The sequence below is a fragment of the Pseudorasbora parva genome, chromosome 3, assembly GCF_024679245.1.
Source record: "Pseudorasbora parva isolate DD20220531a chromosome 3, ASM2467924v1, whole genome shotgun sequence".
In the NCBI taxonomy this organism is placed as follows: domain Eukaryota; kingdom Metazoa; phylum Chordata; class Actinopteri; order Cypriniformes; family Gobionidae; genus Pseudorasbora; species Pseudorasbora parva.
The window spans coordinates 58,683,213-58,793,203 of NC_090174.1; the positions used below are offsets into that span (position 1 = coordinate 58,683,213).

The 109,991-nt window shown below is 40.9% G+C and overlaps 2 protein-coding genes, 3 long non-coding RNA genes and 1 pseudogene across 7 annotated transcripts in view; 4 read left to right on the forward strand and 2 right to left on the reverse strand.

Annotated features, from left to right (window-relative positions):
* The first annotated feature begins 14,298 nt into the window (after positions 1 to 14,298).
* LOC137071548 (cathepsin Z-like) lies at positions 14,299 to 22,461 on the forward strand. Of its 2 annotated transcripts, XM_067439664.1 has the most exons (7): positions 14,299 to 14,417; positions 15,893 to 15,901; positions 16,067 to 16,230; positions 21,575 to 21,754; positions 21,859 to 22,009; positions 22,086 to 22,251; positions 22,336 to 22,461. In XM_067439664.1, the coding sequence occupies exons 1-7, from the start codon at positions 14,299 to 14,301 to the stop codon at positions 22,459 to 22,461; spliced, it is 915 nt and encodes a 304-aa protein (XP_067295765.1). The 2 variants fall into 2 exon arrangements, with proteins under 2 accessions (XP_067295765.1, XP_067295764.1); XM_067439663.1 differs by lacking the exon at positions 15,893 to 15,901.
* Positions 22,462 to 23,560: 1,099 nt separating this feature from the next.
* LOC137071549 (leukocyte cysteine proteinase inhibitor 1-like) lies at positions 23,561 to 28,233 on the reverse strand. Its single transcript, XM_067439665.1, has 3 exons — positions 28,159 to 28,233; positions 27,780 to 27,881; positions 23,561 to 23,721 (listed from the first exon to the last, which is right to left on the reverse strand). The coding sequence occupies exons 1-3, from the start codon at positions 28,231 to 28,233 to the stop codon at positions 23,599 to 23,601; spliced, it is 300 nt and encodes a 99-aa protein (XP_067295766.1). The 3' UTR covers positions 23,561 to 23,598.
* An 11,237-nt stretch (positions 28,234 to 39,470) lies between these two features.
* On the forward strand, positions 39,471 to 39,969 carry LOC137071551 (uncharacterized). The gene is made up of 2 exons (XR_010904444.1): positions 39,471 to 39,631; positions 39,719 to 39,969. It is a non-coding gene; the product is annotated as an uncharacterized lncRNA (long non-coding RNA).
* A 9,103-nt stretch (positions 39,970 to 49,072) lies between these two features.
* On the forward strand, positions 49,073 to 49,750 carry LOC137071558 (uncharacterized). The gene is made up of 2 exons (XR_010904452.1): positions 49,073 to 49,415; positions 49,686 to 49,750. It is a non-coding gene; the product is annotated as an uncharacterized lncRNA (long non-coding RNA).
* Positions 49,751 to 57,932: 8,182 nt separating this feature from the next.
* Positions 57,933 to 88,810, reverse strand: LOC137071660 (60 kDa lysophospholipase-like; annotated as a pseudogene).
* Positions 88,811 to 91,624: 2,814 nt separating this feature from the next.
* Positions 91,625 to 109,991, forward strand: part of LOC137071555 (uncharacterized) — a 20,094-nt gene continuing 1,727 nt past the window's right edge. Inside the window, exons 1-3 of one of the 2 annotated variants that reach the window (XR_010904449.1) lie at positions 91,625 to 91,662; positions 92,428 to 92,767; positions 108,634 to 108,743. This is a non-coding gene — a long non-coding RNA (uncharacterized lncRNA). Of the gene's footprint in view, positions 91,663 to 92,427; positions 92,768 to 108,633; positions 108,760 to 109,991 lie in introns of both variants that reach the window. The other variant, XR_010904448.1, reaches the window with a different exon arrangement.

Below are 109,991 nucleotides of genomic sequence, written 5' to 3' on the forward strand. Positions count from 1 at the left end.
TGTTTATTAAACCTCCAAAAGACATTTAATGAGTTGAATCTGTTATTCTTCCACATACACGAAGTCAATGAAACTTACGATCTAACGTTACCTAACCAGTGTTGTGCAAGTTACTTCCAAACTGTAATATATTATAGATTACTTACTACTGCTATTTAAAAGTAATTCATTACACTACAATATTACTGTCTCAGAATTGTAATGCGTTACATTACTCCTGTATTACTTTTGAGTTACTTTCACTAAAATAACTTCAGAAGTAGCTCTTAACATTCTCAAATGTAGGCAGAGAGCATTTTACATCCAGTAGAAGGCGATATGATGAACCATAATGACATGGGCTATACAGGCTAACAATAGAGAATTGGCAAAAAAGTGAATGCTCAAGACAATGCAAGAAATCATGACGATCCAACTCTGTTATAAGTATTATTTTAGAGGTAAAGTGATTATCTGGCAATATCTGGGAATAGCTTAGGTCTGTTCATAGACACAACAGAACTGTGTAAACTCTAAGTTATGACAATATGCGCATTTGTTATTTTCTTATTGTTGCGACATAGCTGCGAGATAGCCTAGTTATTTCGGTTTTAGACAAAGGTTTGACTGTATTTGACTGCATTTGCATTTGACTAGCCTATACGTTCTTGTCCTTATCTCTGATAAACTAAGCAATACGCATCCATCTCGCGAATGTACAGTAGGGATGAGACGGTGGGGACATTTTCCCACCGGTTAATCAAAGTGTGATGACATCACCGGTGTCTGGGCTTTTAAATCACTATTCTATTTAACCGAAAGGAACATGCGCACTGCCGCTTGGGCATTAATACCGGGAGCGGATGCAAAGCGAGTGCTTTCAAAGACTTCTTATAAAAGTTAAGCTTCCATATGAACTGAAAACGCGCCAGTGCGCGCACACCGTGAATGACAGCTCGTTAGTAAACGCGCGCTCTGTGTGCGGCCAAGCAGATTTTAGTTTCGGTTTAAAATTAGCCTATTATTCTTAATGAAATACACAACACAACCCCCTTTATTAGGCGCTTTTACATTTTACTTTTAAACCAAATCTTCCGCGATCATCTGTCAGCTCAAGATCACACGTTCGGCTCATGCTTAGCAGACACCTTCAGTTTTTATTTGAACGGCCTGTTCTCTAACTGAACTAAATTACTTTATTACTATAAAAAATCTAAACGACGGTGTCACGGTGTGCAGTAGTCTTATTCTGTCATCTTCACACAAGTGTTGTTTATAGGCATTAGGCCTATAGTTTGGCAGAGCAGCGCGCGCCTTCTCTCGTCCGTTCTTCGACGCGCTTGCCGTTGTGCTATTCTTTGAAACGACAGAGACTTTAAACCTTCTTTAGCCACTTTTCCACCGGCCAGCGCGAGCACAGAGACTGAAATCATGCCTGCGGCACTTCTGTAAAATCCGCAATAAACACGTACGCCTTCACTGGACTATATCACACCATATCCAAAAGTACACCAGCAAGAGGGAGATGAATTGAAGTACTGAATTGAAGGAAAATGAAGTAAATCACTATACAAAAATATATCAGAAGCTGTCATTTAGTATTTAATTACTAACCTGGACACCACACGCGGCTATTAAATGACCACGAACAGGTAATAACTTGCATTTTTCATGCGTTAATGTATCGCGCCTTTTTTCCTTTTCCTTTTTCGTTTTATTGTATTTCTTTTTTTTGGGGGGGGGAGGGGGGGGGGGGTAACGCACGCGTTACTGGAAATGTACCGAGTAAAATATTACTGAAAATTGATTAGTAATGCGCCTTACACTACTGCGTTACAGCAAAAAGTAATACGTTACTGTAATGTATTACTTTTGTAATGCGTTACTCCCAACACTGTACCTAACTGCTTATGCTACTATTTTAGTAAATTAACTTGTACGACCATTTGAAATATTGACTTTGTCCTGATCAGTAAAGTTAATGATTCTTATGCGCTCGTAAAGCAGTAATCCCTTATTGAGAATTGATTTGAAAGTCTATAACTAATTTGCAGGACAAACTTAGTAAGATAATTTCAAGCAATTCCGTAAAGGGTTACTTGTATTTAACTAAACATTTTTCCCTATCGGAAAATTTTAATACGTAATGAACGACTAGTAAATTATATTCATAAATTCATGAATATTGAATATTAAATCCCTTTTGAGTTAATTATTCCCCGAGACATTAAACTCATAGTCGTTGTTGTTACAAATGCCTTACACTACTGCGTTACATCAAAAAGTAATAAGTTACTGTAATGTTTTACTTTTGTAATGCATTATTCCCAACACTGGTAGAAAACATGAACCTTTGCAGTTGTACCATGGGTTCAGTGGTGCAATGATATTATGCAGCGCCTGAAAGTAGTCCTCAGATGGATAACTTCCAATGGGACCATCATTAAGAGTTGCAGCCGGAAAATTATGTAGTGGATTTACTGTGTGATTAGCCATGGTTCTGTGTGTTGTAAAAAGCTGTGATAGTGAGTCGAAGTTGTATACTACCATCATGTTTCACAGAAAACCACCAAAAAGCGAGTAACGAAAGAATCAGTGGCTGACTGCTCTGAAACATAGATATCAAAACACCGGAAACTGTGTGTTTGCTCAAAGCATTTGGGACCAGATGAATATTTGGAAAACATGGTGAGTGTTACCACAGTATGGCGTCTAAAGGATATGGGCCAACCTCGGTGAAGTGTATCATCACACATGGCTGTAAGTTGAAAAACAAAGTTTCTTTTTTTTAAGACTAATCGCTAAAATCAAGTCCTTGATTTCAAGTGTCCCTCTTGTGACACTGTCAAAAGTGTTCCCTCTTGTGACACTGTCAGAAGTCTTGCGACTGGATTTTAAACCAACTGTAATCTTTCTAAAATGTTTGGTTGAACAACATAATAGTTCATTACCATAGTCTAATCTCGAGAAAATAAAAGCATAGATTATCTTTTTCAGGTCCTTCTGTGACACAAAGGACTTGATTTTAGCGATTAGTCTTAAAAAAAAAGAAACTTTATCTGTTTTTCAACTTACAGCCAATGTGACTTATCAACTCTTCGTTTATTGAACATGCACATGAACCTCACAAAAAAACACTGGCCCTTCAGCTGGGCTCCCCCCCCCCCCCCCCCCTCCCTACAATTGATTGGCCAACATAATAAGGCAAGTTCCACACATCTCCCCCCCTTTTAAAAGAACATTCTATTTTCCTTTAACAACCTTACAAAATAATGCAACACAATTAAACGTTAAAGGACAATATGATATAACATTTCTTGTGTCATTTTCTGTTATCTTCTTTTTTCTTTTTTTTCACACAATAGAACAAGGTAACTCTAATCAGTCACTGTGACTAATTTTAGTCTAAATAACGTTTTGGTGTTTTCACAACTCTTCCACTGGAAGTTATCTGGTGATGCCTTCACAGGAGCAGCCGTAGGAGTATTTAAATGTTCTGTCCCTGCACCAGGAGGGCCTAAAGTCCTCCCTCCTTGAGGTTCATTGCAGCCAGTAGCGTCAGGGTTCAGTGGCATCACTTGCAGATGCTTACGGTTCCTGCGCAGAACTGCTCCGTTCTGTGTTTGCCATGTAAGATCTTGGTTCAGATGTTTTGTTCAGCACCACAGCTGGTGTTTTCCAGCCTTTCTCACTGTCCAGTTTAAAAAGAACTTTCTCCCCAGGTTGAAGTTCTGGTAAAACTTGAGCAGAGTGTCTCCGATCATAAAAGAACTTGTAGGATTCCTTTGCAGCTTTATCCTCCCACTCCATGGCTTTATAATCAATGGGTTGATGCTGGGTTTCTCCTCAAGCATTGGCAGGTTGGTTCGGATCTGTCGACCAGTCATGATCTGGGCAGGGCTTAGTCCAGTTGCAACTAGGGCTGGGTATCGATTCAGATGTTCCAATTCGATTCGATTTCGATTCACAAGCCCTCAAATCGATTCGATTTCGATTCTCGATTCGATTTTGAATTTCGATTCGATTTTGGATTCTCGATTCAACTCAAATGAATATAGATTTAATACAAATAAAAAAGAACAGTGAAAATAAATGGGTAATTGAAAATAAATGAAGTGCCACAAACCTGTGTATTAAACTTTTTATTTTAGGTACACATGAATACATTAAAACAGAACGCGATAATATACGCGAAAATATAGAGATCTATATTTCAAATCCATACAATTGTTAAATATAACTTTAATGAAACTTTACTCTAAAAAAATATATATCTGAGAAGAATTTTATGGATATTGATATATTTATTCTAAACATAAAAAGGATATTGGATGATTTTTTTGGTAGCAATTTTCTGTACACGACAAGCTTTTCTTGCGATTTTGCCGCTTGTCATGTGTGCATTTACTTTTCATACGCTAGAAACGTGTTCATTATTTTTTTACAGTCTATGGTTAATTCCTGGAGTAGTTGCCGTGGTAACGGACAATACCTTAACGTGCTGACTTAAGTTGACTGTGGACTAACTATTATTTGAGGAAATCTGTTTATAATATAAGCTATTAGGGTTTGAATTATTGATCCTGCGCTGTATAAGGACTATAATTTGAATATGTCTATAATGGCTAACGTACGTGCTTTAGTGACTGCTCAATTTTGATCCTAATGCAAGGCAAGCATTCGTGTGTATGTGATCTATTTTTAGCAGTTGTGTGCTCGGCTGTGTGTGTGTTGTCACATCAAATGGTTCCGCTGATTTTTAGTATTACTACAGTATTTCACCTCAGCATTATAAAAGGCGACAACGCACCGGCAGCTGCCATTTTAAACACTGAATGGATAAATGATGTGCGCCTCTTGCTCCTTTGTAAGATCACGCAAGGCAATTGGGTGACATCTAGTGGAGAAGACTAGTAATTCGATTTACGTTAATCTTATTTTCAATGTTAGCGGAAATAAATATGGGGGAAAAAATCGATTCGTGGCCTTAGAGAATCGATTCTGAATCGACCAGATTTTAAAAAACGATTAATCTAAAAATCGATTAGCCTGATAGCACATTAGTGCCATATGAGGGTCAGGTTGACTTAGAATCTGTTTTGCAGTTTGAACTGCTCTCTCCGCAGCTCCATTGGCTTGGGGGAAATGAGGACTTGAAGTTGTGTGGTGAAAGTCATAGTCTGCACAGAACTGCTGAAATTCAGCTGAGGTGAACTGTGTGCCATTATCAGATACAAGCTCCCTGGGAATTCCCCATCTTACAAACATGCACTTCAGTCTGCTGATGACATGGAAGCTGGATGGTGTCTGAACATGGGCTATTTCGATGTCGCGCGAGTAATAGTCCACAACTAAGTTTTACCATTCAACTTGCATAAATCTGCTGCAATTTTGCACTAGGGACCAGCAGGCAAGGGGGTAGTGATCAAGGGTTCATTGCTTTGTGTGGGTTTGTGGGCTCGACAAAAGGTGCACATTGAGACCTTCCTGTTAATGTCATTGCCTATTGCAGGCCACCAAACTGAGATCTTTGTCCTCTGACGCCACTTGGTGTGACCTTGATGCCCTTCATGAATTCGACTTGACACCTCCTCCCTCATCGACTCAGGAATGACAATCATGTCCTCGTACAGGAGCAGCCCATTGACAACAGACAAGGAAGCCCTGGCAGTATGATAGCCACTCAGCTGGAAGGGTATATACTTTGGTCAACCCTTGTTGAGAAAGCTCATCACTGCCTGAAGATCTGCATCTTCCTCCGTGGTCTCTCTAATGACATGTTTTGATTGTGACACTTCTTTCAATGTGACAACTGCTTCAACGTATGCCTTCACCTCATCCTCCATCTCTGAGCGGCAGTGCCCTCTAAGAGGAATCCAAGAAAGTGTGTCCGCCACCACCAAACATTTCCCAGGGACATGCACTGCTTCCACATTGAAGCGCATGAGGCGCATTAGTAACCGCTGACACGGTAATTGGGCCCGATGAATGTCATAGGAGTTAATGAGTGGGACCAAAGGTTTGTGGTCCATTTGCAGGCAAAATTTCTCCAAGCCTTGAAGATAGCGGGCGAACCGCTCACATGCCCACACTTCAGCTAGACACTCCTTCTCTATTTGGGAGTATCTGCACTCTGCTTCAGTCAAGGTCCTGGAGCAGAATGCAACGGCACAAGCTGTATCACCATGAACTTGGAGCAAAGCAGCTCCTATCCCAAAGCCTGCTCGTGAACTTAACAAAAAACACATATACAAATTGCACAATATTAATGTATTTTCAATCATATATGTCCTACACTGTAAAAAAAAAAAAAAAAAAAAAAAAAAAAAAAAAAAAAAAAAATTATATATATATATATATATATATATATATATATATATATATATATATATATATATATATATATATATATATATATATGCTGGATTGTGTTAAATACAACCCCTGCAAATCAGTTAGATTTTACTTTAGTAAATTAATTAGCAAGTAAAACTAATAAAAATGGGTAACCCTAACGCAAAAAAAAACAATTCTTATACAAGTCCTTCTCAAAAAATTAGCATATTGTGATAAAGTTCATTATTTTCCATAATGTAATGATAAAAATTTAAACTTTCATATATTTTAGATTCATTGCACACCAACTGAAATATTTCAGGTCTTTTATTGTTTTAATACTGATAATTTTGGCATACAGCTCATGAAAACCCCAAATTCCTATCTCAAAAAATTTGCATATCATGAAAAGGTTCTCTTAAAGGGTTACTTCAGCGATTAGCATATGGCTTTGTATCAGTAGAAACCCTGGAGAATATTCAAATTATTGTGCTTTCCCCCCTCATATCTCCCTGAGACAAGAGATTTATGCATTTTATTTCTGGAAAAATTCCTCCTATGATGCAAAATGACGATTTTCAAGTTCAAGTTCAAGTTTTTTATTGTCACATTACCACAGCACATGTGCCTCGGTAAGTGAAATTCTTGGGAGCATGCTCCAGAAATTTGCAGAAACAGTTAACATATAACCATACAAACTTCAACAGGTAAAATGTGCCATGTGCACATACATAGTCAGTACACACAGTGTACCATTGGCATGCTTACAGTTAGTGCTACACTACACATTATACTCACAATATACATACACACAGTTAACATCACATTACACTATACATTGTTTACGCAATTACACAGAATATACAAACTACATTATTGACATATATACACATAAAAATAAAAATGCTGAAGTGCCACAGATTGTACATGAACTGGAAGAAATGTGATGGATGTGCCTGATGTAACAGGTAGATGTTAAATGCAATGTGTGTGTATATAGTGCAGTGTTGGCTCTTAAAGTTAAGTGCGGTGTGTGGTATGCCTTATTGTGGGAGTATGGTGAGTGTATTAGTTTTGAATGTTAAGTAATCTAATAGCCTGTGGGAAAAAGCTGTCCCTAAGCCTGCTAGTGCGGGATCGGATGCTGCGAAAACGTCTACCTGAGGGCAGCAGAGAGAGCAGTCTATGGGACGGGTGGCTGGAGTCACTGGTGATCCTCCGGGCTTTCCTTACACACCGCCTGGTGTAGATGTCCTGGAGGGAGGGAAGCTCACCTCCAACAATGTGGCTGGCAGTTCGCACGACCCTCTTCAGAGCTTTACGGTTGCCAGCGGTGCTGTTTCCGAACCAGGCAGTGATGCAGCCCGTCAGGATGCTCTCTATAGTGCAAGTGTAAAACGATCTGAGGATGCTGGAGCTCATTCCAAACTTCCTCAGCCGTCTCAGGAAGAAGAGGCGTTGATGTGCCTTCTTGAGCACTGCGTCAGTGTGTGCAGTCCAGGTGAGATCCTCGCTGATGTTAACGCCGAGGAACTTAAAGCTGCTTACCCGCTCCACAGGTGTCTTGTCGATGGTGATGGGTCTGTGTTTTCGGCTCTGTCTCCTGAAATCCACCACCAGCTCCTTGGTCTTGTCGGTGTTGAGTGAGAGGTGGTTCTCCTGACACCATTTAGTCAAGGTGCTTACCTCCTCTCTGTAGGCCGTTTCATCATTGTCGGTGATCAGGCCTATCACCGTTGTGTCATCGGCGAATTTGACGATGACGTTGGAGCTGTGTGTAGCTGTACAGTCATGTGTGTACAGGGAGTACAGGAGTGGGCTGAGGACACAGCCCTGAGGAGCACCAGTGTTGAGGGTCAGCGAGGACGACGTTTTGTTGCCCATTCTGACTACCTGACTTCTGCCTGTCAGGAAGTCCAGGATCCAGCTGCACAGAGATCTGTTTAGTCCCAGATTCTGGAGCTTTGCAACAAGTGTAGTGGGCACTATGGTGTTAAATGCAGCGCTGTAGTCCACAAACAGCATTCTCACATAGGTGTTCTTGTTTTCCAGGTGAGAGAGAGCAGTGTGTAGGGTGAAAGCAATAGCGTCATCTGTAGAACGATTACTACGATACGCAAATGGTAGTGGATCCAATGAGGAAGGCAGCACAGAGCAGATGTAGTCTCTGACGAGTCTCTCAAAACACTTGCTGTAAATGGGTGTGAGAGCTACGGGCCTCCAGTCATTTAAGCAGGTGGTTTTGCTTCTCTTTGGTATGGGCACAATGGTGGATTTTTTAAAACACGAGGGAACCACAGACAGACAGAGGGAAAGGTTGAAAATGTCTGTGAAGACACCGGCTAGTTGGAATGCGCATGCTCGGAGCACGCGGCCTGGAATGCCATCAGGACCCGCTGCCTTGCGGATATTTACCCGTCGGAAGGATCGGGTTACATCCGCGACGGATACGGTGAGTGCACTCGCGTCTCCTGCAGCAGCCGCGGCAGCGCTCTCTGTGTGGGCAGTGTTGTGAGCCTCGAAACGAGCATAAAAGTTATTAAGCTCATCCGGCAGAGAGGCGGCAATGTTCACCATAGCTGGTTTATTCCCTTTAAAGTCTGTGATGTTACTGATTCCCTGCCACATACTTCTTGGATCGTTGTTGTTGAATTGTTCTTCAACTTTGATTTTATATAGCCTTTTCGCGGCTTTGATGGATTTCCTGAGATCGTAACTGGTTTGTTTGCGATCATCAGCATTACCGGATTTAAAAGCGGATGTTCGTGCAGACAAGGCTGCTCGAACATCGCTATTAATCCACGGTTTTTGGTTGGGGTAGTTACGAATTGTTTTTGTCGGTACAACATCTTCAACACACTTCCTGATGAAACACATTACAGTCTCTGAGTACACCTCAATGTCGTCATCAGACGCTGCACGGAACATGTCCCAGTCCACGTGATCAAAACAGTCCTGTAGTGTAGCGTCTGATTGGTCCGACCAGCGTTGAATGGTCCTGAGGGCGGGTGCTTCCCGTTTCAGTTTCTGCCTATAAGCAGGCAGGAGCAGGATGGAGGAGTGATCTGATTTGCCGAAAGGTGGGCGCGGGAGAGATTTGTATGCATCCCGAAAAGGAGAGTAACAATGGTCGAGTACTGGATCACCGCGCGTATTGATGGTGATGTGTTGGAAGTATTTTGGAGCTATTGTTCTAAAGTTAGCTTTGTTAAAGTCCCCCATAACAATAAACGCTGCATCTGGGTACGCGGTTTCCTGCTCACTTATATTCCCATACAGTTCCTTGAGTGCCTGATCTGTGTTGGCTTGAGGAGGAATATAAACCGCTGTCATTATGACTGCTGTAAATTCTCTCGGTAGCCAGAATGGTCGACACAGAAGCATGTGAAATTCCAGATCAGGGGAGCAGAAGGATTTAATGGAGTGTAGGTTCCTTTCGTCACACCACGAGTGGTTGATAAATAAACAAACACCCCCACCTCTGCTTTTCCCCGTGAGCTCTTTCGTTCGGTCCGAGCGGTGCACGGAGAACCCCGTAAGTTCGATGGCTGAGTCTGGAACCACTGCAGACATCCAGGTTTCTGTGAGGCAAATAATGCAACAGTCCCTTGTTTCTCGTTGGTATGAGATGCGTGCCCGCAGTTCACAGAGTTTGTTGTCCAGTGACTGAACGTTAGCCAGCAAAATGGTTGGGAGAGGAGGTCGGAGGGGACGACGTCTGAGCCTTACAAGGACGCCGGCTCTCTTCTCTCTTTTCCGGCGACATTTCTTTGGTCGCGCCCGTGCAGTCCAGACAAAGGGCTCTGATGCGGTGTCCATAAAATGGGCGCCAGCGTTCAAAAACTCGAAGTCCGGTTCGCGTTCCGCTCGCGGGGCAAACAGTCGTGCCGTGTACCAGCTGATTTGATGCAATGTTCAAATTAAATGACTTGTAGCATCTGCAATATCTCACGAACTCCCGAGTGTCCGAATTCGCACCGTGTACGCCCGCCTTAAAAGAGCTATTAACCTAATCATCTGAATCAACTAATTAACTCTAAACACCTGCAAAAGATTCCTGAGGCTTTTAAAAACTCCCAGCCTGGTTCATTACTCAAAACCGCAATCATGGGTAAGACTGCCGACCTGACTGCTGTCCAGAAGGCCATCATTGACACCCTCAAGCGAGAGGGTAAGACACAGAAAGACATTTCTGAATGAATAGGCTGTTCCCAGAGTGCTGTATCAAGGCACCTCAGTGGGAAGTCTGTGGGAAGGAAAAAGTGTGGCAAAAAACACTGCACAACGAGAAGAGGTGACCGGACCCTGAGGAAGATTGTGGAGAAGGACCAATTCCAGACCTTGGGGGACCTGCGGAAGCAGTGGACTGAGTCTGGAGTAGAAACATCCAGAGCCACCGTGCACAGGCGTGTGCAGGAAATGGGCTACAGGTGCCGCATTCCCCAGGTCAAGACACTTTTGAACCAGAAACAGCAGCAGAAGCGCCTGACCTGGGCTACAGAGAAGCAGCACTGGACTGTTGCTCAGTGGTCCAAAGTACTTTTTTCGGATGAAAGCAAATTTTGCATGTAATTCGGAAATCAAGGTGCCAGAGTCTGGAGGAAAACTGGGGAGAAGGAAATGCCAAAATGCCTGAAGTCCAGTCTCAAGTCCCCACAGTCAGTGATGGTCTGGGGTGCCATGTCAGCTGCTGGTGTTGGTCCACTGTGTTTTATCAAGGGCAGGGTCAATGCAGCTCGCTATCAGGAGATTTTGGAGCACTTCATGCTTCCATCTGAAAGGCTTTACGGAAATGAATATTTAGTTTTTCAGCACGACCTGGCACCTGCTCACAGTGCCAAAACCACTGGTAAATGGTTTACTGACCATGGTATTACTGCGCTCAATTGGCCTGCCAACTCTCCTGACCTGAACCCCATAGAGAATCTGTGGGATATTGTGAAGAGAAAGTTGAGAGACGCAAGACCCAACACTCTGGATGAGCTTAAGGCCGCTATCGAGGCATCCTGGGCCTCCATAACACCTCAGCAGTGTGTAACGGAAATGAACTACAGCACCCACAATGCAATGCAACAAGTGGGAGGAGTCAGTAATCAGAAGGAAGTGGAAGTCCAATCCAAAAGGATCACAGGTGTGTGTGGAAGGGATGAAGCAAGGATAGAGGTTTTTCATTGGGAAGTGACAAACGATAGCAAAAGAGAGGTTAGAACTGTCTGAAGTCTTGAGAAGGTTAAAGAGTGGAAAAAAGTGATGTGCTGGAAGATTACACATGAGATGCGCTTCGTTTGCTGCAACTACTATAGTTCCAGCAAGCTGCTCCCTAGTAGTGTTTGGGTCGACGTAAGCTGTATCAATCGATCATAAATGCTGGGGAAAAAGGACGCTGACAATGACACGACAAACCCACACAGATGACCATGTCAAGCCAGTTGCACAGTGGACGAGAGTTTGGAGGTTTGCTACGCCATTCGTCTACAGCTGTGTTTTGAACTGAGCGGGGTTGGAATGCCGTGACGACTGATGAGGTTGACTGGATTGTCCTGGGCAGACTGAAAATCCTCTGGTGCACATTGGACTTCAGGTAGGCCTTGAACAGTTATCCTTCCTACTCAACGAGGCCTTAAATCCCTACTGACTGTCTAAAAGGATGGGGTTAGTGGACATTTAACCCATACTACACACACACACACACACTTATACGAGCACACCCCCATACATCACGTTTCTTTTGAACTTTATTTGATAACATGAACATTCAAATGCGTTACCTGAATTTTGATATTCAGAAATATTGTTTTGGACCTCTTGTGACTTTCCTATGAAAATGTTTAAATTCTTCTGTCTCTTTTTGAAAGATACTTGTGAGCCACTGAGGCTTATGTGATTATTTGATTTCATGAGATTTTTTGTTTTGTTTTGTTTTCCCTGTTTCCCCCCTCCCTGATTTAAATAAGCAAGGTGCATGAAAAAAGGAAATGAACCCACCTTGAGTTGAATAAAAAAAATAAGCCTATCAAATGTGTTGCACTTGTAAAATGTATAAAATTATATTTGTTCTTTTCTGTGAAGAGTGATTTACATACCTAGACTCACTTCGTCACAAGTGCCACAGGCTGATCGCCTCCATGCAGCTTTGAATTAGTCATTTCTGCAAAAGGATTCCTGACCAAGTATTGAATGCATAACTGAACATTATTATTTGAAGGTTGAATTTTTTGTATTAAAACCCTTTTCTTTTATTGGTAGGATGAAATATGCTTTTTTTTTTAGACCGGAATTTGGGGTTTTCCTGAGCTGTATGCCAAAATCATCAGTATTAAAACAATAAAAGACCTTAAATATTTCAGTTGGTGTGCAATGAATCTAAAATATATGAGAGTTTAATTTTTATTATTACATTGTGGAAAATAATGAACTTTTATCACAATATGCTAATTTTTTGAGAAGGACCTGTATAGCAGTATAGCGCCTTAAAATATCTGCAGCTCGTCAAAATAAAGGTAAGCGAAGGAAGGCTGTTGGAGTTAATTGCCTTCAGACAAAAACAAATAGCCTACATGTTACTTCTGTCTCTGAAGAAATCAAATGAATGCCATAAAATCACTGTAACCAGGGCCGTGCACGTGGGGTGGCCTGGTGGCTGGAGCCACTGCCCCTTTGCCCTCGTCGGCTAAGGTGCCCCTCTTGCCCCCTTCCCTCCCTCACCCTTTTATGATATATTTTTTTTTAATTTAAAGTAATAAAGGATATAAATATAAATTAGTTGTATTATAGGGTAGGGTACAATGGGGCTAAATGTACACCCTAAGAAAAATGTGCTTTTAAAAATGTGACCTTCTAAGGTCATACTTGTGCAAAAAAAAAAAAAAAAAATCTCTTTAGCAAAGTTAGCATAATTTTCTGTTTGATTTGATGAATTAAAATAATTCATCATTGTTCAGTAAATAATAAATTGTTAATATAAATGACTGAATGACTGAAATCCCGTAAAATTTAATAAAGTTTTACAGTAACGACTAAATATATTTGCATTATATGACATCCTATGATTATTATCATATTTTTATTATAAATATGATGATTATCTTTAAGGTGGACACCCAACTTAATATGATATATTAATCATCTGACTCATAACCATGTCATGTCAACAAATGTTAAAGTCAGTCAGCTGTTTATTATCATGCTAAATATGCCTTTTACCCCACCATACTTTTACATATTCTGTTATTGTAAATCTGTTGCATATGATTTACAAAAATCATAAACAAGACCTTTGTCTCAAAATATATTAAATAATTTTAGTGATTCTCATTTGCTACTTAAATCTCCAATAGAACAAAAAAAAGAAAAGAAATCAAATTAGCACAGAATCAACTTTTTGGAAGCATAATTACATCAACATACACTGAATGAGCATTAAAGCCTAACAGTTGTATTTACAGTATTGGAAAAGGTTTGTTATTCATTCTCTATATTAAGTTTATACTCAACCCCCCCCCCCCCCCCTTTTTTTTTTGTGCCACTTTTTTTGGTTTTGGCCACTGCCCCTCAAAATGTCTGTGTAACTGTATATTTTATCCCCTTATGCTAACCGTACCGCTAAATCTACCCATCATAGAAAACGTGGCGAATTTTACTTCCGATTGAAATTCATTAGATTAAAAGTGTTGTCGTTAAATATTCCATCGTTACATTATCTGTTGAGTTGTCTTCTTTAGAAATCACCATTGACACAAGATAAGAATTTGACATAAAGAATGAAGAAAAACCAGCATGGACTGAATTCTGTTTCTAAAGAAATTTTAGAGTCATTTGGAAGCATCTGACAAATATACAATATTTATAAACCTTTTTTTTTCGTTAGGAGATATCCAATAAAAGAGTTAGTTTCGATCATTTCTCCACCCCTTCTCCTGGCAGACCCGAAGAATAAAACCGCAGCTCAGATTCAGTGATGATCATGACCGCCTGAGATTCAACATGGGTCGCGTGCTGCTCTTTTCTCTGTTTACTCTGTCGGGTGTTTTCGCCGGACAGTATTTTAATGAGGATGACCCCTGCTACAGACCCCAGCCGCGGACAACCCTACAAGAAGTGAAGTATGACAGATCATCACCTTTCTAAACTTTATACGGTTTAGGATGTGATTTATATTCCCGAGTAACCTACTGCAAGAAATCTGAAACTCTGTCTCAAAATCCAGTGCGCTGCCTACCTAGACAGCAGTTTTAGGGATCGAGTCAGGCGACTTGCTATGCTGCTTTTACGTGAAATATCACAAATAAAATTTGACAAATAATTTACGATAATTCCGATAGCTCGTAAAGGCAGCAATAATGTTACTGAGATGTCTTTTAAAAAAGATTAAAAAAAATAAATAAAAAAAATCGGTTCTGGGTCTGTAAGCAAAAAAATAAACGTTCAATATAATCTCATGCTGTGAAATATGCAAACATTTTTAATTATTTCCTGTGATTGTTTTTTCATGCTAATGTATTTCCTGTTGTGCTTAACACGGTTAATTTGGGTTAGTTCACCCCAAATGAAACTCCTGTCACCAATTTGCTCACCCGTGTGTTGTTCCAAATCTGTATGGGATTCTTTCTTCTGTTAAATATGTTGAAGAATATAGGTAACTGGAAACCAGTAGCCTATTTTTTTCTATGGAAGTCAATGGTTACGCTCAACTATATTGTCAGCAACATTCTTCAAAATATCATCTTTTGTGCTCAGGAAAAAAAAAAAAAAATTCAAACAGGTTTGTGAGATCTTGACGGTGAGCAAATCATGACAGAATAAAACCTTTTAATATTGTGCTCTGGCATCTGATAGATATTAGCCAAGCTGGGCGTTGGTACATTATGATATTATTATTTTTTTAATCCTGGCTCAAATGGGCTAGCTATGTTCAGAAAAACTACTACTTTTACTATTTTTGTCGTATAAAATGTGTATCTTATAAGAATTTTCTGCTTGGAACAGATTTGTTAATACACTGTAAAAAAAAAAGGTTGTTTTTTGTTGGTTTAACTTAAAAAAAGTAAGTAACCTGGTTGCCTTAAAATTGAGTTTATTGAAATTAAAAATTTGAGTTGATACAATGAAGGAAATTTGTTTAAAAAATAGAAACTCAAAATAGTATGGTATCTGAACCACATAAAAATTGATAAATCATGAAAATAGCACTATTTGGCATGTTTCACTGCTTCATCAGAAATAAAACACACACAATTACCCAATATGCTTACAAAATCTTTTAATAATATTTTAATTAAGGTTGTCGAATCTCAAAAAATTGTCATTGTATTAACTCAATTTTAATTTCAATGAACTCAAAATTTTAAGGCAACCAGGTAACTTTTATTCTAAATATTTTGTTACAGTGTAGGTGCAGTATTAACCACAGCGCTGTATCCCACAATGCAATGCACTCAAATTTACTTTTGATTTCCAGCGTAGTGCGTGAATCAGATTTCCCATTTTTTGATCAGCACTTTTTATGTCATGGCAATTCATCACATGAAATTATGATGAGAAAAACACAGCAAAGAGGTGAACAGGTAGCCATCATGAGAGGTTTAAGGTTCATTTCAGATTTTTGGTTGTGAACACAGAACAGATGGCCTGCATGAGGTTTTTTCCTGAATTTTCCTCCCTTGATACTATGTATGATGAATGTACTTTCGGTGGTTTTATGAAGAATATACTGTATGTAGGTGACTGAACAACTTTTTCTTGTATTCTTCAGGACTGGACCACGTCCTTATGAATATATGAATCTAAAAGATCCCCCCAAAGAATGGGACTGGAGAAACATAGACGGCATCAACTACGTCAGCACCACACGCAACCAACACATACCCCAGTACTGCGGCTCGTGCTGGGCACATGGAAGTACTAGTGCTTTGGCAGGTGAGAGAAAATGTTGTTAAAATGTTAAAGGTGGGGTAAGTGTTATTTCAAAACCGTTTTAGAAAAAGGACTCGGGCTGAGTGGAATAACAAACTTGTAGCCAATCAGCAGATAAGGGGCGTGCCTACTATTGATGGTGAGAAGAGAGGCTCAACGTCATTATTTAAAACACAAGACACACATAACGGACATTAGCTGAGAACTAATATATGCTGTTTTTTGCTTGAATATGCTTGTATGTCATGTTCACTTGTTTGTCCATTTGCGATCGCATTGTGGCTCACTTCAGCAATGATAAAGACCTGTTCATTTCCACACTGTATGGAGCATCTAACTATCTCCTCACTGTTTGTTTCAAGCGTCAGCTCACAAAGTACAAGTCACAATCCTACAAGTAAGATACTATGCTCCTAATATATGTTTGTTTCCTCTTTTCATAATCTATATAATCCTAATCCTGTCATAATTGTAATATGACGTTAGTTGGACTAGCTTGTGTACTATCGAGTTGTTCATGAGAACGGTTTGTGTTTTTGTGATCGCTAACTCTAATCTGGTCATAATTGTAATATGTCGTCAGTTGGACTGTCGAGGCTTGTGTACTATCGAGTTGTTCATGAGAACAGTTTGTGTTTTTGTGATCGCTATAACTCTAATCTGGTCATAATTGTAATATGTCGTCAGTTGGACTGTCGAGGCTTGTGTACTATCGAGTTGTTCATGAGAACAAGTTTGTGTTTTTGTGATGGAAGGGTTGACTTTTTCATTGAATTTTCGACCTGGATTAGTTACACACAGTTTCTGCCATAGTCATTGCCTTGGTTACATATGTGTGGGGTGGAGCTATCAAAATAGGGGCGGGACCCTTTTTGGGGGTAGGGGCGTGTTTGTTTTGGTGATTTAAAATATCAACAATGGTTACCAGATAGCACTTACCCAAGGGCTGGGCGATATTTTGCTATATCTCGATATACGATATATATCTCTATCTTTACAGGAAAAATAACCCCCTAAAAGCTACAGCAAAAACAATATGACAAATATCATAAAGTCATAATATTTTTATTGAAGTGCAAAGAGGTTGTCAGTTAATATTGGAACAATGTGCTTTTGACATTAAAAAAAACTCCCTGATTACATAATAATAATAATTTAACTGTAAAATGTAAGAAATAATACATATAGCCTTAATTCTTTTCATTCATTTCATGCCTTCAAAACAAGAATCAAAGACTCCCTTTTTTACAGTTAAAGTAAACAGTAAGCATTTTCCAGAAAGATGGGGGCATGACTGAGATATAAATAAACTGATTTTGTCATAACACCACTTCTTGTTAAATTTGTATCAAAATTCAAACAGTAGGCTAGATGTCGCGCTCTTTACTAAAGCGTGAGCGCCTCATAATGCGGATCATGTAGGCTGCTCGTGAGGCGAGCTTCCCTTATTTTCCAGTTACAGAACAAAATATGAACGTCAGAAGGTAGGCTATATGATACAGTACACCTTACAGAAGAGCACTGTACTGTGTCTCAGGACACCCGGGATGTCTCGTTTTTCCCTCTTGGTTAAAACATGCATAGACCTATTCATCATAATCCCGTGATAAAGCTGACAAAATAATAACAATTATGATATTGCAGTAATTTTTAAATGTTTTTCAAATAAGATGCGATAATTTTGACATTTTAACCGAAAACCATGCGATCAGTTAGACACAAATCATAAACTGACATGATTGCGACTGCGAGTGCGTCTCGCACCAATAGTGTCAATCACCTGACTGTGGGTGAAACTTGTGATTTGAACTATGATGAATATTAATATTTCTTTATGAATTTTAGCAAGCAGTTCTCTAATCGTGGTCTCTAAACTAAGTCTTAAACAACACACGCGCTTGTCAACATAATAACTAATCCTAACCTGGGGCCTGTACCATGATGGTAGCTTAACAAACTCAGGATTACAGGATTAGTTTTGATTTGACAAAACCAAACCAATCTATTCAGGCTTTGTTGCTACCATGATGTAGCCTGGATGCCAGCCGCTGGCTGCCCAGTACTTCCAGTACTGGGCACATGGAAGTACTAGTGCTTTGGCAGGTGAGAGAAAATGTTGTTAAAATGTTAAAGGTGGGGTAAGTGTTATTTCAAAACCGTTTTAGAAAAAGGACTCGGGCTGAGTGGAATAACAAACTTGTAGCCAATCAGCAGATAAGGGGCGTGCCTACTATTGATGGTGAGAAGAGAGGCTCAACGTCATTATTTAAAACACAAGACACACATAACGGACATTAGCTGAGAACTAATATATGCTGTTTTTTGCTTGAATATGCTTGTATGTCATGTTCACTTGTTTGTCCATTTGCGATCGCATTGTGGCTCACTTCAGCAATGATAAAGACCTGTTCATTTCCACACTGTATGGAGCATCTAACTATCTCCTCACTGTTTGTTTCAAGCGTCAGCTCACAAAGTACAAGTCACAATCCTACAAGTAAGATACTATGCTCCTAATATATGTTTGTTTCCTCTTTTCATAATCTATATAATCCTAATCCTGTCATAATTGTAATATGACGTTAGTTGGACTAGCTTGTGTACTATCGAGTTGTTCATGAGAACGGTTTGTGTTTTTGTGATCGCTAACTCTAATCTGGTCATAATTGTAATATGTCGTCAGTTGGACTGTCGAGGCTTGTGTACTATCGAGTTGTTCATGAGAACAGTTTGTGTTTTTGTGATCGCTATAACTCTAATCTGGTCATAATTGTAATATGTCGTCAGTTGGACTGTCGAGGCTTGTGTACTATCGAGTTGTTCATGAGAACAAGTTTGTGTTTTTGTGATGGAAGGGTTGACTTTTTCATTGAATTTTCGACCTGGATTAGTTACACACAGTTTCTGCCATAGTCATTGCCTTGGTTACATATGTGTGGGGTGGAGCTATCAAAATAGGGGCGGGACCCTTTTTGGGGGTAGGGGCGTGTTTGTTTTGGTGATTTAAAATATCAACAATGGTTACCAGATAGCACTTACCCAAGGGCTGGGCGATATTTTGCTATATCTCGATATACGATATATATCTCTATCTTTACAGGAAAAATAACCCCCTAAAAGCTACAGCAAAAACAATATGACAAATATCATAAAGTCATAATATTTTTATTGAAGTGCAAAGAGGTTGTCAGTTAATATTGGAACAATGTGCTTTTGACATTAAAAAAAACTCCCTGATTACATAATAATAATAATTTAACTGTAAAATGTAAGAAATAATACATATAGCCTTAATTCTTTTCATTCATTTCATGCCTTCAAAACAAGAATCAAAGACTCCCTTTTTTACAGTTAAAGTAAACAGTAAGCATTTTCCAGAAAGATGGGGGCATGACTGAGATATAAATAAACTGATTTTGTCATAACACCACTTCTTGTTAAATTTGTATCAAAATTCAAACAGTAGGCTAGATGTTGCGCTCTTTACTAAAGCGTGAGCGCCTCATAATGCGGATCATGTAGGCTGCTCGTGAGGCGAGCTTCCCTTATTTTCCAGTTACAGAACAAAATATGAACGTCAGAAGGTAGGCTATATGATACAGTACACCTTACAGAAGAGCACTGTACTGTGTCTCAGGACACCCGGGATGTCTCGTTTTTCCCTCTTGGTTAAAACATGCATAGACCTATTCATCATAATCCCGTGATAAAGCTGACAAAATAATAACAATTATGATATTGCAGTAATTTTTAAATGTTTTTCAAATAAGATGCGATAATTTTGACATTTTAACCGAAAACCATGCGATCAGTTAGACACAAATCATAAACTGACATGATTGCGACTGCGAGTGCGTCTCGCACCAATAGTGTCAATCACCTGACTGTGGGTGAAACTTGTGATTTGAACTATGATGAATATTAATATTTCTTTATGAATTTTAGCAAGCAGTTCTCTAATCGTGGTCTCTAAACTAAGTCTTAAACAACACACGCGCTTGTCAACATAATAACTAATCCTAACCTGGGGCCTGTACCATGATGGTAGCTTAACAAACTCAGGATTACAGGATTAGTTTTGATTTGACAAAACCAAACCAATCTATTCAGGCTTTGTTGCTACCATGATGTAGCCTGGATGCCAGCCGAACTTAGCCCCGCCCACAATATTTTTAGGTCGGGCAGTTCGGTCTGGCATCGCTCCATAGAGGAGTAATTATCCCCGAACAGAAACTGTTCGGACCAATGAAATCATCAGGGCGGGCTTTAGACGATGACGGACAGATGATTAACAGTAACGTAATCATCACGTCATCAAAGGGGCTTGGATTATATTTAATTGAATCCTAAACGGAGAGCTTGTTTGTATCGGCACTCACCTTCACAATTTCTCTCAAAGATGATGATCATGTTGGGTAAGTACTCTGTTTATCATTAAATTATTTTATTTTTTTACAACACCGGCAAAGATCGTTTTTTTCAGCGTGCGTGCAGACAGGGTTGCCAAGGGTAGCCCTAAACAATAGCTTCTCGGAGGGTTCTCCGGGGGAAAAATGGTGTTTGGGGGGTAAAATGTGTTATTTTTGCAAGGATGCCTGCTAAAATTCGCACTCATGGGTCTATATATCACATAATAGTCGCTTCAACACTTGGACATAGAAAACCAACCGAGAAAAAAGCGCGGACTTGGCCACACAGTGCAGTTGAGCTCTGTCTGTTGACATTTGACAAACGCCTCGCTTCGTTGCTCTGATTGGTTGTAGGTCTATCCAATTGATGTCTTTCCTGGTTCGGTTGAAACACACCCCATAATCACAGCCCAATGGAGCAGTTTCAGAATTGAGCATGATGCTGATCATCAGCTTTCTCTGTCAACTCAGGCTTTGATCCTGAGTTCAGACGTTTAGCTGTGACATCAGTAGTGAACAGCCAATCACAAGCTGTGGATCAGTATAACTGAGATTCACTTCTCACAAGAGAAGCAGTGAGAATAATTTCTCTCTTCTGCAGAGCATTACATGATTGAAAGATATTAATCATCATATTCCCCATAATAACCCATCAGAATATGTTCAATAAAAGCTGCCACCTTTTTTGTTCTTTCTACGCCAAGGCTTGCGTTCTTGTTCTTGCATAAAATCCTCTCAGGAACGCATTTGCTCATAGCTATTCAATGTCATTCCACTTATAAAGGCAACCTTTTTTCTCATTAGTAGCTAAAACCCTGTTTAAAATAGGGCTACTCCTTAATGTGTTATTAATTAATACTGTTGGTGTTGTGTCGGGTTGCGTCAGATCAATGAACAAGTCATAATTTCGAAGTCATTGATTTATTTCTCTATGTCAGATCGTATCAACATCAAGCGGAAAGCAGCATGGCCTCCTGCATATCTCTCTGTCCAGAACGTGATTGACTGTGGCAGTGCGGGTTCCTGCCATGGTGGAGATCATTCTAAAGTGTGGAAATATGCGAACACTAACGGCATTCCTGATGAAACCTGCAACAACTACCAGGCCAAGGATCAGGGTAAAAAATGTTGTCTGGTTTAAGCATCTTGCTTGATTGGATATGCAATCAATATGATTGGCCTGCAGTAATAATTTAATGTGCTATTCTGTTTTTTCTTCCAGAATGTAAACCCTTTAATCAGTGTGGAACCTGCACAACCTTTGGCGTGTGCAACAATATCACGAACTACACCCTCTGGAAAGTTGGAGACTATGGCAGAGTCAATGGGCTGGACCAGATGAAAGCTGAGATCTATTCTGGAGGACCCATCAGGTATACAGACTGGATTTGTATTATTAGGTCTTATATTTGAACCAACGTTTGGAGATTTTACACTTTGTCTTTGTAGTTGTGGTATTAGGGCAACAGAGAAGCTTGATGCGTACACTGGTGGCTTGTATTGGGAATACGTACAAGATCCCGAAATAAATCACATCGTCTCTGTAGCTGGTTGGGGCGTTGATGAGAGTGGAGTGGAGTACTGGATTGTTCGTAACTCTTGGGGAGAGCCATGGGTACGCAAATCCTGAAAAGATATGCTGGTGAATCGCTATACACAAATCAAGATGTTGAATCTATGTCCTGCTCTTGTTATTTAGGGAGAGAAAGGCTGGCTCAGAATAGTCACCAGTGCATTCGAGGGCGGTAGTGGGAGTCACTACAATCTCGCCATTGAAGAGGACTGCATGTACGGAGACCCCATCATACCCAAGAATTACCTGTAGATGTTGTTCATAGAGAAAGTGCAGTCTTCAAACTTGACAAATTCTAGAAGGCATTTATATCCAGGGCAAGAATGATTTTCTAATGCTGCCCAAGATCAGATGCAGAGGATTGGTTTTTAATGGTTTTTAATAGAGATCTCTGGAATGATTTTTGTTCTTTTTTTAAAAATGCATCACTTAATGAACACAAAGGGAAAAACAATCAATTGTTTTTATACTGGTGTATTTCACATTTTAGGATGTTTTAAATGGCCAATGATCCTCTAATGATTTGTGTGCCGATACATGCCTATAGGTTTTGGGGTTTTCTTTGGTGTAGTAGAGTTTGATTTTATTCATTTCCTTTTTTGGGGGGATTTTGCTTCATGGATAGGTTTAATCACTGCACTGTTTTCAATCACACTCAATAAAAGTCTTATCAGGTTTTACTCCTTGTTATTTGAATTATTTTATTGTTGCTTTAAATTAACTGAGTGGTACATCAGGTCAAATTACTAACATCTAAACTGTGTCTATATTCATTGCTACAGCAGTCAAGTACCACAACTTTTTAATAATCCTTTTTAATTTTAACAAATGGTTTGGACCTTTGATTCAAGATTGGGTAACGCTTTATAATAATGTTCAGTTGTAAGTCATTTATAAGTTGCCCAAGGGGGGGTGTAGAGCTGAAGTGGTTTTTAAGATCAAGTTGTGTTTTTTAAGTGGTTTAATTAGGCCTATAGCCAACTTAAAAGTTTACGGTAGGCTACATATCCTAATGTCAAGGATGAATTAATGATATTAAGCAGAGGATTTATGACCTCTGGTCTGGATAGGGGTGTAACAGATCTCCGTAGATTGTACAGGTTTGGAATGACGAGTTTGAGATGAACAAGATTTAATTTCATAATATATAGTGTAAAATACAGTCTGTGTATTGAGAAATGTTTATTTAGTAAGTGAATTTGGTGTTGTTCACATAAACACACTGACACAGGCACTGAGGGTTTGAATATTGAGTTTAATATTGAGGAATGAAACAGTTTATAGTATATTCCTCTATACAATATGGAAGCTCATTGTGTGTGTCATTGTGTGTGTAAAAGCTCATTTATTACATCACACACACTATTTTCTGTATGAGGTTAGATATGTTCAGACAACGATAGGATCACTGAGTTTCTGGTAGTGGGCCTCATTCACAGTCAGTTTTCCTCCATTGCAGGGAGGAGCTGCTAATATCATCGCATGGACACACGTATCCAAACCGACGACCACCTGAGAGAGAGAGAGAGAGAGAGAGAGAGAAATGCACTTTGATTTATAAGTGATCTCTCATAAACCCTGTTCTCATTGACACTGACCTAAAGGCAATAATTTTCCATGACAGCAAACACATCTCGATTTCTTCTACAGTGACCATTGCCGACTAGATTTGAGTGTGCAGAAACGCTTCGTTCGTTATCTTACGTTTTATCCAACGCTATCTCATCGATCCAGAGATACTTTCTACAGTGACTTGATGCATTTTACCTTTCAGAGAGGATGGATATATTACTGGACACACTTTACAGGACACATTTTAGAAACATACAAATTGTGCCTGGAAGAGTTTCAGTTATGAATTCACAAACTCAAAACCCATAAAAATTAAAAACACTAATTTATTTCATTTCATTTCATTTCATTTATTTATTTATAAAGCACAAATAAACACAACAAAAGTTGACCACTGTGCTGTACAAAGAACAGTAATAAAAATAAGAATAATAAATAATAATATAAACACAACAATAAAAGAGAAATTTAAAAAAATAAAATAATAATAATTTAAAAAAAATAATAATAATAATAACAATACATCACTAAATTTAAGCTTAAAAGGAAACCATGAGTTATAATGAATGGAATGCTTGATTTAAAAAGTAAGACTGTAACTTCGATTTAAATTCATATATCGACGATGCAGACCTCACAGATAATGGAAGACTGTTCCATAACCTAGGACCAGCCACTGAAAACGCACGGTCACCTCGCAACTTCAATCTTGTTCTAGGATATGCCAATGTAATACTGTCTGAGGATCGCAAACATCTAACTGACTTATTTACAATCAAAATATCTGACAGATATGCAGGTGCCAAACCATTTAACGACTTATAAACAAACAACAAAATTTTAAATTCAACTCTATAATGCACTGGCAACCAATTAAGAGACGCTAATACTGGAGTAATGTGTTCGCGTTTACGAACCTTAGTTAAAAACCTAGCCGCGGCATTTTGGACCATCTGAAGCCTTGCAATCGAAGATTGAGGTAATCCGATATACAAAGAGTTACAATAGTCCAAGCGAGATAAAACAAAGGCATGTATAACTCTTTCGAGGTCTTTTAAAGATAAAAAAGATCTGACTTTAGACAGTAGTTTAAGATGGAAAAAACATGATTTTACAACCGAATTTATATGTTTGTCAAATTTAAGGGACAGATCAAGAACAACTCCCAAATTTTTAACCGTTGGTTTGATATAAGAGTTTAGTTTACCACAGTTAAGATTTAGATTTCCTTTTTTAACTGAAGGCCCAAAGACAATTGCTTCAGTCTTGCACTCATTTAGATGCAAAAAATTCAAAGACATCCAAGATTGTACATCCGCTAAGCATGCAAGCAATGTTTCTAAGCCATGCTTGTCATTATGTTTTAGGGGTAAATAGATTTGGGTGTCGTCTGCATACAAATGAAAAGACACTCCATGCTTCCTAAAAATTGAACCTAGTGGAAGCATGTAAAGGGAAAATAAAAAGGGAGCCAAAATAGACCCTTGAGGAACACCACAGGTAAGAGATGCTACAGATGAAGTAGCATGACCAATACCTACTGAAAAGGTTCGATTACTAAGATAAGATCTGAACCAGCTCAGGGAAGTTCCTTGGATTCCCACACACTTTTCAAGGCGTGATAAAAGAATGCTATGGTCCACTGTATCGAAAGCTGCACTCAAATCTAAGAGTACTAAAATTACTGAGTTCCCAGAATCAACTAGTAATAAAATATCATTCAGTACTCTTAGAAGTGCAGACTCAGTACTATGATTTTTCATAAAACCAGACTGGAATTTTTCTAGAATACTGTTAGTGGCCAAAAAACTATTTAATTGCAAAAACACAGCTTTCTCTAAAATCTTTGCAATAAACGGTAAGTTAGAAATTGGCCTAAAATGTGATAGGACAGTTGTGTCCAGGTTTGGCTTTTTCAACAGAGGTTTAACCAAAGCATGTTTACAAAAAGCAGGAACAGACCCAGAAAGAAGGCTCTTATTTATAATTTCTAGAATCCAGACCCCAACACTATCAAATACCTGTTTAAAAAATTGGGTAGGAACAATATCGAGAGCAGAGGTAGAAGGCTTCAGCTTAACAACTGAATCCATTAAACCCAGCATAGTAATCGGCTCAAATGAATTTATAAACTTAGTGGGAATCAAAACTTCTGCAGGGTCATCAGTACAGGGAGTAATGCACTGTCTAATTGAATCTATTTTATCCACAAAAAATCTCAAAAAGTCTTCACACAAAGAAGAAGACTCCACTAAATAATTATTACTTGTTGGATTAAAAACAGAATTCAATACTTTAAATAAAGCCCTGGAATTATTTGTGTTATTTGAAATTATCTCCGAAAAATATGTAGATTTGGCAACTTTCACCGCTTTTTGATATATAATTAATGACTCCCGTAGGATTTCATAGGATATTTGGAGTTTATCCTTTTTCCACCTGCGTTCTGCTCTTCTGCAGGCTTGTCTTAAACTACGAGTTTCACTGTTTAGCCATGGTTCAACTTTGTTTTTATGTTTTTTTAGTTTCAAAGGGGCAACACTATCTAACACACTGGTGCATACAGAATTAAACATGTTAAGAAGCTCATCCACATTTAACACAGTAGTAAGATAATCAAAAGAAAGCAGATGACAAGCCTCATTGAATGCTGCGGAAAAATTTACAACAGTGGTTGGGCCAAATAAGCCAACACGTAACCATTTCGCAGGTCTAGTGATTTCAGTAGTATGACAGGAAATATCAGCAGAAAACATTATAGGCATATGATCCGAAAAACTTAAATCACCAATAAGAATGTCTGAAATAGAAAGGCCATGTGTAAGTATCAAGTCTAAAATATGACCTTGTGCGTGTGTTGGTTCTTTCACCCATTGAGAGAAATCACAAGCATCAATAAGACTAATAAACTCTTTCGCTAATACTGTGGAGTCACAACAAACATGAATATTAAAATCACCAACGATTAGAATTTTCTCAAATTTAGGGGTAATGCCACCTAGGAATTCTGAGAACTCATTAATAAAGTTTTTGTTTGATTTTGGTGGACGATAAACCACTGCTACCACCAATGAGTTCTTGGAGTCCACTGAAAATAGTTGAACTTCAAAGCTTGTGAAAGTGTCCGTTTTTATTATTCGGCAACAAAAACTGTCTCTAAAAACAGATGCCAGGCCACCTCCCCGGCCAGACAAACGGGGAGAATTAAAAAAATTATAATTAAGAGGAGTAAGATCAGAGAAAGGACTATTATCTCCGACAGATAGCCAGGTCTCAGTCACAAATCAAAAATCTAAGTTGCCAGAGTTTATAAAGTCGTTGAGAATAAACGTCTTGTTTCCAAGCGACCTCGAATTTACTACAGCCATTTTGATTGAAGATGAGTCACCGACCTGTTGTGAGGCGATATGTGACGCCCGACACAGCGGACGAAGATGATGATAGTCCACCCCACCCCGCCGAAAACGAGGTGAGCGTCTGCGAAGAGGCTGCCGTAACGTATCCGCTGACAGAGGCACAATCCATTGATAAGGAATTTCGAGAGAACGCCGTGAGATGTAAAAGCCGCGATCCAGCTCTGGCCACGCAACATCCAGACAAGGATGACGTGTCATTTGAGAAGCCATGCAGGATCTCAGTCTAACAGCGATGCCCCCCCGCTTTCCTCTCCTCCTGCGCCGTTTCCTCCCGGAAAAAGCACACGGTACCCGGCGCAACCACCAAGGTATATCAGTCAGCAGAGGTGGAGGGGGTAAACTGGAACTCGGGCCAGTCATATCCTTGTTGGCGTGAGACGCAACAATAGATCTAATATTGAGCAGCATTTGGCGATCGTACTTTAACGATGTAGCCACATTTTGACTTATTATAGCCAACGAATTTGAACACTCAAACAGACCAAGAAACAAGTGGAAACAACAGAGGATCAGACGGCATGCCATTACTATCGGCGCCATCTTTCAATTCTGAGAAATTAACTGGATGACAGGTCAATTTACCTTGACCGCGTAGTTTGTTCCGGCCACAATCTGACTCTTAAAGCTGAAAGGAATATAGCCTTCAAAAGTGGTATTCAACATCTTCTCAATCTGTGGCTTCACCTGAATAAACAAATGCACATTTTATATTCAATATGATTAAAAAATAGAATTCATATCATTATGTCAAAAAGATAGTAGTAGGCCTAGTCTCCAGACAGGTTGCAGAAAATATCAGAAATCCGAGTATCCGAAAACTAATGTAAAAGGTGAAGTGAAGAGTTTAAAAAAAAGTTATTTTAAAAATGACAAATTATATTACAGCACAAAAATAGATCATTGTACGGGACTGTGTTTGAACACAAACTGCATTTACTACATGAGTGATTCTGTCTCCTACCTTCATGCAGATCTCCGCCACCTCTGAATCGACAAGCTGCTCATCGCTCCATCCTCCATGTTCCATTTCTGACATTGCTGCAGTGCTGATGATCAAAGTCTGGATGAAATAAACTGTATTTTCAGGCAGTCTGTCTCTCAGATTGATTCTGATCCTCTATTTATGCTGCCAGAATCACATGACGTGAGTCCTCACTGTTATTCCAGGTGATGTCATCAAAGGGGCACTATATGGATGAAGGAATGAATGAATGAATGGGCGGAGTTTCACTTTGGGGTTGCGTAATATTCAGTTACAGGGAAAACCTGTTCCAGTGGGGGTATTCATGAGAAGTCATGAGTATTATGGGCATGTCCTTGAAGTTAAATATTAGTGTACGCTCCTCAAATCGCAACTTGTTTAATGGATTATTTCCTAAATGTAATGAAGTTTCAAGTTTCCTTCCACCCTTTTTGCACTGTTTTGTTCTTGGCAGGCATAAAAAAAACATTTTTAAAATTTCCTGTTTTTCTCCCACCGATTCTATATATATTATTATTAATGTGTGTGTGTGTGTGTGTGTGTGTGTGTGTGTGTGTGTGTAGGCGTGTAGGCGTGTAGGCGTGTAGGCCTATATCGCAAATTTATCGTATAGGGCAGGCTATCTTTAGAATTCCAAATATTTGTTAAATCTAGAGGGCCATTGAAATTCTCCAGTTTATTGCTTAGGCTACTTTCTTCACGAATGATACTAATATTTCATAATTTTTAAGGAAATTTCTGACAGGATTGCATGTAACTCTTTTATGTGATGAACCCCATGGGTGTGGACATGGTTCGGTCATATGCAATCTTTAACTTATTTACCAGCCAAGCCAGTCGCCACGAACGCATATTCAGACCACTCAAACCAAACAAAGTTCTAAGTTCAAAAACATTGTTGAATTTTTCTCTTTCTCAACTGTAACCTAAACTTTTTATTTGTGTAGGCCTTTAACTTGATCTATAAGGTGCTTCAGCACCCCCAAGAAAGACCAAAGCAACCCGATAGCACCCCAAAAATAATTTTATTATTTTCAGGCTATTATATTCAGGCAGTATTCTATGGAAGCCGTGAACCGAATGAAGAATAATTATTTAGAGAGATTAAGTCATTATTTCAACATAATATCTTGTTCGACATAAGTCGTTATTTCAACATAATATCTCGTTCGACATAATTACGTTCGTTATTGCGACATAACTCGTTATTTAGACATAAGGGGAGGCGTTCTTGTTTTATATGGGAGGAAAATGCTTAACATGTAGGCCTAGCCTAATTAAACGCCTTGCGTTCATATGGGCTCATCTGATTAAAGCCTACTTTATTATGATTATAGTATCATAATGATTAAAGGGTTACTTCAGCGATTAGCATATGGCTTTGTATCAGTAGAAACCCTGGAGCATATTCAAATGATTGTGCTTTTCCCCCTCATATCCCCCTGAGACAAGAGATTTATGCATTTTATTTCTGGAAAAATTGTGTGTTGAAATTGAATGTTTGGCCAAAGGCTAAAGACTACAGCCAGCAGAGGGAGCCATTTCCGCATGTTTTGAACCCGTGCATGAGGGATGGAGATCACACTCACAGCTCAGATCAGCTACAGGCACTCATTTAAACGGAGCTATGCTGAGCAATGTAAGTCTTTTAACTTCTCAAATTAATTTCTATGAAAGTTAAGCTTGGAAAGGCATGAACTGAAACACACCAGACTGAACACGCGTTGTGAATGTGAGTGTAGTCGCGATTACCTCAGCTCTGATCACGCGAGCTCATCGGCTCATTTATCTCACTCCTGCAGTTAGTGCTCAGTGCTGTGATACTCGCGTGGGGACTCACTCATTATATTGAACACACACGTTCAGTTTTTAATTGTAGTGTCTTCTCCAACTCAGTCACAGTAATCCAGTAGCGGTGGCTTTGGGAGTGGCCTCACAGGGCAGCGAAGCATTCTGGAAATTGTAGTCTTTCATCCCCATGAGACAAAAATACATTTTCTGTCTTTTCTCAGTCTAGAAGGCACCAAATTTAAAAATAATTTCACATTTCTACTACATTGATGACCCAGTTTAAATACAGATTCATCTTCCCAGTGCTGAAGTAGGTACCCCTTTAATAAATGCATGCACAATTATACGTGAACTTATAAATTCTGCCGAAATGTTTTACTAAGCACGAACAAATGCCTTTCAACTTATGTGCAAAATTCAGAATTAATGTGCAGCAATTTGTACAAATAGAGTCTGTGGGCCTGCTATGTGTTGTAGCCATTAAATAAGCGGGTTTAGTTTCATATTTGTTAAAATATTATGTTTGTTTTTTTCCCATGTTGATTATGAAAAGTTAACAACGTAAGTTGTACGAGTAAGATAGGATTTGCAATATCGGGAGACATGATTATATTGTCTGCTATATTTGCTGCTTATTTATTAAATCCAGGCAATTGGTTGATGGAAAAATTATTAAAATTAAGATCCAATTTAACGAAATTCACGCTTTTCCACTCTCCGATGCCAGCAGCCAATAGCAACACTGGAATAGAGAAGCACCAAATTGCAATCTCCTCCTATTCGGAAAAGGATAAAGGTACCCTTTCAATAGACACTGCTTTTTCTGAGTCTGTCCGCTGAGGATTAGACTGTGACAGAGCAACCAGGTTCTGAGTCTCCACGCGTGAGACAAACAGTTCACCAGGTTCTGAGTCTGTCCGCCGAGGATTAGACTGTGACAGAGCATCCAAGTTCTGAGCCTCTGGTTTAACCAGAGAGACAACACAAAATCTGAGGATCTGAATCTACAGCTTGTGAGGCAGCAACAGATACGACAACGTTCTGAGCCTCCAGCCTGTGAGGAAAGAGACATTAACCAACAATACGTTTAGAGTTTAATCCAATGAGACGACTACAGCATGTCCCAAGTCTCCATGCTAAAGAGATCAGAGCAGATTGACCAACTTCTGAGTGTCTGGTCCAAAGAGGCAGAAGACACACAGAGACATTTGCAACAAGGTTAAGATCAGGAGAGCAAACCTTCACTTCAAGGTTCCTTCGTCTGCGTGTTCCAGATTAAGGACCTTCTGCACCTACTTCAGGGCCTCATCTGCGTGTTCCAGATTAAGGACCTTCTGCACCTACTTCAGGGCCTCATCTGCTTGTTCCAGATTAAGGACCTTCTGCACCTATTTCAGGGCCTCATCTGCGTGTTCCAGATTAAGGACCTTCTGCACCTACTTCAGGGCCTCATCTGCGTGTTCCAGATTAAGGACCTTCTGCACCTATGTCAGGGCCTCATCTGCGTGTTCCAGATTAAGGACCTTCTTCACCTACTTCAGGGCCTCATCTGCGTGTTCCAGATTAAGGACCTTCTGCACCTACTTCAGGGCCTCATCTGCGTGTTCCAGATTAAGGACCGTCTGCACCTACTTCAGGGCCTCATCTGCATGTTCCACATTAAGGACCTTCTGCACCTACTTCAGGGCCTCATCTGCATGTTCCACATTAAGGACCTTCTGCACCTACTTCAGGGCCTCATCTGCATGTTCCACATTAAGGACCTTCTGCACCTGATTCAGGGCCTCATCTGCATGTTCCACATTAAGGACCGTCTGCACCTACTTCAGGGCCTCATCTGCATGTTCCAGATTAAGGACCTTCTGCACCTACTTCAGGGCCTCATCTGCGTGTTCCACATTAAGGACCGTCTGCACCTACTTCAGGGCCTCATCTGCATGTTCCACATTAAGGACCTTCTGCACCTACTTCAGGGCCTCATCTGCGTGTTCCAGATTAAGGACCTTCTGCACCTACTTCAGGGCCTCATCTGCATGTTCCACATTAAGGACCTTCTGCACCTACTTCAGGGCCTCATCTGCATGTTCCAGATTAAGGACCTTCTGCACCTACTTCAGGGCCTCATCTGCATATTCCACATTAAGGACCGTCTGCACCTACTTCAGAGCCTCATCTGCATGTTCCACATTAAGGACCTTCTGCACCTACTTCAGGGCCTCATCCGCGTGTTCCAGATTAAGGACCTTCTGCACCTACTTCAGGGCCTCATCTGCATGTTCCAGATTAAGGACCTTCTGCACCTACTTCAGGGCCTCATCTGCGTGTTCCAGATTAAGGACCTTCTGCACCTACTTCAGGGCCTCATCTGCGTGTTCCAGATTAAGGACCTTCTGCACCTACTTCAGGGCCTCACCTGCGTGTTCCAGATTAAGGACCGTCTGCACCTACTTCAGGGCCTCATCTGCATGTTCCAGTTTAAGGACCTTCTGCACCTACTTCAGGGCCTCATCTGCGTGTTCCAGATTAAGGACCTTCTGCACCTACTTCAGGGCCTCATCTGCATGTTCCAGCTTAAGGACCTTCTGCACCTATTTCAGGGCCTCATCTGCGTGTTCCAGATTTTAGGACCCTTTGGTGCCCCAGGAGATAAGCATCCCACAGACCTTTGTGTTCAAGGCTGTTGAAACGGATTCCAGCTCCTATCTTCACTGCACTGTCTCCCAGCGAAACCGTGGAAGAAGTCATCACCATCGGACTGCTTACTCAACCACGTGGAACGTAAATATCACTTATCCAAACCTCTTTCTAGAGACCTTGGCATTGTTGATTATTATCAGTATAGGATTTTCTAATTTACATTAGAGGTAATATAACTGATGCTAGTTAATAACAAATAATCTTTCGTTTATTTGTTTGATACATAATAAGGTTCTTCACATTAATTTCAGAGAAACAACAGTTTATCTTTCCATAAGATAACGTAACTCTTCTATAGCCACACTTAACTTACTCACATGTATTTTATGCATTTTACACACTTTATTCCTTTATCATTCATTGTATTCATTAAGTAGTTGTGTTAATTGTTCTGTTTATTGAGCGTAAGCGTCAGTTCTGCCAGGCTAGGTGGTCAAGACGCTGCTAAGGCTATTTGGTCTCATCAGCTGTTTCTGCTCATCTGAGATGCATCAGCTGTTCAAACTCCCCTTGCTGCTAATGGCCATGATATAACAGCGCGCATCTTCAGACAGATTCAGTTCGCTCCTAAACTGCTGTTGCTTGCTCTTTGCTGCCGCTTTTCCTGTACCCTGCTTTGCATTCAGGATCTGTGTTTTTTCCATGCTATAATCACTATATTTGTGTGGTCGCCATATTCATCATGAAGGTATTACTCTAAAAGGAAATCATTCGATTTGCCTTCTTATTCGCATATCAAATGTAGCTACGTAGCTATTTCTTTGTTTACTCTTTAAGAGTCCTGTGTCGACTAATTTGCGTTACGTGATCATGATTTTGCAAATGTTCTCCATCACGAACGCGAGGGGAGCTGCATTTTTTTCAGCATAATTATATTAGGGCATGTACATGTCATAGGGTGATAAAACATAGCCAGATTCACCCACTGCTAAACGCAACATTTTTGCTTTAATACGAATGGTCAGATTATTTTCATTTTAGCATGGATTGCTTTTCCAGCTGGTCGCCTCGCCCACCCTCGCTGTATCGCTCAAACAGCTCAAAGCAATTGTATGCTAACATTTTTCTCCTTACAGAGTTCTCAGCCATTTCGGCCGCTTCCACCACGGTAAAACCAATTATGCTTTTCCTCAATGTAATTGCGTTTGCTACGATTCACAATTGCGTTTCTGTCTTCTAAAGTCAATTCAATGTTCTCTAATTAAGGTAACGTTGCGTTACAGCTGGTTGTTTTAGAACATAAATAAATAAAACATGAGGACAGTCGCCCTCGGACAGTGTAAAACATACCGCAGACTTGCAACAGGGGAAACTACAACAGAAATAAAAAATGATCTTAAATAATTGTAGGCTACAGGCATCAATCTTTCTTGCGATTGCCGCCTTGCAGATCTGCGTACCACAGACAGATACTTTTCACACGCGACAATCGCGTTCATCATGGAACCTATGAAGGTAAATTGATGCCATATAGAACTGCAAGCGTAGGGTAAGATTTGTGAAAGTGTACATAAGATTGCAAGCGTAAATTCAATTTGCATGCACAAGATAAGTTTTGCAAAGGTGTAAATTGCCTTTCAAGTGTAAGAAAAAAATATTTGCAGCATTTTACTGTTATTCATAAGTGTAATTCATGTATTGTGAAACTGCAGCTTCATGTTAACGCAAAATAAATATGATCTGTATTCTTCTGACTTCCGTTTTTCTGCGCTTTCCCTTTTGACACGTTTATTTCGCCAAAATACGGCCAAAAGCTTTGCACGCCTGTGAACATCGATTTGCAAGCGGAAAAAACAGAGTCAGGAACTGCGAAATAGATTGAGCGTGTAAAACCATCCTTTGTGTAAAAAAATAAACTGTTGCAACTGTCTGAATTACTTGTTGTGTGCGTAGGGCAAAAAGGCTCCCGAAATAAACCGATTTGAACAGTTCCGTCTTTCTTTTAGCTGCGCTTACAGTTTTGGCACGATTCTGTCACTGACGGAGTTTATCAAGCGTGAGGAGGAAGGCGGGTCCACCTTCTTCTGGAGCCAATCAAATGAGCTGCTCGATTTACTGTTATCTGATTGGTTCAACCAAGTTGGTTCAAACCTCAGACGCCAGAACTCATCTTTATCTTCATTTTACTTTTAATGCACAAATACATATAAATAAATAAATAAATAAATAACGATTGCTAAATAAGCTGTGCATTTTAGACGTATGTTTTCATCCTGAATTTCGAGCTGGTGTAGTCATTGGTTTGGAATTGTATTGATATATATATGTATTGATATATATATATATATATATATATATATATATATATATATATATATATATATATATATATATATATATATATATATATACACAGTCTTGTTCAAAATAATAGCAGTACAATGTGACTAACCAGAATAATCAAGGTTTTTGGTATATTTTTTATTGCTACGTGGCAAACAAGTTACCAGTAGGTTCAGTAGATTGTCAGAAAACAAACAAGACCCAGCATTCATGATATGCACGCTCTTAAGGCTGTGCAATTGGGCAATTAGTTGAATTAGTTGAAAGGGGTGTGTTCAAAAAAATAGCAGTGTGGCATTCAATCACTGAGGTCATCAATTTTGTGAAGAAACAGGTGTGAATCAGGTGGCCCCTATTTAAGGATGAAGCCAACACTTGTTGAACATGCATTTGAAAGCTGAGGAAAATGGGTCGTTCAAGACATTGTTCAGAAGAACAGCGTACTTTGATTAAAAAGTTGATTAGAGAGGGGAAAACCTATAAAGAGGTGCAAAAAATTATAGGCTGTTCAGCTAAAATGATCTCCAATGCCTTAAAATGGAGAGCAAAACCAGAGAGACGTGGAAGAAAACGGAAGACAACCATCAAAATGGATAGAAGAATAACCAGAATGGCAAAGGCTCAGCCAATGATCACCTCCAGGATGATCAAAGACAGTCTGGAGTTACCTGTAAGTACTGTGACAGTTAGAAGACGTCTGTGTGAAGCTAATCTATTTTCAAGAATCCCCCGCAAAGTCCCTCTGTTAAAAAAAAGGCATGTGCAGAAGAGGTTACAATTTGCCAAAGAACACATCAACTGGCCTAAAGAGAAATGGAGGAACATTTTGTGGACTGATGAGAGTAAAAATTGTTCTTTTTGGGTCCAAGGGCCACAGGCAGTTTGTGAGACGACCCCCAAACTCTGAATTCAAGCCACAGTACACAGTGAAGACAGTGAAGCATGGAGGTGCAAGCATCATGATATGGGCATGTTTTTCCTACTATGGTGTTGGGCCTATTTATCGCATACCAGGGATCATGGATCAGTTTGCATATGTTAAAATACTTGAAGAGGTCATGTTGCCCTATGTTGAAGAGGACATGCCCTTGAAATGGTTGTTTCAACAAGACAATGACCCAAAACACACTAGTAAACGGGCAAAGTCTTGGTTCCAAACCAACAAAATTAATGTTATGGAGTGGCCAGCCCAATCTCCAGACCTTAATCCAATTGAGAACTTGTGGGGTGATATCAAAAATGCTGTTTCTGAAGCAAAACCAAGAAATGTGAATGAATTGTGGAATGTTGTTAAAGAATCATGGAGTGGAATAACAGCTGAGAGGTGCCACAAGTTGGTTGACTCCATGCCACACAGATGTCAAGCAGTTTTAAAAAACTGTGTTCATACAACTAAATATTAGTTTAGTGATTCACAGGATTGCTAAATCCCAGAAGAAAAAAAAATGTTTGTACAAAATAGTTTTGAGTTTGTACAGTCAAAGGTAGACACTGCTATTTTTTTGAACACACCCCTTTCAACTAATTGCCCAATTGCACAGCCTTAAGAGCGTACATATCATGAATGCTGGGTCTCATTTGTTTTCTGACAATCTACTGAACCTACTGGTAACTTGTTTGCCACGTAGCAATAAAAAATATACTAAAAACCTTGATTATTCTGGTTAGTCACATTGTACTGCTATTATTTTGAACAAGACTGTATATATATATATATATATATATATATATATATATATATATATATATATATATATATATATATATATATATAATATATTTATATATAAACACCACTGAGCTGATGTTAAACTTAATAAAAAATATACTAAAAACCTTGATTATTCTGGTTAGTCACATTGTACTGCTATTATTTTGAACAAGACTGTATATATATATATATATAATATATTTATATATAAACACCACTGAGCTGATGTTAAACTTCACAATCAAAACATTTAATTCCCATTCTTTAATAGCCATGTAACAATACCATTCTGAATAACTTTTTCAGACCACATTTCATGGTATTTAACAATCAATGATATATTTTGTAACATCGTTCTGGTCACTGTCAATATTGATTCTGATTAGTGATTGTGTAGTTGTGTAGACAGATCAAGCTATTATATAGTTAGTATGAAAAGGGAAATGCTTTCTCTTTGTCCAGATTTGACTGTAGGATAATACAAAACTGATACTTCAAATCAATATAAAACTCATATATTATATTTTGTCCTACAGTGGAAGTCACTGGGTGCTGCCAACTGTCTGATTACCAATATTTATCCTTAAATGTTATATGAATATGTCACCTGGACCAGAGGTTTTTGCTTAAAATAAGCTAAATAATCTGCCAAAGGGGGGAGAAAAATAGTCTTAATTCAAACAGAAAACAATATTATTTTTCTTACCCCAATGGCAGATTATCTTATTTTAAGCAAAAACTCTTAATTTTGTGTATTTTTTTCCAAAAACAAGACAATAATTTTTACTTGTCTAGTAAATGTTTCTTAATGTAAGAATTTTTATATATTTTGACTAGAAACAAGACGAAAAATACTAAGTAAGAAAAGCATTTTTTTTGCAGTGCACGATATTTTTTGTCTGTTGCGATTATGCGATTTTTACTCCTAAAATCTTGTTGTGTCCTGAGCAAGAAACATGTCTACATGCTGCTACTCTACCAATCATCGCTTGTTACCATGACGTTTTGTTCCTGTATCACAGTATACTCACTACAAAAATCTAGACTACACCACTGCGACAGAGGTATGTATCAACTCGTCTTAGTTAATGGAATAACACTTTCAAGGCCCTAAAGGTAGGAAATGTTTTATTAAAACCATCCATTATACTTCAGTGGTTCAACCTTAATGTAATGAAGTAATGTTTGTTTGTTTTTGCACACAAAGCATATTCTCATCGCTTCATTACATAAGGTTGAACCACTGGACCACTGAACCAACAGTCACATGGATGATTTTAACAAATAACAAAGTTTAAACTATACGAAACTTTGACTTTTTTAACAAAGTCGCTAGAGCATCTCTTCAGATCAAAGTGACTTAGCAACTACTAGCTGGCCTCTGTAACACATCTTTCATCAGCAACAGCTACTGTAAACTTTAAGAAGCGCGCCTTATTACCTCACGTCCAGTGCGTCATGTAGCTTCAAAATCAATCAGGGCAGCGCTGGAAACCATTTCTGTTGGTGTGTGCGTTTGAGTGGGAGTCTGTATGCATTGCATACAAAACTAAACAATTTTGTGGAAAAACATAGAAATAATTCAACTTAATCTTTTTGTTCGCTATTTATTTGCTTGTTCAGTGTGGCTTTTGGTTCTGGTAGGTAGAAGCCAAAAATGGCAAAACCGACCGCAACAGACATCTTCACATGACATTGTGTAGCCTCGGCGCACTGGACTACTGCGTCTTCAGGCTGGTATGTGTGGCTCTATTCCTTGCTGTCGTTCCCGCCAGGTTTCAAAACATGTTTCCATTTATATTGGTATCTTCTGCTCGACACAGGTGAATTTAGTTATTCGTACAGAGAATTTCCATGACACTTTAAAACGACTCCCAGTTATTAATATATAAAACTACAGTATCTCTAGGCAATTCCCTTCTCTAATACATCAAACATAATTTCAATACTTTGAGGTGATTCGCCTCTCGAAGTAAGGTGACTGCGTCCCGTCGAGATGCTACAACCGTTTCACAATCACAATCGTTTACTCAAACACACAAGCTCACAGGTCTTAGCATCTATACACTCTCTCACAGTCCTTCTCAGGCGTACGCTGGTCTCTGCAGGATCCTTAATACTAACACATTACAGCCTCACCTTGAGAACGGCTGTATAGTCTTCCAACACTATGCTGTGATCTCTTGAGCACAGAATCTTTAGCACTTCTATTCCTCAGCTACGTAGTATACTTACACCACTCAAGTTGCTTTTGCTGAAATGTTTTATTCACGGGCAGGAGATCACTGGTCACAACCACCAAGTGGTTGTGCTTGTTCGCAAATCAATGTCACTCAAGTGTCCTTCACTGTGACTGGTTCTGCTGATTGGTTTATGTTCAATCATGACTTCTATTTGTGTTAAGCACCTTTTTGGGTGGTCTTTGACCTGAACATCCTTACTCTGCGTTCTGTAGTTTTATGTTCAATAACCCTTTTACCACTTCTGAAGCCATTATATCAAATATTTCCATCACAACCTACACTTTGCAACAACAAACTTTTTTTTCTGAAGGTTTTTTCTTTTTTCAGCATGTTTCTTATAACGTCTGACACTTACATTTCACGTGGCGTGAGTCACCAACCACACAATCTCATCAGCAGTTAGACAAACTTTTTTTTTTTTAAATGGGATTACAAACTATATCAATGTTGCCCAAAACAGATTTGTAAAAATTGGTTTTCATGTTTAAGTTTTTTTTTTTTAAATGGGTGCTGTATCAGTACTTTACACCAGTAATTCTGCAATGCTTTTTTTCCCTACAGACTGTGAGGGAAGCTGCCAAGACGTGCAGGGAGCAAAACATCCCTTTCCCTGAGGTCAACATTCCCAGTACAGACTTAAAGAAACCAAAGGACTTCTATGTGTTTAAAGGCCAAAACGCTCCAACCGTGATACACATCCCTCTCTTCAATGAGGTCAACTGTGGAGGTAAGTTAAACTCGTACAGTAGTCCTGAATAAAATGGCAAGCTCTTGGATTTGAATATCTGTTCTGATATAAATGTTTTTCTATCAGATCAAATTGAGGACTGGCGCAGCAAATATACCACATTTCAAGGTCCTTACAGCGCTGAGATGATCTCTGATCTTATGGAGGTCGCTGGAAAAAATATCACAAACAATGCCGAAAAAATGGTGGAAGAGATTCGGGCAGTTGTCGGGCTCCAGGTGTAGTGTGATCCAGTCCAGTTAACATTTAACTTTGTTAGTCCTAGCCTGAATCTTAATACAGACTAAACAGATCTGCAGAGATTTAACAATATATAGTGTGTAATTTGGTTTTCTATATTTAAATAATCACTTTACCTTGCCACAAATCACAAAGTAATGTTGATCAAAGTTTTGCTTAATTTCTGGTTAGTTGCTTCATGATTGAACTATACATAGCTGACCATTAAAAATAAAGTCAACAATAAAATATTGGATTACAAGTGGTAATTATGTGCTAAATGTATTTTACAAATATTGTATTCCTGTCCATTGTTTTTCCAAAGAATGAATAGCGCTCTTAAAAATAAAGTTCTGTTGACAAAATAATGTGATTCTCTTAATCATCTTCTGCATTGCCAAAATTTGTGTAAACAATGCAATCTGTTGCAGTTTGGAGGCACTGCAAATATTTCACTTACATTGAAAAGATTTTTAATTTAAGTCTCTCCTGAAATAAACATTAAATTATCCTACACCATGATTTAGATCTTGACAGCCAATGAGTTACTCCCTCAGTGTAATAAATGGTGGTCATATTTGAAATGTATTTTAAACTGGTGACCATTGATGATTGGTCTAATGGTTCTTGTTATTGATGGCCCAGTCAATATTTGTAAATGAGCTTTTCTCTCAAAGCTAGAAACCAGAGAATTAAGAGAAACTTGTGCTGTCATTAAGTATTATTTCACAAGTTCACACTTACAAATAAGTCGGCTTGAAAGTATATTTGGTGTGCTGTCCGAGAAGAGGGCTCGGAGCTCTATATTTGGCCTGAACCCAAGAGTGAGTCTGTAGGAGAGTCGACGGAGTGTATGTGTGTATATAGATATGATGGACGTGGTGATTGGCTTGGCTTGATCATTTGAACGTGCTCCTCCTGAACTTTGTTAATGAAACATCATGTCTGGAACTTCTCCATGGACAATGATTGGCAGATTGATGGGGCCCACGTTGGGGTTTAATGCTTCCTTCATGTGCTATCAGAAGTTTCCTATGGAAGCAGAAAAGGCTCATTAATAATTCACGCAAAAAAAACACAATGCACACGTGTAGACAATTTCACATGCATGAAATCAAATTTACATGCACAAAAAACTATTCACGTGCAAAAAATAAAATTATATTCATAAAATACATTTCACAAATGCAAAACACAATTTGTAGATTTACGACTCTACATACACTTTTGAATTTTTAAAATTTACAAGTTTGTCCTTGAATGTGACCTCGCGTGTGAATCGCCGTGTGTGTGTATTTTGCATAGACAGTAAAAGAAATGGACAGAGCTATCCCATTGAATTCAACGGCGGAAAAATGAGGCCAATCAGAGGCACTCACTTCCTGATGGCTGAGTGAACTGCGCAGGCTCAGACTGAGCTTGAGGACGTAGATGTGACGTGAGCCTCCTGTCTGACAGCTGTAGGTCTTCTAGTAGTTGTGGAAAGTGAAATCTGAATCACGTTGGTAAAAAAATTTCTCCCGTTGCTTTTGGCTCCCTATGGGCTTCTCTCCATTCTTCTCCCTTGACTTTATCAGACTTTATGTCTCCACGTCCCCCGACTGTCTCATAGACAGTAAAAGATTGCTTCTGAGCGTCTCCTCCTGTCTATACGGTAATTTCTCAACTGTGCGACAGAGTCACGTTGGTTATGACGCAATCATTAGCCTATTTTTACAAAAACAGCTTCTACGGGCGATAGTGTAAGATACAAGGTAATGGAGCCTTTTATGCATTGTCATGTTTCTTTATAAATAAACAATGGACAAATGGAGTCTTTAAACGTCTCAGATGTAAAGTTATTCACTGTCAAAGTGACTCAAAAAAGAATGGGAGTCAATGGGATGCTAACAGCAGGTGATGGCTTGGTTAGCAGTGGCCGCCCCTATGGGTGGAACGCTTTCTGAGTGATAGATTACCCCCTTGGTATTTTGAGACCCTCCTGGCAGCGCTCTCCTCCCACCCGGAGCGGTCATATTCTTTAGCCAATCAGATTTAGGCTTATCAATTGGCCAATCATAGTCACGTCACGTGAGGGCGGGCCCACCTGGTGTTACGTCATCAGCCTTTGCCCACAGTTTGTGATGGGGCTAAGTAAGCAGAGGTTTGCACAATTTGATCTGTTAATTTCTGTTAATTTCTGATTGTTGTATTTCTCAATGAAGGTGAGTCTCTCTCTCGCTCGCTCTCGCTCTCTCGATTAATGGTATACGTTTTTATCATCTCATTCATCTATTTAACTATTTTAAGTGTAACCATAACCAGATTTTGTCATTATTTCATTTATAAGTGATTTGATAACTAGTTATGATTTGGTATTGACTTTGAAGTGTTACCTATTGCAATACAATATAGTCACATTAAAGCAACGCTCTCCCACATTTTGCTATTGTAACTGCGCTTATTTCCGCCGTTGGTATAAGTTGCAGTGGGTGGTTATAGACAAAAAATGTGCAGTTTTCTACCATCTTGCAGATAACGTTTCTTTAGTCGTTCGGCAACCCTGCAGTCAGAACCCCCGACTGTAAAAAATGTTGGTTGTTTTTTGTTGGTTTAACTTATAAAAGTAAGTAACCTGTTTGCCTTAATTTTGAGTTTATTGAAATTAAAAATTTGAGTTGATACAATGAAGGAAATTTGTTTAATAAATAGAAACTCAAAATATTATTGTATCTGAACCACATAAAAAATTGATAAATCATGAAAATAGCACTATTTGTTTCACTGCGTCATCAGAAATAAAACACACACTGTTCTGAATTCTCCATGTTCAGCATAATACCGGAGATGCGCACTGAATCAGCGCTGCACGTCACAGACTATTGCGCAACATGCGCAGCTGCGGAGCTTGCGCTCATTTAATACACTGAGAATATGCGTAGCGTTATAGAGCTGCATCCGCCATTCCGACGGGGAAGAAAGTTCGCTCGCTGGATTGCTTACACTTTAAGGACATTGCATGAGTAACGGACAAGTAAGTCCAGTGTTATTTGAATATTAATGTTACATTGCAAGTGTATTCATTGCAGATACTGTTTATAAGAGTTATTCATGTATAGCCTATTAATGCGATCTGTTTACCTCACGTGAGTTATGTGCTGTATCATGGGCTGTCAATTCTTTGAAGTTTAATACAGCGATCATTATAATTGTTTGAGGAATAAGATACTTTGAGTTTATTTGATCTAGCATGTAACACTTAAGTGATCTATATGTTAATTATTATTTCTCTTTCATTGTTTAGAAAACCTTGCACATGTCCATCTATGTTGATGCCAAAGCATTCATTAAAAGGCTATCATCTGTCAATGACTCTGAGTTCTCTGACAAGAACACTGTGGCGCTCAGCGCACATTAATCCAGCTATATACTAAATCGTAACATGGTCCTTCGAGCCGGAGCTGACTACTACAGAAATGTCATTGCCCAATGATAACCCGTCCAGTCCAGATCAGCCAGCAGGGAGACCAGTGAGACAGAGTAAGCTTCCTCAGCATCTGGAAGACTATGTTATGGACTATAATTTTCCAAGAGCAACTAGTCCCCCAGCTGGTGTCAGAGCGTTATCTTCGCCGAGTATGTCTACACCAGTACGTAAAGTCGAGCAAGACCGAGCAATGGATAAAATGTCCCTGAGGGAATTAATGGAGAACATCAATGCAGCTGAGAGGGAGGAGTCAGCTGAGATTTCACAGCTTACAAGCCGACTGTCGCTTTATGAGAAAAGGCAGCAGCGTCGACAGGATATGTTAAAACGTATTAATGCCTTCCTAGAGGAGGAGGAAGCAGACAACCTTTCACTCCAAGAAGCAGCTATAGCATCTCAGAAGGGAGCACTTTCCCCTGAGCCAGTTCATAACATTACCTCGACTGCTCCACACACCACAAAGACACCAGTTGACTTTCCAGACTCTCAGCCTGATATAATGAGCCCTGAACAAAGGAGAGATGAATTATCTCCGCTCGCACAAGTTCCAGTTATACAGAACGTTGCACATAGTTCCATAAGAGCTCATTCCACCCAGCAAACACTTCCACTGAATGATGTGAGTTCAGTCCACTCAATTCCATCGTCATGCTTAGTGTCTCCACAACCTCCTACAGCTCCTTATACAGCTCTACAAGGACAGTTACTCCCACACCGGCAATATGAAGATAAATTACCTCCTGGAATTAAAAGGTCTATAAAGGTTGAGGGCGCCCCCTTTTGGTCTCAGCAGCAATGGGCCACTAATCCTCCATCTGCAATGCATACGACGCAACAATTGGTACCTTCGGTTTATGCTGATTGCCATCCCAATTATCCTGGTGCTGACTCAGCACAGCCTAGATATGCTGGTGCACATAGTGTTCACTACCCAGCACAAGTAACTTGGCCCCAGTATGCCAATTGTCAAGCAGCTCCTCCACCTCCCATTAACTTATATGGAGCCCCAAAACCTTCCACACCAGACTTTGCTGTAGACAGTGAAAGGGAATTTGCCAATCTGAAACTAGCTCTGGATAATCTACTAGACCCACATCCTGAGCTGTCAGAGAAATACAAATATCATGTGTTGCTTGAACATCTTAAGCTCCCAGAGGCTCAAATGATTGGACAGTCTTGTCGGCACGAAGCTCAGCCATATACAGCAGCGATGCAGGCTCTACAGTTGCACTATGGACAGCCACATCAATTAGCACAGAGCGAAATAGCAGCCATACTCAACGCTCCAGATGTGAAGGTCGGTGAAGCTTTTAGTTTCCAGTCATTCGCCTTAAGGGTTCATCTTCTTGTGAGTATGTTGCTGTCTCTGGAGGGCCCGAGAGGCATTGAACTCAGCTGTTGTTCCCATGTAGACAGGCTCCTCAGCAAACTGCCCAAATATCTCAGGGACAATTTCATTGAGTTTCTACAGATGCAAGGCAAGCTGAATGTCACCAGCCTAAATCCATATAATCTCCAGGACTTTTCTGGTTGGCTGCAGGGTAAAGCTCAACAACAGCGTCTGTCCAGTAGACTAGTTGAACGCTATCAGAAAGAGAAATACTCTTATTCACTTCAGGGAAGGGCTTCAACTCGATCAAAGGGACAGAGCACTTCAGTCTACCATGGCACAGAGCTACAAAGCGTCAAAGCACCTAAACCGGTACCTCCACCCACCCAATGGAAGAAGTCCAAAGTCCATTGTCTGTTCTGCCACAGCAAAGAGCATTATATAACACAGTGCTCAGAAATAAAGGAGCAATCTACAGACAACCTCATGCAATGGATAGCAGAAGGAAAACGGTGCTGGAAATGTGGCCGTTCTCACTGCCCAGAGGACTGTAACCTAAAGAAACCTTGTGGAATCTGTGGGGAGATACATCTCCAGGTCCTCCATGGGATTGCTGAAGAGCGAGTCAAGGTTAAGCGTACCAGTGCACTAAACAGTAGGATCTACCTCACACCTTCAAGTCCCTCAGGCCGAGTACTACTGAAAGTTGTTCCTGTGCTTCTACATAATAAGGACAGAGCTATCGAGACCTTTGCAATATTAGACGATGGAGCTGAACGTACCATGCTGATACCTACTGCTGCTCAACAGCTTCAGCTGGAAGGGAAGGAGGAAACGTACTATCCGTCCCGATGTCACATTCCTGGCTGGCTCAATTGTTACCTTCGATGTGTCCTCCAGAACCAAACCAGGAGTCAGATACAGAATCCACAATGCCTTCACTGCAGATGGATTAGATCTAGTGGAACAGAGCTACCCAGTCAAAGCTCTACAACGACGATATGCGCACTTGAGAGATATTCCTTTGCAGTCATTCAAGAATGTTCTGCCCCTGTTGCTGATTGGCTCAGATAATAGCACTCTGATCACAGCGGTAGAAACCGTCTATGGAGGCACGGAGGTTGGGCCAGTCGCTGTCCGTACAAAACTAGGCTGGGCTCTTCAAGGTCCCGAAGGTCTTCCAAATCGAGCAACCTCCACTCATCAGAGTTATTTCATTACCGCTTCAGCAGCCTATGATACCCTCTACAGAGATGTTGAGAGATTGTGGCAGCTAGATTCTCTACCTTACCGAAGTGAAAAGCTGTTAACTCGTTCGAAACAGGACCAAGATTCTATCAAGATATTAGACAGCAAGACCTGTAGGGTGCTAATTGATGGAATTCAACGCTATGCCACTCCCTTGTTAAGAACTGACGATTCCCCAAAGCTGCGTGTTCCTCAAGAAGCTGTGCTTGCCAATCTCCGCAGTACTGAAAGGAGACTTCGAGATCAACCAGAGAAGGCAGCTGCCTATCAAGGTGAGATGAATAGACTAATTCATGCAGGTTATGTCAAGGAGATCACGGCTAAAGAAGCTAATGAATCTGAAGAATCCTGGTATCTGCCACATCACCTCGTCTACCACAATGGAAAGGCACGTCTGGTGTTCAATTGTTCATTTGTATACAAGGGTACTTCTTTCAATGAGCAACTCCTGCCAGGACCAAACCTGGGACCATCCCTCCTCGGAGTCCTACTGCGATTTCGACTGCACCGTATTGCGATCAGTGGAGACATTAAGGGTATGTTTCACCAGGTTCGCCTGTTGCCTGAGGACAGACCCTTACTAAGATTCCTTTGGCGAGACTTGCAACGAGAGTTTCCACCGCAAGTATGTGAATGGCAGGTGCTGCCGTTCGGGACCAGCAGTAGTCCCTGCTGTGCCATCTATGCGCTACAAAAGCACGTCAAAGAACACCCACGCAGCACTTCTGACCTCATCCAATATGTCGAATCCAGTTTCTATGTTGATAATTGTCTGGAGAGTCTACCTACTGCGGAGGCAGCCAAGAGTAGAGTGGATGACTTGCGTGCACTATTGGCGGATGGCGGATTTGAAATCAGGCAGTGGACGAGCAACCAATCATCAGTAGTAGCTCACTTACCATCTGATGCCAGATCCCAGGACATGGAACGGTGGCTGGAGTACAAACGCTGTGACCCTCAAGAACCCGCATTAGGACTCTGCTGGAATTGTAGAACTGACACACTGGGTTACAGATATCGACCTATCGAACATTCAGTACTGACAATGCGTACAGTTTACAAGATACTAGCGAGTCAGTATGACCCATTGGGTTTCATCACGCCTTATACCACCAGAGCCAAGATTCTCATACAGCAGCTATGGTCGAAGAAAAGAGACTGGGATGACCCAGACCTCCCTGCTGAACTGCGCGAGTCTTGGAATATCTGGGAGAAGGAGTTACCACACCTCAGCACAGTTTCAATCCCACGTTGCTATGTTCCTGAAGCCATGGATAGTTCTAGATTTGTGCACCACCTGCATGTTTTCTGTGACGCATCGGAGAGGGCGTATGGAGCAGTAGCCTACCTCTGTACATCTGATGAGGGCATCACCAATGTCTCATTCATAATGGCCAGGTCAAAAGTGGCCCCTAAACGCCAACAGACCGTGCCACGGCTAGAGTTGTGTGCGGCGCTGGCTGGAGCACAGCTGGCAAAATTAATCCAGACGGAATTGTCTTCCTTCTTGCAACAGACCACCTTATGGACAGACTCGACAACAGTCCTAGAATGGCTACAGTCAGAGTCATGCCGGTTCAAGGTATTTGTCGGCACTCGCATATCCGAAATACAAGAACTGACAGATCAGCGATCATGGCGTTATGTCGACTCACCTAATAATCCAGCTGATGACTTGACACGAGGCAAAACGCTTCTAGAGCTTACTAGACCTAGCAGATGGAATAACGGGCCGTCTTTCCTGTTGCAAGCTCCAGATAAATGGCCTCAGAGACCACCCATCACTCAGCTACCCAAGTCTAACGAACTAAAGGGGATGACATTCTGCAGTTTTGCATCTGTGCCACAAAATATCCCAGATGTGAACCAGTTTGAATCATGGAAGGAACTGGTCGAAGCTGTACGTCAGCAATGCCACGGGGCGGCAGAGCCAAACCAGACTCACTCAATTAACAGCTACCGTGAAGCAGAAGCTATTCTCCTGCGAGCCTGCCAAGCACAAAGTTTTCCAGAAGAGCTTGTTTCACTAAGAGCTGACCAGCCTGTTCATATCAGCAGCAGACTCAGAAATCTAGCGCCAGAACTGGACCAAACAATGGGTCTCATCAGAGTAGGTGGGAGGCTACGGCAGTTACAGCAGGTTAGTGATCTTGATATCCATCCCATTGTCCTCGACCCTCGTCATCCAGCTACCATGCTTCTAATCAAAGACTATGATGAACGGCTGTTACATACTGGCTCTGAAAGGTTGTTTGCAGAAATCAGGAGACAGTATTGGATCTTGAGAGGTCGACAAGTCATCAAAAGGTACCAACTTCAATGCCCCGAATGTCAAAGATGGAGAGCACAGCCTAAAGTTCCTCAAATGGCAGATTTGCCAATGTCTCGACTCCGCATCTTCCGCCCACCTTTCTTCTCAACAGGTGTTGACTGTTTCGGGCCATTTATCGCCAAGATAGGCAGACGAAACGAGAAGCGGTGGGGGGTGATTTTTAAGTGCCTGACGACACGTGCCATTCATTTGGATCTCCTTAATTCAATGGATACAGATGCCTTCATACTGGCCCTCCGCAGATTCATTTCCAGGCGAGGTAAACCAGCAGAAATAATTTCCGATCAAGGGACGAATTTTAGAAGTGCTGACAGGGAACTTCGAATGGCATTCAAAGAATTGGAACCACAGCTTCAACGACAACTGACCGATTACCAGATTGAGTTCAAATTCAATCCCCCTAATGCACCACACTTCGGCGGGGCATGGGAGCGGGAGATTCGTTCTAACAAGAGTGCACTCCAGGTTGCTGTAGGAGCTCAATCATATCTGACCCTATAACACCAAATATGCTTCTGATGGGGCGGCGGGATGCTTCTTTGCCACAAGCCGTTTATGCTCCTGAAACCATAGGACGCCGTAGATGGCGACATTGCCAGAACCTAATAGATCAGTTCTGGATCCATTACCTACGTGAATACCTGCCAACCCTTCAATCCCGCTACAAGTGGCAGCAGCAGACAGAGCCACTTGCACTGGATACCGTGGTAATGATAATTGACCCCAATCTACCACGAGCCCAATGGCCAATAGGTCATGTGGTGAAACTCATTCCAAGCAAAGATGGTTGTGTACGGACTGTTGCAATTCAAGTGGGAGGTAAAATATACACCCGACCGGTAGCCCGCCTTATCCCACTTCCAGGCCTGCCAGAAAATATGTTATATCTGCAAACATGAAGAATTCTACTAATCAACACATTTGCTGCTCAAATGTGGGGGCGGCTGTTCTGAATTCTCCATGTTCAGCATAATACCGGAGATGCGCACTGAATCAGCGCTGCACGTCACAGACTATTGCGCAACATGCGCAGCTGCGGAGCTTGCGCTCATTTAATACACTGAGAATATGCGTAGCGTTATAGAGCTGCATCCGCCATTCCGACGGGGAAGAAAGTTCGCTCGCTGGATTGCTTACACTTTAAGGACATTGCATGAGTAACGGACAAGTAAGTCCAGTGTTATTTGAATATTAATGTTACATTGCAAGTGTATTCATTGCAGATACTGTTTATAAGAGTTATTCATGTATAGCCTATTAATGCGATCTGTTTACCTCACGTGAGTTATGTGCTGTATCATGGGCTGTCAATTCTTTGAAGTTTAATACAGCGATCGTTATAATTGTTTGAGGAATAAGATACTTTGAGTTTATTTGATCTAGCATGTAACACTTAAGTGATCTATATGTTAATTATTATTTCTCTTTCATTGTTTAGAAAACCTTGCACATGTCCATCTATGTTGATGCCAAAGCATTCATTAAAAGGCTATCATCTGTCAATGACTCTGAGTTCTCTGACAAGAACACTGTGGCGGTCAGCGCACATTAATCCAGCTATATACTAAATCGTAACACACACGATTACACAATATGCTTACAAAATCTTTTAATATTTTAATAAAGGTTGTCGATTCTCAAAAAATGTTCATTGTATTAACTCAAAATTTTAATTTCAATGAACTCAAAATTAAGGCAACAGGTAACTTTTTTTTCTAAATAATGTTTTACAGTGTGCCTGTAGGCGATTACACTGTTTCCGGTTTTATTCTGCAGAAGCGCTTTACTCTTAGCAGTGTGAACATGTCACAGCAGCCACCGAGCGAACGCACAGAGTAACGTCATAACATCCTTTTAAACACACTTAAATGTGTCTAATATGATTAAAAAAAATGTACCTTAAAAAAGAGTTTTAATTCACAAAAGATTATAACAGCTAAAGTGTTTAATTGTATTTCATGGTTGATTAACATTAGAAAACTGTTTATCATGCTGAAATATTCATGTCATAATATATTGTTAAAAAGTGTTTTAGAGACATTTTAGAATTATGTTTCTGAGAGTATGTTGTATTCTCGGTTCAGTCGCCATTTTGAGTGGTCAGCACGTGTACATGAGTTAAATAAAAGAAGAATTATATCTAATTAATACAGCAAGTGTAATGACATCTAATGTATTTTCTTCTGAAATGTGGTCTTGAACACTTTCTGGTCTCTTGATTTATGTTTATTTGTGCATTTTTGAAAATTTTTGTATTATACAATATCTGATTATTTTTGTAAATTAATGCAAGATTCTAAATGCATATAATGCAGACCTGAATATAAACATACATACATAATATCATGCACAAAGGTATGTTTTGCATACACTTACTACGTATTTTCATGAATTTGTTGTTTGTTAACTTGTCTTCCACCAAATGCACTTTGAGAGTGTTAGTTGAATCGTTTTGAAGAGAAAAGACATTTAAAGAATTATCTGAGTAATAAACTGACTGCCGCTGTAGAAAGACATAACTTCTGTCCTCTCGAGGTTTTCACTGTTTATTCACCGATCCACAGTGCACACTGCCTGTGTATCATTTGCTGTCTGCCCAGATATACCCTAGGTCTGAGGCCTGTAACATAAACCAAGTTTTGTTTGGTACCTCAAGACACTCATATTAACAGCTTTCTATCAGCCTGAGAAAGCCAGATGTCTGCTCTTCAGGATAAAGGATGCCCTCTGCTGTTCGTCTTGAGTATTGCTGGTTGGCACCTGTTTCCACAAATTAGCAGTCTATTGGTCACAGTCTATACACCTGTTACCAGTGCTTCAGACGCTCTTTTAAAAAGAGATCTCCAGTTGAGCGATTTGGGGATTTGAGGATCTGAGAATTTGGGAACTTTGAGGATTTTTTGGTTTTGGACTTCGCTTGGTTTTGTAGGCTACTTTTTTGATGTTATGTTTTGTTTGTTTTCTGCATTTATGCTCCAACTTCACATTTCACATCCATCTGCACTACACACTGATGTTACTGACGGACACAGAAACATTATTTCATTGTTTTCATTCTTTTACTTTGTTACTTTAATTTAGTTAATAAACCTATTTTTGAGCTTTAATATTTGGTTTGCGTGTGTCCATTGTTTTTGTTGCTTCCCTTGAGCCAGGGCTCGTAACAAATTGGGGGCTCAACCTTGCTTTTGTTTAAGAACGCTTCAAGTTTGATAATTAGGTATTTTGGACAAGCGACGATAATTGTACTTGAATCAATTTGTTCACCGTATTGAATCACCAGTTGGTTAGTGGCCTACATATGTGCAATATTGTTTTTTGAACGTGAGTTTTCTCTGATAGGCAAAGCGACATGTTTCTTTTGTGGCGTGTCGGATTTGTTAATTTTGTGTAGTGTTGTGGTGAAAGTGGGTAGTAGTAATTATCTCGGGAGCACATCCGTGGTGTTGAAGGCGTCGCTGGTTTGACCAGTTGTGTTTTTTACCCAGCGGGCTACAGTGCATAAAACCACCCCACCGGTAATCGCATGAAGACTAGGGTTGAGTTAGGTAGAGTTATTGGATAGGTAGGTAGAGGGAAAACTCTCGTTATTTGATTGTACTGTGTGGACTGAATTGTTTTCTGGTGTTTTTCCATGACTGATATCGATGCATTTGTTAGTTCACCTTCTCATGAATTCTTGGGTGGGTGTACTAAAGAGCTATTATTAAGCATCGCGGAACATCACGAAATTGTGATTTAAAGCTAAAAGGCTCGAAAAAAATGTTAAGGTAACTTTGAAAACTGAGTTGATTGGAAAAGGTTTGTTAGGCCCCATTTGTTGTGAAAACCTGGCAACCCCGTCAAGGGCTCTCCTCTTTTTCTCCGTCTAAAGAGAGAAATGTTTTGCCGACTTTAAAGATGTGTGGAACAGTGCAGACAGCAAAACATTGTGCAATCATTTTGTCTGCGTCCATTGCATATTGCGCTGTTTTACTTCCTTTCACCGATTAAGAACGTCTTGGGCTGTTTTGCCAGTGTACAGTGTAAATGCAAATATCGGATACGGGTCGCTTTTGAAAAGATGATGTAAGCGGGTCTTCAAAAAAATCAGATATAGTCACCAAATCGGAATTGTGCATCAAGACCTGCAGTGTAAATGCAGCCTTAGAAGCCAAGATGGAAGAATCTGTACCAGGTGCATCTAATTTACAATTTCTGTCTTTTGAACAGCAAAAAGAGCTGCTGCTTTTGCAGATGGAGCATGAGAAATTAAAACAACGTTCTGAACAAGGTAAGATGGAGTTGGAAAAGGCAAAATTGGATATAGAGTTCCACAAGCTCGACCTTATAAAAGGAGGTAAGCTATCTAGCTCTGGTCAGGAGCAAAGTATGTCTCTTTTACTCGTTTCAAATCTAAAACTTGTTCCGAAATTCAATGAAGAAGATCCTGATACTTTCTTTACTTTATTTGAAAGCATGGCAGAACTGAGAGACTGGTCACATGATAACCGTGTTGCACTGTTACAGTGTGTGTTAACTGGGAAAGCACAAGTAGTTTTTTCTTCACTGTAAATCCATGATTGTAAAGATTATCATAAAGTTAAATCTGCAGTTTTAAAAACATTTGAATGTGAACCCGAAGCATACAGACAGCGCTTTCGTTTGCAGAGAAAAGAAGAGTAGCAAACACACCTAGAATTTGTGCGCAATCTGAGAAAGCACTTTAATCGTTGGTGTACAGCAGTAAACATTAAAAGTTTTAATGTACATTGGAGGATTTGCTTCACGTAATGGTGTTGGAGCAATTTAAAAATTCAGTCCCAAGACGTATAGCTACGTATATTTGTGAGCATAATGTCAAAATGCCAGAGGAAGCAGCTGCGTTGGCCGATGATTTTGCACTGACGCACAAAACTGCATTTGTTGATTGGCATGCTCGTGACGTTCAGTCAGAAGTACCTCTGAAGTCTTCATACAAATTTAACCGTGTTTTCAAGGGAATCTTCGATCCGAGTAAGACATGCAATTATTGTCATGAGAGAGGCCATTGGAAAGCAGATTGTTCTGTCCTTAAAAATAAAGCTAACCGTTCTGCACAGAGTTCACATGTTAAACCTGCTGCTCTTGTAGCATCTGTCCTCTCTGTAGGGAGTGATATTGTTGAAAAGCAAAAATTTGATTTTTCTTATTCGCCTTTTGTTACAGAAGGTCGTGTATCTCTGGTTGAAGGGAAAGCGGAAGTCCCTGTTAAAATCTTGCAAGATACTGGCGCCATGGACTCATTAATTCTAGAGTCAGTGCTACCTTTTTCCTCACAGTCTCACACTGGTGAGAATGTTTTAATTCGGGGAATAGGTCTGAATACTTTGTCTGTGCCTCTTCATAAGGTAAGACTTCAGTCCGCTTTAATTCAAGGTGAGGTTGTAATGGGAGTACGACCAGCTTTGCCAGTTGAGGGAGTCCATATTATTTTGGAAAATGGACTGGTAGGTGAACGTGTGTGGGCTGATAGCTCTGTGTTCCCTATAGTGACCTGTAACAAAATCAAAAGCGAATCAAATTCTTTGTGTCAGGACAGCGTATGTGTAGTGACTCGTGCAGATAAGGAGAAATTGTGTGATCAAAAGGAGAGACAATCTGATAAAGTCTGTAGTAATTAGTTTTTGCCTGATTTGTCTTTTCCTGTTTCTGCAGAGGAATTGGGAAAGGAAAAGCAGAGTGACTCATCATTGGATGAACTCTTTGGATGAGTGCTGTTCTTCCAACAGAAGAGCGTAAGAGCGTTGCCCGTGGATATTTTGTCCATAATGGAGTGTTGTTGAGGAAATAGGTTCCTCACAAGGATTTCGTTGGGGATCCTATGTTTCAAGTAGTTGTTCCAACTAGGTTTCGACAAATGATGATCAAAATTGCACATGATCAATCAGGTCATCAGGAAGTGCGTAAGACTTACGATCGTTTGTTGCGATATCTTTTTTGGCCACGCTTAAAACGAGACATTTCTGCTTATATAAAGACATGTAAAACCTGTCAAATAACGAGTAAGCCATACCAGGTATTGAAACCTGCTCCGTTGAAACCAATTGCAGCCACTGGTGAACCTTTTGAACATCTTATTGTCGATTGTATAGGGCCACTTCCTCGTTCGAAGACAGGTAGCACTTATTTGTTCACGGTGATGTTTGAACATACGCTTTCCTGCGGCATATCCATTGCGTACCATTACTTCTCGTTCTGTAGTCAAAGCGTTAACACAATTTATATCAGTCTTTGGAATTCCAAAAGTCATCCAGAGTAATCAGGGTTCAAACCTTACGTCTCATCTCTTCCAGCAAGTGTTAAAACAGCTGCACATTAAGCACAATCAATCTTCTGCGTATCATGCACAAAGTCAATGTGCATTGGAGAGATTCCATCAGTCATTATAGTCACTTCTCCATGCACATTGTCTGCACTTGGATAGAGATTGGGAAGAGGGTTTACCGTGCATGATGTTTGCTGCACGCAAAGTAGTACAGGAAAGTATGGGTTTCAGCCTGAATGACTTGGTCTTTGGCCATAAAGTTTGTGGACTTTTGTCTGTATTTCAGGAGTTTGGTAAAGCTCCACAGCCTCCTAAAAATTTGGCATCATACATTTTGGGGTTTAAAAACAGATTGCTTCAGGCTAGAGACCTGGCGAAAGTAAATCTCGTAAAACAGCAGAAAAACATGAAGCGATTGTATGATCGTACGGTTGAGCATTGAGTTTTTGTACCAGGCGATCAAGTTTTGGTGTTAAGGCCTATGGTATCTTCTCCTTTTGAAGCTAAATTTGATGGCCCATTTGTTGTACTACGTAAACTGACTGATGAAAATTACGACATTGCAATGCCATCAAGGAAAAAGTCAGTTAAACGGTGCCATGTAAACGTTTTAAAACCCTATAATGAAAATGAGGCTAACCCTGTGGAAAATGTGACAACTTTGCATTCAGCACTCTCCGCATTTTCCATGGGTATGGGGAATGTGAGTTTAGTGGGTGAGGAAGAGGAGACCATTTCGCCCGATGACAGTTTTCTGTGGTCCAATTCAGAGGCATTGCAGAACTTAAAGTTTACTCTCCGTCATTTATCTCCTGTAAGATGCCAGGAGTTGTGATCTGTTGCATAGTTTTCCTGAATTATTCGGTGACACGCCGTCTCGTACTGATTGGGTGGAACATGACATTGATGTGGGGGATGCGAAGCCTGTTAAACAACGTTTTTATTGTGTTCCACCTGAGAAACAAGAAGTAATGAAGAGAGAAACTGAGTATATGCAAGACCACAATATTGCAGTGCCTTTGTTCTCTTATTGGGCTTCCCCGTGTATTTTAGTTGGAAAGTCAGATGGTACCGTAAGATTTTGTACAGACTTCCGTAAAGTCAATAGCTTAACGAAACCAGATTGTTTCCCTTTGCCCCGTGTTGAAGACTGCGTGGACCAGGTTGGGTCAGCTAAGTTTGTCAGTAAGTTTGACTTGCTGAAGGGTTATTGGCAAGTGCCTTTAACCAAAAGAGCGCAGGAAATCTTTTGTTACCCCATCAGGGCTATATTCTTACCAGGTCATGAGTTTTGGCCTGCGAAATGCTTCGGCGAATTTTAAACGCCTCATGAACCGGGTAATTTCTGGGCTTGAGGGTTGTACTGTCTATTTGGACGACTTGGTGGATTTTAGTGACAGTTGGGAGTCTCACTTAAAAGGCATCTAAAAATCTAAACTTCTCTACTTAACTGTCTGACTCGCACATCTGTCATGTTTTGTAGTTTTTGAACGCTTTTTATCCACGTTTGTAGTTCTAATCGAATCCTCGTCCAACTCGCAATGGGTTGTGGGCAATATCAGCCATTAGATTGCACATCGATCAGTACTTCGAATTCGGACCGGAATTAGTAAACCATCCGGGAATCTTTGGAATACTCTTTTCAACCTACTACGATTTGGGACATACTAATTCTATTTTCGAATACTATTTAGGATGGATAGTATGCGAATTGGGACACAGGGCCTGTCTTATGGGGAGGGGTGTGACGCCCTCTCCTGTTTGTCTTGAGTATTGCTGTTTGGCACCTCACCTGTTTCCACAAATTAGCTGTCTATTGGATACACTTGTGACCAGTGCTTCAGACGCTGTTTTAAAAAGAGATCTCCAGTTGAGCGATTTGGGATCTGAGGATTTGGGAACTTTGAGGATTTTTTGGTTTTGGACTTCGCTTGGTTTTGTACTTTTGTTGATGTTATGTTTTTTGTTTTCTGCATTTATGCTCCAACTTCACATCCATCCATGCATTCTGCCCTACACACTGTTACTGACGGACACAGAAACATTATTATATTTCATTGTTTTCATTCTATTACTTTGTTACCTTAATTTAGTTAATAAACCTATTTTTGAGCTTTAAGATTTGGTTTGCGTGTGTCCCTTGTTTTTGTTGCTTCCCTTGAGCCAGGGGTCGTAACAGTGATGAGAAAAGAGCAGGGTTTATTGAATATTTTTAGATGCAAATGTCTCAATGCTCAGTCTTCGTCTGGCCAGTACAATTCCACGTGTTATTACACCGAGGAAAACAATGACAAATGTTTGCTTCACAACATCATCCTGTGCTGATAAAAACCTTAAAATGGAGACATTCTCTTATCTCCTACCCATGAAGACAAACATCCCTTTAGATGATTATGAAATTAATTAAATCATAAACTGTATGATTGGTTTATTGAAAATCTTCAGACCCCCCCCCCCCCCAAAATCAGATGAAAACATTGGATTATATAGATTGATTAAAAGCAAGCAAACCTCCATGATCATTATCAAACATTCTTTGAAAAGTTTCCCTTCTACATGCTCTTTAAAAGAACAGGTCTTCTCTGTCATACTGCATACCAGCGTCAGTTGAGGGGGTTGATGAACATTGGCAGTGCCTCACAAAACAAATCAGCACTCTTGTGGTAATGTACAAGAGTGTATAAAAGACTAATGATTACAAATGATTATAAAATAAAAATCATAAAAACTGCATGTATGATTTGATCTATTGAAAATTTTCAGAGCTTTCAATATGATTGTTTTGCAACATCACAATACATTCATATCTGATTGCTTACGGTTTAAGAGGGACAGAGCTAAAAAAGCATGTCTTGTGTTCTTTGTTTTAAAAGGTCATATGATGCTTTTGATGATGTTTTTCCTTTATTGTGATTGCAGATCGTATACATGCACAAACTACAAAGTTATGAGGCAAATATTCTCCCACAAAGAGATTTCGATTGAATCTGACTGATCGTTAAAGCTGACAACCTTATTATTAAATGTGTTTATAAAAGCTTGTGATCATGGCGATGGGCATATTTCCAACACACGATGGAGGTGTTTGTCCAATCACAACACACTAGGTCAGCTGGCCAATTAGAGCACTCTGAGCTTTTCAGAAGGATGGACTTTGTAAAACTAAGCAGGTTTCAGACCGACTGGGAATAGAGGAGCTGCAATAATGTACAGTATGTGAGAAATAATGTGTTTTTGAACATTAAATCATATTAACCTGTTGTAGTATACCCAATTTAAAATAGCATCATATGACCCCTTTAGGAGTATAATTGTCTAAGTAAGGAAATATACTGTGTCTGCTGAAGATAAGAAATGAGATGCATGATAAGAACAAGAAGTGATAGCAGGACGGCCTCCTCAAGATCTTGGACAAGCAGTAAACTCAAACTCGCCATTCTAGAGAACAGACAGAAAGAGAATAATGTAAGCATCACATGAATTCTGCACTTCAACTGCAAGGTTCAATATCCAAAATGTAGATTGCTGTCACAATATGGAATGATCTGGATGCACATTTTAATGCAATTCATTCATGCCAATTTCAGAACTATTCTCTGTTTTGTCTAAACTGTATCTATCTGTGAAACTTTAAATATATCATAATGGCAGCTAATTTACAATCCATTCATATATGAATGTACATTTTTTTTGTTTCCTACCTGAGTTTGGTACTGAACTGCCTGGTGTAAGATCTCAACAGCCTACTCACATCCAGTGGCTGGTGCCTAAATGTGAGAGAAGCCCATTAATAGATTTTACTGCAGGGGTGATAAAATCCTGCTTCTGGAGGGTCACTGTCCTGCAAGCTTTAGCTCCAAACCCAATTAAGCACACCTGAACCAGCCTATCAAAGGCTCTGTGTTCCAAATCAATCCTGATACCCTTAAAAAGGGCACTGTTTGAGGGGACAGCCATTTGTATCGTAATCCAAAACCAAAAGTGTACTGAGTGCGCCCATTCAATTCAATTCCATAATGCACCATGATAATAACCATTTTTGTAACTGTGTCTATAATATGATATGCTCATCTGATTTTATTTTGGGTGAGGGTCAGTTGACTTTTCTATTTTAAGCAGGTTTGGTCGGATTTTAAATAGTGCTGCTATTGGAAAAAGGGTCGGATGTGGTTTTAACCACTGCAGGTGAAGGCAGACACGGATTTACAACATCGGCCCCGTGCAGGTGTCTGATGTATGCTCAACTAGGGCTGGGCGATATGGAGCAAAAAATATATCTCGATATATTTTGCTATATCTCGATATACGATATATATATATCGATATCTTTACAGGAAAAATAACCCCCAACAAATATGCCAAATATCATAGTCATAATATTTTTATTGAAGTGCAAAGAGGTAGTCAGTTCATGTAGGAACAATGTTTTTTTTGTGTTTATCAAAAAAACAAAAACAAAAAAAAAACACCCTGACTGTGGGTGAAACTTGCGATTTGAACTATGATGAACATTAATATTTCTTTATGAATTTTAGCAAGCAGTTGTGTTAGAAGGAAAATCATGGTCTCTAAACTGAGTCTTGAACAACGCACGCGCTTGTCAACATGATAACTAATCCTCACCTGGTTGCAATGAGACATGCGAGTGGAGGGGAACAAAAGCAACGAGGCGGGAGGCGTGCGAGCACAACACAGAGAAGGCAAACAAGCAAAGTGGCGGAATCAGAATTATAAATATAAACAATATATATATATATATATATATATATATATATATATATATATATATATATATATATATATATATACATATATACATATATATACGATATGTCAAAATCCATATCGAGTTTAAAAAATATCTTGATATATTTTAAATATCGAGATATCGCCCACCCCTATGCTCAACCATACCCACAGTACACTGTGAGAATCATGCCCTTCATTTTCTATTTGCTTGTTAATTTTCTTTACCTCCTTCAAGTAGACTGTAGGCTATAAGTGGAGTGATATAGGGAATAGTGAATGTGTGGATAAAACTCAGCTAAGGTCTCACAAGGCATTCTAGAAACTTCCAGGCAGGTGTATTGAGATAAGTTTACGCTAAACTCTGCAGGAAAGTGGCCCTTTTTGTCATTGCTTTGATAAAGCAGAAATCTTTTTTTTTATTATTCAACACTGAATGAAACACATTTGTATATCCACACACTTGTATATCCATTCAAACAGTAATAAGAATGAATTGTCAGTGAAGGCATCAAATGTTTGGTTATAATTCTGTATTCCACACAGATCTCCATCATTAACTCACCACTTCAGTGGGTGTCTGTCCATGGTCAGGCATGGTCAGATCAATCCCAGCTAACTGATAAATCTCCAATCTTTCAACATCACCACACTCTGCAAGACTGTAAAACACACATTATAATCTCTAAATGGGCAATCATGAATTGTAACACAGGAAGTTCGTAAACTAAAGACACAACAGTTGTGGTGTGTGCTCAATACACCAAACTGTACATTAATCTTAGACAAACAGATATGCTCATATTTGTGACCGCACTTCCATTGAACTTTAATGTGCCATTTAAAACTCCACCTTAAGCTTAACTATATTAATTAATGGAATAATTGTAATGAATTAAATCAGTACTAAAAAAGTACTTCTACTGCTACTACTAATAATAAAACTGACATTTGTGTCCTTTATCAAATTGCTGTGTCCACAAGTTTATAAAAGCAATGAGAGAAGAACTGATGAGAGGAAATGTGTATACGTAAATGAGACCTGCGCAACTTTATTCCAGCATAATCCATTTCATCCTGGGAAAAATGAGCTCCAGTCTTCCTCAGCAACTTCACAACTTCCTTGTGCCTACATAGAAAAATTACACATACAGTCACACGTTTAATTGACTTTGCCAGTAGTCCTGGTCAACAATGTAACCCCTCCTGTTCGAACCTGCCCGCTCCAAGCGGGACTCGAACCCTGGTCCGCCAGCATGAGTCAAACGCTCTAACAAGGCTAAAGGCTGCAACCTCTAGCGTCAGTCGCTAGAGCGTCTCTTGAGGTCAGAGGATTGAGATTTACTCGCACAGCGACTACTAGCTGGCCCATTGGATCTCATCAATAGCAGCTGTCACAGTCGCTCGGCCAATCCGTTCCACAATGCTCATTTCAACCTTTGTGGACTTCAAAGCTGTGACCTTAGAACTTTGCACTCTTCTAAGGATGCAGCTTTCGAATTGGGACAGCTATTGTTTTGGTATGAGTGTGAGTAAATTCTATGCTAACTATGAATGATTATATGGCGAGTTGCATTAGAACAGAGTTGTGAATAGGGATGCGTGATACATCGGCCACAATATCAGTATCGACTAATTCATTATTAATGTTATTGTTATCGGCCCGGTAAGAACAGTTGCCAGATATATTAAAGCCAATAAATAATGGATGATTTCCTTCAGCTGAGACACTTAAGATGCACACTGTTCGCTGGGATGGCTTTTGAATTACTTGAAATATGACAAATCCCTTCAAAAAGAAAAATATGGTTAAGTGCAATATGCAGCACAAGTCTTATTGTCATTTGGATACTTGGGATATTGCTTTTAATGGTGAAACTGTTTTATAATCAGGCTCTCAAAAATTATACAAAAATTTGGATGTAGGTTTATAGGCCAATATCTCGGTTATCAGCTTTCAAAAATAAAGAATTATCAGTTATAGCGCATCCCTACTTGTGACCCCGTTATTGGTCGAAACCACCAGTTTAAAATCAGTGGTTTTGTCTAGTTTGTCGTGAAGACTGTCTGTATAAATGTATGTGGCAAAGAGTTAATAACTTTTTGTGGCCCTAAAAACACTTATTTGGAGTAAATCAATACTACCTGAAGGAAACAGCACCATGAAGTGGTGTATCACCAAAGCGATCTCTGGCATAGACTGTGGCCCCTTTACTCAGCAGATGCTCCACCACTTCCAGATGCCCCTCACAGGCAGCGACGTGGAGAGGAGTGCGGCCATCATAATCTGCCATGCTCAGGTTACAGCCCTATGTAGAAAGTTATGAATCATAAGCCATATCCTGATTTGCTAGACTGTATTTAATAATACAAACCAGAACAGCTGACTTGTTCACATGCTCCTGGATAATTTTTCATATAATAAACAATATTCAAATACAAAACAGTTGCAGGCATATACTACCGTACACTGTAAAAATAGGCTGTTTATTTGATTGTACTTATTACGGTAGTGTTTGCGCTTCTAAATGGGTGTCAATAGCTTACCATTTTCCTTATGGCCTCTAGAGCTTCAATATCTCCAGCCTTAGCAGCAGCACAGGCCAGAGTGGGAGTTATTGCATCTCGTATGGCTTCAAGCTCCTGTGGACATCAGTAATATCAGTATAGTTGATCTGACATCTGAGCCTCTTCTGATTTATTATAGGGTTGTATATGTAACATTTTGTAATCATCATTTGTTTGCACTAAAATGCAGTGCACCAAACTGGCATGACTATTTAGTGAAATTACTCCCAAGTAGGGGTGTACACTAGAGACTTTCGCACTGGGTAGTTATAGGAACTTATAGGGTAGTTATGATCACCCCAGAACTAAGGTTACGCATGGTCTAACGCTCTTTTCACATAATTAAATGTAACAGCTTGAAATAGAGAACATTTCTGAATTAGGGTAATGAAATTAACATGTGACTTTATTAATCAGCTGTGGTGGTTACATCATGCATCTCGGACTGCCCTTCCATCTGGCATCTTTCCATTCCAAACAGTAATTGGTTTTTATTCTCGGAAGGTGTGACGATGGGAATATGCATGTCATCAATGCATCTTTCTATCAATGCATCTTTCTAACTCTCAAAATAACTCTCGTCAGGGGGCGGCAGTGGCTCAGTGGTTCATGTAGATTGTCTACAAACCAGAAGGTTGGTGGTTCGATCCCCGGTTCCACCTGACCAAGTGTCGAAGTGTCCTTGAGCAAGACACCTAACCCCAACTGCTCCTTGGTGCCTTACATGGCTGACATTGCTGTCGGTGTATGAATGGGTGAATGTGAGGCAAAAATGTAAAGCGCTTTGGATGGCCATAGGGTCTGTTAAAAGCGCTATATAAATGCAGTCCATATGTTCATTGGAAATCCTAAAGGAAATTCTAATTATTAGGTTACTTCCAGATGTGGCAGATGTTATGAAGTGAACGTGAGGTTCCTTTCTAGCCCCGTTTCTAGCCAAAGTGACAAAATAACTCTCGTCAGACTGGTATGCTGGTATACTGGAATGGTATGCATGGACTTATCTAACTCTGGGGGATATACGGTGAATAAGCTAAAGTCCCAAAAAGTCAGTGTGTTACTTTAACATACTTAAGAGTTTTCACTTAACCTCCTTTCTGAAACAGGCTGTTCGTTTAAAGTACAAACCAAAGTTAAAAAGAGAGAAAGTGCAGGTTACCTCTTTACAGCTACTGTTGAGGGACTTGGCGATGACCTTAATAAAGCGACTGTCGCTGAGAGAAAGTTCTGGACCTTTCAGGTCAGCTCTCATCTCACCACGCAGGTTGGTACTCATCATCTTATGAACAAAGAACAGGTTGAATTAATAAGTGATCCAAAACAAGTAATAATCATCATCTAATTTGTATTATTTACAATAAAACTACTGCTCTTTATTATTATATGAATTAAACTCACATTTAAATCAAATTCATGTGAAACAACTAACAAAAATAATTAAAGAAAAGATTGTAAGGTCAATACGTTTCTTAAAATATCTACAACAAAAATTATACATCAGAGCAAGGTTAGTTCAGTTTGTAAGATGCCATGTAGCATGTAATTTGTATATATATATATATATATATATATATATATATATATATATATATGTATACACGGCACCCTTAACGCAGCGCTCATTTTCTGTTTGATCCGTGGCATAGCCCATAGTTGGAAAAAGTGAGAGCAGTCATAGACGCAAAGAATGCAACAGCAAACATTAATAGGGAAAGAAAAGGGTTGAAAACCAAAAGTGCATATTGCCTACATAAGCTACCATATTTTCTGTTTAACTTTTATTAGACTCCAGGTCTAAAGAAAAGTGTTTTTTCACTGAGCACATTCTCTGCAGTCCGAGCGTGATGCACTGCAGCTCACTCTCACTCATATCTGAGGTAAATCATTAACACCATCACTTACAGTACATGCGTTTTATTGAAATAAATACATTACAGTCGGCTAAAACGAATACGCAGGTTACTTTTCTAATCAAGAGCGCTCCCGAGTCCGTGTTTCTCACACTGTACACGTGAATTGCATCACAGTTCGGCGTGCACACACACACACACACACACACACACACACACACACACACACACACACACACACACACACACACACACACACACACACACACACACACACACACACACACACACACACACACACAAGATACCGGCAGCTGAAAAGGTTAATTTAAACTTTATTTAAACAATTTAAACTTAATTTAAGATACATTTACAATTGCTAAAAATGTGCGATTAAATTGCGATTAATCGCGAGTTAATTCATGACAATCATGCGATTAAATATTTGTTAATCGATTGACAGCCCTTTTATATATATAAATATATATATATATGTATGTATATATGTATATATATATATATATATATATATATATATATATATATATATATATATATATATATATATATATATATATATATATAATATATAATGTATGTATGTATATATATATATATATATAAAAATTCATGTCTCCAATTGAAAATTGAAATTGCATCAATTCACAGAAATTCAATTTGGCCAACTGTAAAATGTAGATGTGATCAGTCACTAGAACATTTTCAGTTGGAGACATGCTTTTTTTTTTTTTACAGTGTATATATATATATATATAATATATATATATATATATATATATATATATATATATATGCATACATACATGCATACATACATATAATTTAATCTTTTTAATACTATTTACTTTACACCCCATGACATTTTTTTTAACCTTTTCTTGAACATGGTATAAAAGTCAAAAATAATAAGAAACAAACATGAATACAAGGAGTATGACAAAGAACTTGGCATTTGTATCATTCGAAAGTTTGGGGTTTGCGAGTTTATATCTCAGAATTCTGAGATTTAAAAAAAAAAAATTTAGTGGGAGAAACGGCGCCCAACTGCGTTATCTGACACGTCCGCCTTGCCATCGTGTGAGATTTTTGACACACGTAGGCCTATGTCAGCATGACAGAGCTAGGGTGCGTCTCAATCATTGACACTAGTTCACTAGTTCAGTAGTCAGGGCACTGATCAGGGTGTCAGCCCACTGACTTATTGTCCTGATCAGTGCCCTGACTACTGAACTATAGGGAACTGATTTAGATGCACCAAGTCCGACCTCGTTCGGACGTTAATTGGTTCTTCACAGATTTTGCTAATCTCAAATGAGCCTATAAACAAAGGCATAGATTGATGATGCAGTGAATGAGTGTGGAATCATGGAACTTGGCTCCTGCTGTGGATGAGTGAATGCATTCATGATTTTTAACATGACTGTTGTGATGCATGGCGCGATAAGAGACAGATATCAGCGGCATATGCGCAAGTCCAGGGGGATAAAAAGAAAAAATGAGGTGCTGAATGAAAATTAAACGCAAGTGCTGAATTACTACTCACTCTGGTCATTTTTTTCGACGAAATTAAACTGGTAAGGAAACGCAATGGCTTTTCACTTGTTGAGCCCCTTTCACACTGCACGTCGGACCCGCAATATTCCCGGAACATTGCCGGGTCGCCTTCTGTGTGAAAGCAACCACGTCCCGGGATTGATTACCGAATTTGACCTGGGTCGGGGACCTAGTAACATTGCGGGATTTGACCCGGGACGAGCGCTGTGTGAACAAAAGCCAAAACTAATGCCGCAACGTGTACGTAGTTATCGTGCGACTCCTAGAGCTTGTTTTTTCAATAATACAACCCTGCAGTGCCAGAAGAGCTAGTCGGTGTTTTAAACGCAGAGAGTGTTCGTATACAAAAGAAACTAAAATTAAACAAGCAGAAATGTGTGCAAACTGGACACAAGTCGAGACCACTGAGCTCCTTACTATCCGCGCTGAAGCGGAGATCGCTCGCCATTATACGTCACATCAGGATGTCACGTGTCAACTCGATCCGGGACCGTTACGGGTTGTATGTGAAAGCGCACATATTACGGTATTTCGCTGGCAGTGTGAATGGGCCAAATCTAGCGGCCCGGGAACAAATGCCGGGTCGCATTATCCGTGTATTTGCCGGAATCGCAGTGTGAAAAGGGCTTTGGTCTACTCTACTACACCATGTACTGCAAAAAAGACAAGAAAAAGTAGGCTATTCCATTTACAATCCTGTAACAACACCCCTACTTCCCACGCCCCTCGGTGTACGTTATTAACCCAAATGTGGTTTAAATGTATTTTTTGAAGAGACATTTTTTTCATACCTTCTTCTTGTCTTCTGTACTGAGTTGTTTTATTGCCAGCACATAGGAGAGTTTTGTAAGAGCAGCTTCTGGGGTCATATCACGACCAGTGATCACGCCAGCGCCATGCAGAGCCTGCGAGGGAATATTAAATTACACACTCCTGGAATAAAACAGGCTAAGATTCATTGTTAATGCGTAGATATTCATTCGTAACTTTCAAAGACAATAAAAATACTTACCATACATTTGCATAGATGCTAAAACATACTATGGTTGAATCAGCAACATTTAAACATGGCATTATTACGTTTTTACAGCTACAAAACGTTACATATTTATGAATCTTTCACATAACAATATCTGTATAATTTCCCTTTTAGCATTTTATAGATAAATGTAAGATCCCTTAACCCTACTCCCTAAACGAAACACACATTTTATATTGGTATGTGTAGGAAAATTAATTTTTTTGTAACAATAAAGCATTAAAAAGATATTTTAGCTTCTATTTAAGCCTTTAGCGTCTGTTGACTTCAACAAGTGCTCTGTGTTATCTTGTCTGTGAAAACTCTGTGTTTGTGTCTGAGTTCAGACTTTATTGTTTTCGTTTGCACTCACACTATATATACACGAGAGAGAGATTATGGCGAGCGAACAGCATTACAGACAGTGTGTTCCTCCCTGCTCATGCTACATCACGAGCGGGGATACACATTTGATGTGTGTTGTTTGTTTAGGAGAGCAGCACGCGCAGTCTGCACTCGAGGGTGCCGGCTGCGAGCATTGTGAGGTGCTGCTCTTCGCGTGCTGCGATCTCACCGGGCGCTCTTCGAGGAGGGCCGAGGCTCAGCGGTGGCTCATGGCGTGGGGATCGCAATTGTAGGGCCCTATAAAATCTGTTATTTTTTCCCAAATTCCGTTTTATTTTTTCCCAAATTCCGTTTTTTCCGTTTACATTTTTGGGAATTCATTTTTTTTCTTTTAGTCAAAAAGAGTGTGCTTTTAATGTTAATATAATAGAACATAAAACAAAAAATAAGAATGACCTTAAATTTAATGAGGTAACAAACATCACATTTACTTTTTAGGACAAATACTGCATGATGCAACATAACACTGCACTTCAAGTACTTCAAATATTAATGTTTATGAGCTTTAAACTTTCCGGTAAAATGCATTATATTAGTTTATATAAGTTCAAATGAAAGTGCTCCATTATTTTTCCCTTTCAAGTTAATTTTTTTTTAAAAGAACAAAAAAAAAAAGAATCATCTTTTACATACAGTACTGTGAAGTAAAACATTTAAAGCTAAAAATTAACATGGAAAAAAAAAAAACATTTCACCATGAAATTATATAGTGAATTGCTCTGTTTAACAATAACCATTATGATATCCAGAGCTGTGAAAAATAAAAATACAATACATGAAAACACAACACTGCCAGAAGTTTTTTCCTTCAAAGGCCCCTTTAAATGATTAAAACTAGAGGCTTATCTTAACTTTAAGATTACATGTATCATGTAAACTACCCATATAGGCTACAGCATGTTATATGCATGTGTTTGGAACAGAGGGAAACACGGTCGCATTTGCAGCAGATATGCTGCCTAATGTGCCCATCATAAATTAGAGCACGAGAATGATATGGAACACCGGACAATCTGACAGAATGGACAATATTTGTCTGTATTTGCAATACACGAGCCGCGGTACAGTTGCCCGCGACCAACGCTGCCTGCATAAAAGAACAACGGGCGCACGTGCAGTGTGAAACCGCCGTTAGCGTCGAGTTTCTTAACTTTTTCGCTGACGAAAGCAGAGCCGTGGAGACCAACACTGCCATACTTTCATTGTTTTGAAGGGCGAGCTGAAATGACGGGAGGGGTTGTGTCGCGAGAGGTTTGCTTCCCTTGGTCTGCATTTTCCTCAGACATAGCCTACGTTCTCCTCTCACACGACACTGAATTTCATTACAAATATGTAGAATTCCGGGGAAATCTGCGTTAACACTAGATTCCGCGCTAATATGCAGATTCCGCGTTAATATGCCACAAATATGCCGCTTCTCTGGGTTCGGGAGCCCGCGCTGCGGTTTTTCCCACCCGGGGGACGGCCGCGGCGCTGCAGTTATCTTCCTCTGAGGAGGTGGATGTCTGCAGCGTCGATTAAGGGGCTGAAGACTCGCCACTTCAGACCCCTGCTAGTGAGGAGCTCATGGAGGTTTTGAGCAGAGCAGTGGCCAAATTACACAGCGACTGGCCACATGAGCATAATGAGCGAGCCTCAGTTAAAAGCAGGCTCGACGAACGCTTTCTCCCCTCTCACTCTGCTCAGCCTCCAAGGCGGAGCTTGCCATTTTTCACTGATCTCCACACTGAGGTGCCGAGATCGTGAAAGCGGACCGTGTCTTCACGAATTTCCAGCCCCTATACATCTGTATATGGTAACATCGCGGGGCTGAATAGACACGGTTATGGTCATATCCCTAGGGTAGAAGAGACGCTCGCGAGCCATCTCGCCCGATTCGGCATGGGCCATAAAAGCTCCATCTTTGCCCACTAAACCTCTCAAAGTTACATCTTCGTTAGTGGGCAAAGCGTACTCGGCAGCAGGTCAGTGTTACCGACAGGTTCCTGGAGGCGAAGAAGCAATCCGCAGCACTCAAGCAGTTTCTCCCCCATAAGCCCCAGGTCTGGTCTGCTGCTGGGCGGGAGCAGCAGGCACCGAGTACAAGCTCCTCACATAGAGCGCAGCAGAAACAGAGCATCGCCACCCGCATACCCCCGCAAAAAGCGTGGGCACTCTCAGGCGCAGCCTTCTAAGGGTAAGATTGATCTGAGGACAGTCATTATTTCGAGGAAGGCTGCGTCTAAAAAGTCCTAACGCCTCCGGGCCCGGGACGGTGAGGGTGATCCCCTCCGCGGGTGAACGGTGTTTACCGCAGCATACGGTACCGTGCGTCCACGGTGCCCTCACAGGGTCGTTCCGCCAACCCCGCCCAAGCGCCAGGGCATGGAGGGCCCTCGCGGAGGGAAATCACGCTGCTGGGCCAGTTGTTCCTTAAAACGTTTTAATACGTTTCAGAAAATGTAGAGTAGTTTGTCTTTAGTTTTGAATGAATCTTTAACCCTCCGGTCCTCTTCGGTCAAAAATGACCGAAACATATTACGTTTTGAAATTTTACAATTTTTGGTTCATCCGAATGGGATGACACTTGGTGACTTTTTTTGCATTAGCTATGTGAACACACAAAACAATCATGAAGATGTTTCGGTTATATTAAAGGGTTGTAAAAAAAAAAGTCACACTTGTCTCCTTCGCGGTCAAAAACGACCGACATAGGAAATGAATGAGAAATACGTAAAAATACAAAAACTCAGGGCATCTTTTGGTGATACAAACCACAAATCAGCCATGAACCAGGAAAAAAGTGCATAGCAATGTAGGGGTGACACTCTAAAATATAAAGAGTGCAAAATAGACACAACCAGAGTTATTATGACTCGAGAACAATAATTGATTTTCCTATGAATCCTGGACACATTGGGTTGGTCAGAATGGAATGGATAGGCATAAAAGTTTATTGGCCATATCTTCTGATGATTTTAGAATAACAAATATATTACAACAAGCAGTCAATAATATGACTGTATTGTTATATGTTGTGAGACACCGAACCAGCGCGGTAATGTGACAAAAGAACGAGACACAGAGTCAGACCCGAAGACTCGAGAGATGAACTGTTTCTGCATTCATCCTATGGGGACTTGAATGAACGACTCGAACGAGAAGACTAAAGAGATGAACTAATCTTTTCTTGTTTCCGGTGACTGCATAACCTTGTCCAAATGCTGGGACTTGATGAACGAATGACTCGAGAGATGAACTAATCTTTTCTGTTTCCAGACACATGTATGACATATGAGGCTTTCACGGCCCAGATCAGACATGATGACGGAACTAACGGCTCAGACCAGAAGTCACGAGTGTAGAGTCATGAGTCACTAATCTTTCTATGGATAAGATGTGATTTAATGTGAAGTGACTAAAGAACGAACGATTTGGATCGGGTGGTGAGGCGAACTAACAGACTGCATAGGCTACATTGCCTGAGGCCATAGACAGTAAAAGAAATGGACAGAGCTATGCCATTGACTTCAACGGCGGAAAGTGATGTCAGTAAAGCAGCACTCACTTCCTGATGGCTGAGCGAACTGCGCAGGCTCAGACTGAGCTTGACGACGTAGATGTGACGTGAGCCTCCTGTCTGACAGCTGTAGGTCTTCTAGTAGTTGTGGAAAGTGAAATCTGAATCACGTTGTTTAAATATTTTCTCCCGTTGCTTTTGGCTCACTATGGGCTTCTCCCCATTCTTCCCCCTTGACTTTATCAGACTTTATGTCTCCACGTCCCCCCGACTGCCTCATAGACAGTAAAAGATTGTCTGCGAGCGTCTCCTCAGGTCTATACGGTAATTTCTCAACTGTGCGACAGTCGCGTTGGTTATAGTTAGCCTATTTTTAATAGTTATAAAAATAACTATAAAAATAGTTAGCCTATTTTTACAAAAACAGCTTCTTCGAGGCGATAGTGTAATGGAGGTAATGGAGCCTTTTATCCATTGTCGTGTTTCTTTATAAATAAACAATGGACAAATGGAGTCTTTAAACGCCTCTGATGTAAAGTTATTCACTGTCAAAGTGACTCAAAAATGAATGGGAGTCAATGGGATGCTAACAGCAGGTGATGGCTTGGTTAGCAATGGCAGCCCCTATGGGTGGAACGCTTTCCGAGTGCTAGATTACCCTCTTGCCTGAGGCAAGCTAAGCAATTAATTAATAATTTCTTTCTCAAAGTTTGGCAATGACTGCATTAGCTCAGTTTTTTAAATTTTATTTCAATACTATTAAATGTGTTGAAAATTTAACATGTAACATTTTAATTAGATTCTGCTTAAATGAACAGAATTACTTGAAAAAAGATTTGTTCATTTTGCTGAACAAGATTCAAAGATCGGAGTCAGTAAAATGATCCGAACTTCCCATTACTAATGTAAAGAACGTTACGTGTTGTAGAATTACACTCTGCGTAAAAATATACATGTATTCTTATACGGCCTTAAGCAAACTCCCATACCTGGCCAGTTGCCTATGTCATTTCGACCGAGCCTCGGAGGCACTGGGTGCAGTTGACAATAATGACTCCTCTGTCGGTCGCTATTTTTGATCTCAGCCAGAAAGTCCTCGTCCTTGTCGGGAGCGTTACCGCAGCCGTAAGTCTCCAATATCATCCCGTCCAGAGGCTGCAAGAAGGCCTTGACCTGATGAAAGCACGAATCTCATTTAAACTTCTGAAACTTCCAAAAGTTAAGCCGAAAATGAAACTTGTCAGTATTTACTAAACCTAGTAAAAATATAAAATAATAATGAACATGTTCATGGACGTAATGAAGAAATTTTGAGAAAATATGTGGCAAATATAAGCAGATATATAACCACACGGCCTTACTGTATTAGAAGTGATTCCTGGGAAGAGTCGCAGGACACCCACATTACAGTTCAATTCTGTGCTGACAGTGAATTTGCCCGGACTGGGTTTCAACACAGTATCCCAATTAACTAAAGAGAAGAAATTAAGCATAATACTCAAAATAACAAGTCTGCATAAAATAAATAACACTACATAATCAAAAAAGAACATTTCAAGCAGTGTCCTGTAATGTAACATAATACACATATAAAAATTTAACATTTTCTTAATCATTTGTGTATCGATATTATTACACATGCAGTTTTTATGAAGATTTATATTTGTAGGTAATTCATTCTTCTCCCCACAGGATTATTAAAGTGAACAGAAAATTATTAAAAATAGTTTTTATTAAAAATAGTAGTTAAATGTTGTTCCAAACCATGCAATTAGACACAAAAGTAGCCTATTTACTTAGGCTATATTCCAAATCTTCTGAAATCATATAACAGATATGCACCAACATATGCACCAACATTTTGTGTGATTTTTTGGGGGGGGGGAAACAAATAATTCATATGGTACTAAGATTGTGTGTAGAACTAGAATCACTTGTGATGTCGATTTCGGCATCGGCATCGGCTAATGGCGGCAGGTTTGGTGAGGTAAATGCATCAAAGCTTGCAGCGTCCACTTTGGTGGCACGATTGCCCCTGTACAGCTTGTCATAAAAAAACAGGCAAACCTGTAAAGAAAGACAACAAAGGATTTTTTTCTGGTCCTTTACTCAATTTGATCTTTATATATATATATATATATATATATATATATATATATATATATATATATATATATATATATATATATATATATATATATATATATATATATATATATATATACAGTCTTGTTCAAAATAATAGCAGTACAATGTGACTAACCAGAATAATCAAGGTTTTTAGTATATTTTTTATTGCTACGTGGCAAACAAGTTACCAGTAGGTTCAGTAGATTGTCAGAAAACAAACAAGACCCAGCATTCATGATATGCACGCTCTTAAGGCTGTGCAATTGGGCAATTAGTTGAAAGGGGTGTGTTCAAAAAAATAGCAGTGTCTACCTTTGACTGTACAAACTCAAAACTATATTGTATTTTAAAACTGCTTGACATTAGTGTGGCATGGAGTCAACCAACTTGTGGCACCTCTCAGCTGTTATTCCACTCCATGATTCTTTATCAACATTCCACAATTCATTCACATTTCTTGGTTTTGCTTCAGAAACAGCATTTTTGATATCACCCCACAAATTCTCAATTGGATTAAGGTCTGGAGATTGGGCTGGCCACTCCATAACATTAATTTTGTTGGTTTGGAACCAAGACTTTGCCCGTTTACTAGTGTGTTTTGGGTCATTGTCTTGTTGAAACAACCATTTCAAGGGCATGTCCTCTTCAACATAGGGCAACATGACCTCTTCAAGTATTTTAACATATGCAAACTGATCCATGATCCCTGGTATGCGATAAATAGGCCCAACACCATAGTAGGAGAAACATGCCCATATCATGATGCTTGCACCTCCATGCTTCACTGTCTTCACTGTGTACTGTGGCTTGAATTCAGAGTTTGGGGGTAGTCTCACAAACTGCCTGAGGCCCTTGGACCCAAAAAGAACAATTTTACTCTCATCAGTCCACAAAATGTTCCTCCATTTCTCTTTAGGCCAGTCGATGTGTTCTTTGGCAAATTGTAACCTCTTCTGCACATGCCTTTTTTTAACAGAGGGACTTTGCGGGGGATTCTTGAGAATAGATTAGCTTCACACAGACGTCTTCTAACTGTCACAGTACTTACAGGTAACTCCAGACTGTCTTTGATCACCCTGGAGGTGATCATTGGCTGAGCCTTTGCCATTCTGGTTATTCTTCTATCCATTTTGATGGTTGTCTTCCGTTTTCTTCCACGTCTCTCTGGTTTTGCTCTCCATTTTAAGGCATTGGAGATCATTTTAGCTGAACAGCCTATAATTTTTTGCACCTCTTTATAGGTTTTCCCCTCTCTAATCAACTTTTTAATCAAAGTACGCTGTTCTTCTGAACAATGTCTTGAACGACCCATTTTCCTCAGCTTTCAAATGCATGTTCAACAAGTGTTGGCTTCATCCTTAAATAGGGGCCACCTGATTCACACCTGTTTCTTCACAAAATTGATGACCTCAGTGATTGAATGCCACACTGCTATTTTTTTGAACACACCCCTTTCAACTAATTCAACTAATTGCCCAATTGCGCAGCCTTAAGAGCGTGCATATCAATAATGCTGGGTCTCATTTGTTTTCTGAGAATCTACTGAACCTACTGGTAACTTGTTTGCCACGTAGCAATAAAAAAATATACGAAAAACCTTGATTATTATGGTTAGTCACATTGTACTGCTATTATTTTGAACAATACTGTATATAATATATATATAAAATGATTACAATAAAAGAATATAAAATTATAATAATTGTGCTTCTTTGGCATGGCAGAAAAAAAAGTCTTAGAAGAAAAGGTTCTATCGTCGCTACATATTTGGAACCTTTAAAAGTTTATATATAGAAGTTGAGTATATATGCTAAAAGGGTTCTATAATGACAAGAAAGAATCCTTTTGGCACTTAAAAATGGTTCTATATAGTCTTCTAGTAGTTGTGGAAAGTGAAATGTGAATCACGTTGTTTAAATATTTTCTCCCGTTGCTTTTGGCTCACTATGGGCTTCTCCCCATTCTTCCCCCTTGACTTTATCAGACTTTATGTCTCCACGTCCCCCTGACTGCCTCATAGACAGTAAAAGATTGCCTACGAGCGTCTCCTCAGGTCTATACGGTAATTTCTCAACTGTGCGACAGAGTCGCGTTGGTTATGACGCAATAGTTAGCCTATTTTTACAAAAACAGCTTCTGCGGGGCGATAGTGTAATGGAGGTAATGGAGCCTTTAGAACACTGCAAAAAAATGCTTTTCTTATCAAAGAAAAAAATGAATTTTTTATCTTAGCAAAAACTCTCTTAATTTTGAGGTATTTTCCCCCAAAATAAGACAATTACGTTTGCTTGTCTAGTAAATACTTCTTGTTTTAAGAATGTTTAGATGCTGGGACCAGAAACAAGACAAAATACTAAAAGCATTTTTTGCAGTGAACCTTTTAGGGGTTCCAACTCTGTAGCGCCGATAGAACCTTTGCTTCTAAGAGTGTAGGCTAATGCATTACATAATTATATCAACCACATGTCATATATTATTTCTTGTATTTTATTAAAAACTGTCTTCTATATTTTAAAATAAAATTATTTAAATGCTAAAACAGTATAGTTTACCCAAAAATTTAAATTCCGTCATCATTTACTCGCCCTCACAAAAGACGATATTTTGGATAATATGGTTAACCAAACAGTTGTGGGGAACCATCAACTTCCATAGTAGAAAAATAAAAAATACTATGAAAGTCAGTTGGGCCCATCAACTGTTTGGTTACAAACATCTTTTGTGTTCAGCAGAAGAAAGAAATTCAATTCAGGTTTGGAAAAATTCGTGATTCGGATTGCGTGACAGAATTACTTGTTTTCTCAACCAACCCAGCATTTCATCAAAATTTCTCCATTCAGCTTGGTTCATCGACCATAACTCCATCAAGGACAGCAAGAAACCTTGGAGTTGTGATTGATGACCAGTTAAACTTCACTGACCACATTACTGCAACAGCCCGGTCCTGCAGATTTGCTTTATACAACATTAGAAAGATTAGACCCTTCCTATCAGAACATGCTGCACAACTCCTGGTTCAAGCTCTTGTTCTCTCCAGACTGGATTATTGTAATGCTCTTCTGGCTGGGCTTCCAGCATGCACTATCAAACCCTTGCAGCTGATCCAGAATGCAGCGGCGAAAGTGGTCTTTAAAGGGGGGGTGAAATGCTGTTTCATGCATACTGATCTTTTTACACTGTTAAAGACTTGGAATCCCATACTAAACATAGACAAAGTTTCAAAAGTTAAGGTGGACGTTTGATGGGAGTATTTCTTTGTCAAAAATACTACTTCCGGTTAGTCATAAGTTTCGGCAAGTTTTTTGAGATCATGCGTCCCCTTTGACGTTAACGGGGGCGGAATTTCCTTGTATGGGCCTTACGGACAATTCTACCGGAAGAGCGTGAGAGAGAGAGAGGGAGAGAGCGAAAGCAACAGGCTACGCCCATCAAAGCGCTGGCTCGTAGGATGCTGGACAGGTAATGTGCACAATTAACAATGACATCAAAAAGTGCGTTTTTGGTTGCCAGACCAAGACAGTCCTGCACAGATTCCCCAAAACCCCGCGTTAAGGCAACAGTGGATGTAATTTGCTTTTCCGGATCAGCAACTGAGTTGCGCGAATGTTTATATCTGTTCGCTGCATTTCGGTGCCGACTGTTTCATAAACAAGGCCCAGCTCGACGCCGGATTTTCCCAATCGCCTAATGCTGAATGATGGAGCAGTCCCAACGTTAGAACCGCGGGCGGTGAGTGAGACTGCTTCAAATGTCTGTGTCTTTGCCTATGCTCATCAAGTAGCCCAAACATGATCACGTATAGTTAATTGATCAATGGAGCATGCGATGTGTAGTGCGTGTACATTTGTTTAGCTGGCCACTATATGTGTAACTTTATGTTTGTGTATTGTAAAAGCACTCCAAACAACAATACACAAAGAGGGGGGAAATATGTTGAACTAAATAAGCACGCTTCTTCATTCAAATGCGCTACTATTCCGTGTCTTTCTATGTAAACACTAACTAATCCTGCTGTGCAAAACCGGTCCGCTTACTGTCTACACAAACCACGCGTAAACACACAAACACACGTGCACAACTGCACTTCCCACATGTACACCTTCAAAGACAAAAATACGACGATATAATTCAAGTATAAATATGTAAATAACACAAGTCGCTAAGCATATTATATAGTTAGTGTAAAACTTGTACCACATAGAGACGTCCTGCTCTAGTCGATTTTGCTGCTGCTCCTGTTCAACTGCAGCCTCTGGGTCTGATTCCGGATCATAGATGTATGGCTGTATCTGATTAAAAGCTATATTTTTATTTTGAATAAAGTTTTTTTCCCGCTGTTAGGGATGACGCACTCGACTCAACACAATAGCAGCGCGCTGCTGCACACGTCATTATTTAGCTCCGCTCACACGATACGCCCCCACCCGCTCGGCTTTTTTCGGAAAGACTCGGAACAGCGCATCTTTCTTATATAATTATAAAAAAAATAAAGACTTTTCGGAGATATGCAGGATGCAATGCTACTCTATAGGTACTCAAGATTGACATGACACTGACTGAAACTGAGTGTTTCACCCCGTCTTTAATGAGCCGAAGAGAACGCATGTTACGCCTCTCTTCATCAAACTGCACTGGTTGCCAATGGCTGCTCGCATCAAATTCAAGGCAATAGTTATCGCCTACAAAACAACCTCTGGCTCTGCACCAATATACCTAAATTCACTTGCTCAGACTTACACACCCTCCAGAAGCTTGCGTTCTGCGAGCGAGCGGCGCCTCGTGGTTCCATCCCAAAGAGGCATGAAATCGCTCTCACGGACATTTTCCTGGACCGTTCCTACCTGGTGGAATGACCTGCCGATCTCAATTCGTGCTGCTGAGTCTGTAGCCATTCTTAAAAAACATCTTAAGACACATCTTTTCCATTTGCACCTGACCAATACAGAATAGCACTTACTGATCACCACAGCAACGACCAAAAGCGCACACTCCTGGATCATATCTACGTCTCTCATCCGGATTTGTGCCTTCAGGCGGGTATGTTACATAGTTATCATAACTATCAGAATCCAGTGTTCTGTATATTGCGTACGTGAGTTTTTGTTGTAGATGGCTATTGCTGCGCGTTTAGCTAGAATACAAAACCAACCCATTGGGCCACTGAATCTGCATTAACGACAACAGCTGGGGCAACAGCCTTAGTCCTAATGGGTTGTAGCTATCATAGCTGACAAAATATCATTATTCATTAAGAATATTAGGATACTAAGTCCTAATATGATGCATAAGTTATTAACGTTTTAACATGTTACATTTAAAGAAATCTAGTGTTTGATCATATCTAAATATTTATTCAAATGGAAGACTGTTTTTGAGCAACAATAGATTAAATACATGTATATTTATTAAAAGCCATAAGGCAACTATAATGGCTATACAAATTAACATTATTATTTTTTAAGCAATAAAATTAATCTAATTTACCCCTTTGAATTGGAATTCTCTATTTTAACTTTAAAGTAGCACTTGGCAACTTTTGCTCTCGGGGTCCCCCTACAGTTGGGAAAAAATAATGTCCTCAACTACTGTCGTAAGAGCTGTCATCCTACAACAGGGCATGCCATCGCGCGTGCATTTGTTGACATGACAACCCTGATAGCCCTGAACTAGTGATGCACGGGTCGTCTCATAACCCGCGGACCCCGTATGTCTATTTAATGGTCGCGGGTGCCGGGCAGGTTGTAAAAATATATACAGTGGTACGGGGCGGGCCAAATAACTTCATAAAAGCGGGTTGGTGCAGCACTAACAGTTAACCTGAACACTGCAGGAAGAGTTCACATGCAGGTGTTCTTCTGGCGGCGCGTGTGAAATGTCTTCATCCCAGGTACAGTCAGTGGCATATGCTTCAGCATGTCATATGAATAGAATTTCTTGGGTTTTATTTTTTTCAAATGCCAAATAATCACGATGCTCACGTTTACAAGCCAGCGTCATTATAGTAGTCTATTGGTTAGCTTTTTACAGAATCTAGATACTTCAGTTCAATGTTTGAGTGGTCGGTAATCACCGCAACAAGCAGGACAGCATCGGTCGGGCACGCCTCCTTCAGTTCACGCCGACGAGCAAACGCTGGTCACATGTTGATCCTCGTCCTGCCTTTAATCACAGCACTTTTTCGTTTCCTCTTATTGCTTTCCTCCAACAAAACCTTTTCTTTCTTATTTGTCTGTGCTGCTTCGGACATGACTATATTATCCGACGAACAAAGTTGGGCTCGCACGTCCGAATTTAAGGAAGTGTGTGTGTTGGTGGAAGTGACGTATATGCCGTAAAGCAGTCGAATTTTGTAGTTCTTTTTGTTCTCGGGTTACTACCCGAAACCCGAAGTTTAAAAGTACGATTAAAAACGATACAGACCCCATCAACTTTGGCAGACGTGTCATTCAACCTATTGTAAGTTGATGTATCATCACAAGAGTCTTGAAAATATATTGTGAAGGTTGAAAAGTTACCTAGTGCTGATTTAATTGCTACACAAATTGAAATATAAATTATAAAAAATATTAGAAGAAATATATTTAAGTGGTCATTAATTGACAATAATTATATCAGAAATAGTATTTAGTAGCCTATAGATCTCTCCAAATTATTCAATAAACATTATTGAACTGAATTATAGAACATTTATTTAATTGAAAAATAGTAACGTATATGGTCACATTTGACCATCAATGAGTATGAGTGTGACCAATTAGTAAGGAATACCTGAGGGGTAAATACAAGAATAAAGTTAATGTTAACAATGTCGCATCTCTATCACTCTCCATAATAAAACGACCCTGTGAATATGGCTGACTTAATAATCAATGCACAAGATGTACTGTTTAACAAAACTCTCTGCAAACATCTTTATAGTGATAGCTGTTGTGTATCCGCTTAAGCCATTGAAATGCATTGACACCGCTCTGGAGCTATCCGCTTGTTAAGTCGTGACGTAAGGAACGCCGTTTCTGGGTCCAAGCCTCAGCTCGTTTCACTTGAGAATTCCATTGTCGGCCGTTTATGAGCGCTGTTAATTCATAATAAACATTAAACGTTTAAAAAAGTTTAACATTTTAAATACTTTCAAGATGTTTCTCAATTTTAAGGATGCTTGCTTGGAAGGACTGATCCTTCCAAGTCACTTCCTTCAGAGGCTAGGCGAGGATCCTCTTTAGCATTCGGAGAACACGTAAATGGAACAGGCTAGCAAGTGCACGTCATTGCGTCATTACTTCAGTGAAAAGGTCCGTTGGCCATCAATAAGGTTATGTGTAATGTTATTTGTATATATTTTTATCGCCGCCACACCGGTCTTGGCTCACGGCAAAGTGATTGGAGTATAAATGGTGGAGCGTGGAAGACGAGAGAGGACTAGGCCTGGAGTTTATGTTATGGTTTGTTTATGGTTTATTATGTGTGTGCGGGCAGTCGCCCGTGAGGGTTTTCCCCGTGTTACTTTCGTTTTGTTTATTATTTATAATAAAGTTGTTGAACGTTCGCCGGTTCCCGCCTCCTTCCTTCCCATCTACAAACTCTGATACAAGCATATTTGCCCCGTTCACGCTCCGACTCCGCGAACGTCTGAAGATAGCGAAGCTGCGCGCATAGGATTGTGGGTGATTTGAGAACGCGAAGTGCGCGAAGGCAAGGCAAGGCAAGGCAAGGCAAGTTTATTTGTATAGCACATTTCATACCCAATGGCAATTCAAAGTGCTTTACATAGAAATTAATTAAAACAGTGGTAACAAATGCATGAGAAAAAAAAGAATACCATATGGACGAATAAAAAATTAAAAACAAGCATAGTTAAAACAGTCGTAAAGATAATAATAGTAATTAAAATAAATAAATAATAATAATTAAAAAAATAAGATAAAATAAAATAAAATGGTCAAATCCACAATAATGGTCTGATATATAAACAAACATTCTTCAGTTTACAGCCTACATACATGTACCATCTTAATTAGAACACCTCTCATTCATTTCTTTCTCAAACACGTTCATAACATCCATTTTTATCACTCTTCCCTGATTTTTACTCAGAAACCTTCTTGTTAAAACCCTTACTCACTCATCATACCCTCCACAGATTTACACATACTCAAACCTTATTGCCAAACTTACTATTTCCATCAAACCCATTTTTCACTCTTCATATTCAACTCAAAAGAACATATAAAATAAACAATAACCAGAGATAAGAACAAAGGTAAACTAAAACAATTATAAAAAGAATAAAGAGATAAGATAGGGTGCAATCAGTCGGACATACAGTGCTCAGAGCTCATTCAGTAAATGCACAGCTAAACAGATGTGTTTTGAGTCTGGATTTGAATGTGGCGACTGTTGGAGCACATCTGATCTGTTCAGGAAGCCGGTTCCAACTGCGGCTGGCATAATAGCTAAAAGCAGACTCTCCTTGCTTTGAGTGAATTCTTGGTATTTCTAACTGACTTGATCCTGCTGATCTGAGTGATCTGTTGGGTTTGTATTTAATCAGCATATCTGCGATGTATTGAGGTCCCAGCTCATTGAGTGATTTATAAACAAGTAATAGTACTTTAAAGTCGATCCTAAATGTAACTGGAAGCCAGTGTAAAGACCTGAGGACTGGTGTGATATGGTCATATTTTCTGGTTCTGCTCACAATCCTGGCAGCAGCGTTCTGTATGAGCTGCAGCTGTCTAATGGTCTTTTTAGGAAGGCCGGTGAGAAGGCCATTACAATAGTCCACCCTACTGGTGATGAAAGCATGAACGAGTTTCTCTAAGTCTTGCCTGGAGACAAAACATCTAATCCTTGCAATATTTTTCAGATGATAGTATGCTGATTTAGTTATTGCTTTGACATGACTACTGAAACTCAGGTCGGACTGTAAAATCACTCCAAGATTCCTGACTTGATTTTTTGTTATCAGGCCTTTAGCCTCAAGATATGCGTTCACCTTGACAATTTCATCTTTGTTTCCAAATGTAGAGATTTCGGTTTTGTCTTTGTTTAACTGAAGATAGTTTTGGCACATCCAGTTGTTAACTTCATCAATGCATTTGCACAGGGAGTCAATGGGGCTGTAGTCATTAGGTGATAGTGCTAAGTAGAGCTGGGTGTCATCAGCATAGCTGTGGTAAGCAATATTGTTCTTTTTCATTATTTGGCTCAGTGGCAGCATATACAGGTTAAACAGGAGTGGTGCAAGAATGGACCCTTGTGGGACTCCGCATGTCATGGATGTCCACTCAGACTTATGGTCTCCTATACTCACATAATAACCTCTCCCTTCTAAGTATGACCTGAACCATTTGAGGACCATTCCAGAAAGCCCAACCCAGTTTTCCAGCCTGTCTAGAAGTATGTTGTGGTCAACAGTGTCGAATGCGGCACTGAGGTCCAGTTGTACCAGAATTGATGTTTTGCCTGTATCAGTGTTTAAGCGAATATAATTTATAATCTTTATGAGCGCTGTCTCTGTACTGTGATGTGGACGGAAACCAGATTGAAAATTGTCAAAGTATCCATTTGAGCATAAGAATTTGTTCAACTGATTGAAAACAACTTTTTCAATGATTTTGCCTATGAAGGGGAGATTTGAAATTGGTCTGTAGTTGCTCGATATGGAGTTATCCAGATTTCTCTTTTTCAGAAGAGGCTTAACTATTGCAGTTTTAAGGGCGGTTGGAAAAGTCCCGTAGAGAAGTGAGGAGTTTGCCACTTCTAGGAGATCTGCTTCTAAACAGTTAAACACACTTTTGAAGAAAGAAGTGGGGAGTGTGTCTAGGGCTCAGTTTAATGTTTTAAGATGCTGTACTGTGTCTTCTAAAATTTTGCAGTCAATAGCGTCCAAATCTGACATGGTAATTTTCCGAGGGTTTGGTATGATCTGACTGACCCCAGAGCAACTAGAGGATGTGCTGATCGCCTTTCTGATATTATTGATTTTCTCTGAGAAGTAGGAAGCAAACACACTGCATTTACTGTCTGAGAGCAATTCACTAGGAGTCTGACTCGGGGGGTTTGTTAGTCTCTCGACAGTAGCAAAAAGAGTGCGCGTGTTGTTTATGTTTCTGTTTATAATATTTGAGAAGAAGGTCTGTCTAGCTTTGCCTAGTTCAACATTGAAAGCATGAAGGGTGTCTTTATAGATGTTATAATGGGTTACAAGTTTTGTCTTCCGCCACTTTCGTTCAGATTTTCTGCATTGTCTTTTCATTATTTGTATTGCTGTTGAGTTTCTCCAAGGTGCTTTTTGTTTGGTACTCTTTTTCCTGACTTTTAGAGGAGCAATATCATCAATTACACTCTTAACTTTTGAGTTAAAGAAGTCAAGGAGAAAATCAACAGAGTCTGCAGATATGCTTGGTGTTAGAGATAAAGCCTTCATAAACAGCACATTAGTGTTCTCATTTAAGCATCTCTTTTTGACAGAGAAATATCTAGCTTCAATGGCAGGAGAGATTGATATATCAAAGAAAATACAAAAATGATCAGACAGTCCAACATCCTTAAAGGGGGGGTGAAATGCTGTTTCATGCATACTGAGCTTTTTACACTGTTAAAGACTTGGATTCCCATCCTAAACATAGACAAAGTTTCAAAAACTAATGTTGGACGTTTGATGGAGTATTTCTGTGTCAAAAATACTCCTTCCGGTTTCTCACAAGTTTCATCGAGTTTTTTTCGAGTATGGGTCTACTTGACGTTAATTAGAGCGGAAGGTCCTTGTATGGGCCGTACGGGCTCTTCTCCCGGTAGGGTGCGCGCGCGCGTGACTAGAGCACGCCATAAACAGTCTCTCAGATGCAGATCCAGTCGTCCGTGAACTCTTATGTGGCGCCGCGCTTCTCTTTATTCCTATGGGTGACGTCGAGCGACTTCAACGCTTCAGCACAGCATTTCGGGAAGGCAGCGCTGCATTTGAACCGATTTGAACGCAGAAATGACGGGAAGCTTCACAACATCGTTTCAGTTGCGTCTCAAAATGGATTTACACGCCACTGCTGTCAGGACTTTACCAAATCATACCAAAGAAGTGTGTTTGACGGAGCAGTCCCAGCGATAAAGCTTCGGTCCTGCTTTGGAAGCAGCCGGTGAGTTAACTTAAACTGCTTCAAATGTCTCTGCTTTTGGCTACGGACGCATGAGTAAAAGTCAGTAAATGACACGATCGCGTGCTTCGTCATTCAAATGCGCTAACGGTTACTCCATTGTTGTTCTCTGTATAACGTTACAGTATTCTGACGTGCAAAACCGTTTTGCTTGCTACTTCTAAGGTCTAGTCGCATACAATAGTCCATAAACCGAATCATGTCCTCATACACTGCGAGTAAACACACAGAAATGTGGAGAGGCCACTAAATACAGTAACTTACATACCACAGAGACGGACGTCCTGATGTTGCCGTTTCTCCTGTTCAATTTATTTCTCCCTCAGATTTGATTGTGGATCATTATCTGTATTAGCTGAGATAGCCATGGGTTTTTCCACGCTTGAGGACGTCACCACTTTGCGCGCTTGTCATTCTTTAGCTCCGCCCACACGATACGCCTCCAGGCGCTCGTTTTTTTCCGGAAAGACTCGGTACAGCCCATATTTCATTTATAAATATGATAAAACTAAAGACTTTTCGGAGATATGAAGGATTCAATACTACTCAATAGGTACTCAAGATTGACATGAGATTGACTGAAACTGAGTGTTTCACCCCCCCTTTAATAACAATTGATGAAATGTTTAGACCCTTACTGATAAGTAAATCTAGAGTGTGTCCACGATTGTGTGTGGGTCCATTTACATGCTGTGTCAAATCAAAGGTGTTAAGAACAGTCATGAGCGCTTTTGTTTTACTGGATTCAATATTGTCTATGTGAATGTTAAAATCCCCAGCAATAGCAAAACAGTCAAACTCTGAGGAAATTATTGATAACAGTTCTGTAAAGTCCTCAGTGAAGCCTGCAGAGTATTTCGGAGGCCTATAAATAATGATAAGCAGGATGCGTGGAGAACCTTTTAACACAATACCCAGATATTCTAGAGACAAATAGTCACCAAATGATACTTGCTTACATTGATAGAAATCTTTAAAAAGAACAGCAACACCCCCACCTCTCCTAACTGCTCTGCAAACACTCATAAAAGTAAAGTTAGGAGGGGCTGCTTCATTGAGGACTGTTGCACTACAGTTTTCTTCTAGCCACGTTTCATTTAGAAGCAGAAAATCTAGGTTGTTAGTGGTTATTAAGTCATTGACTAGAAATGATTTGTTCTTAAGTGAACGGATGTTTAAAAGCGCTAACTTAACAGTAATAATTTTTTTCTCCACATTAATCCTATTTTGGCAGCTAACAGGCAGCAGATTATATTGGTTTATTAAACGGCCTGACAAGGCCTTAGACTTTCTTTCACGTAACAGAACAGAGATAGAGAAAGAGGCAGGCACACTGGGTTCCCCCTTGTTTTGTAAACATTTGATAAAGTTACTGTTATCATAGCGGGGACCCAAAACACATCACTTCGAGTAGCGAAGGCTACTCATATGCATCCTTTTCTGTATATGACATATTTTTCGAACGAAGGACTCAGTCCTTGGTTGAAATTCCGAGGATCCTCGACATTGGAACAGTCCTTCGTCGGATGTCGATGACGTGGCATCCTTAGAATTCTGGCTTCCGAGGATCCTTCCTTGACATTGAAAAACGCCTACAGTCTACAGAACAGTCTCTGTGCTCACAGCGTCATATATTAATATTTTAATGATTTAAAAAAGATGAATCACTGTCTGGCCACCTGGAATTTTGCTATGGAGAAAAAGGTTATGATTATAACTTTTTTGTAGTATTACACCACATTGTGTGTCTATATTAGCACCGTTTGTAGTTTTTCTTGTGGTATAAGATAGAGCGTTTGGACCCGGAAGCGCTGCCGCGTGACGTCAACCTTAACAACCGGATTGAGCGCTCCATGAGCCACGTGACTGCGCGCGCCGCCGGGAGACGAGAGCATGTTGCAACTCCGCTTTTCAACACCTCTGGCTTTAACATTAGCGCCAAAACGCTATTCATTGTTTGAATTTCGCATTAAAATGTAATAATATATATATATATTTTTAAAGCTATAGGCCTAGCTTTGTTTAATATAAAAAGCAGCTTTGGCAATTTGGCGTGAGCTGAAGTTGGGCAGAGTGAGAGCATGACACAGAGCCTGAAAGCGTGTGTGTCACGCCAAATGTGAGAGTAGGGAACTCTATTGGCGATCCAAATCATGAATCAATACGAAGATAATCTCTGAAGAGAAGACAATGCTGAATAAAGTCATCGTTTTTGCTATTTTTTGACCAAAATGTATTTTCGATGCTTCAAGAGATTCTAACTAACTAACTGATGTCACAATGGACTACTTTGATGATGTTTTTATTACCTTTCTGGAAAGGGACATATACCGTACATAAACTTTCATTGTACGGACAGAAAGCTCTCGGACTAAATATAAAATATCTTAAACTGTATTCCAAAGATGAACGGAGGTCTTACAGGTTTGAAACAGCATTAGGGTGAGTCATTAATGACAGAACTTTAATTTTTGGGTGAACTAACCCTTAAAGCATTGGACAGTATCTAGCACATATTGCATTTATGATGGAAGCAAACGCTTCACTCAGAGAATAAAAACTCACCTCAGGGATGACAAACTGTCCTGCGAACAACAGCGCCCCCAAGAAATTGTCCCTTGCATCGTTCCTCAACTCATAGATGGGCACCTGCAACATATACAGTATTGTTCAAAATAATAGCAGTACAATGTGACTAACCAGAATAATCAAGGTTTTTCGTATATTTTTTTATTGCTACGTGGCAAACAAGTTACCAGTAGGTTCAGTAGATTCTCAGAAAACAAATGAGACCCAGCATTCATGATATGCACGCTCTTAAGGCTGTGCAATTGGGCAATTAGTTGAAATAGTTGAAAGGGATGTGTTCAAAAAAATAGCAGTGTGGCATTCAATCACTGAGGTCATCAATTTTGTGAAGAAACAGGTGTGAATCAGGTGGCCCCTATTTAAGGATGAAGCCAACACTTGTTGAACATGCATTTGAAAGCTGAGGAAAATGGGTCGTTCAAGACATTGTTCAGAAGAACAGCGTACTTTGATTAAAAAGTTGATTAGAGAGGGGAAAACCTATAAAGAGGTGCAAAAAATGATAGGCTGTTCAGCTAAAATGATCTCCAATGCCTTAAAATGGAGAGCAAAACCAGAGAGACGTGGAAGAAAACGGAAGACAACCATCAAAATGGACAGAAGAATAACCAGAATGGCAAAGGCTCAGCCAATGATCACCTCCAGGATGATCAAAGACAGTCTGGAGTTACCTGTAAGTACTGTGACAGTTAGAAGACGTCTGTGTGAAGCTAATCTATTTTCAAGAATCCCCCGCAAAGTCCCTCTGTTAAAAAAAAGGCATGTGCAGAAGAGGTTACAATTTGCCAAAGAACACATCAACTAGCCTAAAGAGAAATGGAGGAACATTTTGTGGACTGATGAGAGTAAAATTGTTCTTTTTGGGTCCAAGGGCCACAGGCAGTTTGTGAGACGACCCCCAAACTCTGAATTCAAGCCACAGTACACAGTGAAGACAGTGAAGCATGGAGGTGCAAGCATCATGATATGGGCATGTTTCTTCTACTATGGTGTTGGGCCTATTTATCGCATACCAGGGATCATGGATCAGTTTGCATATGTTAAAATACTTGAAGAGGTCATGTTGCCCTATGCTGAAGAGGACATGCCCTTGAAACGGTTGTTTCAACAAGACAATGACCCAAAACACACTAGTAAACGGGCAAAGTCTTGGTTCCAAAACAACAAAATTAATGTTATGGAGTGGCCAGCCCAATCTCCAGACCTTAATCCAATTGAGAACTTGTGGGGTGATATCAAAAATGCTGTTTCTGAAGCAAAACCAAGAAATGTGAATGAATTGTGGAATGTTGTTAAAGAATCATGGAGTGGAATAACAGCTGAGAGGTGCCACAAGTTGGTTGACTCCATGCCACACAGATGTCAAGCAGTTTTAAAAAAACTGTGGTCATACAACTAAATATTAGTTTAGTGATTCACAGGATTGCTAAATCCCAGAAGAAAAAAAAATGTTTGTACAAAATAGTTTTGAGTTTGTACAGTCAAAGGTAGACACTGCTATTTTTTTTAACACACCCCTTTCAACTAATTGCCCAATTGCACAGCCTTAAGAGCGTGCATATCATGAATGCTGGGTCTCATTTGTTTTCTGAGAATCTACTGAACCTACTGGTAACTTGTTTGCCACGTAGCAATAAAAAATATACTAAAAACCTTGATTTTTCTGGTTAGTCACATTGTACTGCTATTATTTTGAACAAGACTGTATGTCCTGATCAGTGCCCTGACTACTGAACTAGGGAGCTGATTGAGACGCACGCTTAATGTGTTTTTGATGACCACTTGTTAAATGTTAATATTGGAGGTAACTTTAAAAGTCCTATTTTGAAATGTCCTACTTCCTTTAGTGTTTAATGTTGCAAGGTTGAGTTTGAAAATGTCTGCAAAAAATTACAAAGTCACTTCAGACAAAGTTATTCTCTATATCAGTAAGCACTGATTCTGAACTCCCTGAATTGTCTCCATTGTAGTCTTTCTTTCGAGAACAAATGTCACAATATCGTTCATTCTAAAGCAGTAACCCATGATGCAATGTAAAGGAGCATTGCAAGCTTTGACGCCTCTAGTTGATAGGGCTGGGCAACAAACTCAAGCCCATCTTTAATATCGATAGGCCTACTTTATATCAATGACCAATCACAACAGGTTGGTGGAATAGAAATGCTTGATATGTGTAACACAAAGGTGAGTAAATGATCCATTTAAAACGTCACGTATTACCTGTGAGCCAGTGATGATGACAGGCTTTCCCAGATTCTCACATATGAAGGATAAGACAGAAGAGGTGAAAGCCATGGTGTCTGTGCCGTGCAGGACGACAAAACCAGTGTATTTGGTGTAGTATTTCTGTGAACACATATATAAATATACATATATAAAATATTCACAAATCAGTATATTCAGTCATGTCTAACTCAGTGCTTAGTGCAACCTTTATATGTCAGTTTAAAAAATGAAATGTGCTGCAGCTCAAAGCCACAAATCAAGATGATTGAAAGGGAAGCACCTCAATGTCTTTTCCAATTTTGACCCAGTCACTTGGGACCATATTAGAGGAGTCAAGGAGGGGAGAGTACTCTAAAACTTTATATACAATCCTTTTTTTCTCTTTGGACCGTCTGGGGTGAAAAAAAGAGAGAACATGTTTAAAATACAGTACAATGTTAACATTTATTCTAAAAAGGACCCAAACATTGATAAGCTCTAAAAGAAAAGCAATACTTCTTATTTAATTCAGCAAAGGCCATTAGGCACACATGGGTTAGTTTAGCTCAAAGATGTATTATTTAGTAACAGTGGGATGTCGGGGCACCTTCTGTATTTTAAACGAAAACTATTTGTGCATCAACGGATGAGTGAATGTTGTAAAGCAGCAGACTTAACTAATCGCTCTCGGGCAAGTCAATATGCTGTTGTAATGAAAAGAGAATAAAAAAAGTGAATGTCTAAATAACTTAAGTAATAAGTAAGTGAATAAAGTTAATACATAACTTTATTCTTCATACACTTTTGTTATTTGGTAAATGGTAAATGGACTGCATTTATATAGCGCTTTTATCCAAAGCGCTTTACATTTTTGCCTCACATTCACCCATTCATACACTGACGGCGATGTCAGCCATGTAAGGCGCCATCCAGCTCGTCGGGAGCAGCTGGGGTTAGGTGTCTTGCTCAAGGACACCTCGACACTTGGTCAGGTGGAACCGGGGATTGAACCACCAACCTTCTGGTTTGTAGACAACCTACATGAACCACTGAGCCACTGCCGCCCCCACGTATTTAAAACATTCCAGACCATTCACATTCACAAACTACACCTCATTGAAAGGTAATATATTTGAAAAATCCTAATATTCTATAGATATAACAATACTATAGGCATAACATTATGACAGGTGAAGAGAATAACACTGATCATCTCTTCATCACGGCTCCTGTTAGTGGGTGGGATATATTAGGCAGCAAGTGAACATTTTGTCTTCAAAGTTGATGTGTTAGAAGCAGGAAAAATGGGCAAACGTAAGGATTTGAGTGAGTTTGACAAGGGCCAAATTGTGATGGCTAGACGACTGGGTCAGAGCATCTCCAAAACTGCAGCTCTTGTGGGCTGTTCCCGGTCTGCAGTGGTCAGTATCTATCAAAAGTGCTCCAAGGAAGGAACAGTGGAGAACCGGCCACAGGGTCATGGGCGGCCAAGGCTCATTGATGCACGTGGGGAGCGAAGGCTGGCCCGTGTGGTCCGATCAAATAAATAAATGTACAAATAAATAAATATAGAAATAAATGTAGAAATAATTACTCATTTTTGTTTTGTTTGTTTTCTTTTCTACGCATATTTATTTATTTATTTATTTATTTTTTGCTTTTTTACATTTCTTTGTACATTTATTTATGCATTTATTACTTTTTAATATTGGCAGCTTTGACATTCCATAGATAGACCCTTTGCACACGTGATAGTTGACTACATAGAACTAAGGCCGCCAATAGGGAAAAAGTTCTGCATAGTGGCAGTAGACATGTTTTCAAAATGGGTAGAAGCACTAGCAATATCCAAACCAGATTCACAAGGGGTGGCAAAGCTGCTCCTCCAAGAAATTGTGCCAAGATGGGGCATACCAGAGAAACAAAGATCAATTCCTAGGACCAACTGTGAACGACAGCACCCCCTAGGAGAGAACTGGGCGTGTCAAACTGTTGTGCTAGGGACAGCAGAAGAGGAACTTGACTTGAGAAAGACTGCGCTCACTAGTTCCTGTTATTCTAGGAGTGGTAACTACAAATGCAAAGACTCTGTTTGATTTCAACCAAGGATAACTAGTAAAAGGGTTACAGTTGTTACTATAACGACAAAACCAGCACTTAGACCTTCAATAAAAAGGAAAACGGATAATAATTTTTTCCAACAACACTTCTTTGCTTAGAGAGGTAATCTAAGGCGGGTGGGATACATCAGCAACTAATAGCCTACTCTGCAACCTCTGAAAATAAACGTTCTAGAAAAGTCTATAGTTTTCCCAGAATCAGACCCAGAGAGGAACAGGAAGATTATGAATTAGAAGATGAGTCTCATGTTGACCATGAATGGTAGCCATGAAGTCGGGAAAATTCGAATTCAGTGTGAAGGAAACAAGGCATGTATGTTGTCTATGCTACAACAAAGAGCAATGAATGTACAAAACAATGTTGGTGGTGTCTAGAAATGAATAGAATGTGGAGAGTAGTCCCAATACAGAGTATAAACGCAGAGGTATTGAAAGGATTAATCCCATGTGCAGTGAATTGCCTGTTAAATGTAGGAAACTGAAAATATTCAGATAGCAATAAATGTGCAGAACCAAAGGACACAACCGAACATGCTAGCGTGAAAGGATGTTGGGAGGTGAGGCCAGTCCACGCACCTCTCTGCTTATGAAGGAGGGAGGGTCAGAAACAGGATATGGTGGGTTGGTCAAAGTGTAACAGGACCATAGAAGTAGTAGGAAATCAATGTAAGCTAGACGAAAATAATACAATAGCCTGCACTTTTGTGAACAAAACAGGCATAACCACACCAGCTACTGTTTAAGTTTGTGGACATAAGGCATACCATAGCTTGCCTAAGGGTTTGGTTGGATGTTGTTATCCGGATTTTCTCCATGTAGGTGCATCAGTGTATGTAACAGAAAGTGAAAAGGAACATAAGGATGAGAGTAATAGACTAAAATGTAGGTCATTTGAAGAAGACAAAGACCAAATGCCAGAAAGGTACCAGGGAACTAAATTATGGGACCCATGGACAAGCCGTGGTGGGGCAATGACAGGATGGCCACTCTTTACTTATGGAGGAGTAGCAGCCTTACTGCTGAAAATAAATGGGTTAGCATGGCAAGTGTTAAAACCAGCCTGTCCTCCTCCGAAACACGACCATATAGGTCGTTTGTGCATGCTGCGTATTACGACCTATAGTCACGTTTTAAAATGAAGCGCCCTCTAGCTGTCTGATTAATAATGACAGTCTCGTTTTTCGGGTGTGTCGTCCTCAAATGAACTTTGACCGTCGTTGTCAATAAAAAAAATGAGATGAGAGGAAGGAGTCACCCTGAACTTTGTAATCCAGGTGGGTTTTATTTTGTTCTTTTTAAATTATCATTCTGATTGTCTGCAATTCATGTGTAAGTGCAGTATGATGTTTACAAATCAGTTGCAAATGCCACCGAACGAACGCGATTTTACCATAGTAACGTTAACTGTTGCTCAATCCTGTTAGTAAAAGCCAGGTGACCACAAAGCTTACCATGTTTTTACCACAGCAACTGTGGTTTCACTGTGTACTAATTGAAAAGCATGACACAACACTTACTATTGTTTTACCTCAGTATCCATAGTTTTACTGTAGTATTTGTAGTTAAAACATGGTACCATACCATGATTTTGACACAGTTACTGTTTTTACTGTGTACTATTTGTATTTAAGCACTATGACTACAACACTTACCATGGTTTCACTACAGTAAATGTAGTTGTACTGTGGTACGTGTAGCTAAAGCACAGTAACCATGGATCTTACCATGGTTTTACCTCAGTAATCATAGTTTTGCTGTGGTGTTTGTAGTTAAACAGTAACCAAAACATATACCATCGTTTTTACCACAATAACCAGAGTTTTACTGTGGTATTTGTCATTAAAGCACTGTAACCACGACACTTACGATGCTTTTAAAGCAGTAACCATAGTTTTTTTCTGTGGTAGTTGTAGTAAAAAAGCATAGTTACACAAAACCTTACCATAGTTTCACAACAATGACTACATCACTTGCCATGCCTTTAATGCTTTTTTGTTATTCAATATTTATGTTATTGTTAATATTTTTCTGTCTTGCAGTTTCTTCAGATCACCTGCTCCTCCATCTCCATCTCCCACAACAACCTTAAATCCAACAGTTATTTTAAGAAGCCATTTCTTGCAAAAGCTCACTAACTGTCTGTCTGTCAGCTTTTTTTCTGAACTGTATTTTGTAAATCATCTACACATATCTTGGCATATTTTTGTTATTTTCATATTTTCTACACATTCTTGGCAAAACTCAAAATCTAATTTTGACCAGTTATGTCAGAAAGCTGCTAGTATTAACAGGGAACTTGAACTCAAAGCTCCCAATGCTGATCTTGAAGAAGCTGCAATGGAGGCTGAACAAGTCCTTTAAAGGTTCAGCCCTTCACAGGTAAAGGTGAACACATTTAGCTTTAACAGATTTGTTTTTAAGGAATGTATCTTTATTATGTTATGTGTTATTAACTTTCCTTAAAGTCCTTCCTCTTGTAGCGTCTGTGGTCTCTTACAATGAGGATCAAAGAGGAACCCAATGTTGATTGTAAAAAGGGGGGGGGGGGCAGCTTTTAGCCGCATGTAAATTAAGAGCCACGCCACAGAGTCTGGGGGAAGTGACAACTTCGGCAGTTTTACGACCCCGTCCAAATAAACCAGGCCATGATCGGGTCACACGACTCGAACCCTGTTTCCCCCCCCTTTCCATTCCCCAGACCGAAAGGCGCCAAGGCTCCTGTCAATACACAAGGACTCACAAACACACACACACATTCCTTATGAAGCTTTAATTAAGACTATTCTAGACTGTATACGAGGTAGCTTGGTGTGTATATGCATGCTCCTTGACTCAGGCCTACTCAGTCATGGCATAGAAACAATGTAAGCTCATTTTAAATGCTTGTATTTCTGTGTAAAATTGTATCTCTGTTTTAATATCTCCCAGCCATAAGGTGTTTGATATCTAAATATTCCTATTTCTTTGACTTACTCAACGATGCACAAAATGGGATTGTGAAATGTATCATTAATATGTTTAGCCGACTTGGGAGTAAAACCATACAAAATCAACACCCCTTTACGACACCTCAGAAACATGCAAAATAGGCCATAAAATGAGACAAAGAGAACTTTTCCCGCTCAGAATTCACCCTCTGGATTGGATGAATTAGCCAGAAGGGGGCGTGGATTAATTCTCTTAAAAGACCAGTGGAGACCACAATCGCTGCTTCTAAACATCTCTTCTGAACTCTTCTGAACTCTTCTCTTCTGAAAACTCCTCTTCAAGAAACTCCTTTTCTGGAAATCTCCGCTCTTCCGACAATCCGGTCGTCAACAACCCCTTTGTTCCTCGTTCCATCAACTTACTAAGCCCACGGGCTTCTTCAGGAGGTGGACCCGAAGCGCCGCTAAAGGAAAAACTACGTCACCTCCCGACCTCGGAGAGAACCACCGGATACGCAGAAATATACACACACACAAGCGAGAAGCCAAAACGAAACCAAAAAGAATGCAAGTATTCTTCTTCTTATAAAAGTCAAACTGCTGTAAAGAGGGTGTGTATTTCCCCGTTGGGACAAGTAACTCCGTGAAGGTCGTATGTGATGAACTGAAGGAAAGCTGTTTCTTACCTCTAATGCTTTGTACCATCTCTCTCTCTCTCTCTCTCTCTCTCTCTCTCTCTCTCTCTCTCTCTCTCTCTCTCTCTCTCTCTCTCTCTCTCTCATCTCTCTCTTTTATCTCTCTCTAATTTCAGTCTATTCATTATTCTCTTTTATGTATTCTTTCGTTAATACCTACATGTCTACTTTCTTGATGCATATTTAGTGTGTACTTTCTGTGTGAATCGTAGTGTTATTTTTAGTCTGTGTTTATTAAACCTCCAAAAGACATTTAATGAGTTGGGTCTGTTGTTCTCCCACATACACAAAGTCAATGAAACTTGCGATTTTACCTCACTGCTTATGCTACTATGTTAGTAAAGTAAACTGTATGACCATTTGAAATATTGAACTTGTCCTGATCAGTAAAGTTAATGTTTCTCATGCGCTCGTAAAGCAGTAATCCCTTATTGAGAATTGATTTGAAAAGTCTATAACTAATTTGGTGGACAAACTTAGTAGGATAATTTCAAGCAAGTCCGTAAAAGGGTTACTTGTATTTAACTAAACATTTTTCCCTAGCGGAAAAATCTTAATACGTAATGAACAACTGGCAAATTATATTCATAAATTTATGAATATTGAATATTAAATCCCTTTTGAGTTAATTATTCCCCGAGATATTAAACTCATAAGTCGTTGTTGTTACATGTATTTGGTGGAGAAATATCGGGCAAGTTTCAAACGTTTGTGTATGTGTGAATGATATTCATATCCTATTCATTGTGTATTTTTGAGGTATTAATAACCTGCGTTTTTGTTTCGTTTTGTTTTGGTGTTGTTTTGTGAATTATGAACGGTACGCGCAAAGCGAACCCAAGCATAAACAGATGCTGAGAAATGTTGAAGTAGCCGGATTATATTAATGAAATATGAACGGTACGCGCAAAGCGAACCCAAGCATAAACAGATGCTGAGAAATGTTGAAGTAGCCGGATTATATTAATGAAATATGAACGGTACGAAAATCTCCGCGTGATCTCCGAAAAACTCTGGAGCCGTAGGCACAATAGGGTTTATCCGCGTGATTTCCAAACAAATGTATTGTAGAAAATCCATACATTTGACTCGAGCAATATATTATGTGTTCCATCAAAATAATGAGATTTTGATGTGGTCTGTAGACACGTACGTTGCGTTATCCCGCTTGATCTGAACTACGAAAAGTTTCTATCTGTGCGGAAGATTGGGACAGGACGAGACTCTCCTGTACAATATAAGGGGCCTCAGAATAATTATTATATCGTTAAGATAAACGATAACTCCTGGTTTAAGTCTGGCTTGGCTAACCAAAGACCTGAGACTTAAAACATTTGAATCAGAGTTATTGGAGTCCATGTAAAATGCGTGAATAGGCAGACGATAAATTCCTGTTTTTCACCCGTTTCGTTGAGTAATTTTTAAATGATTGCAAAAGCCTGTAAAGTGTAGGGAACGCCGCTTGCAGAACGCGAGGGCGACTCAGAAATTGCAACGCCGCTTGCAAAACGCCAGAGGGCGACTCAAGAATTGCAACGCCGCTTGCAGCACGCCGGAGGGCGACTCTAGAACCAGACAAAGCCATCTGGTGAGCATTTCCGCCTAACTAACTCTAGTCTAGGGCGGGCGCAATAGCGCCATCGTGTGGATAAATTCGGATAGTTTCACTCTCCGTTATTTGATTCTGCCTTAACAAAATAAGTTTGAGCCTATAAATTGTTTATTGCTTACTGTTGTACACAGTTTCATTTATACAATTTTTCTAGCAACAACCAAGTCTCCTTTCTCGCTGATTAAACACCCTTATTCGAATTTGAAGTTTAAAAAGAAACATAACTTCCTCTAACCCAAAGTGAAATTAGGTTTAAGTCACAGACAGTCCAATTGGAAGGAAGGGCGCCACCGTGTGGCTATACCCTGTTAATTCAGCGCACCACTAACTCCCTAATCCCTTTCTGATTAATTCTTTTATTTGGATAACTCCCACTTAGAGATTAATCGTTATAGGATAAGATTTTTGATTGGCTTTCCTTTTATTTGATTTTCCTTACAGGCTTATTTAAATTTCATTTAAACTTGCTTTGAATTTAATTTGAATTAAGTTGAGCTTCTAATTTTTATTTTATCTTATTTTATTTTATTTATAATTTTATTTTTGTTTTAATTTTTAATTTTAATTTTAATTTTTAATTTTAATAAAAAGTTTTTTTTTATTAATTAAAAATTATTATTATTATTATTATTATTATTATTATTATTATTATTATTATTATTTTTTTTTTTTTTTTTTTTTTTGGTTTTTGTTGTTTTTTTTTTGTGTTTTTTTCTTTCCTCTGCAAAAGTTTTCTTTTCCCCTCCCATTGGGAATAAAGCTCAGTCTGGTAATTACAAACAGTATCAAAAGTGCTTTTTGTTATATCACTACTTGACAGAAACTTTTGCCTTTTTGCTAAATTGCTCTTGATATTTAAACTTCCACTTCCTTCTCACCTACAATCAAAAGGCCTTTGATCCGGTGAACAGGGGAGCTTTTAATTCATTTTAATTCCACCTGTTTACCCTCTTTGTGTATCCATTGTAGGGCTCACGCGTCCGAGGTGCATTGAGAATCGTCACAGGCTGGTCTCCAGAGGGGGGGGTGGCCCGACCGACGTAACCGACACCGGCTGTGTGTGAGTCTCGGTTTCTTGTATCTCTGTCCGCGGCTGCAGCACGCAGTGGGGACATCAGCAATTCGACACTCCAAAGAAGTCAACCAGTCCAGCTCACGCACGCAAGGCAATCTCTGGGACTAATCCCTAATCCAGGGCCTAAGCGGGGCCACTCTTGAAAAAGAGGGTTCTGGGGACGTCCCGATTTTGCTGCGCGGGCTGGCGGTTGATGGACTGGTGTGTCGGGTTGTGTTTAAAGTCATAAGCTGTTTGAGTGGGCGCAACGCGACACAGAGTGGCAGGGGACCGGGGACACGGCAGTGGGTGTTTGGAAGCGTTTGAAAGGCCGACCACACCGCTGGGTTTCCACTTGAGCGACCTCAATTCACCCCGGATGAGCTAAATGGGACAACCCAGAGTACAAGCCCAATTTTAGTATATCTTGAGCATTTAGCCTGTTAATTTCCCTAACACTCCCGGCGCGTACGCTGACATTCCTTTCATTACAGACCAATTCATCTTGTGTTTGTTTCCACTGTGCTCTTTCCTATCCTCACTGTTGGACTATCACGTTTGTGTTTCTTTCAGTTCACCAAGAGACCCCAAGGAGAATTAGATAGTCCCGGGACGACCGAGCAGCAGTTTGCCAAGTGACAACCAGGGCTACCGCCCACCTACTTGTCTGAATTGTCTAATTATCTAACTGTCTACATCAGTTAGCCAAAATTCCCAGCTATCCGTACGATAGCTCGTTAGCTTAGAACAAGCTTGCATTGGCTCTCTCTCTCTGTGTGTGTGTGTGTGCTGTGTTTCTCTCGTTCGCAGTAATGTCCCGTGCCCCCAGCCCTGCCGTCCCGTGGGACCGCCTAACGACATGGCTGGAAGCGCTAACGGCCACCAGTCAAGGAAGTCTGGGGCAGCTGAGCCAGGAACAACTGGACACAGAGCTAGACCAGCTGATGACACACGACCCCACGCACAGCTACTCCAACAAGGAAGTGGCCAAGATCCTCGGAAGCCTCGCCCACGTCCTCATCGCACAGGCACGGCTAAGCGAAGGGAGCTACGCCAACCTGGAACAGGAGGCAGCAACGCTAAAGCTTCAAGCCGAGGAGGCCCGGAGAGACCAAGCCCTCACCCAGCTTTGTCTAGATCAGCTTCTGGACACAGAGAAAGATGACGAAACAGACAAAGGACAAAGAAAAGAAATAGAAAGACTTCAAGAGACCCTGGAGGAGCTCCGTCGTGACACCGACCGACGAATACAGTCAGAGAAAGACGCCAGGAAAAACCTCGACGAAAAGCTTCGGCGTGGCGAAGCCCTCCTGGAGAGAGCCCATGATGAACTTAAAGACAGAGACATTAACGCTAAAGTCTGTGCAAAACATTTGCAGTCGGCACAAGCCGAGATCGACGAGCTCATCCAGCAAAGACACGAGCTCAAAGATGAACTTGACATGGTGCACAGAGAACTGAGACAATCATATAAAGTGCAACGTGACCGGAAGGGGGAAACACACAACACAGAGTTTCCCCTGACCGATTACTCCGCACCTTTGCACCAAGAAGCAAGAACTACGAAGGGGGATGACAGCCCCCTGTGTAAAAGATCACCTGCCAGTCTCCACGAATCCCCGTCAGCAGCAGAGGAAAGGACACCCTTCCAGGAAGTCAAGGTCGACAGCCACAAAGCCTCAAAGAACCTTGACAAGCTGGCCAGAAATATTCCTACCTTCAGCCCAGACCCGGCAGGAGGACACGACATCCACGCATACTTAAAAGACAGACTTTTACTTGCAAACTGTCGCTCACGCGAACAACTGGGACAGACTGTACCTGCTCAGGGCCACGTCTAATCGGGACGTACGCAGATTTCTGGATCGACAACCAGAGGCCATCAAAGCGGACTACTGGCATCTACGACAAGCTCTAATTCGTGAGTACTCCGATCCCGAGTCAGACCAGGGGCTCATCACTGCCATGGAACTCAAGCAAGCCCGACTCGAGACCTCACAGAACTTTTATAACAGACTGCGACGTGCTTACTTCGGGGCACGTAACGACCCAGGCATGGAGGAGGACATCAACTTCAAAACTCTTTTCCTCCGAAACCTGCACCCTACCATCAGTCACCACCTGGGGGTGCTGGCGTGCCCGCGCAGCATGGACATGCAGCAGTTAAGAGACTTGGCTCACAAAGCTTATGTCAAACAGAAAACCATTTCTGAAAAGACTGTAAAACAGCCCACCATCTGCCCTGTCTCTGAGCACCACCCAGAGCTAACCCTAGAGGGTGCCCAACAGAACCACAGTTACCGACCCGTCAACAGAGAGTCCAAACCACTCCACGCCAGCAGAGGGCAGCGTGGTCATAATGGCGACCGGCCACGGTACCAGAGCGATCGCTCTGAAAGATCCTGGGAACTGCCTCGTCCCTTTCACAACCAAAAGGGGGTGGGCACCTGGGAAGCTGGCCGACAACCCAGACGGAGCCGAAACGAACCTCCGGGTCCACCCAGCCCAGAAAGCCAGCGACGAGGCCACCCTCGACGGGACAATGGCAGGCCCAGACCTGAACCCACGTCTGGCAAAGAAAGTGCAGCTGCTTCTGAGGTTACAGAGCTCTTAAAAACCCTGAAAGAGTTCCTCCGACAGAAACCTCACAAGGAAGACAAGAAGGACGGGCCAGGCACAGCATGACTAGACATGACACCTGAAATCAACCTGCCCGACCCTCCTACAACTGAATCAGCCACCCTGAACACTGTTCCCCAACCACAGACTAATGAACTAACTTCTGCACCCCCTCACGTCAGCAGCACACCCACACGACAGCTGACAGCAACAGCCTCTAATCAAGACAGTATCATGGGGCCGCCCAGCGTCCCAGAAAGCGCTGTTTTGATTATTTGCACGCATAATGAGACACTTGACACATATCCAGACGGCTTATCAAGCAACACACAGGTCCCCACACCAAGACTCCTGGGAAACCTAATCGAGAAGGGGATGGCTCGAAAACTCTATCTGACTATCACTATGGAAAGGGAATTTAAGCTCGAAGCCCTAGTTGACACTGGCTCCGACCTCACGCTTATATCCGCCCAACTGTTTGAAAGACTCAGATTTGAAGCACAGAGGCAAAATCGCACCCTTAACCTTCACACTTGTAAGCTAAATGTGCAGTCGTATAGCCAAAACGACATCCAGCTCAAGCACGTAGCTTCCATCCACCTGACCATTGGACCGATGAGCCTGATACATCCCGTCTATGTCTCCCCTATGAACGCTTATCCTTTTCTCATCGGAAAAGACCTGCTGGACCGCTTCGAACCCGTACTGGACTTCAAACAGCTGAAAGTCTGGGCTCAAGTGCGTGACCCTCTGCCCCTTCAGACACACACATCGTCTGAGCAAGACTGTCAAGTCACAGAGGTCACGGGAACTCCCGCAGAGCCAGACTGCCAGGTCACAAAGGTCACGGGACCTGCAGCACACTGTGACAACCCAGCCTCAGCGCCAAAGCCAAGTTCAGGTTCGCTACTCTGCACATTTCAGCTAACCAAAGACTCTGATGCCTTCTGCCCCCGGGTCATGAATGACCTACAGCTGAATGCCATCACCACCACAAACATTATTCTCGCACTATGGGCCGATAACTCAGCCATTAGTCTCTCACTGTTCAAGTCACTCAGTGAAAAGGCACCACACACTCTTTACGCCAGCAAGCGCACCCGCTTTCCTTTGAACTCATACCCCTCCTCTATGGTGTCCACCAAAGGAGTCTGTGCGTTACACCTGAAATGGAACCACAGGTGCCTTACCCATTATTTTCTGGTCCTGCCGGACCCGCCCCACGATGTTTACCTCGGAGCAGACATTCTGATTCGCCTCCAGGCTCATGTGGACGTATGTAACGAAATGGAATGGGCTCCATTAACGTCACAGCCACCCTTTCCCATCAGTCTTGACAATCTCATGTCGGGACAGACCATCCCTGAAGTCTGCACGCTTGTCAGTGAACAAGGAACTGCAATACCAGCATACACCAAAGGGGTCGCTGTGCGGCTCAACATGCGATGTGGTCAAACCTTAAACCACACGCTGAGTTTCTTCCAACCCTCACCCGAATGTGTGGAACTCGGACTCACACTTGAAGCCACACCCCTCACTGAAGTGTCATCTCGTATAGTTTACATCCTGTTCAACAACTGCACAGCAATTGACATCAACATCCCAAAAGCCTTTCGACTGGGATGGCTAATCAGCAATGACTTTCATGACTTTGAACTTGTGTTACCCATCATTGGGCCCATTCCACCCGCACTGATACCAGCAGAATGTACAGACAACACCCTGTTCACTGTACCCTTCAAGTTCATCGCCATAACATCTGTCATGCCGGCGGCCAAAGACCGGGTCTGCCGAACGGAGCTGACAGAGGACAGTCACCTTGTAATATACACAGTCTCCCAACAGCCTGTCATGGAAACGGATGAACTAGCTGCACCCCTCCATACCAAACTGAATGATGACACCCAAGTGGAGGAACCGTACCCCGGTTTTGAGTCTCAAGTGCAACAAATTCTACGAGACGCTAACGCGCTCCAAAATGAGACAGAACGTCAGGGACTCAGACGAGTCCTCTATAAGTTTAAAGAATCCTTTGCCAAAGACTCATTAGACTGCGGGCTCACAAACCTCCACACGGTGCGCATCCCAACACAACCTGGTGCGCCTCCCACGTTTGTCAAGCAGTACAAGATTCCAATCGCTTCATACGAACCAGTGCAGAAGATTATCGAGTCCATGCTCGAAAAAGGTGTCATCCGTCCATGTAACAGCACCTACTCCGCCCCAATTTGGCCCGTGCTTAAACCCAACGGCACTTGGCGCCCAACAATAGATTATCGGAGATTGAATCAACAGGTGCCGCTGTCAAGGTGGCCAATGACTCAGTTGGAACAAGAAATACCCCGAATAAGGGGGGCCACAATCTTCTCTACACTTGATGTGGCCTCTGGATTCTGGACCATCCCAGTGCATCCAGAAGATCAACACAAGCTGGCCTTCACATTTGGCAACCGACAATTCACCTTCAACAGGTGCCCGTTCGGATATGCTAACTCACCAGCTGAGTTCAACATCTTCCTTAGCAAAGCCTGCCCGGATGCCAGAGTAAGAGGCAACTTAATCTACGTAGACGACGTTCTCATGAAGAGCGCCACGGTGGACGACCACCTGAAAGAAATAGACTATGTTTTGAACCAATTATCCGCAGCCGGTGCCAAGATTGCCCTCCACAAGGGACAATGGTGCCGAACCAAGGTCAACTACGTTGGCCTGCTCATCGGATCCCAAGGCATTGAACCTCAATCTAACCGAATTCATGCCATTCAAAACATCAAGCCCCCTACTAATGTCTCTAAGCTACGCAGTTTTCTGGGGGTCTGCAATTACTCCCGACAATTCATTGAGAACTATTCAGACATTGCCAGACCGCTCACAGCCCTGCTAAAGAAAGACTCACCGTTTGTCTGGACCGAAGCTCAGGAACACGCCATGGCAGCACTAAAAAGACATTTATGCACAGCCCCATGCCTTGCTTACCCAGATCCACAGAAGGAATTCTACCTGGAAGCCGGGTTTTCCGACCACTGTCTTAGTGCTGGCCTTTATCAACGACATGACCAAGACAAAAAGGTGGTCGCATATGCCAGCAAAACGCTTCTCCCACCGGAGTGCAAGTTCTCGGACTGTGAAAAAGCTCTGTTCTACGCGGTGTGGGCCATACAGCGGTTCTCCAACTACATTGGGGCACAGAAGGTTATCATAGAGACTTGCCACCAGCCCGTAATGTTCCTCAATAGCCAACGCATCCGAGATGGCGTAGTCACTAATTCACGTATCGCCACATGGCTGATGGCCCTCCAAGGCCGCAACGTTGAGGCACGATATGCACAGAACCACAAGTCTGCGCTGGGTAATGGCCTGGCTGCATGCCAGAACTGCTCTGATGACACGCCTACAGCTGCCGCTGATGAACTAGAACCCCAACAACAACAACTCACCTGTCACAGGTACTTTGAACTGAACGCGTGCCAAGACATGCCCACGGCCTACGTCGATGGGTGCTCCTACAACCACGACGGCACCCTCAAAGCAGGTGCAGGTGTGCTATGGGTGAACGATCAGCCGTGCCCACCACGACACTTCATGCTGGGCCCCCAGTCATCGCAATATGCAGAAATAGCAGCCATTCTCATAGCCTGTCAGATCGCGTCAGCCCATAACTTCAAAGAACTACTCATCTGTTCAGACTCTAACTACACCAGGCTCAGTTTCATTTGCCACCTTCCAACCTGGAAACAAAATGGTTTCAAGACCGCTAACAACAAGCCAGTCAAGCACCAACACCTGTTCCAGGAATGTGACAACATCACAAGTACACATGAACTGACGGTGTACTGGAAAAAGGTCAAAGGCCATTCGAAACTACCCGGCCCCGACAAAGACTTAAATGACCAGACCGATGCCCTCGCAAAGATGGGCGCACTACACGGCGAGATGTGGGAACCTCCAAACCCCACACCCAGCCCCGCCGTGGCAGTGCTAACCCGCAGCAAGCGACCAGCACCTGCCACGATGGCCGCCGCACAGTCACTGGCGCTCACGCCGCAGATTTCACACAACGACATTGCAGAAATGCAAGCCTCTGACACGGCAATTAAGACAATTTTCGACCACCTCTCTGACCCCTCCGACCACCCTATCTCTGACTCTGACCTCTCCGAGGATTCAAGCCTCAAGCAACTATACAACTCCAAACACATGATGCGTATACAGGACGACATTCTGTGGTTTGCACCCGATGGCAGCACAACGCCACGGCTTGTGGTGCCACGATCGCAAAGGGGGTTGATGCTAATGTACGCCCACGACACACCATGTGCGGGACACCACGGCACCAGAGCCACGTATGACACACTGAAACAGGTGGCATATTGGCCCGGCATGCAGCAAGATGTTGCGGAGTACGTCAGAGAGTGTCTGGTTTGCTGTCAGGTCCAACCGGCAAACCCGAACCACAGAGCCCCACTGCAACGCAGAGGAATCACGTTTCCGTGGTCAGACCTACAAATCGACTGGGTAGGACCCCTGCCCAGGTCCACAAGAGGCAACAAGTACTTTCTTACAGTGGTGTGCCAGTTTACCAAGTGGGTGGAGTGTCTACCAGCACCCAACGACACCGCCCAGACCACAGCATACCTCCTGTTAAACCACGTTTTCTCACGGTTCGGATTGCCACTGAAAGTCAACACAGACAGAGGCACCCATTTCACTGCCGAGATCATGCAACAAATCTGGAAATGCCTGGGGATACAGGCTAGACTGCACATCAGTTATCATCCAATCGCATCAGGGCAAGTCGAAAGATCGAATCGCACAGTAGTCGCCATGCTGAGAAAGTACGTGTCTGCTAACCAAAAAGACTGGGATATGAAACTCCCCCTCGTGCTGATCAGAGCCACCCCGCAGGAATCAACACGGGTATCCCCTTTTGAACTCATGACTGGGCGGCAGATGACTCTGCCACTACACCTGCTGTACCAACCCGGCGACTCCAACCTGGTCACCGCGTACACCACATTCCAGTACCTCGATGAGCTCCATAGACATTTAAAAACAACTTTTGCCTTTGCTCAGCAACACTTGCAAAAGAGCGCTGAAGGTCAGAAAGCCTATTACGACCGCAAAGCCTCACACCAAGAACTGGAGGTGGGCGACAAGGTCTGGTATTGCAACTTCAACCCGCCACCTTTGACAGGCTCCCAACGATTGTCAAAGAAATTTCTGCCCCACTGGACGGGACCCCATGAGATAATGAACAAACTCTCTCCCGTCGCATACCAGATTCAGCTAAACCAGGGACAAAGAGAACCAGTTCTCAAATGGGTTCACAGGAACCAGATCAAGAGACATGTGGCCACTAACAGAGAAAGACAGTTAGGGGCCAATGCAAGCTGAACACAACCGCCGTCCCCGAAACGAGAAGACTGTCCCACCCACCTGGGACAAATCTCACTGACACACACTCTCTCTTTCTCTCTCTCCCTCTCTCTCTCTCTCTCTCTCTCTTGCCTGTAACAGGATGCCACTGTGGATCCTGCTCCTGTGCCTCCAGACAATCAGAGGCCAGCCACCACCAGACATCATCACACCGGGTCCAGCCTCGGGCATCGTACTGAGAGAGCAACCTGGACTTCTGATCACCAACTGCCGAACCCACACTCAGAAGGTGTATGTCCGACTTGACCCCCGCAACGTCTACAACGCACACTACCCCCGTGCAGTAGCCCAGTACAGCTGGGCCGGTGCTCGCTGGACAGAGGACTCTCTCCGCCACGCCGATGCTGATGTCACGCACATGCTAAAACAACTAGAGAAGATGACCGTCACCCAGGCAGAATTAGGTGGACACAACCACCGCCCCAAACGGTTCCTGTGAGCGCTGCTCGGAGCCGCTGCCGTCGTCGGAACTCTGTTTAACATTGGTATGTCCAGTGTCAACGCAGTGAACATCGCCACAGTAAGACGACATGTGGCTGAAATCCAAACTGAACTTCCACAGCTCAAAGAGCAACTCACCACACAGAGTGCCGCTCTACAGACTATCGGCAAGACGTTGAGAGGAACTGTGGTAATTCTAAACACCCACAGTGTCCTGTTGAACCAGACCGTGAACTCCATGAAACAGTTATTCACCGTCTTCCAAAATGACTTTGCCCAAACGCAGCTAGTTACCGCCTTAATGACGGACATGTTACGGGAAATAAGCTCGTCCATCGACAGCTTAGCCATGGGTAGAATCCCACCGTACCTGATACCCTTAAGCCTGGTGCAAAACGTGTTGGCATCTGCGATCAACGCACCCACTGACCCGCTGCAGATACACCTGGCCTACTCATTGGGAAGCGCCATTCCCCTGTATGTGGATCCCGAGCAGAAAGAAATGGGTTTCCTCCTTAATTTACCCATCATTGAGTCGAGCCGAATCTACCGACTCAAAGACATTATTAATGTAGGCTTTTGGAAAGGTAACACCCACCTCAAGGTGCGCACTCCTCAGGTAGTCGCGTACCATGACAGCGACAGACAGCTGTACCTAGCCCCAAACCTACACATGTGCACCCTGACCAAAGACATTCATTATCTCTGCCCAAGCAAACCTTTCCTCCGAGACAACACAGAGGGAATCTGCGGGTTGCAACCTATGCTCAGCAATACCCGCTGCCCCACCGACGCAACGCCTCGTACCCTAGTCACCGAGACGCAAGCAGAGATCGTAGGTGACAGGTGGCTCGTCAACACTCCCGTGCACACCGCCACACTGATCTACGACCAACACGACACTGCAACTCGTATCAACCTGCTGGATCAGAGCATGTGGGTCCAGGTACCACGAGGAGCCATCCTCCACCTGGACGACTTGGCCTTGTACCACCTCCCGAGCGAAGAATACCAGTCGGAACTGGAAATCCCCGCCTTCTTCAAGGACCACAACTTCACCCTCGCTCCCGAGTTAGAATTGTGGATTGAGAAAGGGGGGCCCCAGCTCATTGACATTGCTCCCCTTGATACAGCCCTCCAAGCATTGTCCCGAATACCCATCCTGAATAACTCTCCTGTGGTCCAAACCTGGACCGCAGCTGACACTGCGCTATGTGTCTCTATGATCTTCGGCAATACCCTAACCCTGGGCATCGCTTTCCTCCTGTACAGAAAATTCAACCAGATGAGAACCTCCACAGCCAAGCTCACAACGGCCGTGTCCGGGGGTCTCCGATGGAAACCCCGGAGGGAAATTACAACGCCCGGAGCAGAGACGGACCTCATCGAGCTGGCGCCCCAGCCGTAACAAACACCTGCTCCCGACTGCCCGACTCACCTACCATCCATCCATCGTGATGGGAGGCTGTCCGAGAATAACCTCAGGAACCGAAGGCTGAAGAAAAACAACAATTAAGAAACCCCTAGCCACTTGACCCTCATGATCCACCTGTCATCCGACCAAAACAATAACTGTCATCCGACGATGTCATACGGACTTCGTCAGATGAAAAGGGGGAACTGTAGCGTCTGTGGTCTCTTACAATGAGGATCAAAGAGGAACCCAATGTTGATTGTGAAAAGGGGGGGGGGGCAGCTTTTAGCCGCATGTAAATTAAGAGCCACGCCACAGAGTCTGGGGGAAGTGACAACTTCGGCAGTTTTACGACCCCGTCCAAATAAACCAGGCCATGATCGGGTCACACGACTCGAACCCTGTTTCCCCCCCCTTTCCATTCCCCAGACCGAAAGGCGCCAAGGCTCCTGTCAATACACAAGGACTCACAAACACACACACACATTCCTTATGAAGCTTTAATTAAGACTATTCTAGACTGTATACGAGGTAGCTTGGTGTGTATATGCATGCTCCTTGTCTCAGGCCTACTCAGTCATGGCATAGAAACAATGTAAGCTCATTTTAAATGCTTGTATTTCTGTGTAAAATTGTATCTCTGTTTTAATATCTCCCAGCCATAAGGTGTTTGATATCTAAATATTCCTATTTCTTTGACTTACTCAACGATGCACAAAATGGGATTGTGAAATGTATCATTAATATGTTTAGCCGACTTGGGAGTAAAACCATACAAAATCAACACCCCTTTACGACACCTCAGAAACATGCAAAATAGGCCATAAAATGAGACAAAGAGAACTTTTCCCGCTCAGAATTCACCCTCTGGATTGGGTGAATTAGCCAGAAGGGGGCGTGGATTAATTCTCTTAAAAGACCAGTGGAGACCACAATCGCTGCTTCTAAACATCTCTTCTGAACTCTTCTGAACTCTTCTCTTCTGAAAACTCCTCTTCAAGAAACTCCTTTTCTGGAAATCTCCGCTCTTCCGACAATCCGGTCGTCAACAACCCCTTTGTTCCTCGTTCCATCAACTTACTAAGCCCACGGGCTTCTTCAGGAGGTGGACCCGAAGCGCCGCTAAAGGAAAAACTACGTCACCTCCCGACCTCGGAGAGAACCACCGGATACGCAGAAATATACACACACACAAGCGAGAAGCCAAAACGAAACCAAAAAGAATGCAAGTATTCTTCTTCTTATAAAAGTCAAACTGCTGTAAAGAGGGTGTGTATTTCCCCGTTGGGACAAGTAACTCCGTGAAGGTCGTATGTGATGAACTGAAGGAAAGCTGTTTCTTACCTCTAATGCTTTGTACCATCTCTCTGTCTCTCTCTCTCTCTCATCTCTCTCTTTTATCTCTCTCTAATTTCAGTCTATTCATTATTCTCTTTTATTTATTCTTTCGTTAATACCTACATGTCTACTTTCTTGATGCATATTTAGTGTGTACTTTCTGTGTGAATCGTAGTGTTATTTTTAGTCTGTGTTTATTAAACCTCCAAAAGACATTTAATGAGTTGGGTCTGTTGTTCTCCCACATACACAAAGTCAATGAAACTTGCGATTTAACGTTACCTCACTGCTTATGCTACTATGTTAGTAAAGTAAACTGTATGACCATTTGAAATATTGAACTTGTCCTGATCAGTAAAGTTAATGTTTCGTATGCGCTCGTAAAGCAGTAATCCCTTATTGAGAATTGATTTGAAAAGTCTATAACTAATTTGGTGGACAAACTTAGTAGGATAATTTCAAGCAAGTCCGTAAAAGGGTTACTTGTATTTAATTAAACATTTTTCCCTAGCGGAAAAATCTTAATACGTAATGAACAACTGGCAAATTATATTCATAAATTTATGAATATTGAATATTAAATCCCTTTTGAGTTAATTATTCCCAGAGATATTAAACTCATAAGTCGTTGTTGTTACACTCTTATATATATTGGTCACAGATAATTTTTAACACTGCCTCAACATGTATATATTTCACTTTGTTTTAGCTGAAAAGGAAGTGATGTCAAGGGCTTGTTTAACCTGTCTTGTTCATGGAGTGGGATGAATTTGGCGGTTTATGGAGAAGACGAAAAGAAAAGAAGAAAAAGCTGCAACGGTAAATATTTCCAGTGGTATGTCTGTTTTTGTCGTAACCCTTGATTGAACATCACTGCATTTACATTTCGCACAGCATTGGAGGTTTCTTAGGCCCTGTCCACACGAAGCCAGCGCTTTCCTAATCCGATCTTTTTTCCCCTCGTTTCAAGAAATATCTGCGTCCACACGAGATTATGAAAACGGACTAAAAACGATGTAGTTTACATGCCAGGCCAGTGTGTGGCGCTGTAATTCTGCCACAGAAATACACTAAAAACGGAGAAGAAGAGTTGTGGCTAGAAGGGGTATAGCAGTGGTCGGAGGTGAGGCAAAATCTCACAATAAAATAATAAATACATTTGCTACTTAACAGATGTGTTTTATTAATGCCTACACCTACCCCAACCCAAAACATACCCTTACAATAATGCAGATACGTTAATTAAATGACGCGATATTGATGTGCGCATGCCCAGTGCCCGTAGTTGTATCCCTTTAACTCTTCACTGTGCTGGATGTAGTGTGATGACATCACCGTTTCAGAAAATATACGGATTTGCTGTACACACGAAGACGGAAGATGATCGTTTTCAGATTTACCCACTTTGGGACCCGGTTTCGAAAAATATCGGATTCATGCTTCTAAAACGCCGGATCTGTGTGGACGAAACGCTGATACAGTACAAAATGTATACGTATACAGCTAAACGCGTCTCCGTGTGGACCGGGCCTTAAACTTTACATATCACACTGCTCCATCAGTAAGAATCTAATAAAGCACGGTTAGTCAAACTCGGTCCTGGAGGGCCACTGTCCTGCAGAGTTTAGCTCCAACCCTAATCAAACACACCTTCCTGTGATTTTCTAGTGATCCTGAATCTAGCTTGCTCAGGTGTAGTTCACACAGATTGTTTATATATGTAAATACACACTACACCTTACGTCTTTTGCAATATCTCGTGCATGACATAACATTATAAAAAGTCGGGGCTCAAGTTAAAATCAGTTCAACTTCTCATCTCGAGACCTTGCGGGTTATTTTCCCATTCCACTGCCCGCGACTCGCGTTTTTCAAAGCAAACACGCTTTCTGTGTGAAAAAGGCCATGATTCATTGTCTCGCTATCACCAGAACAAGCTCAATTTAAGATTGAACATTGGTCTGGGGAGTCTGCTCAGAATTTTCTACTGCACAAGAGGCATGATCAATGGGCCTAATTCAAATGACTTTGTTTGCAATTGATAGTCCATCAAACAATCAGACCACA

What these genes read in the sequence shown, in the direction of transcription:
- LOC137071548 (XM_067439664.1), top strand. Translation starts at nt 14,299, where the DNA reads ATGGGTCGCGTGCTGCTCTTTTCTCTGTTTACTCTGTCGGGTGTTTTC. An exon ending in CTACCAGGCCAAGGATCAGG is followed by an intron (nt 21,755 to 21,858) that starts GTAAAAAATGTT and finishes TTTTTCTTCCAG; the next exon opens with AATGTAAACCCTTTAATCAG. An exon ending in TATTCTGGAGGACCCATCAG is followed by an intron (nt 22,010 to 22,085) that starts GTATACAGACTG and finishes TTGTCTTTGTAG; the next exon opens with TTGTGGTATTAGGGCAACAG.
- LOC137071549 (XM_067439665.1), bottom strand. Translation starts at nt 28,233, where the DNA reads ATGTCAGAAATGGAACATGGAGGATGGAGCGATGAGCAGCTTGTCGAT. An exon ending in TGGCGGAGATCTGCATGAAG is followed by an intron (nt 27,882 to 28,158) that starts GTAGGAGACAGA and finishes TTGTTTATTCAG; the next exon opens with GTGAAGCCACAGATTGAGAA. An exon ending in GAACAAACTACGCGGTCAAG is followed by an intron (nt 23,722 to 27,779) that starts GTAAATTGACCT and finishes TCTCTCTCTCAG; the next exon opens with GTGGTCGTCGGTTTGGATAC.